This window comes from Lethenteron reissneri, chromosome 66 (genome assembly GCF_015708825.2).
Source record: "Lethenteron reissneri isolate LAM-NWPU_2019-01 chromosome 66, ASM1570882v1, whole genome shotgun sequence".
NCBI lineage: Eukaryota > Metazoa > Chordata > Hyperoartia > Petromyzontiformes > Petromyzontidae > Lethenteron > Lethenteron reissneri.
In genome coordinates this window covers 8,226,162-8,348,140 of record NC_083844.1, presented here as the reverse complement: position 1 = coordinate 8,348,140, position 121,979 = coordinate 8,226,162, and the positions used below count along the sequence as shown (strand labels likewise).

The window sequence follows — 121,979 nt, the reverse complement described above, 5'->3', positions numbered from 1 at the left end:
GCCGCTGCTGTATATTTGGAGTTTGCGTGTCTCTCTCTCATCATCATCACGGTGGCTAGGAGATGGTAACGACCTCGCCTGGTATACAAGAGGTCGTGGGTTCGATCCCGACCCTGACGCCTGCCACTGCTATATATTTGGAGTTTGCATTTTCTTCCTGTGGTCGCTTGGATTCTTCTCCACATTTAGCAACACGCGTTTAGAGTATTCTGCTGCTACTTTAAATTTCCACGTGATGGTGATATCAGCCACTTGGTCGATCTGTTATCATTTGTGATGGGCCAGGGTCGCTTCTGAAAAAGGGGCGATTACGTAGCTCAGAGGGGCCTTGCCTGGTAACAATAAAACATAATTTAGTTGAATCTATGGGTCTGTATGTATCTCTATGGGAGTGTGTGTATCTCTATGGGTCTGTATGTATCTCTGTGGGAGTGTGTGTATCTCTATGGGTCTCTATGTATCTCTATGGGTCTCTGTGTAAATCTATGGGTCTCTATGTATCTCTATGGGTCTCTATGTATCTCTATGGGTCTCTGTGTATATCTATGGGTCTCTATGTATCTCTATGGGTCTCTATGTATCTCTATGGGTCTCTGTGTATATCTATGGGTCTCTATGTATCTCTATGGGTCTCTATGTATCTCTATGGGTCTTTATGTATCTCTATGGGTATCTATGTATCTCTATGGGTCTCTGTGTATCTCTATGCGTTGAGAATATTTGGCTGCCGCTATGAATATCCACGTGATAAGTCACCATTTGGCTGAGTTGCAATCATTTGTGATAGCCAGGTCAGGGCTTGTGAAAAAGAGCCACGCCATATCTCAGAGGGGGGCCTTGATTAGTAAGAATATCTATTAAAAAAAATTATTCAGTAGTTTTAAATATTGAGGGTCCTGGTGAGACGATAATGATTGTCCTGGCTAGATCCAGGAAACCTGTTCTCTCCATCGCCACTCACCTGGCAGTGACCTTGCCTGATAAAATAAAAAAAATATATTTTTAATTGACTTTAAAGCGACGTTACATTACGTTCCGATCTTTTTTTTTACTTGGTTTTAAACGATTTCCCTTACCCCGTGAAAAGAGACAACAGCGTGACCTTCGTCAAGTCACCAACAGTACCCCCAGCCACTCACGCCACGCCAAAGGCAAAGGTGCCCCGTGTAGCCTGAACACACCGCTAGGGAAAGTGCTGTTAGCGAAGGATCACCTATGAAGGCCGGCACGGCAAGCGAGGGGCTGTGGGTGGCCAGCACCACGCCCGGCCGCCTTTGTCTTCCCGAGTGACGGCGTTTACACACCGGGTACTCATTTTCGGCCGAGTCGACCTAGGGGAGCTAGAGGACATCCCCCACCACCACCGCCCCCCACCACCACCGCCCCCACCACCGCCCCCCACCACCACCCCCCAACACCACCGCCCCCCACCACCGCCCCCCACCACCACCCCCCAACACCACTACCCCCCACCACCACTCTCCCACCATCACCCTCCCACCACCGCCCCACCCACACCACAGCACCCGCGCCCAGCCCCGTGGCAATTCCGGAGCGATGCCTTTGTTGTTTTTTCGTCTTCTTGGTCGCTGAGCGCGACGGCAAATACTGCAGGTGAGACAGAAATAATGATAATAATACTACTACTAATACTACTACATGAGCATAACAACGCCGTCACCTGACAAGATGGAAATTATAAGACATGCGGCCGCGGGGCGTAGAACGACATGTGTTGAGTGGGCGGGTCGGCAGGTGGGTAGGTAAGTAGGTCGATAGAAACCCCTAGACTCAGAGACCCATAGACTCAGAGATCCATAGACTCAGAGACCCATAGACTCAGAGACCCATAGACTCAGAGACCCATAGTCTCAGAGATCCATAGACTCAGAGACCCATAGACTCAGAGACCCATAGACTCAGAGACCCATAGTCTCAGAGATCCATAGACTCAGAGACCCATAGACTCAGAGATCCATAGACTCAGAGACCCATAGACTCAGAGACCCATAGACTCAGAGACCCATAGACTCAGAGATCCATAGACTCAGAGACCCATAGACTCAGAGACCCATAGACTCAGAGATCCATAGACTCAGAGACCCATAGACTCAGAGACCCATAGTCTCAGAGATCCATAGACTCAGAGACCCATAGACTCAGAGATCCATAGTCTCAGAGATCCATAGACTCAGAGACCCATAGACTCAGAGACCCATAGTCTCAGAGATCCATAGACTCAGAGACCCATAGACTCAGAGACCCATAGACTCAGAGACCCATAGTCTCAGAGATCCATAGACTCAGAGACCCATAGACTCAGAGACCCATAGACTCAGAGATCCATAGTCTCAGAGATCCATAGACTCAGAGACCTATAGACTCAGAGACCCATAGTCTCAGAGATCCATAGACTCAGAGACCCATAGACTCAGAGATCCATAGACTCAGAGACCCATAGTCTCAGAGATCCATAGACTCAGAGACCCATAGACTCAGAGACCCATAGACTCAGAGACCATGTCGACTCAAAGACCCATAGAAACTGAGACCCGTAGAATCACGGACCCATAAGCACGTAGACCCATAGACCCTAATACAGACCGACAGACTCATCACACAGAGACCCACAGACTCGCCACACAGAGACCCACAGACTCACCACACAGAGACCCACAGACTCATCACAGAGACCCACAGACTCACCACACAGACACCCACAGACTCACCACACAGAGACCCACAGACTCACCACACAGAGACCCACAGACTCACCACACATATCAACAAACTCATCACACAGACACACACAGACTCATCACACAGAGACCCACAGACTCACCACACAGAGACCCACAGACTCATCACACAGAAAGCCAGAGACTCACCACACAGAGACCCACAGACTCACCACACATAGATCAACAAACTCAGCACACAGAGAGACATCGACTCAATTGTAAAATATGTTGTGAGTTTGCTCTCCAACACAACACGACCGGTTAGGGCTAAAGTCGCAACTAATTGGGGAAGTTTTGTTCACAACGTGACCAACCGAAACCGATTCGCTGTGTCAGGTGGAGGTCGGTTTACGACACAGTTACATTTACGTGATCTCTAACCCCAACGCAAACGTCATCGCTATACTATATACTACACTACTATACACTGCACTACGATACACTATTATACACTACTATACTATACACTACACTACTGCACAATACACTACTGTACACTATTAGACACTACACTATACACTACACTATACACTACACTACTATACACTACACTATACACTACACTACACCACACTACTATACACTACAATACTATACACTACACTATACACTACACTACTATACACTACACTATACACTACACTATACACTACACCACACTACTATACACTACACAATACACTACACGATACACTACACTACTATACACTACACTATACACTACACTACACCACACTACTATACACCACTACTATACACTACAATATACACTACACTACTATACTACATTGAACTGCTTGTTGTTGTGTTTAGTTTGTTGTCCTTCCCCCGCACGTACAGTGCGAAATAAGTTCGACATACGTACGTATATCAGTGTCTGATCCATCAACCCTCGCTGATGCTGTTGCCTGTGAGTAGCAATATCTTCGGGACCTTTTTTGCCAGTATCAAAGTGTGACAAATAAGAGTAGGGGTTGTGCCCTTTCTGGCAATAAAACAGGAGTCGTGTTAAGATGTTCAAACACCAAAAATAAACCTTTTGAAAGGATTCATACTCTTAGGTTTTTTCGGTAAAGTCACGTAGGTAAATACCGAAAAAACCCAAGAGTATGAATTCTTGCAGTCACGAAAGCTTCAAATCTACAACTTTTGCAAGGAAGTTATCGCATTAACCACACGCAGTGCTTGTGGTGGACATGCAAACAGACAGGCTCTGATAATAATGTAACTATAATGTTATAGGCATTGTCTATAATAATATACATATATAATAGCCCAGATTTGTCACTCTGTGACTGTGATTAACGCCCCCGGATTGGTTGAAGTGCGTCACGTGACCGCGAGCTAGCAGCCAACCAGAGGTGCGCCCCTCCCAAACATGTAAGCTCCCGGATTGGTTGAAGTGCGTCACGTGACCGCGAGATGTCCACTTCCTGTTGTGTTGCGCCCCGAACCTCGGAGTTCCGAGAAGCAGCAATATGGCGGCCACAGCGCCGGAGACGCAGCCACGGAAAGCTGACGGTCGATCCACTCACACACGGCTCACTCATACACACGGCTCACTCACACTCACTCACACACACAGCTCACTCACACTCACTCACACACGGCTCACTCACACTCACACAATCGCATGCAGCTCAGAGGAGATGGGTGAGAGTGAGGCAGAGCCATGCTCCGTCCACTGCTGCCCTGAGGGACCCCCATCCTCTCCACTGCTGGCTTGAGGAAGAGCCGCGGTATCTCCACTGCTGCCCTGAGGGAGAGCCACGCTCTCCCCACTGCTGCCCTGAGTGACCCCCGTGCTCTCCACTGCTGGCTTGAAGGAGAGCCGTGCTCTGTCCATTACATTGATCCTCGAGTTTTTTTGGTGCTTAAATCCACTGCTGGATGAAGGCCCACCGCACGCTGTGCGAGTGGATCGTAAGAATTTACTTGACCAGTCTGTTGGGGGCCGCCGCACGTTGTGGTTGTTCGGGGACGCTGCAGGCTGTGGTTGTGAGGGGGCGCCATAGGTGCCCCCTTCTACGTGACTTTACCGAAAGAACCAAGAACATGAATCCATGCAGTCACGAAAGCTTTACATCGAAAAATAATAATGTAACTATAATGTTATATGGCATTATCTATAATAACAATGTAACTATACTATTAGAGGCATTGCCATTAATGACAATGTAACTATCATTTTATATGGCATTGTCTATAATAATGTAACTATAATGTTAGAGGCATTCTCATTGAAACTGATTGACCTACAGCAGAGACAGCTGCTGCCGCCTTTATGGCCTCGTCTCACCACCAGTGTCAGATGAGAGAACAACGCCAAAAGGCGAACAGGTCCAGCAGTTATATCTTTGGGAGCCTTTCTTTGCCAGTATCAAAAGTATGACCAGCAGTGTTTGCCCTTTTCTATAGGGGCAGCAGTTTGCAGCTTCGTGAATGTCAAGGGAGGACCTTCGAGCCACACAAAGTGCCGCATGACGACGACGACGGCGACAGCGATGATGATGATGAAATGGGCAATTAGGGTCAGCGATGTAATAACGAGACTCGCGCAGACCGACAAATTGGCTCTCATGAGGCCTAATTACGCACGTATAACGGAGCCTTTATTTGGCGAGCAAAGAGGTCAAAGTGTTGTTATACTTTGACAATCACCCCCCAGGGCTGGTTAAGAATTATATTGGTGGTTTGCTAATGGAGGCCCAGCACAGTGGGATGGAGCACGGGGTCGAGCATCTGATTGAGCATGTGGTCGAGCATTGGCTGGATGTGTTATGGGGTTGAGCGTTTTGATCAAGCATGCATTTGGGAACAAGGTCAAGCGTGGGCTTGATGTGTTATGGGTTTGATCATGGGATCGAACATGAGATTGGGCACGGGATCGAGCGTGTCATCGAGCATGGGATCGAGCCTTTTAATCGAGCATGCATTTGGGAACAAGGTCAAGCATGGGCTTGAGGCGTTATGGGTTTGAGCATGGGATCGAGCACGGGATTGAGCACGGGATTGAGCATGGGATCGAGTCTGAGATAATTCAGGAGGCACTGTTGGCCTATTTGATAATACAGCCTTGCAACCGCAGCAGCATCTGGATCTAGACAGTGGACTGCAGTTCCATGCTGACATACGTCGTCTGGTCTGCAATAAATGCATTTTTTTTGGTTCGTATGTGTGTATGTATGTTGAACTTATTTCGCACCGTACATAACCGTTTTAATCGGATGTGCGGGGGTTGAAGGACAACAAACTAAACACACAAAAAGCAGTTCTAAAGAAACGAGTTTGTCAATGTGGATGATTTTAATAGGACACAGCTTGAGTGGCTTCCTAATATCAGAAGAGAAGAGCGTTCCAGACGGCCGCAGAAGCAGCACAACTGAAAGCGCCGCTCGAAGATGATGCAGTGACCGCCATCTTTGTTCGACGGCTAGCTATAAGTGTAGTGTGTAGTAGTGTATCGTGTAGTAGTGTGGAGTGTAGTGTTTCTAGTAGTGTATAGTGTAGTGCATAGGAGAGTACACTGGAGTGTATAGTCGTGTATCGTAGTGTGTAATGCATTGTCGTGTGTTGTGTATCGTGTAGTGTATAGTCGTGTATGGTGTAGTAGTGTGGAGTGTGTTTTTAGTCGTGTGTAGTGTATAGTGTAGTGCATAGTAGAGTATACTGTTGTGTATAGAAGTGTATGGTGTAGTAGTGTGGAGTGTAGTGTTTTAGTCGTGTGTAGTGTATTTTTTCGTGTGTAGTGTAGTGTATCGCGTAGTGTATAGTGTATAGCATCTTTGTTCGACGGCTTAGCCAGAAGCCACCACTGCTGCTACGCAGGTGACAGCCGGAGTGTTGCATGACGATGGTTTATAGCTCCTTGACGAGGTCAGCAGCGAGGTACCGTGGTTCATTCAAAGGTCGACGGTGGAGGAAGGGAGCCAAGGAAGGAAGGAAGGGCGAACCTTCAGATGATTTTGGCATCGCGGCACTGGAGTTGATGCACGTGTTAGATGTCCGCGCTGACAGCTGACTTTGCGTATTCCACGAGCCGTCATCATCATCAATCACCCGCAAACAAGTCAAGGGGTGTGGACCCACATCACACACACACGCCACACATTACACCATACACATCACGCAGGCAAAATACAATGTTGATTTGAAGCGTTCGTGACTTCAGGAATCCATACTCTTTGGTTATTTCGGTAAAGTCACGTAGATAGAAAAAATAATAGATCACGACGTTTCAATCACAGCAGGGAAACTGCTGAAACGTGAACTGTTTCAACAGTTTCCCTGCTGTGATTGTCTCACCTGATGACGGTCGCTTGTGTTGCGATCCGAAACGTGATCTACGTGACTTCACAGAAAGAACCAAAGAGTATAAAATACAATGACAAAGAGCCCCCCCCCCGCACGGCCGTCACAGACGTAGGGGCAATTGTCGTTAGTAGCAGCAGCGCCTCCTCCACATAGGCCGATCTTGACACCACTGGTACCAGTCATCGGCAAGTCCACTCAGCTCCACATCCTCCTGTACCACATCACTCCATCTCTTCTCTAGCCCGTGCCGTGCCCGTCTAGCCCCCTCGATCCGGCCGAACAAAAGCTGTTTGGGCATGCGGTGACTGGGCATGCGGGCTACATGGCCCAGCCAACGCAGCCTTGCTTGCCGAAGGAGTTCACCGATGGGACTGTGTCCAGATCTTTCAGGGATTTGTGAGCTCATTACACAATCAAGCCTGCAGGTTAAACACATGATGGATCGTAGGCAGGCCACCCTAAACGTTTCGAACTGGCAATGATGTTCCATTTGAGGGGCCCGCGTTTTGCAAGCAAAGAGAAGGGAGGGCATGACCGTGGCCGAGAAGACACACACAGACACACAGACAGACACAGACACACAAACACAGACACACACATAGACACAGAGATACACATAGAGACATAGAGACACACACATACACAGACACACGCAGATACACACATACAGAGACACAGACACACAGGCAAACACACTCGGAGTCCCGCACAAACACTTCTTTTCAAGCCATAGGCGACAGGAGGATTCTGGGGAATGTGTGGCGTCATAGCAGAGTGAACTCACGTGTAATTAAATCGCCCACACAATATGAAGAGAGAATACAAAGGTTCCTCACGTATAGCCTAGACTAACATTGCCCATAACCGAGCACTGCACTTTTCATATAGACGAACATTGCACATAGACTAACATTATACATAGACTAACATAGCCCATCGACTAACATTGCAGATAGACTAACATCACGCATAGACTAACATTGCCCATAGACTAACATTACACATAGGCTAACACTGCACATAGACTAATATTGCCCAAAGACTAGCATTGCACATAGTCTAACATTCCCCACAGACTTACATTGCCCATATACTAACATTGCCCATAGACCAACATTGCACATAGTCTAACATTCCCCATAGATTAACATTGCACATAGTCTAACATTGCCCATAGACTAGCATTGTTCATATTATAACATTGCCCATAGGCTAACATAGCCCATAAACTAACATTGCACATAGTTTAACATTGCCTATAGACCAGCGGTCGGGAACCTATGGCTCGCGAGCCATAAATGGCTCTTCCAGTGACGGAATATGGCTCCCAGACAATTTTGAGTTGGAAAAAAAATCAGTTTGGAACTGATTTTAAAATACTGCTTAATAATACTATGTCATTTTAAAGTAAACAGAAATTAGTTTTGAAGATAACTTTCACGGGTCACGCCTGCACGAAGCTCAACCTCACCACGTATGAACCTGACTACAAGGCCATCAGCAAAACCACGTAGCACCAGAAGTGGCATTAAAAGTAAGACATATTTCATTTATTATACGTTAAAAATACTATATGGCTCTCAATGAAATATATTTAGAAATATTTGGCTTTTATGGCTCTCCCAAGTTAAAAAGGTTCCCGACCCCTGCCATAGACTAACATTGCCCATAGACTAACATTGCCCATAGTCTAACATTGCCCATAGACTAACACTGCACATAGACTAATATTGCACATCGGCTTCTGCGGCCGTCTGGAACGCTCTTCCTTTTGATATTAGGAAGCCAATACGAGTTGTGATGCACTTTTAAATCATCATCTAGGTTGACAAACTAATTCATCTAGAACTGCTGCTTGTTGTTGTGTTCAGTTTGTTGTCCTTTCCTCCACACCTCCGAACGAATTAAGATCAACGTACACAGACAAACACAAAGATCCCCCGCATAGCCTTACGCAGGCTGTTGGGGCAAGTGCTGTTAGCGAGCACCTCTGAAGGCCGGCACGGTACACGAGGGGGTCGGTGGCCAGCGCCACGCCCGGCCGCCTTTGTCTCTCCCCAGTGACGACGTTTACTACACACCGCACCAGGTCCACATTTGAGGCCGAGTCGACCTAGGCGAGGACCGGGACCGGTTCAGATAATCGTCACCGCGTTGGCCATGAGCGAGAATCGAACCCGGGGCGCCAGTTTCGTAGCGCAGCGTAGCGCTAACTGCTGCGCCACCGCTCCCCCGACGTACACACACGTTACAACAACAACCGCCATTCGCCACTAAGTGGCGGTGACGTCACCACGACGCTTGTGTCAGGCCATGTGCATCTTGAGGCCACGTGTCGAACGCACGCTGGCAGGTCACGGGGCAGACAAAGGTGCAATGGGTCGACTGACTGAGATGACTGAGATGACTGGCTGATGCACCACCCTGTGCCCCCTTGCTGTGCCAACTTGATGTGCTTTAGCCACCCGGCGCTTCGCTCGTTGTTGTGAGCGTACACACACACGCGCACGCACTCACCCGCAATCAATCATTTCGCTTGGCATGCATTGCAATGCAGTCGCCCAATTAATGACTTGTTCATTTCGGTGTCGCGGCAATGCACGACACGATAAGCGTCGTGCATACACCACCTGTATATAGACACACAAACACGAACTATGGGTGGATGGGGTGGTAGTGGTGGTAGTGGTGGATGGTGGGTGGGGTGGTGGGAGTGATGGGGGTGGGGTGGTAGTGGTGGGTGGGGTGGTGGTGGGTGGGTGGGGTGGTGGGGGTGGATGGAGTGGTAGGGGTGGTGGGAGTGATGAGGGTGGGGTGGTAGTGGGTGGGGTGGGTGGGTGGGTGGTTGGGGTTGTGGGTGGGGTGGTGGGGGTGGATGGGGTGGTAGGGGTGGTGGTAGGGGTGGTTGGGGTGGTGGTGGTAGGGGTGGGTGGGGTGCTCGGGGAGGATCGGGGTGGTGCTGAGAGTGATGGGGGTGAGGTGGTAGTGAGTGGGGTGGGGGGGGGTGTTGGGTGGTGGTTGTGGGTGTGCGTGGGGTGGTGGTGGGGCTAGGTGGGGGAGGAGGCGCACAGCAGTGTTGCAATGTCGACTGAAATGCGCTCCCAGCGAACTCTCGTCGTCGGTGGGGGAGGTGATGTTGAAGCCACCGGCAGGCAATGCCCATCCCCAAAAACCGAGCCCACACCCTTGGTCGCTGTCTTCACGAAACCCTGGCTGGTGGTGGGGGGGGGGGGTACACGTGGGCGCCACGGTGGCTAGGAGATGTTAACTACCTTGCTTGGTACGCAGGAGGTCGCAGGTTCGACGTCGAACCATATGCCTGCTGCTGTATATTTGGAGTCTGCGTCTCTCTCTCATTATCATCACGGTGGCTAGGAGATGTTAACTACCTCACCTGGTGCGCCTGAGACCGTGGGTTCGATCCCAGACCCTGACCGACGCCTGCCTACTGCTGTATATTTGGAGTCTGTGTCAACTCTTACCCCGTGGTGGTCACTGCGTGGAATTTTTGGTCCTCCGAATGTTTTCCTCCATTGACGTCGCAGCGCCGTTGATACCAGTTTTGGCCGCTGCTATGAATCTCCACGTGATGATGAGGACGAAGGAGCCACCGCCTCGCTGAGCTCTCGTCCGTGATGGGCCGGGTGGCTTCTCGAATAAGTAATATTTTAAAAAACTTTTTTAAAAACACGCTTTTATCAAATGTACTAGTAATGGAAGAACTCCAAGACTCCAGGAAGTGGCCTGAAGCTTGCCATAACGTAAGGGACCGTGGCCAATTACAACAAACGTCAGTTGAGCGTGGACAATTAGACCCAAGCCGACACATAACATAAAAAAAGAATGCTTAAAAAAATATATATTTTATTTCCTATGATAGAATATAGTATTGTCATCAGTATGACATGAGTATATCAAGTTTGCAGTCGATACTACATTGGGAAGTGGGTTAAAATTGAGTTACAAGATTTGAGGATACAACAACAGACAGAGTGAGTTAAATGAAAGAGTGTAAAATAATATTTAAAAATACCTTTTAAAAACATAGCTTTAATGAAATGTACCATACGAGTAACGGCAGAACTCCAGGAAGTGGCCCCGAAGCTTGCCATAACGTAAGGGACCGTGGTGATTTACAGCCAACGTTAGTTGAGCGTGGACAATTACACCCAAGCCGAAACATAACATATGTAACGGGTTCCGGAGACACTTGTAGAGGTAACTTATTTATTACAATCCAACACTCCAACTCTCCAACTCTCCAACACTCCTGATACTCTGTTACAGCCTAGGTACACAGCCTAGGTACACAGCCTAGATACTCTACTCTGGCTACGCTCTGGAACTCGCCCTCACAAGGTCGTAGAGTCGGGAGTTCCAGAGTCCCACCACTGGCTCTCACAACATCCCAGGGTCCTCAGATGGCTGGTCTTGTGTCTTGGGTCTTGAGCTACGACTGGCCCTGATCGTCCAGGGAGCTCCCCTTTTATGCCTAGTCCAACGAGGGGTGGGGCCATGTGCGCCACCAGACATCCCACAGAGCACACACAGCCCCCCCCCCCCCCCCCCGTTGGCGGCGCCAAGAGGCTTAAATGCCTGGCGCCAAGAGGCTTAAGCGTCTGGACCCGCCTGGGAACCCAGCACCTGGTGCCAAGAGGCTTAAGCGCCTGGCCCGCCCAGGGTCCCAGAGCCCCCAGCAGCCCCTCCCTTCTTATGTCACTACACATATAACAAATATTGTTTAAAATTTGTATTTCTTTATCCTTTTTTTTTATAGAATATGGTATTGTTATCAGTATGACATAAGTGTAGTGCTGAACTTTACGCGGACAACTTCTTATTTTTCCGTCATCACTTTATTTTCATCAAACTCAGCATAGTCCACAACCAAGACTCCAGCGCGTTCTCTGCTCGCTCGCCGCACTCCGCTGGCCGAGCTCGCTCCGTTCCCTCCCTCTCTTTCTCCGTCTCTTTCTCCCCCAACTCTCCTCTCTGCCCCGCCCGTCTCGGCTTCGATCGTCTCGCTCTCCCTCGACTTCTCCGTCTCACTCCAACTGTCTCTCTCTCGTCTCCGTCTCACTCCGACTGTCGCTCCCTCCCTTGGCTTCTCCGTCTCACTCCGACTGTCTCTCTCTCTCGTCTCCGTCTCACTCCAACTGTCGCTCCTTCTCTTGTCTCCGTCTCACTCCAACTGTCTCTCTCTTGTCTCCGTCTCACTCCGACTGTATCTCTCTCTCTCTCGTCTCCGTCTCACTCCAACTGTTGCTCTCTCAGCTTCTCCGTCTCACTCCGACTGTCTCTCCCTCGGCTTCTCCGTCTCACTCCAACTGTCTCTCTCTCGTCTCCGTCTCACTCCGACTGTCGCTCCCTCCCTTGGCTTCTCCGTCTCACTCCGACTGTCTCTCTCTCTCGTCTCCGTCTCACTCCGACTGTCGCTCCCTCCCTTGGCTTCTCCGTCTCACTCCGACTGTCTCTCTCTCTCGTCTCCGTCTCACTCCAACTGTCGCTCCCTCTCTTGTCTCCGTCTCACTCCGACTGTCTCTCTCTGTTCCCGTTCCACTGCTAGCCTATTCTATCTCTCATCTCTTCTTCTTTTCCGTCTCGACTGCTAACCTATTCTTCTGCTCCAACCGTCTCCGTCCAGCTCCCAGCACAACTCCTCGTCTCATTCTCACGCTCCCGTATTTATCCCGGTCCTCATTAATTTCCAATTAATTAACCGGCGTCTCCCCCCCCAGGCCCCGCGCCCGCGGCCCCCGCCGCCACCTGCTCCCATCCCCAGACTTACTGGCGCCATCTTGTCCCTGACAACAACAACCGGCCAATCACTGCTCTGCGTCCCATAATTACCTAACGAGCCGTCTCTCTCCGGCCGTTGTCTCCCAGCAACACCTGCTTGTCCTGATGCGACCCCACTGTCCATAACCCACACGTGTTTACAATTTCCCCCCTTGGCAGCGTTAATCTACTATGTAAGTATACCAAGTTTGCAGTCGATACCACATTGGGAAGTGGGCTAAAATTGACTTACAAGATTTGAGGATACGACAACAACAGACAGAGTATGTTATTAGAAAGCGTGTAAAAAGATTGTTTAATTTTTTTAATGATAAAACACAGTATTGTCGTCAGTAAGACGTAAGTATACAAAGTTTTCAGTCGATACCACATTGGGAAGTGAGTTAAAATTGAGTTACAAGATTTGAGGATACGACAACAACAAAAGACAGAGTGAGTTAATAGAAAGCGTTTAAAAAGATTGTTTAAAAATATACAGTATTTTTAATGATAGACTATAGTATTGTAATCAGTATGACATAAGTATACGATGTTTGCAGTCGATACCACATTGGGAAGTGGGTTAAAATTGAGTTACAAGATTTGAGGATACGACAACAACAGAGTGAGATAAATAAAAGCGTGTAATAATAGAAATGCGCTATCACGGCAGCTGAGTAGCAGGGCCTTAGACTTGGTGAAATAAGAAAACACGTCCATGATAGGGGTTATTTTTTGTGGGTCAGATCGCGTAAATGTATAAATGTTGTGTCGTTAAAACCCGCCGCCACCCGACACAGCCAACTAGTGAGGGTTGTCACGGTAACAGAACGTGGCCAATTCGTCACTAGTACAGCACTAGTGTGTAGTGTAGTGTGTAGTGTATAGTGTAGTATATAGTGTAGTGTATAGCAGTGTAGTGTATAGCAGTGCATAGTATAGTATATAGTGTAGTGCATAGTGTAGTATATAGTGTAGTGCATAGTGTAGTGCATAGTGTAGTGTATAGTAGTGTGTAGCGTAGTGCATAGTGTAGTGTATAGTGTAGTGCATAGTGTAGTGTATAGTGTGGTGCAGTTTATAGCAGTGTAGTGTATAGTCGTGGATATTGTAGTGTATAGTGTCGTGCATAGTGTAGTGCATAGTGTAGTGCATAGTGGTTTAGCCATATGTTTGTTGTAGTACAGAGTTAGACTGATAACTTTAATGGTTTTGAACACAGCATTGATATACGATGCTTTTTCTGGAAGACTTTGCTGTTTTTTCCTGAATTTTTCTGTTGCACGTAATCACTTGAAGATGTTCCTTGTTCATGTTTTTGTTTTGTTGCGGTTGCGCCCGAGTCAAGAGCCACATGGCTCATAGGGTTATACCTAATAAATGATAGTGAAATGAAACTGAATTAAATGACTCTTTATTAAACAACTCTGGGAGTCATCGGCATCAGCGTTAAACAGCAGCAGCATCAGTAGCAGCAGCACTTTGATCAGCATCAGTAGCATCATCATGATCAGCAACAGCAGCAGAACGATCGATTTTGACAGAAAATGACGATCGGAATCGGTGTTTTAATAAACGCGGTACTCATTCGGCAACATCAGCACCCACGTAGCCACCACCACCAACACCGCCACCACCGTCACTATCATCACCGGCCAGGCCAGGTAGCACTTTGAGGCCGTCACGTGAAGTGTTGAATGTTCGCCGCTGACAGGAGGTCACGGGACAGACCCAGCAGGTGCCATGGGTTGTGGCTGACTGAGATGACCGGCAGATGCAACCACCGGCTGTACCCCCCTACTGTGCCACCATCACCACCACCACCACCGTCGCCACCACCAAAATTGCATCGTCGTCACGCGGCGCTTTCAGGTTCTGCTGTTGCTGCGGCCCGTCTGGAACGCTCTCTTCCCTTCCGATGTTAGGAAGCCAGTGGGAGCCGTGATGCACTTTTAGATCAGCATCATCGTAACAAACTCACTGATTTTTTTTGGTGTGTTAACTTTGTGCATCCTGCAATCGCAATTCCTCCGATTGGCGCGGTTGGCTACGTACAGTGCGAAAGAAGTTAAACGTACATACACACTGCCCATGGACTAATACTACCCATAGACTCAACACTACCGATAGACTCAACACTGCCCGTGGACTCAATACTACCCATAGACTCAACACTATCCCACAGACTCAACACTACCCATAGACTCAACACTACCCATAGACTAACACTGCCCATAGACTCAATAATACCCACAGACTCAACACTACCCACAGACTCAACACTACCCATAGACTCAACACTACCCATAGACTAACACTGCCCATAGACTCAACACTACCCCTAGACTCAACTCTGCCCATAGACTAACACTACCCATATACTATTACTACCCATAGACTCAATATTGCTCATATACTAACATTGCCCATAGACTAGCATTGCCCATAGACTGCCATTGCCCATAGACTATCATTGTGCATAGACTAACATTCCCCATACACTGACATTGCATATAGACTACCATTGCCCATAGACTATCATTGCCCATATAATGACATTTCTCATAGACTAACACTGCTCATAGACTATCATTGCCCTTAGACTAACATTGCTCACATACTAACTGTGCTCGATGATGATGTATGTATGTTGGGCTTCTTTTGCACAGTGCATAGCCAACTGTGCTAATCGGAGGTGCGGGGTGATGATGGTGGTGGTGGTGATGTCTTAATGATGATGTTGATTGCGTTCATCCATAGGGGTCTGCAGAAGACCTGTTGTGTCTTCTGTGCAATGATCGTGTTGATGTCGGTGATGGTGTTGATGTTGATGGTGGTGTTGATAGTGATGATGTTGATGGTGATGATGTTGATGGTGATGATGTTGATGGTGATGATGTTGACGATGGTGATGTTGATGGTGATGATGTTGATGGTGATGATGTTGATGATGATGGTGATGATGTTGATGATGGTGATGATGATGATGTTGATGATGTTGATGTTAATGGTGGTCTACCTGGACGAATGGGGAGACAGGGGCCGGTATCCTCTGCGCAACGGTGACGGGGATTTTGATGGTGATGATGTTGATGGTGATGTTGATGATGTTGTTGGTGGTCTATCTGGACGAGTGGGGAGACAGTGGCCGGTATCCTCTGCGCAAGGATCGCTTCTTGCGGTAGACGAGGGCGACCGCCACGATGAAGGCGGCGGCGATGACGGCGATTGGAGTCACGAACTGCGACACGGCCACTGTGGTGCCGGCAGAGAGAAAAGTGCACTTCGTCACCATCGGATCGTCATCATCATCGTCACCATCAACATATTCACTGCTGTCGTCAACATCATCATAATCGCTATCAGTATCAACATCGTCACTATCGAGATCATCATCACTATCAACATAATCTTCACTATCAACATCATCACTATCAACATCATCGTCATCTTCACCACCACCAACAACGACCGCCATTGACCACTAACTGGCGGTGACATCGCCGCGGCACCGAGACCACGCGAAGTGTCGAAGGCTCTCCGCTGACAGGAGGCCACTTGACAGACCCAGGTGCCATGGGTTTACTAACCGAAATGACCGGCAGAGGTTTGGCACCTCTGCTGCCAGGTCATAAGCACACTACCCAGGTACGGAAACCTCTCCACTCTCTCCACAAGACACCCAGGCAGGTGCTTAGTTTCGGTGGGGCTGATGGTAAGACCCCACCTCTTAGTGGCACACTCCAGGTTCAGCAGCAGCAGAACCTCTCAGAGTGGGCTGCAATCGCAAGATCATCAGCATACATAACGTGGTTTACCAATGGGGAGTCATCCCTTGACCACACCCGTGCATCGTTCAGCCTCCCATTGTATCTGTACCAGATAGAAATTCCACTGGTACAGTCATTGAAATATTCTCGAACTGCGTGGTCAAAGATGTTAAATAGTGTAGCGGCCAGAGGACATCCCTGTCGCACCCCAAGGTGAACAGGGGATGGCTCTGACTCACGGCCCCGCAACTTTACCTGGGCCTGCCCACCATAATGAAGGCCCTTAATGATTGTGAGCAGATAGTCAGGGACTCCGAAAGCATGAAGAACTGCCCACAGCCCTGACCTGTTGATGGACTAATAGGCCTTGACCAGGTCAATAAGTCCCTTTTAAATTCCATACACCTCTGCTGTAGCAGACAGACAGAATATGGCGTCTGTGCAGGACCGCCCCGGCCTGAAATCGCATTCGGGTCTCCGCAATCCTCTCCTCAGCGTGCCTGTCAAGGCGATGTTAAATAATCCTTGCCAAGGCACACCGAGGAGGCAGATGCCACTGTAGTTGTTACAGTCTGTGTGGTCCCCCATATAGCCTGAAAAAACTGTTGGGGCAAGTGCTGTTAGAGAGTAACTATAAAGGCCGGCAATGTGGTACAAGAGGCGGTGGGTGGCCAGCACCATGCCCGGCCACCTTCTACTCCCCAGTGGCGATGTTTACTACCCTACACCGCTACACCAGGTAACTCATTTGAGGCTTAGTCAACCTAGGGGAGGTGCAGGACCGGTTCAGATAATCGTCACCACCGTCATCAACAACAACCGCCATTCGCCACTGGATGGCGGTGACGTCACCATGACGCTTGTGCCAGGCGACGCGCACGTTGAGGCCACGTGAAGTGTCGAACGCCCGCCGGCAGGAGGCCACGGGGCAGACCCCAGCAGGTGCGCCACGGGTCGACAGACTGAGACGACGACTGGCCGATGCACTACCACCTGCGCCCCCCCGCCCCCGCCCCTACTGTGCCGACATCACCGCCACCGCCGTCGTGATTACCGGAGGAGCGGTTCGGTTCCCCGATTACGAGCGGCCCGCGGGACACGGTGTGCACCGCCGACTCGACGATCTCGCCCATGGCGCCGGCGCTCCTCCTGCGACGGGCGCTGTTGACGCAGCCCTGCTGGCAGCGCGTGCCCGCCTGGCCCGCCTTGCACACCAGCACGTCACAGTGCAGGAAGACCTGGGGGGGAGGAGTGGGGGGGACACGTGGGTCAGTGACGTTGCATTGCAGGGACACCTGGGGGGGGAGCAGGGGCACGGGGGGAGGGGGACATGGGGCGACACGCGGAGGGGGGGGGTGGACCACGTGGGTCAGTGTAGACACGTAGACCAGCACGTCACAGTGCAGTGACACGTGGGGAGTGTGGGGGGGGGTGTGGAGAGCTCCAGGTGCCCACAGAAGGTCTGAAGTCAACATAGGTAAGTTCAGCAGTGGCGGCAAATCCCACTCGGGTTTGCCAGACCTCTGCTAAGCACCACACAGTCCCCCCCCCCCCGTTAAACACGAATCAGCACCCACCCCCCAACTGCACACACGCAACAGCCATAACAGACTGTGTGGTGGCAAGTGCTGTTAGGAGCCTACGAAGGCCGCCACTGGGTCCGGAACGGCACCAAAACCCCGGCCGCCCGGGCCGCCGTGGTCTCTCCCTCATTGTTTTGAGGCCGAGTCGACCTAGGGGGGAGCACCCAGGACCCGGTTCAAATCATCAAACTCGCGTCTCAGCCAGCCTCGAAGCGCAGCGCAGCGCAGCAGATGCCCGCCGACGGCTAACTTCTGCGCCACCGCTCCCCCTCTAGCCTTGCGACACGGCGCTTGTGCCAGGCTAGGTGCACCGCTTCACCCCACTACTCTCCCCCCCACACTCCCAACCACCACGGGGTCGTCCCATCTCTTGCGCCCACCTGCTTGAACTCCCCGACGAAGGCGAAAGCGGTGAAGCTGAACTGGTTCTTCTTCAGGAAGCTGCTGTAGCTCTTCCATGTCGAGTCCAGCACACAGCTGTTGGGGTGGGGGGGGGTAGGGGAGGGATAGGGTAGAGGTGAAAGTTGTCACGTGCATTTTCCCCTCCATGTTTGGAATCTAAGTCTACCTCGCCTGGTGTGCAGGAGGGTCGTGGGTTCGATCCAGACCCCTGACGATGCCTGCTGCTGCTGTAGATTTGGAGTCTGCGTCTTTCTCTCATCATCATCATCACTATGGCTAGGAGATGTTGACTACCTCGCCTGGTGTGCAAGAGGTCGTGGGTTCGATCCCGACCCCTGACGATGCCTGTTGCTGCTGTATATTTGGAGTCTGCGTCTCTCTCATCACCATCACGGTGGCCCAGGAGATGTTGACTACCTCGCCTGGTGTGCAGGAGGTCGTGGGTTCGATCCAGACCCCTGACGATGCCTGCTGCTGCTGTTGTAGATTTGGTGTTTGCATGTTTCTCTCTCTCTCCCCGTGGTCACGCTTTGGGAGAGTATTCGCCTACCACTATGGATCTCCACGTGGTCAATGACGATCGATTTAAGGCTTTCGTGACTGCAGGAATTAATATTCATTGGTGGGTCTTTCGGTAAAGTCACGTACATAGATTGAAATTAATACGAATAAATTAACAAAAACTATGACGTTGCGATCACAACACAAGCGATTGTCAGCTCTCTTTCCTCCTGACGACGGACGCTTGTGTTGTGATCGAAACGTCGTGTTTTATTGTTTATTTTTATTAATTTGAACCTATCTACGTGACTTTACCGAAAGAGCCAAAGAATGTAAAAATTAAATAGTCAAAAGATTTAAAACTTTCGTGACTACAGGGATTCATCTTCTTGGTTGTTTCGGTAAAGTCACGTAGAAGGGAAATAATAAAATAATACAAATAAAACATAATAAAATACAATTCTCACGACGTTTCGGCCACAACGCAAGCATCCGTCCTCAGGTGAAGAACAGGTCTGTCGGAAAGACAGCGTCTGAATGAACACCTTCCTCCTCTAACCCAGCTTAAATATATGCTGCCAAGCCTGGTGGTGTTCATTCAGACGCTGTCTTTCCGACAGACCTGTTCTTCACCGGAGGACGGCTGCTTGTGTTGTGGCCGAAACGTCGTGAGAATTGTATTTTATAATGTTTTATTTTTATTATTTTATTATTTCCCTTCTACGTGACTTTACCGCAAGAACCAAGAAGATGAATCCCTGTAGTCACGAAAGCTTAGTTAAAAGTTCCGTTCATGCATTTTTCTCCGGGTGCACCAGGTTTTTTCTCCTCCATATTTCGAATCGACGTCGCGCTTTGAGAGAGCATTCGGCTACCGCTATACATCTCCACGTGATGATGATGTTGATGTTGCCAGTATCAGCAATTTGGTTGAGCGGCTATCATTTGTGATAGCCAGGTCAGGCGGCTTCTGAAAAAGATCTACTACGTAGATCAGTGGCGGGGGGAGGGGGGTTGAATGGGCGTATGCCTGCTAAAGTTACAAAACTTAAATTGTTAAAATAGTTTGACGGTCATCGTGCGACTGACGGCACGAGCCCGGGGCGTGGAAACGTCGTCAGATTCCGGCGGAGGAAGGTATTCTCGACGCGGTTACGTGACGCGCGGTCCCGAGACGGGCCATTCCTTTGTTGTCCATTATACAGCTTTTGTTGGGTTAGATCGCGTAAATATGTAAATGTCCTGTCGTTAAACTCGCCATCACCCGGCACAGCCAATTAGTAAGGGGTTTGTCACGTAAACAAAAGGTGGCCAATTCGTTACTAGTACAGCGCTAGTGTATAGTGTAGTGCATAGTGTGGCGTATAGTGTCGTGTATAGTGGAGTACTACACCGGTTGTGTGTTGGAGAGCAAATCCACAACATTTACAATCTTAGTACGACGTATTGCCTGATGAAGCTAGTTGTAATTACTGGCAAAACGTCGTACTAAGATTGTTAATGTTGTGGCTTTGCTCTCCGACACACAACTGGTATGCTGTACTAGTAACGAATTGGCCACCTTCTGTTTACGTGACAAACCTTACTTTTTGTCTGTGTCGGGTGGTGGCGGGGTTAACGACACAACATTAATATATTTACGCAATCTAACCCAACACAACTTGGATGATAGTGGTCACGAAAGCCTACGACGTGTTAAACTTCCATTGCTCGTTCTGCCGAGGTGCTTGAGTCGAGCTCGGGACGGAGTTCAGGCAATGTTAGTCTATGGTCAATGTTAGTCTACAGGTAATATTAGTCTACGGGCAATGTAAGTCTATCGGAAATGTTAGTCTACAGGCAATGTTAGTCTACGGGCAATGTTAGTCTACGAGCAATGTGGGTCTACGTGCAATGTTACTCCGTGCACAATGCTAGTCCACGTGCGGTGTCAGGGGTCTCCGTTCGCGTACCCATTCTTGACGAGGTCGTATCGGATGGGGTCCTGGGGGTCCCCGCTGGGGGTTGCGAAGCAGTTCTCGGTGAAGAGCGTGACGCTCAGGTTGGACTTGACGGCGAGCTGCACAAAGACGTTCTGGTTCTCCTTGAAGTGCACGGGGTAGTCGCTCTTCTTGTACGGCAGCGCGAAGCGCTCCGAGTGGTACAGCTCGATGTTGAAGACGAAGTCGCCGAAGCCCGTTTCCGTCACGAAGATGCTGCCCGTGTCCGGCACGAAGTTCACCGCCAGGCTGCGGCGCTTGTCGTACTTACACCTGGAGAGCGAGAGACGATGTGAGGCGGTGGCGGAGATCGTGAAGATGAGATGGAGATGAGTGATGAGGATGATCACAGAGAGAGATTGTGGAGATGAGAGAGATGACAGTCAAGAAGTTCACGGACAGACAGACGAGAGAGAGACGGCAGAGGTGAGACAAAGAGGGACACGAGAGTCAAGATGTTCACAGCGAGATATCGTGCAGATGACATTGAGATGAGACAGATGAGAGATCAGAGTGAGGATGTTCACAGAAAGAGGGATGAGAGTGACCGTGGAGATGAGATGGAGATGAGACAGAGAGACGACAGTCGGGATGTTCACACAAAGACCGCATCCTTAAAACCTTAACCATCGTGTTATAGCGAGAATTCCATCATGCGCTAGACTCGCGTTGTAGCGAGTAGTCCATCACATGCTAGACTCCCATTACAGCGAGTATTCCATCACATGCTAGACTCCCGTTACAGCGAGTAGTCCATCACATGCTAGACTCCCATTACAGCGAGTATTCCATCACATGCTAGACTCCCGTTACAGCGAGTAGTCCATCACATGCTAGACTCCCGTTACAGCGAGTAGTCCATCACATGCTAGACTCCCGTTACAGCGAGTAGTCCATCACATGCTAGACTCCCGTTACAGCGAGTAGTCCATCACATGATAGACTCGCGTTGTAGCGAGTAGTCCATCACATGCGAGACTCCCGTTACAGCGAGTAGTCCATCACATGCTAGACTCCCATTACAGCGAATAGTCCATCACATGCTAGACTCCCATTACAGCGAGTAGTCCATCACACGCTAGACTCCCATTACAGCGAGTAGTCCATCACATGCTAGACTCCCATTACAGCGAGTAGTCCATCACATGCTAGACTCCCGTTACAGCGAGTAGTCCATCACATGCTAGACTCCCATTACAGCGAGTAGTCCATCACATGCTAGACTCCCGTTACAGCGAGTAGTCCATCACATGCTAGACTCGCGTTGTAGCGAGTAGTCCATCACATGCTAGACTCCCGTTACAGCGAGTAGTCCGCCATGCGCGGGTTTGTAGCGAGTAGTAAAAAAATATATAAACCACGTTAAAGCGGAAAGACGTCGTGCGAACGGACGCGCATTAAACGAGGATTTACTGCACGTTGGTGTTCGGACAGAAGGAACCGCACCGCATGCGTGATCTCGTGACGGCTCTAAGTTGAACGCGCTTACGTACGTGAGCGGGACCTGGATGTCGTTGAAGTTGCGGATGATGGGCAGGCTCCTGTTGGCCGACTTGAGGGTGAGCGTCTGGGAGAAGATCATCTGCGAGTCCGTCTCCTGCAGGGACGGCAGATATCACCGACAGCCACATCAACTCGCGCTGTTGCGGACCCGACGTGGTCGCGCGATCCCTCAATGGGAGGATGAGGAACGGCAATGCTACACGAGCCCTCGCCTTCTGCTGAACCTGTCTCTTTCACCGTGGCCAGAGGCAGCGGCCGCTGAACCTCCACATTGGGCATCTTAGCTCTTGAACGACATCTCTGCTTTCATCATCATTGCAAGAATCTAATCATTTACGGACAATGTAAGTCGAGTGCAATATTAGTCTATGGGCAGTGTTAGTCTATGTGCAATGTGAGTCTATGGGTAATGGGAGTCTATGGGCAATGTTAGTCTATGTGCAATGTGAGTCTATGGGTAATGTGAGTCTATATGCAATGTGAGTCTATGGGCAATGTGAGTCAATGTGCAGTGTTAGTCAATGGAAAATGTGAATCTACGCGCAATGTTAGTCTCCATGCAATGTTTGTCGACGTGCAATGTTAGTCTATGGGCAATACTAGTTTATGGGTAGTGTTAAGTCTACTGTCAATTTTAAGTCTATGTGCAGTGTTGAGTCTATGGCGCAGTGTTGAGTCTATGGCGCAGTGTTGAGTCTATGGCGCAGTGTTGAGTCTATGGTGCAATGATGAGTCTATGGCGCAGTGTTGAGTCTATGGTGCAGTGTTGAGTCTGCGGTGCAGTGTTGAGTCTACGGTGCAGTGTTGAGTCTATGGTGCAGTGTTGAGTTTATGGTGCAGTGTTGAGTCTATGGCGCAGTGTTGAGTCTATGGCACAATGTTAAGTCCACGGTTGAGTTTAAGAGCTGTTGCACACCGCACCTGGCACACGGCGCCGCAGTCCACGATGCCGATGTCAAAGACGATGAACTGGCCATTGTCGAGTGGCGAGCAGCCCGGGGGCGAGCCGTCATTGAGCGAGAAGTCGCTCGCGTTGTGGCCCGCCACCAGCACCTTGGGGATGTAGGCTGACATCCGCTCATCCTGGCACGACAGCCGCACCTCAGCTAAAGGGGGGGGGGGGTGGGGAAAGAGCGACGGACACGACAATGGTGAAGAGGATGTCGGCGCATGTAAAAGTGGCTGGAGCACGATAATTTAATCGAGTTATTTTATTACGGCAAGTCCTCATTTAATGTGGCGGCGGTCGTAGATGCGTTCCCGAAAGGTGTCGCTTAAAGCGATAAAACGCATTGAGTGAAAACAATTTCCCCACGAGCAATGTACCGATAATGTTTGGCGAGATACAACGTACCACTGTGCACGCCGCGCCATGGGATGGCGGGACCAGTAACTGAGGGTACACACTCGAGTTTTTTTCCCCTCCAGAATTTAGAAACGTGCACTCGGAGAATTTGGCTGCTATAAATGTCCACGCGACAATCCACTTCGTTGACCTAGCATTTGTGATAGCCAGGTCGCTTCTGAAAGAGAGCTAATGGCTCAGGTAGCTCTGCATGGACAGTGTTAGTTTGAGTGCAATATAAGTCTGTGCAAAGTGTTAGTCTATGCTCACTGTTGGGTGATGTGTAATGCCAGTCTAAATGGACATTGTTAGTTTATGTGCAATGTAATCATGAATTCTAGATTTGAAGCTTTCGTGACTGCAGGGATTCATATTCTTAGGTTTTTTCGGTAAAGTCACGTAGGTAAAAAACATTAAAAAGTAAAATAAAAAAAATAAAAAATAAAAAATCACGACGTTTCAGAGGCAACACATGTAATCATGATCGCTGCCACCACGCAACCTACCAGGGTGACATCCCAGCATTCCGTTCTTCAGGAAGCAGACTTCGTTGCCCATGCACCCGCTGGGGTCTTTCGAGATGTTGTACTGCGAGTAGCAGGTGTAGTGGTACGAGCAGTCCCATGACCACCACTCGTCGCCCACCTGCACACACACAAACGGCCGTTTGGATTGTCGGCTTGAACGATCTAAAATGTAATATCCACCGGTTGGCCTGCGGACGCATCTGCTGCACATATTTGATGCTATAGGTCTATTACCTTAAATCAGCAGGGTATTTCGACCTCTAGTAGTGCCTTGCCCTTCCTCGGTTTGACCTGGCCCTTCCGCATTATGACATGCTCCGTCCCCTTTATGTAGGGGCAGAGGTTTAGGTAATTAAATAGGAGTTGAAGATGTCTTATGTCGTGTTAGAGAAATAGGCTTTGTGATAGATGAGTAGACTAGGCCTTGTGTGGCGGTAGAGGACTTAGGCTCTGACACAAATGACGTGAACTAGGCCTCACTTGATGATGAAGGAATTGGGCTGTGACACAGATGACATAAACTAGGCCTCATGTGGTTTGTAAAGGAATTATGCTTTGAAGCAAACTAGGCCTCGCATGGCGATAGATACATTCCCCTCTGGGCACAGATGAAGCAGACTAGGCCTCACGGGATGGTAGATTAGGCTCTGGGCACAGATGAAGCAGACTAGGCCTCATGGGATGGTAGATTAGGCTCTGGGCACAGATGAAGCAGACTAGGCCTCATGGGATGGTAGATTAGGCTCTGGGCACAAATGAAGCAGACTAGGCCTCACGGGACGGTAGATTAGGATCTGGGCACAGATGAAGCAGACTAGGCCTCACAAGATGGTAGATTAGGCTCTGGGCACAGATGAAGCAGACTAGGCCTCATGGGATGGTAGATTAGGCTCTGGGCACAGATGAAGCAGACTAGGCCTCACAGGATGGTAGATTAGGCTCTGGGCACAGATGAAGCAGACTAGGCCTCACGGGATGGTAGATTAGGCTCTGGGCACAGATGAAGCAGACTAGGCCTCACGGGATGGTAGATGCCGTCCATGGTGCAGCCGCAGCTGGCCGCGTCCACGCAGGCTTCGTCGTGCAGGAAGAAGCCCGGGCTGCACTCACACGCCTCGACACATGCCTGCCGTTTTGGGCACGCGGCGCTGGGGAAGCCGCACGCGCTCAGGCACGGCGATGCGCACGCCTTGTACGCGCTGTTCGCCGGGCAGCTCAGCGCTGCCGGGTGGACCAGGGCAGGTGAAAGGGAAGAAAAAAACGAAAGAAGGATGAGAAAAATAATCTTTCAACATGCTCAAATTTCCGTCACGCTTCCTCAACGTGCGTTCGCCATCAGCTCTGCTTGGACGTGTGCAAGACGTTAATAATTCTTCCAACTTGTAAGGCGCCAGGTCATCCGAGCGATTGAGAGCTTCATTCGAGGGGGGGGGGGGGTGGCTGTCAATTCTTGGACACGTCGCCCATCTCGATGCGCAAACTCCAGCAAACTTCCCGCTTCAGTTGTCGGTTGACGTTTCGTAGCAGACTGTGACTCTATAAAGATTGGTGCTGCCCCCCCCCAATCCATGGTCACCGCCGTGATATGTGCATCAATCACTTCCTGGGAGGAAGCAATGAATTGGCGTGGAGGTTGGTAGTGTATATATCTATAGATAAGTCGCAAGTGTCCTTTTGCCACGCTCAGAATCTGTTCATGAGTCAATGTTAATTTATGAGTTGACGTTTGCATCCGCGACCCCCGCTTTGCACTCAGGTTAAGTTGGCACGGTCCAGATCTTTCTCGAATTGGTGGTGTGGTGTAGCGGGGGGATGTATGACTTCCTCCACCAGTTTTTATATTTTTTCCAATTCCAACTCGGCTTGTTAGATATCCCACGTCGTAACAGTAACAACAATCATTGTCCTTACACATTTAAACGAAAAACAGAAAAAAACCCCACTCACGGCAATTCAAGGACGCCCTCCACTCGCCGAGGCTCACGCCGCTGCCCAGGCATGTGTCGAAGTACCCCTGCAGGTGGGAGCAGCGCAGCTCATCGCTGAGCGCTGTGAGCGCCAGGTCGAACACGCAGTTGCTGTGGAAGGGCTCGGGCGGCACAGCGTTGAAGCACGCGGCGAACGGTGACGTCGCGCTCTTGAGGGGACTGCACGGCCCGGCGGCACTGTCCAAGTCGGCATTGTTTGGCTTCACCATTCGGCCGTAGTCGAACCCGCAGCTGTGGTGGTGGTGGGGAGAGCAAAAGCACTTCACCATCATCATCATCATCAAGTTGAGTTGCTGCTGGCCAGGAGCTGCCCTGGTTAAGGTCAAGGGGTAGGGACAATGCTACAGTTAGGGTTACGTGGAGGGTTCCAACGGCGGAGACGACTCACGCCGAGTTGTTGCTGGCAACCGGGAACTGCCAGGAGCTGCCGAAGGTGTAGGCGGTGGCGTGCAGCTCCCCATCGGGCCCCACGAAGTCGTCGCCCGGGTCGCCATTGAAGTCGCCGCAGAGGCCGCTGAGGTTGCGCGCGTAGTACGCCTGGAGGCGCAGGTCCACGTAGCTGTAGCCGTCGTACTTGACGGTGAGCCCCGCCGCCGGGAAGGAGAGCACCGCAAACTTTCCGGCCCTCACCACCGTGCCGTTGGGCAGGCCCACGGGGAGGCTCACACTCTCGTCGTTCACCTGCGTTTCGCCAGACGGAGAAGCGAAACGACGGACTCGTTCCGATTTCGTCTCGCGACTCACAGCCGCCACCGCACCGTATCCACTTGCTCTCGGAGAGGGAGAGAGGGTGACTCGAGAGACAGTGACAGCAGCAGCCACGCGGTGCGGAGCCAGTGCATCAACAATTTCCCAAGCTCTGCACTCCACTATAGATGGAGTGGGAAGAAACCGGAGCGCCGGGAGAAATCCCGCAAGTACGAGTGAGGGTGAAACACTCTATCTCCATGCAGACAGACCAAGTGGAGTCAACATCTTTACTGAGTTCTGCCTTCTAGCTGGCAAAACAAGGGGGTACGGCTCCTCATCGACACCCACCCATGAGTAGAAGGCAGTGAGATGGAACGTATGGAGATTAGACTACACACTTTGCTGCTGTGCCACTTTCTAGCTGGCAGAGCCAGGGGGTATAGGCTCCTCCTCGACGCACCACTCACAAAAATATAGTTTCACAGAACAATCTGCGTGTGATTCACCAACTCGCGCTGTTGCTGCCTCCGCCTCCACAGCGCTAGGCAACAGCCTGCCACGTGCAGCGGCTTAGCCATGCCCATGCCCTCCACTCTTCCCCCATGCCACCCCCCCTCCCCCTGACAACTCACTCCCCCACCGCCCCAACTCTCAACTCACCAGGACGGCGCCACCGAACTGCAGCTTGACGTTGACGTCGCGGTCGAGCCGCACCTCGACGGTGCGCGTGTACGCCACGGCCGTGGAGCCGTACCGGTGCTCGTTCTGCACAAGGACGTGCCACGCCGCCGGGTGCGAGCCCTTGTAGCTGGGGCTCGGCGCTGCCAGCATGTAGGTGCACGTGCCCATGAAGTCGAAGTACTTGCCATCGAAGGTGGTGTAGTGCGGGTCGCCCGACGCGTGGCAGTGCTCTTTAGGCGTGGCGGGGGGGGGGATGGCCACCACGTGGAGAAGGGAAAGAAGAGAGATAGTGAGATGTGTCCGACAGCCGCCAACCTGCCCACCCACCCACTCGTCCACCCAACCACCAAACCAACAGCACACCCAACCACCCAACCACCTACCCAACCTCCAAACCCAACCACCCACCCACTCACCCATCCACCCACCAAACCACCTGCCCACTCACCCAACCACCCACCCAACCACCTGCCTACTCACCCAACCTCCAAACCCAACCACCCACCCACTCACCCATCCAACCACCTGTCCACTCGCCCAACCTCCAAACCCAACCACCCACCCACCCACTCACCCAACCACCCGCCCACTCATGCACCCACCTATTCACCCACCCAATTACCAAACCCACCAACCCACCAAACCCGACCCAGGGTATGGCCCCTCCCTGACGACCACCCATGGGAAGGGACTTTCACGCAAACAACTCTCCGCGTGCGATCCAACAACCTCTGGTGCCGCTGCCGATGCCTCACAGTGCTGGCTTACGGGCTGCCGCGTGCGGCGTAGCCATCACCGCCACCCGGCACCGAGTGGTCATCGTGTGGCGCGCCTGTTGCTAAGGTTTCTGTCTTTGACTGCGGACGTATCCACGGGAGTGGTGGAAAGCCTCCTCATCCTTGCCCATGGGATGTTGCAGATGGTGGGGGTCTGGGCCTGTGGCTTTCACTTGGCTATCCGGAACAACCGTCTCCATCAGCCAGGGTTCTCTGGGGAAGTCTGGCGTATGCGGCCATTGCAGCTGCGTGAGCCACAGTCCTGAAACTCGCCCATTTCCCCTCGGCATCGAGACGAGAAAGAGGATGATGCCAACGCCCATCCTCTCTGACGCGGGATGCTGTAGACGGTGGGAGTGGGCCTGTCGCTTTTTCTCAGCTAGCCGGAACACCTCCTCCATCAGCCAGGGTCTCTGGGGACGTCTGGACCGTGTATCCAAAGCAGCCATAGCAGCTGCATGAGCTACAGTCCTAAACCTCGCCCATTTCCACTCGGCATCGAGACGAGAAAGAGGACGATGCCAACCCCCATTCTCTCTGACGCGGGATGCTGTAGACGGTGGAAGTGGGCCTGTCGCTTTTTCTCAGCCAGCCAGAACACCTCTTCCGTCACCCGGGGTCTCCTGGCCGGCTTAGACCGTGCACCCAAAGCAGCCATTGCAGTTGCATGAGCCACAGTCCTAAACCTCCCTGGTTTCCCCCTCGGCAGTAGGAGGAGGTGGGGACGATGCCAGCCCCAGCTGCAAGCGATGATGACATTTCCAATTTTCAACTGAGACCATTGGAACTGGGTTCGAATGGGGTCCTAGGTGGACAGCCACCATCGCAATGGGAGATTTTCAGGCGCATCAATACAGACCCCCTGCTACACGAAAGGCCTTCGACACTTCACGTGGCCTCAAAGTGCACCCAGCGTGGCACGAGCGCCGCGGTTGACGACGTCGCCACCACTTAATGGCGACAGGTGGCTGCTGCTGCTGTCGTTGGTGTTGTCGTTTGGAGCGGCGGTGCAACCCGCGACAGCCGCCGCGCCCCGTCACGCCGCCCCGTCACCCCCCTCCCGCCCCAGGGCCGGGCCTCACTCGCGTTGGCTTGGCAGCCGGCCTTGCCCCCCTCCAGCACGGCGCAGGTGTGGAACTCCGGGCACGTGAACGCCTGGCAGTCGATGCCCCCCGCGTCGCACAGGCACGAGCTCGTGCAGTCGTCTGAGATGAACGTGTCGCCAACCTGCAGCGAATCAGGAACGGGGTCATCTTTAGTTCGTGAAGGGGGGGGGTGGGTGTTTGTGGGGCAAAAGTTTTCAATGAAGATGATAATGAACCTTGTTTTTTTTTTACGATTTTTTAGCGTACTATTAGATCGCTTTGAAACTACTCCAAACATTCGGTATTTTCCCGCAAAAACTTTAATGTGTTGACGACTTTTATTCAACTTCTTCTATTTAAAGACGTACCCATCACGGTAAGCCGCTCGATTTAAAGATCCCGTTCTTTTTTGTTATTCGAAAGCACAAACATTAATTCACTTAATAGTCTATGAGGGGAAGCTGTCCTCTACCGTGTACCGTTTTCAAATTATTCAGATGTGAACATCATAAAATGCCGATGTTTCATTCAAAACCGATTGAATCCTAAATATCTCAAACACCATAAAAGATGGAACCCCAAAACTTTCTCGCTTTCATTTAATTTGCTGTTTAAGGCTCTATCAACCGAAAAAAATCGCACTGTTATATTTCGAACGGTTTCTGAATGACACCATGCACACAAACATGTTTACGAGGAACTTAAACATTGAGGTTTGGGGGCCTTAAAATAAAAAATATGACATTTTCAGGGTTTTCCTGTTTGTAGCCTAAAGCTACATATATACAGAATGTCGGTTTTCTACCTTGTCGGGAAGTGCCCGAAAGGTTTTTGAAACATACACATTAAGGTCTTTGTTTAGATAGAAGATTGTTATCAGGTTTAAGGCTCCACTGAGCTATGTATCTGGTTTCTTTCGGAAGTGACCCTCGCTATCACAAACGATAGCAGATCATAATAATAGGTTTTTACCCTTCCAACTGGTACAAAGACTGACACCTTTATACAAGGCATCATGTTTGCAATAACCACAACACAAGCAGTCAAAATGCAAACAAAAAGAAACAACTCTGATGATGATAATGATATGCACTGTCCTTGAAGTTGATTGGTCCACACCCGAGACAGCTTTTCTTAGAGTCTAGTCTCCATTGGTGTTGGACCAGATGACGCCAAAAGGCGTACAACTCAAAGACAGCGCACTATCAGAGTATTGAGAGCTCGGGGTAAGCATTTACACTATGTTTGCATTTGACTGCTTGTGTTGTGGTTATTGCAAACATTATGCCTTGTATAAAGGTGTCAGTTTTTGTACCAGTTGAAAGGGTAAAAACCTATTACTATATTTTGCCACTGGTAAAGGAGGTCTCATATTGTGATATCAGATCAACCAAGTGACTGATATCATTATCACCTGGAAATTTATAGTAGCCGCCAAATACTCTAAATGCGCTGTGATGTTGATTCCAAACATGGAGGGAAAAACCCGTAGGAGCTGGAGACATATCCGCACAGTGACCATGGGGAGAGAGACATGTAAACTCCAAATATACAGCAGCAGGCGTCATTGTCAGGATAGAACCCACGGCCTCCTGCATACCAGACGAGGTAGTCAACATCTCCAAGTGACCGTGATGATGATGATGAGAGAGAGAGAGAGATGCAGAATCCAAATATACAGCAGCAGCAGGCATCGTCAGGGTTGGGATCAAACCAACGGCTTCCTGCATACCAGGAGAGGTAGTTGACATCTCCTAGCCACCATGATGGTGATGTACGGTGTGAAAGAAGTTCCACATACAATACATGACCTCATGGTACAACAACAACAACCCACAGTGGGGAGTGCATCACCTTGTAGTACTTGTTCTTGTAGAGGCAGCCGCACTGGTCGGCCAGCACGCAGGCATCGTCCTCCAGGACGTAGCCGATGTCGCAGACGCAGCCCTCGACGCAGTCTCCCTGGCACTGGCCCTCGACGGCGCCGTCCACGCACGACACGGGGCACGGCGGAGCGCAATACGAGTAGTGGCTGTTGGCGGGGCACTGCGGGGCTGCTGTGGGCGGCAGCAAATGGAGACGCGGGGCGGCAGAGGTGTCACACGTGCGGCCTCACGGGGACGACTGACCAGGTGAATGGGTGGGTGAGTGGGTGACCGGGTGGGTGAGTGGGTGACTGGGTGGGTGACCGGTGGGTGAGTGGGTGACTGGGTGTGTGAGTGGGTGGGTGACTGGCTGGGTGACCGGCTGGGTGACCGGGTGGGTGACCGGGTAAATGGGTGGGCAAGTGGGTGACTGGGTGGGTGACCGGGTGGGTGACCGGGTAAATGGGTGACGAGTGGGTGACTGGGTGGGTGACTGGGTGGGTGACTAGGTGGGTGACCGGGTAAATGGGTGGGCGAGTGGGTGACTGGGTGGGTGACTGGGTGGGTGACTGGGTGGGTGACCGGATAAATGGGTGGGTGAGTGGGAGTGGGCGAGTGACACGGTGAATGGGTGGGTGAGGGAGTGGGTGAATGAGTGGGTGAATGGGCGAATGAGTGGGGTGAGTGAGTAGGTGAGTGAATGGGTGGGTGGATCGATGAATGAGTGGGTGAGTATTTGAATGAGTGACCGGGTAAATGGGTGGGTGAGTGGGCTGGGCGGGTGACTCGGTGAATGGGTGGGTGAGTGAAGGGAAGGGTGAATGAGTGAGTGAGTGGAAGGATGAATGAATGGGTGAGTGGCTGGGTGAATGGGTGGGCGAATGATAGAAAGTGATGAGACAATGGAAATGAGAGCGACAAAACCGTTGCCCGCGAAATTCGCCAAATCACGAGCACCTCTGGAACGTATCCCTGGTGGCGAATACCGACGGGAAAACACCGCACATCTGGGAGGGGATGGTCAGTGGGGGGTGGGTGGGGTTTGTGGTTTCCGCCCACAATCCCTGATCGAATGATCAGGGATGCCACCACCGCCACCGCCGGCCCACCGCCGGACTGGGCACCGCGTCGGGGGCCGCGACACTCACGGCAGACGGTGGAGCTCCTCCACTCCTGGGTGGCCACTCCGGCCTTGACGCAGGCGGCAAAGTACGCCTCCAGCGCCTTGCAGTGGACGACCGGGTCGAACTGCAGCAGCACCAGGTCGAAGACGCAGTTGGCGAAGAACGGCTCGGGGTCGACGGACGCCTGGCAGCTGGCGAAGGCGCCCAGCGGGTCCTTGAGGATGCCGCACCAGGTCGGCTGGGCCGCCACGCCGGAGCCCACTGGGTCAATGACCACGGGGTGGCCGATGTCGTCGAAGCCCCTGTCGGCGGAGGAGAGGAGCGGGGGGGGGGGGGGGGGCGTGAGGTTAAATGGATGAACACTCGGCAAGGGAAATAGATGCAGGCGATGAGGATATGTCCCCCAAATGCTCGGAACCAGGTTATGCGTTTTTTTTTTATATCAATATTTTTCACGTTTCTTTCACACTGTCCATAGACTCAACACTGCCCATAGACTCAACACTAACCAGAGACTCACAACTCTACCATAGATTCAACATTGCACCACAGACTCAACACTGCACCACAGACTCAACACTGACACCACAGACTCAACACTGCACCACAGACTCAACACTGACACCACAGACTCAACACTGCACCACAGACTCAACACTCCCCCACCTCCTCCACGGCACTCACGTGTCCACGATGCCCGGCTCCTCCACCTTCCAGCTGTTGCCAAAGTCGGTGGCGCCGGATGCCTGCGAGCCGTCCCGGCGCGTGAAGTCGTCAGCGCTGGCGCCGTTCATGTTGCCACAAAGGCCGCAGAGCGACGACGCGAAGGTGGTGGGCAGCTTGACCCTGGCGTGGTAGTTCCCCTCGTAGAGGACCTCGAGGCCGAAGTCGGACGCCACGCGCATGAAGCCCCCGTCGCGCGTCACCGAGAAACCTCCTGCGCCACCGGCGACGCCGCCGCCGCCGTAGTAGAACGGCAGGCGAAGATGGACGTCGTTCAGCTGCGGTCGGGGGGAGCGGGGGGGGGGGGGCGGAACGAGGCGGCGGTGGTGGACCGGGAGGAGGTGGACGATGGAGGGGGATGGAGGGGAGGTGGACGGTGGGGGAAGGAGCAGGACGGAGGGTGGGAGGAGGAGGAGGATGATGATGAGGTTAGGGAGGAAGATAGGGAGGAGGAAGAAGATGAGGAGGAGGAGGATGGGGAGGAGGAGGTAGTGGAGGAAGAGAATGGGGAAGAGGAGGAGGATGGGGAGGTGGATAGGGAGGAGGAGGGAGGAGGAGGATGGGGATGGGGAGCAGAAGGATGGGAAGGGAGACGATGGAGGGAAGAGGATGGGGAGGAGGAGGAGGATGGGAAGGTGGATAGGGAAGAGGATGGGGAGGAGGATGAGGGCGGGGGGGGGGGGGCGGACAGGACGTGAGTACGTGACCTGTGGCTCAACCACCTCAGCGTGAACTCACCGCCGCTGCTCGACATCAACATCGGCAGCCAGATGGATACGAAGCGAGAAAGGGGGTGGGAGGTTGGACGGCTGTGCCTCTTTGGGGTGCGGGGGGGGGGCGGTGCGGCGAGCGATACTCACGTAGACGTGGGAGCCAACAGCGAGCAGCACCCGCTGGCCGTACAGCTCGACGGTGACCTCGCGCGTGTACGCCACGACCCAGCTGCCCGCACGGTGCTCGTTCTTCACCTTCACGCTCCAGTCGGCGCCCGAGCACGGCTGCAAAAGAAAGAGGGCAGATGCAAACGAGCCCCGTTGGGGCCTTCAGCAGACCGCTGAGGTCGTCGTGCCGTTGGCCGAGAGCGGAAATCAAAAGTTTGTCGCTTGCGCACAATCGCTTCCACGCCGTCACCCACCCTTTTGGCCCCGCCCCCCTCCCTCCCGATACGTTCCATTCATTGGCTACCACATTCTGATGAGCTCCCCCCCCCGTCTCCTCCCCCCTCAACTCGCTTTTAAGGGATTACATCTTGAATCATTGCCTCACTTGATGCAGCTAATCTGGCTGTGACGGTCCCACCTGATGACGGAGACTTGTGTTGCCTCCGAAACGTCGTGATCTTTATTTTATTTTTTATTAATTTTGATGTTTTACCTACGCGACTTTACCTGAAAAAACCTAAGAATATGGGAATCGAAAGCTCGGGTGGTGGCCGCGGTTTCTTGGGCGCAGCGCGCTAATCGCTGCGCCGCCGCTCCCCACGCACAACAAACACAAAGATCCCCCATATAGCCTTAACGGACTGTTGGGGCAAGTGCTGTTAGCGAGCGCCTATGAAGGCCGGCATCGTGGCACACGAGGGGGTGGGTGGCCAGCACCACGCTCGACCGCCTTTGTCCCCCCAGTGGCGATGTTAACGACTTCACACCGATAATTGGTTTTTTACCCTTCTATCTGGCGACAAAACTGACACCTTTTTTTTACAAGGAGTCATGTTTGCATAGACCACAATACCTGCAGCCATAATGCAAACAAAAAACATAACTCTGAAAATATATGCACTGTCCTTGAAGTTGATTGGTCCACACCCGAGACAGCTTTCCTTAGAGCCTAGTCTCACATGGTGTTGGACCAGATGACACCAAAAGGCGCACAACTCAAAGACAATGCACCATCAGAGTATGAGAGCTCGGGGTAAGCATTTACACCATTGGAACCTCATTTGCCAGTAAAAAATATGATAATTAGTTTTTTACCCTTCTATCTGGCACGTAGAAGGGAAGCAATAAAAGAATAAATAAAATAATAAATAAAATAATAAATAAATTGATAAAAATCCAACATAATAAAATACAATTTTCACGACGTTTCGGCCACAACGCAAGCACCCGTCCTCAGGTGAAGAACAGGTCTGTCGGAAAGAGGACTTTGTTTCTCACCTGCGTGAGCACGTACGTGTACGTGCCCTGGAAATCGAACTTGCGTTCGTCGAACGTCGTGTAGTGGGGGTCGCCCCACGCGGTGCACTCCACTGGAGAGACACAACGCGGCACGGGGCATCAGAGATCGACCGCGGTGTGCACGTGTGTGCGTACGTACGTAGCCAGCCGTGCTGGTCGGAGGTGCGGAGGGAAGGACAACAAACTAAACACAACGACAGGCAGACGAGTTTGTCAATCGAGATGATGATGATGATGATTTAAAGTTGCGTAGCTCAAGTGGCTTTCTAATATCAGAAGGAAGAGCTTTCCAGAAGCGCCGCTCGATGCGGTGACCGTCTTTGTCCGATTGTTAAACAAAAGCCGCTGCAAGGATGACCGGAGTTTGTGCTCTTTGACGAGATCAGCAAGGTCTGGCTGTAGTTACTCACTTATCTTGGCGTGACTATGGCTGTAGTTCCTCACTTATCTTGTGGTGACTATGGCTGTAGTTACTCACTTATCTTGGGGTAACTATGGCTGTAGTTACCCACATATCTTGGCGTGAATATGGCTGTAGTTACTCACTTATCTTGTGGTGACTATGGCTGTAGTTACTCACTTATCTTGGGGTAACTATGGCTGTAGTTACTCACTTTTCTTGGGGTAACTATGGCTGTAGTTACTCACTTATCTTGTGGTGACTATGGCTGTAGTTACTCACTTATCTTGTGGTAATTATGGCTGTAGTTACTCACTTATCTTGTGGTGACTATGGATGTAGTTACTCACTTGTGGTAATTATGGCTGTAGTTACTCACTTATCTTGTGGTGACTATGGCTGTAGTTACTCACTTATCTTGTGGTAACTATGGCTGTAGTTACTCACTTATCTTGGGGTAACTATGGCTGTAGTTACTCACTTATCTTGGGGTGACTATGGCTTTAGTTACTCAGTTATCTTGTGGTGACTATGGCTGTAGTTACTCACTTATCTTGTGATGACTATGGCTGTAGTTACTCACTTATCTCGTGGTGACTATGGCTGTAGTTACTCACTTATCTTGGGGTAACTATGGCTGTAGTTACTCACTTTTCTTGGGGTAACTATGGCTGTAGTTACTCACGTATCTTGTGGTGACTATGGCTGTAGTTACCCACTTATCTTGTGGTGACTATGGCTGTAGTTACCCACTTATCTTGTGGTAACTATGGCTGTAGTTACTCACTTATCTTGGCGTGACTATGGCTGTAGTTACTCACTTATCTTGTGGTGACTATGGCTGTAGTTACTCACGTATCTTGTGGTAACTATGGCTGTAGTTACTCACTTTTCTTGGGGTAACTATGGATGTGGTTACTCACGTATCTTGTGGTGACTATGGCTGTAGTTACCCACTTTTCTTGGGGTAACTATGGCTGTAGTTACTCACTTATCTTGTGGTAATTATGGCTGTAGTTACTCACTTATCTTGGGATAATTATGGCTGTAGTTACTCACTTATCTTGTGGTGACTATGGCTGTAGTTACCCACATATCTTGTGCTGACCATGGCTGTAGTTACTCACTTATCTTGTGGTGACTATGGCTGTAGTTATCCACATATCTTGTGGTGACCATGGCTGTAGTTACTCACTTATCTTGTGGTGACTATGGCTGTAGTTACTCACTTATCTTGTGGTAACTATGGCTGTAGTTTCTCACTTTTCTTGGGGTAACTATGGCTGTAGTTACTCACTTATCTTGTGGTGACCATGGCTGTAGTTACTCACTTATGTTGTGGTGACTATGGCTGTAGTTACTCACTTATCTTGTGGTGACTATGGCTGTAGTTACTCACTTATCTTGTGGTGACTATGGCTGTAGTTACCCACATATCTTGTGGTGACCATTGCTGTGGTCACTGACGTGTGTGTATGCTGTGGGCTGACCGTGGCTGCAGTGACTCACAGATCTTGGGCTGGCAGCCGTAGTCTCCCTGGGGCCCGGCGCCGCAGTAGTTCAGGGTCAGGTCACAAGGGTTCTTCTGGCACTGGATGTTGCCCGAGGACACGCACGTGCATTGAAGAGAGCAGCCGTTCTTCCAGAACACATCGGCCACCTAAACGGACACACGCACAAACAACAGAGCTCCAGTGTGAGGCCGCTGACCGCCTGACGACGCCGGTTGTGACTCCCGGCCACAACTTGCTCCGTACTCTTAGGTTTTTTCGGTAAAGTCACGTTGGTAAAACATGAAATTAAAAGTTAATAAAAGTAATAATGGAAATAAAATAAAATAATAAATCACGACGTTTCGGAGGCAACGCAAGTCTCCGTCATCAGGTGGGACCGTCACAGCTAAAATTACTGCATCAATTACTGCATCAAGATGCAGTAATTTTAGCTGTGACGGTCCCACCTGATGACGGAGACTTTGTGTTGCCTCCGAAACGTCGTGATTTATTATTTTATTTCCATTATTACTTTTATTAACTTTTAATTTTATTTTTTACCTACGTGACTTTACCGAAAAAACCTAAGAGTATGAATCCTTGCAATCACTAAAGCTTCAAATCTAGAACTTGCTCTGTACCCAATTGTTGTGTGTTTCGTGGACCGCTCTGCGACAACACACCAGCACGCTCCCCAATGTTACCAGTGCGCTCCGCAGAGCTACCGGAGGTTCGCAGCGCAGCACCAACCACTGCTCGGCCGCTCCTCCTCCACACAGCGATCCCCCGTGTAGCCTCTAACAAGGCTGATGGGGGCAAGTGCTGTTCGTAGCGAGAACCATCGCCGATGAAGGCCGGCACGGTGGCACCACCACGCCCACCCAGCCGTCTTTGACCTCCACACACACTCTCTGCTACCTCCTCTCCTTCTCATTTTACTCTACCCTCCTGCACACACGCTCTCTGCTTCAGAAACCAAGGCGTTCTGTCTAAGGTCAACGTTTGCTCATTCTCCGCTGCTGCCCCCATTGCCTGGAATTCCTTCCTTCCCGCCATCCGTGCCATCGGCTCCCTGCCCCTGTTCGAGTCCAAGATCAAGATCTTCCCAATTTTCAACGGCCTGTACACCGACCGCCTCTTTCTCTCTCTGTACAACAGGCCTCTTGCTTTCCCCACAGCGTCTTTGTGAGCGATGAGACGGCAGCCATTCCGTTGTTACCCCCAACCCGAGGTGGCAGGAGCTCGCCGCGCTCACCTTGTAGTACTTGCCGTCGTTGTCCTTGCAGCCGCACAGCGCCGGGGCGACGCACTCATCCCCGTTCCACACGTGGGTCGGGTCAAGGCACTCGCAGGTCTCGCCGCACGGGTCGGCGCAGTCCGCTGGGGCGCTGGGGTCGTAGCACGTGGCCGGGCACGCGTTGCCGCAGTCCTTGAAGGCCGCGCTCGCTCCGCAGTCCACGTCTTTGGCGGAAGACCGGATGGGGGCGGGGATGGAGGGACAGGGGGGGAATTGTCGGTAACGCCGTTTTCTTGGCTGCCCTTCCTGTATGCCTGTGGCTTCCCGTGCCCCTGAACCATTCCATACTCTCTCCCTCTCTCTCTCACTCTCTCCCCCTCTTGTATGTGTTGTACTTCTTTTGCACTGTACGTAGCCAACCGCACTCATCGGAGCTGTGGTGGACGGACAATAAGCTCAACGCAAGAAGCAGTTCTGCAGTAATAAGCTATAAATTCAGCAGACTTTAAAAGTGCAGGGCTCCAGCGGCTTCCTAATATCGTGACTGCCGCGAGTACGACCGGAGTTCACGTGATGGCTTCGTGCGTCTCTGACGAGATGAACAGTGAGGCGGCATCCTGCATCAATTGGGGCAAGCGCCTTGCATGCAATGAACGAGTGCGCGGGGGGGATGGGGGGGCAACGTACGGCACTTGGTGGTGTTCCTCCAGTCGGGCGCGAAGGTGACACCCTGGTCGTAGCAGAGCTTCACGTAAGTCTGCACCGCCTGGCAGAGCACGGCCACGTCCAGCTTGGCGAGCACGAGGTCGTAGACGCAGTCGGTGTAGTGCGGCGCCGGGTCAACGGTGCCGAAGCACGGGGCCAGGGGGCTCGCCGGGTCCTTGAGGAGGCCGCAGTTGTCATTGAAGCCTGCCTTGATCTGCCGCTGGGGGTCGAGGACGACGCCGACGGAGGCGCCCGTGTCGCTGCTCCCGCTGGATGGGGACACGGGGCGCAGTCAGCGACGCCCGATTATCGTCTTTGCTCCAGTGACGAGCTTCCGTTTCCTCCCTTAGAACGACCCCCATCCTTTCTTTCCTAGCCCGTCCTGCTGTTAGTGTTAGTCAATAATCCCCACCCCTCAGCTACGGCCAGGCCTACCCAACGCCAATCACTACCCCTATCACTACCACTTTCACTACCCCAACGCCTATCACTACCCCCATCACTACCCCTACCACTACTCCAACCCCTATCACCACATACTCTTATTTTTTTTCCCAAGTTCAACGCAAGAAGCAATTCTACAGTATCACCACCCCTATCACTACCTCAACCCCTATCACCACCCCTATCACTACCCCAACCCCTATCACCACCCCTATCACTACCCCAACCCCTATTACCACCCCTGTCACTACCCCAACCCCTATTACCACCCCTATCACTACCCCTGTCACTACCTCAACCCCTATCACCACTCCTATCACTACCCCTATCACTACCTAAACGCCTATCACTACCCCTACCCCAACCCCTATCACCACCCCTGTCACTACCCCAACCGCTATCAAGACTCTTATCACTACCCCTATCACTACCCCAACGCCTATCACTACTCCTACCACTACGGCAACCTCTATCATCACCTCTATAACCACCCCAACCCATATCACTACCTCTATAACTACCCAAACCCCTAACACCACGCCTATCACGACCCCAACCCCTATCGCCACGCCTATTACGACCCCAGCGGGGCTGGTACAGCAGGCAGGGTCACCGCGAGCCGGCGGGTCATAGCCGGGAGTCGATTTGAAGCCATCACTGATCCGGGCTCGATAGGACGGAGCAGGATTGTCGGTGGTGACCCTTGAAAGACGAAGGAGCAGGCAGGGGGGTGCAAGTCACCCGTCGTATGTTGTTGTGCACGAACGCAATTGTCGCTGCCCACGCGTCCGCCCGCCCACCCGCGTACCTTTCCGTGATCTTCTTTTCGGGCAGCTCCCAGCTGTTGCCGAACTCGGCCGCGGTGGCCGCCAGGGTGAGGTTGGGCGTCAGGAAGTCGTCGTTGGGGTCGTTGTTCCACGTCCCACACAGGCCGCACACGGAGTTGTAGTAGACGTCATAGTTGAGGAGGTGGACCTCCACGCGGCTGATTCCTGGATGGGTGGGGTGGGGGGGGGGGTGCCGGATTATCGAGCGGGCATCGTTTGTGCGAACGATTTGGTTATCCGCGCCCCCTGTCCAGACATCGATTTCCCCAGTAAAGCCCGTAGATTTGAGAGGCAATTCGGCCGGCAGACAACATCGAAGCATTCAACATCTGCACACCCGCTCACGCACTCGCTTACCCACCCACCCACACTCAACCCACTCACTCTCCCACTCACCCACACAAACAACAACAGCCATTCGCCACTAAATGGCGGTGACGTCACCGCGGCGCTTGTGCCACGCTATGTGCACGTTGAGGCCACGTGAAGTATCGAATGCCCGCTGGCAGAAGGTCACGGGGCTACTGGCCGATACACCACCTGTGCCCCCCTACTGTGCCAGGCTAGGTGCAGGAGGTCACGGGCACAGACCCTGCAGGTGCCACGGGTCGACTGACTGAGATGACTACTGGCCGATGCACCACCCTGTGCACCCCTACTGTGCCAACTCGGCCACTTTCACGCACATGCACGGGCACGAATCATCGTTCTACTTTACGCGTAACATCTGCATTTACTAGGGTCACAATCGGTGGTCATTCGTAACAACACGTGACGTTACGTTCACCAATGTGACATTCGCGACGCGAGCCACGTGTGCGGGTGGTCCACGTTTCACAAGTGTGCAGACACGATAGGGGCATCATTGTGGCCAAGCGGAGGCCCCAGGCTGTTTTTTTTTTCGTCGAGCGACTGAAGGCCCAGGGGCAGAGCTCCCACGGGGGCGTTGACTCGCGCGGCCAATCAAACGGCGGTGCCGCGACAACCGACCGCGAGCGAGACCTCCGCTGCCACCGAATAGGAGACGGTCACGAGCACACTGCGCAAAGCACAAGGAGGAAATCCTGCGCCCTTCTGGGGAGCGGTGGTGTAGCGGTTAGCGCTACGCTACGCTACGAGCCTGGCGACCTGGGTTAGATTCCCTCTGACGGCTAACACCGGTGACGGTTACCTGAACCGGTTCTGGGCCTCCCCTAGGTCGACTCAGCCTCAAATGAGTACCTGGTGCAGTGTGTAAAAATATCGCCACCGGTGAGACAAAGGTGGCCGGGCGTGGTGTTGGCCACCCACCCCCTCGTGTGCTGTGCCGGCCTTCATAGGTGCTTGCTAACAGCACTTGCCCCAACAGTCTGTTAAGGCTATACGGGGGTTCTTTGTCTTTTTTTTATATGGACACATATATGCCGAACATACCATTGTAGGAGACGCTGAGGAAGGCGTTGGTCCAGAGAAGGAAGTCGTTCTTGGACAGCGTGATCCGGAACCTCTCCGCCGGGTCGTAGTAGGGCACGTTGACGACGAGGCCATCGAGCTGCGCAGGAGGTCAACGACGACGGACGGGAAAAACAAAATGACGTGTCGAGGTCAAGACGGGGACGTCGCAAAGGCATCGGCCGTGTCACCCCGATCCTCGATTCCGACGATTGTGCGAGAGCGCATCTGATACCCACCGGTCTCCCACACCGGCGTCGTCACACCCGACCCTCAGTTCCGACAAATTTTGCGAGAGCGGATCCGATCTCTGCCGGTCTCCTGCAATCGGTGTCTATGCCTTAATGTAAGAAACGGAACAGTTTGACTTCTCCACAAATCTGGCTGTCGCTTGATGAAGCTGGTTGTAATTACTGGCAAAACGTCGCACTCAGACTGTAAATGTTGTGGCTTGGCTCTCCAACACACCGGTGTGCTGTTCTAGTATACTACACTATACACTACACTATACACTACACTCTACACTACACTACTATACACTACACTACGAAACACTACACTATACACTACTATACACTACTACACTATACACTACTATACACTACACTGTACACTACACTGTATACTATACACTACACTATACAGTACACTATACACTACACAATACATTACACTATACACTACTATAGAGTACACTATACACTCTACTATGCATTACACTATATACTACACTATGCACTACTATACACTACACTGCTATACACTACACTACTATACACTACACTATACACTACACTACACACGAGTGCTGTTCTAGTGATGAATTGACCACGTTCTGTTTACGTGACAACCCTCACGAGTCGGCTGTGTCTGGGTGGTGCCGGGTTCTAACGACTCATTTATATTCTTAAGCGATCTAACCCCAAAAAGACAAAAACCTCTATTATGGGCGGGGGTTGCCCTTTGCCCAGCCCCGCGACGAAAGAGAGCGCACATACCAGGACTTTGCGGTCGCGGATGAAGGAGATGGTGTGGTTGTAGATCTCGGTGTGCACCTCGCGCGTCCACGACACGTCGGCGCGCCGCCTGTGCTCGTTCTTGGCGAGGACGCGCCACGGCGTCGGCAGGTTAAAGATGCAGTTGGAGGCGAGGACGAAGGTGCGCGTGCCCATGAAGTTGAAGTGGTTGCCGTCGAAGGAGCGGTAGTGAGGGTCGCCCACACCGTGGCACCACGCTGCGGGCGGGTTGGGGACGGGGGGGGGGGGGTGGAGGGTCGGAGTCGCGAGCGAGTGAGCGTTGGTGCAGCGGTTAGCGCTCCACACCACCCCCCCCCCCTTGCCCACCCAAGCGGAGACCCGAGTTCGATTCCTGCTTGCGGCCACCCGCCGCTGATATTGGTGGTTCGGAAAAGGAAATAGGAAAGAGAAAAAAACACTCCGCGGGAGGAGGAAAGCTGGAAATTGGCCAGCAGAATGTTGAGACAGGGTGAGATGCGGACGACGTTTGGCTGGAGGTCGCGTCAACCGGCACCATCAAAAGCTGAGTCTTTTGTTCAACCCCTCTACCTTCATCCCCTCCTCCACCTAATCTTCCACCACCTCAGCCTCAGCCTCCACCTGCCTCTCTTCTTCTCTCCCCTCCTCCGCAATTTAAATCTCTCTCCATCTTCATCCCCTCAATCCTCCTCCTCTCCTTCATCCCCACCCCCCTCCCCCTTCTTCCCCTCCTCCTCCCCCTCCACACCCTCCACCACCTCCTCCTTGCTCCTCCTCCATCCTCCCTAGTCCACCCCCCCCCCACCACCCCCACCACCCCCACCAACCCCCTTCCCGCTCACCGTAGACCTTCTTCTGCAGCCGGAAGCGCCAGTCCTTCTTGACGCGCGCGTTCGTGTTGGTGACGGCCACGCCGCCGACGACGCCCCTCATGGCGCCCTCGTCCACCGTGATGTAGTGCTCCACGCCTCCGTTGAAGACCGACGCCGGGGTCGTGAACTGCGCCTGGGTGTTGCCCGACAGCAGCGTGGCGCTCGTCCCGTCCACCTTGAAGACCTCGTGGTCGCCCCGCACCTCGAAGAAGCGGAAGAAGGCGCCGCTCGCCGATGGAAGGGCGACCTGCGTGGACCGAACCGACAAGGGGTTGGTTAACCGATCGGCGTCGCCTATCGCGCTCCGGTGATGCGCTCATCGACAGTGCGGACGCGGGGCGACGCCCGGCTGGAGGTCGCGACCCATCCCGTCGGCCTTCCCCACCGAGAATCGTGATGAGCCGGGGGGGGGGGGGGGGGGGGTCATCGGCGAGCAAGACAACAATGACGACAAGGACGACGACATAAAAGTTCCGGAGACGGTGACAATGAGCGGATACTCTGCGTTGTGTGTTTCTGCGCTCCCGAGGAGTGGGCCACTCCGCTGCGGACGGGCACCGGAGGGTTTGTGAAACGGCAACGCCAACGCTTCGTTGTTGCCTAAAGGGGGAAAGGTCCCAGATTGAAGCTGCTCAACCCGAGCTCTCAATGTCCTGATCGTGGCATTGTCCTTGTGCTGTTCGCCCTTCGGCCTTGTCCTCTGGTCTAACGCTGTGTGAGACTAGGCTCTAAACAAAGCTGTCTCTGGTGTGGACCAATCAGTTTCAAAGACAATGCATCATATACTACCAGAGCCATGTTTTTTTCTTTGCATGTAGGCTCCGCTACTCGCTAACGCAGGGGTGGGTAACGTCCGGCCCACGGGCCATACAAGGCCCGCGAAATCATTTGAGTCTGGCCCTGCCAAGGCAACCACAGGCGGGACTCGAAATTCAACAAATCTAGGAGCAAACCTGGAAAAGGAGTTGCGAGTAGCAGCAACATCATCATCACCAGCAGCTCACATCACCACGCCTCGCCAAAGAGAAGCAGTTCCAGCCATCGCATTAGGGGTGAGTTAATTAAATGTTTGACCAAATATAACGGGTTAATTTTTAAGTTGATAATTTAGTATGGCCCACGAATGATGTTATATAAATATCCAAATGGCCCTTGGCAGAAAAAAGGTTCCCCGCCCCTGCGCTAACGGCACTTGCGCCAACAAGTCTGTTACAATCTAGATTTGAAGTTTTCGTGACTGCAGGGATCCATACTCTTTGGTTCCTTCGGTAAAGTCACGTAGGTATAAAAAAACATTAAATCACGAATGTTTCGGGCGCAACACAAGCGTCCATCATCAGGTGGGACAACCACAGCAAGAAACAATTGCTGAAGTGGGCAAAAGGGCTGCTGTAACAAGAGGCTATATAGGTGTAGGGCTGTTACAGAGGGGCTGTTTGTGTAGGGCTGTTTGCATAGGGGCTAACGGATAACAAACACAGTGGGCGGGGACTCCGTGAGCACACGGGGTGGTGCCCGCAACGACGTCCGTACTGGACGGCGTGAGTTGGGTTTCGATCCTCTAGGGGGGTATAAAAAGGGTTGAGCCAGAGAGCTCGGGGCTCAGTCTTAGTGTAGTTAAGGGAAGAGAGAAGACCAGCCAGATAGGCCCTGGACTCCCCCTGGGACGCCGCCCTTGTAAGGGCAGTGCAGGCTGGAGCCAGTGGCGTGGTCCCGGAACCAGAGTCAGACCTCTGGATTCCGGGTACCGTAGCCCGACTAACCAGTGTCGGGCCAGACAGCCTCCCCTAGCCCGTTAGCGGAGGACTCAGCTAGGAAGGCTAGCTAGGGGTGAATTCCCAGTTGTACGGGTGAGGGGGCCGATACATCCCTCCAGTATTGTAAAGACATTGTGCAAATAAATACGTGTGCCTTACCCCGTTGTCCACGCGTCTTCAAGAACACTTCATCTGGCGTCAGAAGAACCAAGAACATGGACACGCGCCAAACAGCTCGAGCCAGGGAACAGCAAACGGAAGACGTCCGCCGAAATTGTCGAGCCCGAGATGGCTCAACAAGACGACGTGCAGCCGGGGCCGGACGCGTTCTTGCCGGAGCATCGCCATGGAGAGGAGCAGCGGACAGACCACCTGAGGCTGGCTCACGAGAGGCTGGCGGAACTGCTCTACGCCGCTGCCGCTACGCTGGAGAACATCACACGGCTGGGTGCTGGTGGTCCACCGCGGGGCGAGGGGAACCGGCGTCCGGAGCGCCTTCCCGCCATTTCTGAAGATTCGAATTTTGAATTTCCCGCCATCGACGCGGCGACCGCTAGGGGCGTGGCCAACCTCAACCTGGGGTCCGACATCGGCCGCGCTGGGGCTGCCGCATCAACGACGGAGGAGGGCGCGTCATCAAAGCTGCGACAGGCGATGCCATCTGCCGTTCGCGCCGAGACGCAGCCGGGTCGGGGAGACAGCAGCCCAGAGGACTCCACGGCAACTGCTGCGCTGCATCAAAGGCTGCCCCCGCTTAAAGAATTCGTGGGCGCAGAGGGCGACTGGAGCGGCTTCCGAAGACGCTTCCTCGCCCACCAAGAAATGGCTAAATGGACAGACGCAGAAGCTCTCAACGCCCTGCCGGCGCTCCTGGACGGCGACGCGCTTGCCGCTCTAACATCGGCACCGAAGGAAAGGCGCTCTACGTTACCAATGGCGCTGCAGCTGCTGGGAGGGGTCTACGGACCATCGGCGGAATGTAGACAGGAGTTCTACGACCGCAAGCGGGGAGAAAAGGAGTCGCCCCTGGCGTACCGAACGAGCCTCCTGGCGTTGGCCAAGTCGGCCTTCCCCCGTATGGATGACGACGGCATCGACGCTATGGTGACGGAGAAAATACTCCTCCTGGCTGACGATCTTGACATCGCTGTCGTCGCACAGGAGGACGCGGAAATGACATCGCTCCAGGCGGCGCGGCTCCTCCACGCAAACCTCCTGTCGCTCCGGCGAAAAGCCAGCAGGGCATCGGCGGGGCGTGCGGTGGCTGCAGCCACCCTTCCGACGGAGGAACTCTACGCCGTCGACCACCGACGGCAACAGGCGACGAGTGCACGGCCGGGCCAGGACGGGTCGGGCCGTTCCGACCATTCGTCACCTCCGACGTCGCTCCCGCGGTGTTTTAACTGCGGCGTCCGGGGCCACGTCGCCTCGGGGTGCCGCTCTCCTCGTCAGCGCGGGACGACACCTCACCGGGACGACGGGCCTCATCCCAAGCTCCACCATCAAAAACCGGCGAGTCGCGGCACCCCACACGTTTGGCCCACACACACACCCGTCACGCACTCAAACACCGCGACGAGAGGGGGGCCGGTATCACGCACCATCGCACCATCACGCACCACTCCGGGTACCCATATCGAACCCGGCCAGTGGTCCGTGCTGGCCGATCGTGTGGTTGCCGCATCGTCGGGATCGTCGGCCGTTGTGGGGTACATCGACGGGGTTGAAGTGCGCATCCTGGTCGATACGGGAGGATCGGCGACTATTATTTCGGAATTAATTTATAATATTCTCCCCGTCCGGAGTCGTCCCTTGATGCCAGTTAACATACCATTCTATGCGGCTAACGGGGGCTCACTTGGCATCATCGGACAAATTCGTGCCCAAATTTGCATCGGGGAAATAAAATTGTCTGGGCCGATTTTTGTTTCTTCCTCGCTGGCGGTTCCGTGCCTGCTGGGGACGGACTTCCTGGCCAAAATGCCGATTGTAATTTTGATCGACCAGGGGTGCATAGAGCTTCCATCGGGCAGACGCATGGCGTTTCTGCCATCGCCGGTTGCGACTCGGACGGCGTTTGCGACGGTGCCGGCGCTCGTGGAAAGAACGGTACGCGTTCCTCCGGGGACGCAAATGCTGGTACCCTTGAAACTTCGGCGGCCCCTCGTTAAGGGTGCTGGGGCACAAGGGGTACTGTTGGGACCGTCTAGGGCGGGGTTAGTGGACCTGACTTACTACCGGCCCAGACCATAGTGAGAGGGGATGGTGAACCCTTCATCGCGGTCCTTAATGTGGGCTCGCGGACGGTGGTGATCCCACAGGGGACCGTGCTTGCTCACGCAACACCGGTGCCGTGTGAGGAACCCGCCGTAAATTGCGTCAACACTGTCCCTGCGTCGCGACCGCATTCGGACAGCGATGAAGGGTGGCTCGAGGCGCTTTGTGCGGGATCGACGGACCTGTCCGATTCAGAGCGTCAACAACTTAAAACATTACTGCGAGAATTTTCCGACGTTTTTAGTCGAAATAAATATGATTTGGGTTGCACTCACTTGCTGCGTCACCATATTGACACGGGTGACAGCGCGCCAATTCGCCAAAATCCGTTTCGGTTGAGTCCCGCCGAAAAGGACCATGTCAAATCGGCTGTTGATGACATGTTGGCCGCGGACATTATTTCTCCTTCCACCAGCCCTTGGGGAGCGCCGATCGTCCTGGTTAAAAAGCAGGACGGTTCGTTGCGGTTTTGCGTTGACTTCCGGCGTCTTAATAAAATTTCGGTTGCCGACGCATACCCGCTCCCTCGGATGGATGAATCGCTTGACGCCTTGGCGGGAGCGCGATTCTTTTCCACACTCGATTTACTTTCGGGATTCTGGCAGCTTCCTCTGGATGATGAGTCAAAGCCTAAAACTGCTTTTCGTACACCGCACGGCTTGTTTCAATTCAACCGGTTGCCGATGGGCTTACACTCAGCGCCGGCAACTTTCCAGCGCTTAATGGAATTGGTTTTGGCTGGACTGCAATGGGAGTCGTGCCTCATTTATTTGGATGACGTTATCGTCTTTGGAAAAACCTTTGATGAACATCTCCAGAGGTTGCGGGCGGTTTTCCTAAAGATGCGGGCTGCTAATTTGAAATTCAAGCCCCAAAAATGCCATTTGTTGCGTGATTCGGTGCATTATTTGGGGCACATCGTGGGACGCTCAGGTATTGCTACCGATCCCGCCAAAACGCAGTGTGTCAGCTCCTGGCCGACTCCCACCTCGGTGGGAGAGGTCAGGAGTTTCATTGGGTTCGCGTCGTATTATCGACGGTTTGTTGCTGATTTTGCGACAATTGCTAAACCCCTGCACGCTTTAACATCTAAAGGGGTTCGGTTCCACTGGGGTCAAGAGGAGGAGGCTGCGTTCCGCTCCCTTCGGGACGCCCTGGTGAAAGCCCCTCCCTTGATCTACCCTGATTTTTCGAAGCCCTTTTTGCTCGACACCGATGCGAGCAACACGGGTATTGGGGGTGTGCTTTCCCAGGTGGTTGATGGCGTTGAACGGGTGGTCGCATACGGTAGTCGGGTGTTGTCTCCTGCGGAGCAGAGATATTGTGTCACCCGTAGAGAACTGTTGGCAATTGTTTTTTTCATCCAACAGTATCGCCCATATCTGTACGGTCGGCATTTCACCGTCCGCACAGATCATGCGGCACTACAGTATGCCCTGCGGGTTCAACAACCATCGGGACAGTTGTCTCGATGGTTGGAGGTCCTCCAGGATTTTGATTTTGAGACCACTTACCGTAAGGGCGTTCGCCATACCAACGCGGACGCTCTGTCACGCATGCCAACCACCTCGGAATGTGCATGCCTCCTGGGGTCGGGACGTTGCAGACCTTCAGGGGACGCATCGGTTCCGATCCTGGCAGCCACCGACGACGACGAACCACTGCCTGATAATTCGATCGAACAACAGGGAAGGGATTCCCTGTTGGGGTTGCCCGTCACTGAGTGGGGGCGCCTCCAAATGGAGGATACCTCCCTCCTCGGGTGGCGTCGTCGCGTCGGGGGTGCCGGCCGGGTGAAAGGTGATTCGGGTGCATGGGAAATGGTACAGGGTCTGCTCATGCATTGGGACGCGAAATCGCAGCGACATCGGCTGGTCGTCCCTTCGGAGTTGCGAGGCAAAGTGGTGTGGGCCGCGCATGAGCGCCTGTTACATCTGGGGACTCTAAAGACCCTTGCACTGATACAACTAGATTTTTTTTGGCCTGGTATGACGAAGGATGTTGGGGATCTTTTGAATTCATGCCCGCGGTGTGCGCAACGGAAACCGCCGGCACGGGAGTCTAACCCGCCTTTACAATCAATCAAGGTGTCCAGAATAAATGAGCTTGTCGCGCTGGACATCTTGGGCCCATTTCCCGCCACCCCCAGGGGCAATAGGTATTTGCTGACAGGAGTCGAGTATTTTACGCGCTGGCCCATGGCCTGGCCCCTTGCCAACCAGTCGGCAGCAGCCATCGTGGACGCCTTTGTTCAGGGATACGTCCTGGACAAAGGTGCTCCGGAACGGCTGCTGACCGACCAGGGTAGAAATTGCTTAAACAAGTCTGTGACCTCTTAGGCACAAAGAAAATTCGGACCTCCCCGTATCACCCACAGACAGACGGAATGGTCGAGCGCCTGCATCGCACCATTTCGTCTATGATGGCACAGCAGGTCTCAGATTCTCAGACTGATTGGGACCTGCATATTCAGGGGGTCTTGGCGGCATACCGGATGGCACCCCATGCAGCTACGGGATTTTCCCCCTTTTTCCTTATGTACGGTCGCGAACCCGACCCGCCTGTTCGCGCCCAGCTGCAGATCCCCGACCCGCAAGGAAAAACTAAATTGGCTGACCACGTCAAATTTAATCTGGCTAAATTAACAGAGGCGCGGGATGCTGCGAGGTTGAACTCGGACCTCCGTCAAAAGGCGAACGAGCGCCTCAGGCTGGGTCGGGCGCATGTAATACAGTGGAAACCGGGGGACAGGGCATGGTTGCACTGTCCCCAAGTACCCCTGGCCACCTCCCCTAAGCTGGCGCGGCCGTGGCGGGGCCCTGTGGAAGTGGTCGAGGTCTTGCGACCACAGTGCGTGCGCATTCGTTGGGGGAAGCGGCGATGGTTCGTGCACCCCTCTCGGTTGAAACCTTTCGTCGCGGTACACAAACCCACTTCACACATGCGTGGCCAGACGTGTGGGGGGTCGACCGACTCACTAGCTCCGTCTCCACCGCGCTCACCTAATGCCTTGCCGGCCGTGCCACCTCCAGGTGCATCGGGACTGACGAGCCCGCACCCACCTGCTGCTGCAAGGGACGCCGCGGTTCCCGCGACGTCAGACGCGGACTCTATACAAAACGAACAACCGCCACCGGCGGGTTCGCCACCCGGGATTGCCCCGTGTGACGGGCCTGCAGCAAGGACACGCGCAAAAATGCGCAGACTCTTATAGCGCATTGGACGAACATTTTTTTTCTTCTTCTCTCTTACGTACGGTTGCGTGGTGCTGCGTCGGTGGGGAGCTCCTAGCACATTTTTTTTTTGTGTTGTGTTGCATGTGTGTTGCGAGTTCCCTGCTTAACCTGTATATATGCGTCACTCTTACGGTATTCGTATTTATTCAGGGGGGGTGCGTCGGATTGTTCCCTTCGGGGTTGTGGGTTTTGTTGTTGTCATTGTTGTTGTTGTTGTCGTTGTTGCTGTTGGTTCCTTCATGTTAGCGTTAAAAACGTTTTTTAAGGCACACGCGGGTATCCAGGGGTTAAACAGCCTTTATTAAAGTTGTTGCAGCCGGGACGGCTGCGAGCTGTACAGGGGGGGGTGATGTAGGGCTGTTACAGAGGGGCTGTTTGTGTAGGGCTGTTTGCATAGGGGCTAACGGATAACAAACACAGTGGGCGGGGACTCCGTGAGCACACGGGGTGGTGCCCGCAACGACGTCCGTACTGGACGGCGTGAGGGGGGTTTCGATCCTCTAGGGGGGTATAAAAAGGGTTGAGCCAGAGAGCTCGGGGCTCAGTCTTAGTGTAGTTAAGGGAAGAGAGAAGACCGGCCAGATAAGCCCTGGACTCCCCCTGGGACGCCGCCCTTGTAAGGGCAGTGCAGGCTGGAGCCAGTGGCGTGGTCCCGGAACCAGAGTCAGACCTCTGGGATTCCGGGTACCGTAGCCCGACTAACCAGTGTCGGGCCAGACAGCCTCCCCTAGCCCGTTAGCGGAGGACTCAGCTAGGAAGGCTAGCTAGGGGTGAATTCCCAGTTGTACGGGTGAGGGGGCCGATACATCCCTCCAGTATTGTAAAGACATTGTGCAAATAAATACGTGTGCCTTACCCCGTTGTCCACGCGTCTTCAAGAACACTTCATAGGTAAGAGACGGGGGGAGGAGCCAGGGAGGAGATATAGAGAGGGGGGGGGGAGAGTGGAGCGTTGCAAGAGGGATTAGGAAAAGGGCGAGCACGGCACAATGCCGTGGGGGGGTGGGGGGGAGAGTGAGCGGGCTGGGGTGAGGGGGGTGGTGGAATCATCTTTATTCTTAGGTTTTTTCGGTAAAGTCACGTAGGTAAAAAATTAAAATTAATAAAAGTAAAGTAGAAATAAAATAAAAATCACGACGTTTCGGAGGCAACACAAGCTTCCGTCTTCAGGTGGAACCGTCACAGCACGATAGCTGTATCAAGTACATGAATAATTTACTTGATATAAATGAATCATTTACTTGATACAGCAAGCATGCTGTGAGGGTTCCACATGAAGACGGAAGCTTGTGTTGCCTCCGAAACGTCGTGATTTTTATTTTATTTTCAATGAACTTTTATTAATTTAAATGTGTTACCTACGTGACTTTACCGAAAAAAACCTAAGAATATGAATCCTTGCAGTCACGAAAGCTTCAAATCTGGAATCATCTTTGTCTTTAGGGGGGTACCCCCCACAGCATCTGCTTGCTCATCGCCCCATCTGCAATGGACAAGACCGCGCTGACAAGCTGACCTCTCCTGAGAAGGTGACGGTCCATCCGATGGCCACGTTGTTGAAAGTGAGCGGGGTGCTGTGGGCGTAAGCAGTTGGCTCCACGGTGGCTGTAAGGGAGAGAAGAAATACACGGGAACGTCACCCCTCAATGATCGTCGCGAGCTGATAGTCGAGTGACAGTGGTCAGTGGTCGATCACGACCACAGCCACCCAGTAGCCGAGTGAGCAAACGCATTTGCCAGGCCTGATATGCAGGGCGCCGTGGGCTTGATCCTGTTGTATATTTGGAAGGTTGCGTGTCTCTCTCTCCTCTCTGCAAAGCCGGATTAAGGTTCTTGCAGGGCTCTAGGCCACTTCTCTTTTGTTACGCTTTGAGTGATAATTCACTGCGTGACAAACATTGTTTTTACTTTTCGTTCCTGGGTAGTAAGTGTTATTTTCTAATTGCTTAAGCCTCAAAAGTATAGGCAATGGCTATTATTACCAAAAAACATTGCTTTTGTCACCAGGACACAAAATAAAAGTTAATAATCCACTTCATTAATAACACTGTGTAACAAATGTATATGTTTTTTGTTTCTGGGTATTAAGTATTATTTCCTAATTGCGTATGCGTCAAAAGTGTAGAAAAAGGCTATTATCCCCCACAAACTTTGCTTTTGTGACCAGAACATTGATATTTTGAAATGTACCTATTTTCAATGGGAAAACGTGGCGTGCATTTGTGTCATTCCTTCGCGTAAAGTCCCGGTCACAAAAGCAAAGTTTGTGGGGGAATAATAATAGCCATTATCTTTACTTTTGAGGCATAAGCAATTAGAAAACAACACTTACTACCCAACATAGTGAATTATATAACTTTCCAACAGTTCGTACTGCTTGACGCTGACCCCACGTCACCACTCACGACCGCCTCCGGCACTCCGCGCAACGCATCGCGAGCGACCGCCCAATCGGATCATTCGACGGACGATCTAAAAACAAATCCACGTGACGATTCTTTTAAGCAGTCGATTGGCTATCGAATTTCGACGTCGATTTGAAATCGTGAAATCGCCACCACGATGGGGGGGCGAGAGAGATATAGCATGCGAACTCCAAATACACAGGCGTCGTCTGGGTCGTGATCGAACCCACGACCTCCCTATGCCACCCAAGCCCATTGAGATGTATCCCTATGGGGGAGGGGGGGGGGAAGTCCCCGTTATTCGTCGCTTCGCTATAAGAGGCCATTCATAAATGACGTCACGCACCTAGGGGGGGTGGGGTCAGACATTTGTGACGATGTGTGACGAGGGAGGGGGGGGTTTGAGAAATCTGACGTCACATCAAAATGCGCAACTTTAAATAAATATAGACAACACGTTCTGCTTAATTAAATATACTTTTTGATAAATGTTTTCTCCTACAACATCAGAGTGCAGCGCCACATTAAATACGCACTACAATGACAATAGTTTCAAGCGATTTGAAGCATGTTTTATTTTGGGGGGGGGGGCAGAGCTTTGTGACGTCATATTTGAGGGGGGGTCTGACTTTTTGTGACACCGTGTGACGAGGGGGGGGGGGGTAAAAAATCGTCCAAAATCGCGTGACGTCATTTATGGACGGCCCCTAAGTCGCTACTTGTTTATAGTTTAGTTGTGGCACTTACCCCCCAAAAGTCTGATGAGGCTAAGGGGTTGTTGTGTGTGTGTGTGCATGTGTGTGTGTGCGGTCGTCTCAAACAGTCGACCCGTGGCACCTGGGTCTGCCCCGTGACCTCCTTCCAGCGGGCGTTCGACACTTCACGTGGCCTCAAGGTGCACATGGCCTGGCACAAGCGTCGTGGTGACGTCACAGCCACTTAGTGGCGAATGGCGGTTGTTGTTGTGTGTGCGTGCGTGTGTGCGTGTGTCAGGCCTTACGTGAGACTCTGACGGTCACGCAACGCAGCTCCGTCTCCTGCCTGTTCCGTCCAGAGAGAGAGAGAGAATCAAAAATCGGTACTTAATAGTGCACGAGATGTCCAGTTAGGGGGGGGGGGCACAGGGTTAAAAAGTTCCAAACAACGCACACACACACAAAGCAAAAACACGATAGGAGTGCAGAGTGCGAGAAAGATAAACAAAGCACATTAAAACAAAAACTAACTTTAATTGCTACCAGGTAAGCCCCCACTGAGCTATGTTAGTATCGACCCTGGGCCATCGCAAATAATGGCCGCTCAACCACGTGACTGACGTCATCAACATCGTCACCGTCACGTGGACATTTACAGCAGCAGCCAAATACTTTAAACACGTAGAGATACACAGAGACCCATAGAGATACATACAGACCCATAGTAATACATAGAGACCCATAGAGATGCACAAATACCCATAGAGATACATAGAGACCCATAGAGATACATAGACCCATATAGATACATAGATACCCATAGAGATACATAGAGACCCATAGAGATACACAGAGACCCATAGACATACACAGAGATCCATAGAGATACATACAGACCCATAGAGATACATAGAGACCCATGGAGATACACAGAGACACATAGAGACACACAGAGGTCCATAGAGATACATACAGACCCATAGAGATACATAGAGACCCATGGAGACACACAGAAACACATAGAGACACACAGAGACCCATAGAGACACACAGAGACACATAGAGATACACAGAGACACAGAGACACACAGAGACCCATAGAGATACACAGAGACCCATGGAGATACACAGAGACCCATAGAGATGCATAGAGACCCATAGAGATACACAGAGACCCATGGGGATACACAGAGACCCATAGAGATACATACATACTCACAGATTAAACCATTATTTTTGTGACCAGGTAAGGACCCCACTGAGCTGCTACATAGTAGCTCTTTTTCAGAAGCGACCTCAACATCACAAGTGATAGCCGCTCAACAAAACGCGGCAGCCAAATACGTCGATTCTAAATGCGGAGGGCACCCGGAGTGATACAAAAACCACGCGACCACCATGAGGAGAGAGAGAGAGCGAGAGAGAGAGAGGGAGACACGCAAACTCCAATATATACAACGGGAGGCAGGGTCTTGGTCGAAGACCACGACCTCCTGCATACCAGGCGAGGTAGTTAACATCTCCTCGCCGCCGTGGCGTATTCACCGCGTGCATAGAGGCTACTTGGAATGTTGTGTGCGATGTATTGTTGCTAGGTGAGTGAGTATACTGCTAGCTGAGTGAGTGTACTGCTGGGTGAGTGAGTGTACTGCTGGGTGAGTGAGTGAGCTGCTAGGTGAGTGACTGCACTGCTAGTTGAGTGAGTGTACTGCTAGGTGAGTGAGTGTACTGCTAGGTGAGTGAGTGCACTGCTGGGTGAGTGAGTGAGCTGCTAGGTGAGTGACTGTACTGCTAGGTGAGTGAGCGTACTGCTAGGTGAGTGAGTGTACTGCTAGGTGAGTGAGTGTATTGCTGGCTGAGTGAGTGTACTGCTGGCTGAGTGAGTGTACTGCTGGCTGAGTGAGTGTACTGCTAGGTGAGTGAGTGTGTGTGCTGCTCCTTACGTGGTGCTCTCGGAGGCGTAGAAGCAGACCTGGTGGGTGCGCACGTCCTTGTTGGTGGGCATCCACGTGAGGCGCGTGTGGAACAGCTGCGGGTTCGTGGCGTCCACCGTGATGGGGTCCTTGTTGAAGCCGAACGGAGCGAATGTGCCCAGGCGAGGGATCGTCACGCTGAAGGGGATTGCACGACCGGGTGGGGGGGGGGGGGGTGATGGATCGCTCTAACAAACCCCCCCTCTTCCTCCTCCTCCTCCTCGTAACACGTCTAGCGGAAATGCCGTCGGGAGGGGCCGTATCCCCGACTGGCTCCGCCAGGCTGAAGATGGCAGGAGATGAAAGTGTGCGGACTAATCTCCATCTGTTCCATCTCATTCACTTCTAGCCCGTGAGTGGACTAATCTCCATCTGTTCCATTTCACTCCCTTCTAGCCGTGAGTGGACTAATCTCCATCTGTTCCATCTCATTCCCTTCTAGTCGTGAGTGGACTAATCTCCATCTGTTCCATCTCACCCCCCTCTACCCTGTGGGTGAACTAATCTCCATCTGTTCCATATCACTCCCTTCTACCCGTGTGTGGACTAATCTCCATCTGTTCCATCTCATTCCCTTCTACCCCGTGAGTGGACTAATCTCCATCTGTTCCATCTCACTCCCTTCTACCCCGTGAGTGGACTAATCTCCATCTGTTCCATCTCACTCCCGTCTACCCCGTGAGTGGACTAATCTCCATCTGTTCCATCTCACTCCCTTCTACCCCGTGAGTGGACTAATCTCCATCTGTTCCATCTCACTCCCTTCTACCCGTGTGTGGACTAATCTCCATCTGTTCCATCTCATTCCCTTCTACCCCGTGAGTGGACTAATCTCCATCTGTTCCATCTCACTCCCTTCTACCCCGTGAGTGGACCAATCTCCATCTGTTCCATCTCACTCCCTTCTACCTGTGGGAAGACCAATCTCCATCTGTTCCATCTCGCTCCCTTCCAGCCGTGCGTGGACCAATCTCCATCTGTTCCATCTCACTCCCTTCTACCCGTGGGTGGGTGTCTAGGAGTAGCCGTAGCCCCCTGGCTCTGCCTGCTAGAAAGGCGGTGCAGCACCTTCGCCCTAACCCAGCTGTCCCGTCTTTGCGGTGGATATAACGTTGCAGCCTCGCACGCACTCACACCACGTGCCTTTGGAAGCACGTGGTGTGATGCGGGGGCCGGTGGAGGGACGGTGTGGTGGGGGGAGTGCTGGAGGGGGGGGGGAATTGTAGGTGGGGGGGGGGGCCTCTCACGTCGCTGCCGAATCGGTCGCCACGGAGATGTCGATGGGCAGCTCGAAGAGGATTCCCTGCGTCACCACGTAGGACTGCCCGTTGGTGGGCGTGACGCCCACAAAGGTCGGCATCAGGCACGAGACGGCAGCTTCGACTGGAGGGAGGGGGCGGGGGCGGTGGGGGGGCATCGTCGTCAGCATCGACGCCATTTACAACATTGGTACCTCATTTGGCAGTAAAAAAAAATGATAATAGTTTTTTTTTTTCATTTACTTGATACAGCAAGCGTGCTGTGACGGTTCCACCTGAAGACGGAAGTTTGTGTTGCCTCCGAAACGTCGTGATTTTTATTTTATTTTACTTTACCGGAAAAAACCTAAGAATATAATTGTTTTTTTACCCTTTTATCTGGCAACAAAACTGACATCTTTTTTACGAGGAGTCATGTTTGCATAGACCACAATGCCTGCAGTCATAATGCAAACAAAAAACATAACTCTGATAATGTGTGTTGCCAGATAAAAGGGTAAAAACCCAATTAGCGTATTTTTTACTGGCAAATGAGGTACCAATGGTGTAAATGCTTTACCCCGAGCTCTCATACTCTGATGGTGCATTGTCTTTGAGTTGTGCGCCTTTTGGCGTCATCTGGTCCAACACCATGTGAGACTAGGCTCTAAGAAAAGCTGTCTCGGGTGTGGACCAATCAACTTCAAGGACAGTGCATAGATTATCAGAGTTGTGTTTTATGTTTGCATTATGACCGCAGGTATTGTGGTCTATGCAAACATGACTCCTCGTAAAAAAGGTGTCAGTTTTGTTGCCAGATAAAAGGGTAAAATAAGTATAACCCGTAAAAACAAAATTTTTCACTCTAAATCCTTTATACGCGTGCCGGCTAGAGTCCTCTCGTCCTCTGGCTTGAGATGGCTGCCACCTATAGGTCAGATAAATATAATATTTTTGTCCTATAAAGTGTAACATTTTTTAAAAAAATTTTCACGAACATTAATTGTCACGCACAACGAGTCTGTGTGCAAAATGTCAGCTCGATTGGATCACGGAAAGTGGGTTAAAAAACGACCGAAAGATTTGCACGGTCGTAAGCAAGCACGCAAGCAAGCAAGCACGCAAGCAAGCAAGCGAACTTAATATAAAGGATTTTAAAACCAATTATCATCGACGTCATTGTCGTCGACATCGTCGTGGTCATCACCCGTGACTCACACTCGAGGAGGACCTGCAGAGGGATGCTGGACAGAGCGTCGCCCGGAGCGAAGCTCGCCGAGCCGATGGTCAGCGACGAGTTGACGGAGTCCTCGATCATCAGGGCCAGGGCCCAGAGTCCGTCAGCGTCCGGGGGCACCGTGAAGGTGATGAGGCAGGCGGCCTGTGCGGAGGGTTGGGTAGAGGGTGAATAGAGGGTGAGTGAATGAGTGGTGAGTGAGTGAGTGGGTACGTGGGTGGGTGAGTGGGTGAGTGGGTGAGTGGGTGGGTGGGTGAGTGAGTGAGTGCGTAGGTGGGTGAGTGAGTGGGTGAGTGAGTGGGTAGTGAGTGGGTAGGTGGGTGGGTGAGTGGGTGAGTGAGTGGGTAGTGAGTGAGTGGGTAGGTAGGTGGGTAAGTGAGTGGGTAGGTGGGTGGGTGAGTGGGTGAGTGGGTACGTGGGTGGGTGAGTGAGTGCGTAGGTGGGTAAGTGAGTGGGTAGGTGGGTGGGTGAGTGGGTGAGTGAGTGAATGAGTGGGTAATGAGTGAGTGGGTAGGTGGGTGGGTGAGTGAGTGGGTGAGTGAGTGCGTAGGTGGGTGAGTGGGTGAGTGAGTGCGTAGGTGGGTGAGTGGGTAGGTGGGTGGGTGAGTGGGTAGGTGGGTGGGTGAGTGGGTGAGTGAGTGAATGAGTGGGTAATGAGTGAGTGGGTAGGTGGGTGGGTGAGTGAGTGGGTGAGTGAGTGCGTAGGTGGGTGAGTGGGTGAGTGAGTGCGTAGGTGGGTGAGTGGGTAGGTGGGTGGGTGAGTGGGTAGGTGGGTGGGTGAGTGGGTGAGTGAGTGAGTGGGTAGCGAGTGAGTGGGTAGGTGGGTGGGTGAGTGGGTGAGTGAGTGAGTGAGTGGGTAGTGAGTGAGTGGGTAGGTGGGTGGGTGAGTGGGTGAGTGAGCGGGTGGGTGAGTGAGAGGGGACTGCAGTGAATTGGAACAACGACATTAAAGGGTCAGGAATTAGCGATCCCCTCACCCACTAACCCACCTACCCACCATCCCCCCACCCACCCACCTTTCCCCCCACCCACCCACCAACCCACCCACCCACCATTCCCCCACCCACCTTTCCCCCCTACCCACCCACCCACATTTCCCCCCACTCATCACCCACCCACCCATCTTTCCCCCCACTCACCACCCACCGACCAACCATTCCACTCACCCCCCTTACCACCCCCCCAAGACACCCACCCCCCACCTCAGCGAGAGAAGATGGGCCGCCCTATCCACCCACCTACCCACCATCCCCCCACCCACCCACCTTTCCCCCCACCCACCATCCCACCCACCCACCCACCCACCATCCCATCCACCTATCCACCATCCCACCCACCTTTCCCCCCCACCCATCTACCACCTTCCCCCCCACCCACCACCCACCACCCACCCCCCTTACCCCCCCCCCAAGTCATCCACCCCCACCTCGTCGAGGACTCCGTAGGGGGCGACCCCGCAGATGCCTCCGCACTCGTCGCGCGTTCCCTTCTCGGCGTAGCGGCACCGCACCGTGTCCCCGTCGGCATCGTACACCGGGATCTGCCACACCGTGGTGCAGCCGGCCTTCAGCCTGGGGGGGGCGGGGGGGGGGCGGGGGGGGCGGGGGGGGCGGGGGGGGGCGGGGGTGGGGGGGGCAGGTGGAGGGGACGGGGGGGGGGCCACCGAGAAACAAATGAGACGCGCACAATCGCAGACACGGGGAGCGGGGAGGGCCCCCCCGGAGGGGCCCCCCCCCGATCGCAAAAACTTTCCGCCACCGCATAAGAAGATTCAGGCTGGTGGTGATTGTGGCGGTACTCGTGGCAATATACTCGAGCCCTGCGGTGGTGAGACATTAACGATGCCTGCTGCTGCTGCTGCTGTGTATTTGGAGTTTGCGTCTCTCTCTCTGTCATCATCACTGTGGCTAGGAGATGTTAACTCTCTCGCCTGGTTTACGGGAGGTCGTGGGTTCGATCCCGACCCTGACGATGCCTGCTGCTGTATATTTGGAGTCTGCGTCTCTCATCATCATCATGGTGGCTATGAGATGTTAACTACCTCGCCTGGTATACAGGAGGTCGTGGGTTCGATCCCGACCCTGACGATGCCTGCTGCTGTGTATTTGGAGTTTGCGTCTCTCATCATCATCATGGTGGCTATGAGATGTTAACTACCTCGCCTGGTATACAGGAGGTCGTAGGTTCGATCCCGACCCTGACGATGCCTGCTGCTGTGTATTTGGAGTTTGCGTCTCTCTCTCTGTCATTATCATCACTGTGGCTAGGAGATGTTGACTACCTCGCCTGGTTTACGGGAGGTCGTGAGTTCGATCCCGACCCTGACGATGCCTGCTGCTGTATATTTGGAGTTTGTCTCTCTCTGTCATTATCATCACTGTGGCTAGGAGATGTTGACTACCTCGCCTGGTTTACGGGAGGTCGTGGGTTCGACCCCGACCCTGTCGATGCCTGCTGCTGTATATTTGGAGTTTGTCTCTCTCTGTCATTATCATCACTGTGGCTAGGAGATGTTGACTACCTCGCCTGGTTTACGGGAGGTCGTGGGTTCGATCCCGACCCTGACGATGCCTGCTGCTGCTGTAGATTTGGAGTCTGCATCTCTCTCCCTCTCTCCCCGTAGTCACGTGGATTTTTCTCCGGGACCTCCTCCGTTGATTCCATCCACATTTAAAATCTACGTCACCACACATTTAGAACGTTTGGCTACCGCTATCAATTTCCACACGCTGACAAGCCATTTGAGCTATCATTTGTGGCCAGGTCGCTTCTGACGAAAGAGCTACTGCATACTCATTGACATGCTAATTTCTCTGCTCCAGCAGCTGCCCCAGCAGACCCACCTCTCTCTCTTCCCCCCTCCCCCCTCTCTATTTAAGGCCTCGACACAGAGGCATTGGGTCTCCGTTGTGTCTATGTGTGCGCCTCTCTCTGTGTGTCTCTGTGTGTCTCTCTCTGTGTGTCTCTGTGTGAGTCTCTCTCTGCTTGTGTGTCTGTCTGTGTGTCTATGTTGTGTGTCGCTCTCTGTGTGTCTCTGTGTTGTGTGTCTCTCTCTCTCTCTCTATGTTGTGTGTCGCTCTCTGTGTGTCTCTGTGTGAGTCTCTCTCTGCTTGTGTGTTTGTCTGTGTGTCTCCGTGTCTGTGCTTTGTCTCTCTCTCAAATTTAGTTCTACCTGATGACGGTTGCTTGTGTTGCAATCGAAACGTCGTTTTCTATTATTTAAATTATTTTCTTTCTACGCGACTTTACCGAAAGAACCAAGAAGATTATCAGAGTTATGCTTTTTTGCATTATGACTGCAGGCATTGTGGTCAATGCAAACACGACTCCTCGTAAAAAAAGGTGCCAGTTTTGTTGCCAGATAAAAGGGTAAAAAAACAATTATCATCCCGAGTCTAGTCAGAGAAAAGTAAAATCGGGAAGGGGGGGGGGCTAGAGGTGCATGGGGATTGACGCGGAGAGACGTGAAAGGGGAGTGGAGCGAGATGGTTGTGTGGGGGGTGGGGGGAGGGGGGTCACCTAATGAGCGGCTTGGAGGCGGTGACGGGCGAGACGTTGGGAGCCCCCGTGTCGCTGCGTACGCCCGGGTTGAGCACAGTGATGAGTGACCAGTCCCACTCGGACGCCTCAATCTGGTTGTTCACCCTCCACACCAGGACGTTCACCCAGCAGCAGTCGCGGAAACTGTATGGGTGTTTCCAAAGAACACAGGATGAGATGTTACTATCCTTTGTGCAAGCACTTCCAAGAGTTCATGAACTGTGAGCCTGGTGAAATTTGGGGAGCGCATCATCAGTAGTGAACATTTACAGAGAGATAGAGGGATGAGGGGGGATGGGGCGACGTGACATGGGAAGGGAGATGGAACAGATGGAGATTTATCTTCTTGGTTCTTTCGGTAAAGTCACGTAGAAGGGAAATAATAAAATAATAAAAATAAAACGTAATAAAATCATTCTCACGACGTATCGGCTACAACGCAAGCAGCCGTCACCTGAGGACGGCTGCTTGCGTTGTGGCCGAAACGTCGTGAGAATTATTTTATTATGTTTTATTTTTATTATTTTATTATTTCCTTTCTACGTGACTTTACCGAAAGAACCAATAAGTTGAATCCCTGCAGTCACGAAAGCTTTAAATCGAGATGGAGATTTGTCCACACACTTCTCTGTGATGTATCCACCTTCTTCTGGGGGGTACGGCTCCCAAATGCCCACGGGAAGAGTTAGGGGCCTAAATAAGGAGCGGTGGAGCCTGAAAGCGAAATGCGCGGATCCAGGAAAGGGTGCTGCCTAAGAAGTAAGGAGCTGAGGTCCTAAAGAGAACTGGGCGGGTCCTGGAGAGTAAGCAGCTAGAGTCCTACAGAGGTTGCGACCACGCAGCCAACTACCAATTCCGCATTGAGTCCAATCCACCGTACGTAGCCAACTGTTGCTAATCGGAGGTGTGGTGGGAAGGACGATAAACTAAACACAAATAGCAGTTCTAAAAAAAGAAAATCGGAAGGGAAGAACATTCCAGAAGGGCCGCAGAAGCAGCAGCATCTGAAAGCGCCGCGCGATGCAGTGGCCCTCATTTGTCGCAGGCCGGTCGCTTCTGCAAAAGATCTGGATAGTTCAGTGGGCCTTAGCTAGTGACACAAAACAAAGTTTCGTTCAATTTCGATTTCAAGCTTTCGTGACTGCAGGGATTCATCTTCTTGGTTCTTTCAATAAAGTCACGTAGAATGGAAATAATAAAATAATAAAAATAAAACATAATAAAATAATTATCGATTTAAAGCTTTCGTGACTGCAGGGATTCATCTTCTTGGTTCTTTCAATAAAGTCACGTAGAATGGAAATAATAAAATAATAAAAATAAAACATAATAAAATAATTCTCACGACGTTTCGGCCACAACGCAAGTAGCCGTCCTCAGGTGAAGAGCGCCTTGACAAACGAATTTGCATATCAAGAGGAATTTTAGCATATTTAATTCCTCTTGATATGCAAATTATTTTGTCAAGGCGCTCTTGCTCCTCCCTCCCAGCTTAAATAGTCGCTCCAAGCCTGGGGTGTGTCATTCAGAACTCTGTCTTCTCGACAGACCTGTTCTTCACCTGAGGACGGCTGCTTGCGTTGTGGCCGAAACGTCGTGAGAATTATTTAATTAAGTTGTATTTTTATTATTTTATTACTTCCATTCTACGTGATGACTTTACCGAAAGAACCAAGAAGAAAAAAGTTTCGTTCAATAGTTTTAATCATCGCGGATGGTCAGCAAAGGACCGTTTGCGCCAATTGCGTGACCTCTTGCGACGGCGTTCCAGACGGCCGCAGGAGCGCATCTGAAAGCGCGCGCGCAGATGCGGCGACCGCCATCTTTGCTCGACGGCCGAGCCAGAAGGCCTCCGCTGCCGCGAGGACGACCCGAGTTCTTCGCGTGATGACCGGAGTTTGTAAGGAGGGCCGACCCCGCGCAGTCAACCAATTGGCCCAACGCATTGGCGTTGGTGGGGGGGAGGTTGGGGGTGGAGGAGGAAGGGGTCGTAGCGTCGCCGGCCGGGGCAGTCCAGAGGTCGCAAACGGGTTTTGATTCCTTACCCGTACCCGGCCACACCAGGGTCGCAAACGAGTACCCGTACCCGTACCCGGCCGTACCCGTACCCTACCCGTACCCGGCCGGGTACGGGTAGGGTACGGGTATGACCCGGCCGGGTACGGGTAGGGTACGGGTATCGGGTACCTGATTGCGACCTCTGGGATGAAGCCATGTTGCAGGCGCGGGTGGGTTGATTCTAGGAACTTGAATCGTGAGAAGAGACAAGACGTTGGGAAATGAGTGACAAACGGTGACTCACCAGTGACTCACAGCCTACCCGTACCCGTACCCGGCCGGGTACGGGTAGCCGGGTACGGGTAGGGTACGGGTATCGGGTAGGGTACGGATATCGGGTACCTGATTGCGACCTCTGGGATGAAGCCACATTGCAGGCGCGGGTGGGTTGATTCTAGGAACTTGAATCGTGAGAAGAGACAAGACGTTGGGAAATGAGTGACAAACGGTGACTCACCAGTGACTCACGGCCTACCCGTACCCGTACCCGGCCGGGTACGGGTAGCCGGGTACGGGTAGCCGGGTATCGGGTAGGGTACGGGTATCGGGTACCCGGTTGCGACCTTTGGGGCAGCCGGCCGGACCGGGGACACGGGCTGTCTGCCGGACGATTTGTCGGTAGGCCACTCACGCGATGACACTGGGCGCCGTGGGCGGGACGTTGAAGTCGAACGCCGACGAGCCGATCATCCAGTTGGAGTTCTGGTTCTGCTCGATGCAGGAGTAGGACAGCGAGTAGGTGGACGAGCAGCTCTCGGTGCAGCGCCACCTCTGGTACGAGGTGAACGACTTGCCAGAGGCGATGTCGGCGTCCACGCACGTCCCGCCTTCGCCAGAGTTTCGTCGCCACGCGAGCATGTAGTAGAAGTGATACTGGTGCGGGAGAGAAGAGGTTTCGTGGGGAGATGGGGAGGAGGTGGAGGAGGACATTATATATAATCAACGTTTTTGGGTTTAGATCGCGTTATTTATAAATGTGTCGTAACCCTCCACCACCCGACACGGCCAATCAGTAAAAAAGTGTCACGTTGACAAAAGACAAATAGTTCACTGCTTTAGCCCACCGGTGTGTTGAAGCCACAATATTTACAATTTGAGTACGACGTTTCGTTGGTAATTGCATCCAGCATCATCGGGCATGGTGAGGCTCTGCTGTGTCTCCCGTCCTTATAAAGAGCAGCAGCAGGGTGACGTCATCATTAACTCATCAACTCATCAGGACATTATAGTTTGATTTAAAGCTTTCGTGACTGCAGGGATTCATCTTCTTGATTCTTTCGGCAAAGTCATCACGTAGAAGGGAAATAATAAAATAATAAACATAAAACATATTCAAATAATTCTCGATTTAAAGCTTTCGTGACTGCAGGGATTCATGTTCTTGGTTCTTTCGGTAAAGTCATCACGTAGAAGGGAAATAATAAAATAATAAACATAAAACATAATCAAATAATTCTCGATTTAAAGCTTTCGTGACTGCAGGGATTCATCTTCTTGGTTCTTTCGGTAAAGTCATCACGTAGAAGGGAAATGATAAAATAATATAAATATAAAACAATACAAATTCTCACGACGTTTCGGCCACGACGCAAGCAGCCGTCCTCAGGTGAAGAACAGGTCTGTCGGAAAGACAGCGTCTGAATGAAACACCACCAGGCTTGGTTCTGTTCTTCACCTGAGGATGGCTGCTTGCGTTGTGGCCGAAACGTCATGAGAATTGTATGTTATTATGCGTTATTTTATTATTTTATTATTTCCCTTCTACGTGACGACTTTACCGAAAGAACCAAGAAGATGGTCCAAGCTACTGGGGAGGTCCCCCTTTTTGCACCTTGCCATCGAGGGGCGGGGCTGCGTGGGATCCTGAAACCCCCGCAGCCCCCCCCCCTTGCCCCCCCCTGTTGGGTAAGGAAGTGAGTGAGCGGGTGGGTGGGTCGGTGGATGGGTGAGTGGGTGAGTGGGTCGGTGGGTGGGTGGGTGAGTGAGTGGGTGAGTGAGCGGGTGGGTGGTTGAGTGAGTGGGTCAGTGGATGGGTGAGTGAGTGGGTGAGTGAGTGAGTGGGTGAGTGAGTGAGTGGGTTAGTGAGTGGGTCAGTGGATGGGTGAGTGGGTGAGTGAATGGGTGAGTGGGTGAGTGGGTCGGTGGGTGGGTGGGTGAGTGAGTGGGTGAGTGAGCGGGTGGGTGGTTGAGTGAGTGGGTCAGTGGATGGGTGAGTGAGTGGGTGAGTGAGTGAGTGGGTGAGTGAGTGAGTGGGTTAGTGAGTGGGTCAGTGGATGGGTGAGTGAGTGAGTGGGTTAGTGAGTGGGTCAGTGGATGGGTGAGTGGGTGAGTGAATGGGTGAGTGGGTTAGTGGGTAGGTGGGTGGGTGAGTGAGCGGGTGGGTGGGTGGGTGAGTGGGTGAGTTGGTCCGTGGATGGGTGAGTGGGTGAGTGAGCGGGCGGGTGGGTGAGTGGGTGAGTCGGTTAGTGGATGGGTGAGTGGGTGGGTGGGTGAGTGAGCGGGTGGGTGAGTGAGTGGGTTAGTGGATGGGTGAGTGAGTGAGTGGGTAGGTGGGTGGGTGGGTGAGTGAGTGGGTGAGTGAATGGATGAGTGTGTGGCTGGGTGAGTGGGTCAGTGGATGGGTGAGTGGATAAGTGGGTGAGTACATGGGTTGGTGAGTGGGTGCCTGGATAGGTTCGTGAGTGGCTGAGTGAGTCAAGTTTATTTTTGCTTACTGCACACAAAGACAAAGGTCTCCCGTATAGCCTTAACAGACTGTAGGGGCAAGTGTTGTTAGAGAGCACCTATGAAGGCCAGAACGGCACACGAGGGGGTGGGTGGCCAGCACCACGACCGGCCGCCTTTGTCTCCCCAGTGGCGATATTTACTACACACCGCACCGGGTACTCATTTGAGGCTGAGTCGACCTAAGAGAGGCCCAGGACCGGCTCAGATAATCATCGCCGGTGTTGGCCGTGTGAGGGAATCGAACTCGGGTCACCGCAGCGTAGCGCTAACCACTACACTACCGCTCCCCACTACACAGACACACAGACACACACAGACACACACAGACACACAGACACAGACACACAGACACAGACACACAGACACACACAGACACACACACAAACACACACACACAAACACACACAAACACACACCCACAGACACACACACACAGACACAAACACACACACAGACACACACACATACAGACACACACACACGATCGCGGTTTGATTTGCGATTACATTTTTGTGGTCGAGTGACAGTTCAATGTTCACCGCGTGACAGATTTAAAACACGCGATGAAGCATTAACGCGTGAAACCATCAAAATATGAATCGCTCTATATATTCTAATGCAAGGATAAGAACTCAAAAGATATGAATTGCTTCCAACATGTATTTATTACAATGTTTTCATTGAAATAGAACAATCAAATATAGAACAACTGTTAAGTTAAATAAATGAAGTTCTAATAATAATTTTTTTAAACAATTTTTTTAAAACAATTTCAATAAGAAAGCAATATGACTTTTAAAATCTCAAAAAATCGCAGCCTTTATGATTTGCTAATCGCATCGTTTTAAATTGCGATATCGATTTGAAATCAATTAATTGTTCAGCCCTATCCATAGTATTATATTCTTGATTCTTTCGGCAAATTAACGTAAATAAAAAAACCAAAATTTTTTAATAAAATAATAAAATAAAATGAAAATAATACGAATCAAATAAAAATAATAAATTGAAAATAATAAAAAATTAAATTAATACATTTAAAATAATAAAAATAAAGCAAAAATAATAAATTGAAAATAACAAAAATTTAAATAATACATTGAAAATATTAAAAATAAAATAAAAATAATACATTGGAAATAATCAAAAACAAAAACCCCACCTATCCATAGGCGCTGCTACTCGCTAACAGCACTCGCCCCAACGTTCTGTTACCGGCTACACGAGGCCGAGACGGTGAGATGGATATTCGCCTTTGTAGACGACACAAACGCTAAACCCCCTCAACAACTCTCACACCCCCCCCACACCCCGGGTGATTTCTACGTGTCTCAAAAAATGTCTACTCAGCGGTCGGGTTTACGACGCCAGGAGGATGGTCATTATCGCTTCGAGTTCACCACGACCCACCCCAACCCCCCAACACCATCCCATCCCCTCGGGGGTGGTTTCTCAAATTATGGCACGAAAAGCCGCATTCTTATCGCACATATCTCAGAGTCCCGGGGTGGGGGGGCGGAATGGAATTGGTCAGTGGTTGTTAACATTCACTCACTCACTCACCCAACCACTCACTCACCCACTCACCCACCCACTCACCCACCCACTCACCTACCCACTCACTCACTCACTCACCCACTCACCCCCCCACTCAACAACTCACCCGCATATTCGCCCACTCACCCAGCCACTCACCCACTCACCCACCAACTCACCAACTCACTCACCCACTCACCTACCCCCCCCCCCCCCACTCACCATCTCACCCACGCATTCGCCCACTCACCCACCCATTTACCCACACATTCACCCACTCACCCACCAACTCACTCACCCACTCACCCACCCACTCACCCCCCACTCACCATCTCACCCACACATTCGCCCACTCACCCACTCACCCACACATTCACCCACTCAGCCGCACATTCACCCATTCACACAATCACTCACCCACACATTCACCCACCATTCACCCACACATTCACCCAATCACCCACTCACCCACTGACCCACACACTCACCCACACACTCACCCACACATTCACCCACTCACCCACACATTCACCAACTCACTCACCCACTCACCCACACATTCACCCACTCACTCACACATTCACCCACTCACTCACACATTCACCAACTCACTCACCCACTCACCCTAACAATCACCCACTCACCCTCTCTATCCTAGCGCCCCAGTAGCAGTGTAACGAGCAGCATGGGGGGGGCAGACGGGGTGGGGGGCCTCTATGGGCAATATTAGTCTATGGGCAAAGCTAGTCTATGGGTAATGTTAGTCTATGGGCAATGTTAGTCTTTCTGCAATGTTAGTCTACGTGCAATCTTAGTCTATGTGCAATGCTAGTCTATGTACAATGTTAGTCTATAGGCAATGTTAGTCTATGGGCAATGTCAATATATAGCCAATGTTAGTCTATGGGCAATGTTAGTCTACGATAATTGCATCGGATGCTCCCAGTTGCATCCAATTGTTCAAGTTGCCTCGGATGTAATAACATTACTACTCAGCAATATAACAAAGACAAAGATCCTCCGTATAGTCTTAGCAGACATTTGGGGCAAGTGCTGTTAGCGAGTAGTAGCACCTATGAAGGCCGGCACGGCACACGAGAGAGTGGGTAGCCGCCTTTGTCTCCCCAGTGGCGATGTTTTTTTTCACCAGAGTACGCATTTGAGGCTGAGTCAACCTGGAGGAGGCGCCCTAGACTGGTCTCAGATCACTGCTATCACCTAAGCTGGTGGTGGCCGTGAGCGGGAATCGAACTCGGGTCGTTGGGTTCGTAGCGCAGCGCTAATCGCTGCGCCACCGCTCCCCACAAATATAACATAACCTACATCATGTGACCTCCTTTGCCAGCACCAAAATTTGGGAATAGGGTTTTCCCCTTTTTTCTGGTAACAAAACAGTTGTGTTAAGAAGTTAAAACACCAAACTGAAACCTTTTACAAGGAATCATGTCTGCATTGACCACGATACTTGTGGTCAGAATGCAAACCAAAAAAACGTACTTTGATAATATATGCATTGTCTTTGTGCTGTACGCCTTTTGGCGTCTTCTGGTCTAACACCGTTTGAGACGAGGCTCAAAAGAAAGCTGTCTCTGGTGTGGACCAATCAGTTTCAAAGACAATGCATTTATTACACTGGTCAACACACTTTTTCTGGCATAAGGTATTCCAATGGTTTTAAAGTAATTTTGGGGTGCTGATTCCAAATCTGGCATCAGTTTTTGTCTATCACATCAGGTTTTTGAGATATCAAATATTGCATTTTCAATAAAAACTGCAGAAGAAAAATATAAAATAAATGTGGATATCTACATAAAATGATATTATAAACACACTATCCTAAAAATACAGCACCATATTTTAACACTAAAGCAGTCACTGACTCGCAACAACTTGCAATCATAAGTGACAGAGTTAATTTCGGGTAAAATCAATGAAAATGGGGTATGTCGATAGCATAAAAATGAGATGTGATAGAGCAAATCTGAGATCAGTTATGGAATCAGTACCCTGAAATTAGTCTAGAACAGCTGCAAAAGTCCAGGCCAGAAAAAAATGTTTTTTTTTGTTGACCAGTGTATGTTTTGTTGACCAGTATGTTTTTTGATTGTGGTTAATGCAGACATGATTCCTTGTAAAAGGTTTCAGTTTGGTGTTTTAACATCATAACAGACCCTCTGTTAACACTGACATTTCAGACTGCAAATGTCAAACGTGCCCGTTTCAGATATGCATCCACCCTGAGCAATTCCGGCTCTCAGTGTCCGTGACAGAGCATTCTAAACCCCCTGAGAGAGAGAGAGAGAGACACGCAGACACAGGGTTTGAGCTTTGAACGGGATTGGGCATGGCCATTATGAACCCTCTGTGAGAGAGAGAGAGACACATAGACTCAGAATTTGAACCCAGGATCTCTACATTTCTGGCTCAATGTCTCTGACACGGCCATTATGAACGCCCCTTGAGAGACACCCAGACCCAGGATCTGAACCCAGGATCTCTACAACTCTGGTTCAGTGTTTCTGACACAGCCATTTATAACCCCCCTAGAGACACCAGACCCAGGATTTGAACCCAGGATCTCTGCAATTCTGGCTCAATGTTTCTGACACGGCCAATTATGAACGCCCCTTGAGAGACACCCAGACCCAGGATTTGAACCCAGGATCTCTACAACTCTGGCTCAGTGTTTCTGACACGGCCATTATGAACCCCCCTGAGAGACACCCAGACCCAGGATTTGAACCCAGGATCTCTGCAATTCTGGCTCTGTGTTTCTGACACGGCCAATTATGAACGCCCCTGAGAGACACCCAGACCCAGGATTTGATCCCAGGATCTCTGCAATTCTCGCTCAGTGTCTCCGACACGGCCATTATGAACCCCCCTAAAGACACCCAGACCCAGAATTTGAACCCAGGATCTCTGCAACTCTGGCTCAGCGTTTCTGACACGGCCATTATAAACCCCCTGAGAGACACCCAGACCCAGGATTTGATCCCATGATCTCTTCAATTCTCGCTCAGCGTCTCTGACACGGCCAATTACGAGTCAACTCGTGATGAAAAAACAAGGAAAAAAATCATCAAAACCCACCCAGAGATTGTTTCAAACCGTGAAGCCTGCAGGATTTTGGGGCGAGCGAGCGTGCGTGAGTGCCGGGCATCACCTGGTCACCCTCCGACTGCTTCCACGAGATGGTTCCACCGCGCAGGTGAGTGGCATCGGATCCCGGTGGGACGAGTACGAGGAGGAGGACGACGACGAGGTGGAGGAGGAGGAGAAGAGGCCCCAGGTGGAGGCTCGACGAAAGCCTCATGGTGACCACCGTGGAGCCGTCGGTCACACAGGCGCGTGCGCGCGTGGGATGGGTGACAGGGTCAGAGGGAGACGCGGCGTGAAGACGCGTAAGAGTTACCTGAGTTGGCAGGTTGAGAAGATCGCCCTTATATACAGATTGTGGGCACGCGGGGGGGGGGGGGGGGGGCCGAGTCAGCATTCCGTGAATGAATCAGGGGTGTGCGTGCGTGCTTGGTTGTGTGGGTGGGTGGGTGGGTTGGTGCATGGGTGGATGTGTTGTTGTGTGGGTGGGTGGGTGTGTTGGTGGTTGGGAATGTAGGTGTGTAGGTGTCTGTGTGTGTGATTCATCTTATCTTTGTGTGGGTGATTGACATTGCCCATAGACTAACATTGCACATAGACTAACACTGCCCATAGACGAACATTGCACATAGACGAACACTGCACGTAGACTGGCAGATGCACAACTGGTGCATCTGCCAGTCATCTCACTCAGTCGCCTGATGATGCTGGCTCTAATTGTAATTGCCGGCGAAACGTCACGGTTACTAGAATGGTAAATGTTGTGGTGGGTTTACTCTGCAACACACAAGCCGTTAGTGCTGAACTAGTATACTACACTATACACTCCACTATACACGACACTACACACTACACTACACACTACATTATACACTACACTATACACTACACTATTATTGTAATGTTGTGGTGGGTTTACTCTGCAACACACAAGCCGTTAGTGCTAAATTAGTATACTACACTATACACTCCACTATACACGACACTACACACTACACTACACACTACATTATACACTACACTATACACTACACTATAATTGTAATTTTGTGGTGGGTTTACTCTGCAACCCACCAGCGGTTAATGCTGAACTCGTAACGAATTGGTTTTATTTACGTGACACAAACATTAATAATTGGCTGTGTCGGGTGGTGGCGGGTTTAGCAACACAACATTTATATATTTACGCGATCTAACCCAAAAAAAACCTCTATTATGGACCGTGGTACCAGCGTCTGTCCCGTGACCTGCACCTAGCCGGGCACAGCAGTCAACCCATGTCACCTGCTGGGTCTGTCCCGTGACCTGCACCTAGGCGGGCACAGCAGTCAACCCATGTCACCTGCTGGGTCTGCCCCGTGACCTCCTGCACCTAGCCTGGTACAGCAGTCAACCCATGGCACCTGGGTCTGCCCCATGACCTCCTGCACCTAGCCTGGCACAGCAGTCAACCCGTGGCACCTGCTGGGTCTGTCCCGTGACCTGCACCTAGCCGGGCACAGCAGTCAAACCATGGCACCTGCTGGGTCTGTCACGTGACCGCATGCACCTAGCCTGGCACAGCAGTCAACCCATGGCACCTGCTGGGTCTGTCCCGTGACCTGCACCTAGCCGGGCACAGCAGTCAACCCATGGCACCTGCTGGGTCTGTCCCGTGACCTCCTGCACCCAGCCTGGCACAGCAGTCAACCCATGGCACCTGCTGCGTCTGTCCCGTGACCTCCTGCACCCAGCCTGGCACAGCAGTCAACCCATGGCACCTGCTGGGTCTGTCACGTGACCTCATGCACCTAGCCGGGCACAGCAGTCAACCCATGTCACCTGCTGGGTCTGTCACGTAACTTCATGCACATAGCTTGGGACAGCAGTCAACCCATAGCACCTGCTGGGTCTGTCCCGTGACCTCATGCACCTAGCCTGGCACAGCAGTCAACCCAAGGCACCTGCTGGGTCTGCCCCGTGACCTCCTCCTCCTCCTGCACCTAGCCTGGCACAGCAGTCAACCCATGACACCTGCTGGGTTTGCCCCGTGACCTCCTCCTCCTCCTGCACCTAGCCTGGCACAGCAGTACAACCCATAGCACCTGCTGGGTCCGTCTCGTGACCTCCTGCACCTAGCCTGGCACAGCAGTCAACCCATGGTACTTGGTGGGTCTGCCCCGTGACCTCCTCCTCCTGCACCTAGCCTGGCACAGCAGTAAACCCATGGCACCTGCTGGGTCTGCCCCGTGACGTCGTGCACCTAGCCTGGCACAGCAGTCAACCCATGGCACCTTTTGGGTCTGCCCCGTGACCTCCTGCACCTAGCCTGGCACAGCAGTCAACCCATAGCACCTGCTGGGTCCGTCTCGTGACCTCCTGCACCTAGCCTGGCACAGCAGTCAACCCATGGTACTTGGTGGGTCTGCCCCGTGACCTCCTCCTCCTGCACCTAGCCTGGCACAGCAGTAAACCCATGGCACCTGCTGGGTCTGCCCCGTGACGTCGTGCACCTAGCCTGGCACAGCAGTCAACCCATGGCACCTTTTGGGTCTGCCCCGTGACCTCCTGCACCTAGCCTGGCACAGCAGTCAACCCATGGCACCTGCTGGGTCTGCCCCGTGACCTCCTCCTCCTCCTGCACCTAGCCTGGCACAGCAGTACAACCCATAGCACCTGCTGGGTCTGTCACGTGACCTCATGCACCTAGCCTGGCACAGCAGTCAACCCATAGCACCTGCTGGGTCTGTCCCGTGACCTCCTGCACCCAGCCTGGCACAGCAGTCAACCCATGGCACCTGCTGGGTCTGTCACGTGACCTCATGCACCTAGCCTGGCACAGCAGTCAACCCAAGGCACCTGCTGGGTCTGTCCCGTGACCTGCACCTAGCCGGGCACAGCAGTCAACCCATGGCACCTGTTGGGTCCGTCTCGTGACCTCCTGCACCTAGCCTGGAACAGCAGTCAACCCATGGCACCTGCTGGGTCTGCCCCGTGACCTCCTCCTCCTCCTGCACCTAGCCTGGCACAGCAGTCAACCCATGGCACCTGCAGGGTCTGCCCCGTGACCTCCTGCACCTAGCCTGGCACAGCAGTCAAGCCATGGCACCTGCTGGGTCTGCCCCGTGACCTCCTGCACCTAGCCTGGCACAGCAGTCAACTTTGCCTTCATGGAAGTCGTGAACTCTAGACGCACAATTCTGTGAGTCGCTTATCACCGCTTTGCCCGTTACTTATTGCCAATTACGGACTCAGACTATTGTTCTATCATCTCAGAGTCCCTGGCACTTAATAATAACACTGGTCAACACACTTTTTCTGGCATAAAGTATTCCAACGGTTTCAAAGTAATTTTGGGGTGCTGATTCCAAATCTGGCATCTGTTTGCTTTTCTGGTAACAAAACAGTTGTGTCAAGATGTTAAAACACCAAACTGAAACCTTTTACAAGGAATCATGTCTGCATTGACCACAATACTTGTGGTCAGAATGCAAACCAAAAAAAAACGTACTTTGATAATATATGCATTGTCTTTGTGCTGTACGCCTTTTGGCGTCTTCTGGTCTAACACCGTTTGAGACGAGGCTCAAAAGAAAGCTGTCTCTGGTGTGGACCAATCAGTTTCAAAGACAATACATTTATTACACTGGTCAACACACTTTTTCTGGCATAAGGTATTCCAATGGTTTTAAAGTAATTTTGGGGTGCTGATTCCAAATCTGGCATCAGTTTTTGTCTATCACATCAGGTTTTTGAGATATCAAATATTGCATTTTCAATAAAAACTGCAGAAGAAAAATATTAAATAAATGTGGATATCTACATACAATTATATTATAAACACACTATCCTAAAAATACAGCACCATGTTTTAACACTAAAGCAGTCACTGACTCGCAACGACTTGCAATCATAAGTGACGGAGTTAATTTCGGGTGAAATCAATGAAAACGGGGTATGCCGATAGCATAAAAATGAGATGTGATAGAGCAAATCTGAGATCAGATTTGGAATCAGCACCCTGAAATTAGTCTAAAACAGCTGCAAAAGTCCAGGCCAGAAATGTTGTTGTTGTTGTTAACCAGTGTTATGGTTCTAGATTTGAAGCTTTCGTGACTGCAATGATTAATATTCTTAGGTCTCCCTGTTACAGATAGAGTCACAAACCGCACCTCTCCATAACAAAGGCTCAGCCTTTGTTATGCAGTCTATTCTTAGTCTCAAGCCTCACCTTACCATATTAATAAAAAAAGTATGCGGCCCTTGCCCCACCACCCTCTCCAACCATTATATAAACGGAGTGGTAGCTCCTGCAATCTCTCATTTACTTGATACAGCTGTCGTGGCTGTGACGGTACCACCTGAAGACGGAAGCTGCTTGTGTTGCCTCCGAAACGTCGTGATTTTTATTTTATTTAACTTTTTAATGTTTTTTAACGACAGTGTAATAGTGGCAGTGGGGGTCGAAAAATGCCTTTGTCTCCCCAGTGGCGATGTTCACACACACACTACACCAGTTACTCGTTTGAGGCTGAGTCGACCTAGGGGAGGCCCAGGACCGGTTAAAAATAATCGTCACCGGTGGTGGCCGTGAGCGGGAATCGAACTCAGGTCGCCGGGATCGTAGCGCGGCGTGGCGCTAACCGCTACACGACAACACGTGACGCTGCCACGTGCGCGGGTCACGTGACAGATGTGACGTCACAGCTCACTTTGCCGTGCAAAAAAAATACGCATTATTGAGCTCCCACGTGGCAAATTTAAAGTTTGTTGCATCTTCTTGGTTCTTTCGGTAAAGTCACGTAGAAGGGAAATAATAAAACATAATAAAATACAATTCTCACGACGTTTCGGCCACAACGCAAGCAGCCGTCCTCAGGTGAAGAACAGGTCTGTCGGAAAGACAGCGTCTGAATTTCTGTCGGGAAGACAGCGTCTGAATTTCTGTCGGGAAGACAGCGTCTGAATTTCTGTCGGGAAGACAGCGTCTGAATTTCTGTCGGGAAGACAGCGTCTGAATTTGTCGGAAAGACAGCGTCTGAATTTCTGTCGGGAAGACAGCGTCTGAATTTCTGTCGGGAAGACAGCGTCTGAATTTGTCGGAAAGAAAGCGTCTGAATTTCTGTCGGGAAGACAGCGTCTGAATTTCAGACGCTGTCTTTCCGACAGACCTGTTCATCACCTGAGGACGGCTGCTTGCGTTGTGGCCGAAACGTCGTGAGAATTGTATTTTATTATGTTTCATTTTTATTATTTCATCATTTCCCTTCTACGTGACTTTACCGAAAGAACCAAGAAGATGAATCCCTGCAGTCACGAAAGCTTTTAAATCGAAGTTTGTTGCATGTCGGGAAGTACGCTAAACATGTTGAACAGACACACATAATCACAACTTTGCCTTTCATATCACCCGAGCCCAGGGGCGGTTTCTTCATTAGGGCGATTGGGCGACGCACCACCAAGCTCATTCAACCACAGAGTCACGCTAGCCGTCACTGTGCCTCTGGATATAGTCCAATCAGCGTCATGTCACGTTCTGTGGAGTACCGCCTCTTTTTGGGCGATTTCACTCCGGCTGAGAATCGCCCCGAGTGTTCCCATAGACTTACATTCAAAGATGTTTTTTTTCGAACGGCGGGCGCTGCAATGCATTCTCTATGGCTTCCGGGAGGGCTCGCACTAACGTGCTGACGTCATCATACGTAAGCACGTTTCAGTCAACAATATTATTTGTCGTCACCTAGTGGAATCTTTAATACAATAAACTGAGTGGATTGTAATAATAGTGAGTATAGAAACAAACAAGGAGATGTATTGTAAGAGTCACTTTATTTTTCATTAATATTAAAGAAGTGAAGTTGCCTTTACATGCTTAAGCTGTTAATTTATCCATTGCATGGGTGGACCTTATCCTTATCAATCATCCAGACATTTGCCCCCCTGAGAGATTTTGCAGGAGCCGCCACTGCCCGAGTCTCTCCGAGTCCCCTGCTCAGTGTTGACTCGTGGGTTCGCACATCCTCTCGATGGAGAGCCCTTCTCTTTCAGCGCTACTGCCTATGCTGCTGCCCCCTGGCGTGCGCTACCAAAACTGCAGCGTAAAGAGACCCACAGATGCACACAGAGACCCACAGACTCATAGAGAGAGACTCACACACTCACACAGAGACCCACAGACTCACACAGAGACCCACAGACTCGCCACACAGAGACCCACAGACTCACACAGAGACCCACAGACTCGCCACACAGAGACCCACAGACTCACACAGAGACCCACAGACTCGCTACACGGAGACCCACAGACTCACACAGAGACCCACAGACTAACACAGAGACCCACAGACTCACACAGAGACCCACAGACGCACACAGAGACCCACAGACGCACACAGAGACCCACAGACTCACACAGAGACCCACAGACTCACACAGAGACCCACAGACTCACACAGAGACCCACATACTCACACAGAGACCCACAGACTCACACAGAGACCCACAGACGCACACAGAGACCCACATACTCACACAGAGACCCACAGACTCACACAGAGACCCACAGACTCACACAGAGACCCACAGACGCACACAGAGACCCACAGACGCACACAGAGACCCACAGACTCACACAGAGACCCACAGACTCACACAGAGACCCACAGACTCACACAGAGACCCACAGACTCACACAGAGACCCACAGACGCACACAGAGACCCACAGACGCACACAGAGACCCACATACTCACACAGAGACCCACAGACTCACACAGAGACCCACAGACGCACACAGAGACCCACAGACTCACACAGAGACCCACAGACTCACACAGAGACCCACAGACTCGCACAGAGACCCACAGACTCGCACAGAGACCCACAGACTCACACAGAGACCCACAGACGCACACAGAGACCCACAGACTCGCACAGAGACCCACAGACTCACACAGAGACCCACAGACGCACACAGAGACCCACAGACTCACCACACAGAGACCCACAGACTCACACAGAGACCCACAGACTCACACAGAGACCCACAGACTCACACAGAGACCCACAGACGCACACAGAGACCCACAGACGCACACAGAGACCCACAGACGCACACAGAGACCCACAGACTCACACAGAGACCCACAGACTCACACAGAGACCCACAGACGCACACAGAGACCCATAGACTCGCTACACGGAGACCCACAGACTCACACAGAGACCCACACACTCACACAGAGACCCACAGACTCACACAGAGACCCACAGACGCACACAGAGACCCACAGACGCACACAGAGACCCACAGACTCACACAGAGACCCACAGACGCACACAGAGACCCACAGACTCACACAGAGACCCACAGACTCACACAGAGACCCACAGACGCACACAGAGACCCACAGACTCACACAGAGACCCACAGACTCACACAGAGACCCACAGACTCGCACAGAGACCCACAGACTCACACAGAGACCCACAGACGCACACAGAGACCCACAGACTCACACAGAGACCCACAGACGCACACAGAGACCCACAGACTCGCACAGAGACCCACAGACTCACACAGAGACCCACAGACGCACACAGAGACCCACAGACTCACACAGAGACCCACAGACGCACACAGAGACCCACAGACGCACACAGAGACCCACAGACTCACACAGAGACCCACAGACGCACACAGAGACCCACAGACTCGCACAGAGACCCACAGACTCACACAGAGACCCACAGACGCACACAGAGACCCACAGACTCACACAGAGACCCACAGACGCACACAGAGACCCACAGACTGGCATAGAGATCCAGCGTGAACCTGAAACGTTGCCCCGTTGTGGTGAAGGGGGCTAGAAAACCCGGAGGACCGCAGGACAAAATAAAGTAATATTAAAAAAAAAACTTTTTTTTCAGAATATCCTCGTAATGTGCTGCAATCGACCTCCTAAAGGCAGCAGTAAAGATGCCGAAACTACCCTAAAAACATATTTGGGTCTTTCGGTAAAGCCACGTAGATAGAAAGAATAATAAAAACATCACGACGTTTCGATCGCAACACGAACAATCGTCATCAGGTGAAATGAGTAATATTTAAAAAAAAACTTAAAAAAACGCTTTCATGAAATGTAACCGTACTAGTAGTGGAAGAACTCCACGACTCCAGGAAGAGGCCCCGAAGCTTGCCATAACGTAAGGGGCCGGGGCCAATTACAGCCAACGTCAGTTGAGCGTGGACAATTAGACCCAAGCCGAAACATAACATATATAAAAAAAATAATGTTTAAAAATACATAAAAAAATATTTTAATGATAGAATATAGTATTGCCATCAGTGTGACAAAGTATACCAAGTTTGCAGTCGATACCACATTGGGAAGTGGGTTACAATTGAGTTACAAGATTTTAGGATATAACAACAACAGACTGAGTGAGTTAATAAAAAGCGTGTAAAAATAATAAAAACCACGCGACCACGGGGAGAGCGAGAGAAAGACGCAGACTCCAAATCTACGGGGCATCTACATGTGTAGAACGTGAAGAACCAGAGGCATCTACATCTGCAGAACGTGAAGAACCAGTGGCATCTACATCTGCAGAAGGTGAAGAACCAGTGGCATCTACATCTGCAGAAGGTGAAGCACCAGTGGCATCTACATCTGCAGAACGTGAAGAACCAGTGTCATCTACATCTGCAGAATGTGAAGAACCAGTGGCATCTACATCTGCAGAACATGAAGAACCAGTGGCATCTACATCTGCAGAACTGAAGAACCAGTGGCATCTACATCTGCAGAAGGTGAAGCACCAGTGGCATCTACATCTGCAGAAGGTGAAGAACCAGTGGCATCTACATCTGCAGAATCTGAAGAACCAGTGTCATCTACATCTGCAGAATGTGAAGAACCAGTGGCATCTGCATCTGCAGAACATGAAGAACCAGTGGCATCGACATCTGCAGAAGGTGAAGAACCAGTGGCATCTACATCTGCAGAACTGAAGAACTAGTGGCATCTACATCTGTAGAAGTGAAGAACCAGTGGCATCTACATCTGCAGAACGTGAAGAACCAGTGGCATCTACATCTGCAGAACGTGAAGAACCAGTGGCATCTACATCTGCAGAACGTGAAGAACCAGTGGCATCTACATCTGCAGAACGTGAAGAACCAGTGGCATCTACATCTGCAGAACGTGAAGAACCAGTGGCATCTACATCTGCAGAAGGTGAAGAACCAATGGCATCTACATCTGCAGAATAATAATAATAATAGTACAATTTGTAACGCGCGCAAATTTGCAGACGTAGTGGCCGCAACTCAGAGGCGCGGAGCCAAGCTCAGAGTCGCTCAAAAGCATGATTGTAGAGGTGAGTTTTTAAGTGTCTCTTGAAGGAGGCGATTGAGGTGCTGCTGCGAATGTGCAGAGGGATATCGTTCCAGACTGTTGGGGCTGCCACCGAGAAGCGGCGCGTAGACATGACCATCCTGGATCTTGGTATTGAGAGGAGGTCGTGAGTCGCGCTGCGCAGGCATCTGCCGTGTGCTGAGCTGCAAGTTGTCAGTAATGAAGAAAGGTACGGCGGGCAGGCGGATATGAAGGCATTGTGGCAGAGGCAGGCGGTCTTGTATGTGACCCTACTGGCAATGGGGAGCCAGTTGAGAGCGCGGAGACGAGCTAGTGAGTCGAGGCGGGGATGAGTGTGGGCAATGACGACGCGTGCTAGGTTATTTTGTAGTCTTTGAAGCTTCCTTAGGTTGCCAGCGGAGGTCCGGACAAGGACGGAGTTACAATAGTCAAGGCGAGACCCAACTATGCAACATGCCAAAGTGTTGGCAATTTCAGTAGAGATGAGAGGACGTACGTGTCTAAGAGCCTTCAGGTGAAAGTTACATGAGCTGATGATATGGTTGGTTTGACGGTCGAAGGATAAAGTTGAATCTAGGATGACACCGAGGTAGCTGAAGTGGTTGGTGAACTTGATGCTATGACCGAAGATGTGTATGTGTGTGGGGAGTGCTGCTGAATTGAGACGTTGCTTGGTACCTAACATGATGGCCACTGACTTTTTCGGATTAAGGGCTAGGTTGTGTGCAGTGAACCATTGTTGCACGGCGGTGGTACATTCCGAGAGCCTCTCGAATCCAGATGCATTGCTAGAATCGATGGCGGTGAATAGAATTGTGTCATCCGCGTATGAGTGATGCTTAACACCGAAGCTTGCAATGAGTCGGCCGATCGGGGAAGTGTAGGCTGTGAAGAGCAGGGGACCTAGAACAGAGCCCTGGGGAACCCCGCATAATGCTCTTGTTTCAGGCGATGTGGACATGCCCACCCTGACTGAGGATTGCCGGTCAGAAAGGTACGAAGCTATCCACTTGAGTGCTGAGCCGCATATACCGAAGTCGGATTTCAGCAGGGAAGTAAGGAGCGAATGGTTGATGGTGTCGAAGGCTGACGAAATGTCCAGACTTACACGTGCAACAGTTGAGCCGGAATCAACGATCGTTAAAATGTCATCGAGCACCCTAGTGAGTGCTGTTTCTGTGGAATAGTTTTGACGGTAAGCTGACTGGAAGTTGCAGTAGTTTGCGGAGGAGGTGACGTGTGGTTGTAGCTGGGCGAGGGCTAGTCGTTCAAGGAGTTTAGAGAGGTTCGAGAGGTTAGTGATGGGACGATAACTAGATGGGTCATCCGGATCTAGATTTGGTTTCTTTAACAAGGGAGAAACCAGGCCAGATTTGAGGTTGGACGGAAAACACCCCGAAGAGAAGGAGGCATTTGCGATGTTCCTGATCATGATGGCGAGTTCCGGAGCACATTGCTTGAACAAGGAACCTGGGAGCACGTCGAGTGGAGATGACTTCAAAGGAAGTGATTCAATTAAAGCGAAAACGTCTTTTGTAGACACAGGCTTTAGCATAGTTAGAAGAGTGTCTGGGTTAGTGCTTACAATTTTAGGTACCATGAGCGGGGTACAATGGTGCAATGTGTCAGTAGACGTGCACGAGTTTGCGACGGCGATTAGCTTGTTGTTGAAGTAAGTATTAAAAGAGGTGGCAAGTTTCAGTGAGGCAAGGGGATCGCTAAGGTGAGGGACCATGGTGCTACCAGGATGGAGAAGATCTTTGAGAGTTTTCCATAGAATGCGCGGGTTTCCGGTTGCTTTTTTGATGCGTTCCTCAATGTGGGAGGAACGTGAGACAAGGATCAGTTTGTTAGTTTTCCTGCAGGCGACTCTGTAAGCAAGTCGATCAGCAGGTAGACCACTGCGGGATGCGATACGTTCAAGACGCCTCCTGGCTCGCTTAGCAATGATGGCATCTCTTGAGAGCCAGTGAGTGTCGTGAGAAGACTGCCTAGCGGTTCGTGATTTTAATGGAGCTAGTTTGTCCAGCGCCGCCCTCATGTCAGCTTCTAGTTGGAGAGCGCAGACGGTTGGATCCGATGATGGGGTTAACATTGAAAGCGAGTTTGCAAGGAGGTGACGAAAAGCAGAAAATTCGATACCCTTAAAATTACGCAAGTTGCGGGTGAATTTGATGGTGATTGGCTTCGGAAATTGGAGGGAAGAAAGTATAAGGCGGTGGTCGGAGTAACCAGTTTGGAAAACTCCCAGTGCAGTGATGCGTCGGTGCTGGTCAGGTTCCAGAACCAGGTCGAGCATGCTCTCAACGTTTGTTGACGAAGCTCTGGTGGGGCCTGAGTTTGTGATGACCAGGTTATGGCAGGCCAAAGTTGACTCAAGGTGACTATCGATGGAGGCTGGGGTATTGCCGGGGCAATTGAAGTCGCCTGTAAGCACGAGCCTGTGAGATGGGTTAGGAATCAGATATAGGAATTCCGAAAGCTCATTTACGAAGGTGTTGATGCTGCCATCTGGAGGGCGATAGATGGAAATCATGTAAAAGCACTCGTTGTTAGTAGTAAGGGATACGGACTGGACCTCGAATGTGGCCTGAGCCATTGGTAGATGGAGCTCTTTAATTTTCAAGTGAGCATTGTAAACGACCGCTAAGCCACCACCCCGCTGGTTAGTTGCGCGAGGTTTATGTAGAACCTTGTATCCTGGGGGCGCAACTTCCAGAGAGATAGAGAGATAGAATGTGAAGAACCAGTGGCATCTACATCTGCAGAACGTGCAGAACCAGTGGCATCTACATCTGCAGAATATGAATAACCAGTGGCATCTACATCTGCAGAACGTGAAGAACCAGTGGCATCTACATCTGCAGAACGTGAAGAACCAGTGGCATCTACATCTGCAGAACGTGAAGAACCAGTGGCATCTATATCTGCAGAACGTGAAGAACCAGTGGCATCTACATCTGCAGAAGGTGAAGAACCAGTGGCATCTACATCTGCAGAAGGTGAAGAACCAGTGGCATCTATATCTGCAGAACGTGAAGAGCCAGTGGCATCTACATCAGCATGACATGAAGAACCAGTGGCATCTACATCTGCAGGAGATTATACAACGTTTAAAGCCATTCCCCGTGTTTAGGAATAAAGTTGGGACTTACAAACATACCTCTGAAATCTAACTCGTTCTTAAGTAGATGAGTTCCTGTACCCCAAATACAACTAACATTTCACGTAGACTAACAATGCACACAGACTAACACTGCACGTAGACTAACATTGCACATAGACTAACATTTCACACAGACTTACATTTCACTTGAATTACATCGTGCACCGAGCGGCAGGAGTTGCGTAATGAGACCAAACTCCCATGAACGCCCTTGGCCAAAGGCCGTGAGGTGTTTGGTTTCCCGCAAGTGGTTTACTTTGTCATTGTGAAACGTCTTGTTCATGTTTTTAGGTGGGACTGTGTTTGGTGGGTGGGTTGGGTGGGGTGGCGGAGAGAATGCGCTTTTGGCGGTGTCTCTGAGAACCGTCTTGCTGGTGTCATTGTTCGTTTCAGGAGCTCGATGCAAACTTGGTGGGTATGTGGAGTGACGTAGACTCACACAGTACATAGGCTAACATTGCACATAGACTAACATTGCCCATAGACTAACACTGCCCATAGACTAGCATTGCACATAGACTAACACTGCCCATAGACTAACACTGCCCATAGACTAACATTGCACATAGATTAACATTGCACATAGACTAACATTGCACATAGACTAACATTGCCCATAGACTAACACTGCCCATAGACTAGCATTGCACATAGACTAACACTGCACATAGACTAACACTGCCCATAGACTAACATTGCACATAGACTAACACTGCCCATAGACTAACATTGCACATAGACTTACACTGCCCATAGACTAACATTGCACATTAACTAACACTGCCCATAGACTCAACACTACCCATAGACTAGCATTGCACATAGACTAACACTGCCCATAGACTAACATTGCACATAGACTAACATTGCACATAGACTAACATTGCACATAGACTAACACTGCACATAGACTAACATTGCCCATAGACTAACATTGCACATAGACTAACATTGCCCATAGACTAACATTGCCCATAGACTAACATTGCCCATAGACTAACATTGCACATAGACTAACATTGCCCATAGACTTGCTTTGCACATTAACTAACACTGCCCATAGACTAACACTGCCCATAGACTAACATTGCCCATAGACTAACACTGCCCATAGACTAACATTGCCCATAGACTAACACTGCCCATAGACTAACATTGCACATAGATTAACATTGAACGTAGACTAGTGCATTGATCAACGTGTAAGTCTGTGTCTCTACGTATGTCTATTGGTCTTTGTGTAAGTCTGTGTGTCTCTGTGTGAGTCTTCGGATCTCTATTTGAGACTATGGGTCTCTATGTAGGTCTATGGGTCTCTATGAGAGTCTGTGGGTCTCTACGTGAGTCCATATATGTGAGTCTATGGGTCTCTATGTGAGACTATGGGTCTCTATGGGAGACTATGGGTCTCTATGTGAGTTCATGGCTCTCAACGTGTGTCTTCGGGTCTCTATGTGATAATATGGGTCTCTGTGTAAGTCTATGGGTTTCTGTGTAAGTATATGGGTCTCTGTGTAAGTCTATGGGTCTCTGTGTAAGTATATGTGTCTCTGTGTAAGTCTATGGATCTCTGTGTAAGTCTATGGATCTCTGTGTAAGTCTATGGATCTCTGTGTGAGTCTATGGGTCTCTGTGTGAGTCTATGGGTCTCTATGTGAGTGTATGGGTCTCTGGGTGAGTCTATGGTTCCTCGTATGAGTCTTTTGGTCTCTGTGAGCTAGTCTACGGGTCTTTGTGTGAGCCCATGGTTCTCTGTGTGAGCCCATGCCTCTCTGTGTGAGTCTATGGGTCTCTCTGTGAGTCTATGGGTATCTGTGTGAGTCTATGAGTTTCTATGTAAGTCTATAGGACTTGGTGTAAGTTTATGGGTCTCGATGGGTCATTTCTCATGTCAACTTGTGATCGCATGTGACGGAATGGCCCCGCTGGGCAGTGCAAAGACAAAGGTCCCCCGTGTAGCCTTTCAACCGACTGTGTTTCCGCGTGGAGATTGTTGAGCCCACAGATCAGAGGCGCTAGCATAAATCAACCCTCCCCCCCTCCATCGATACAAACTCCTCCGACGATTGTCCTTCGGCCGGCCCCCCTCCCCGCCTGCCCAGCGTGCGTCACTAAGAATTCCGCGCTGTCCTCTCTGACCTGGCGGGCAGAAATATCTCGGATTCTTTTTCAGGTTTGAATTTTTTTGTTGCAGAAAAATTTGCGTGGCTCTTTTTTTTTCTTTCGCGTCGTAACTTTTTTACACCCAAAACCAACCGCATTCGTCGCACGCCTTTTCTTCGCCCGCCGCGCAAAAACCTCGTCGTCAGCGCTTTGACGAAGAGAGAGATATATCGGTTTGGCAGGTAGGGGGCTGTGTCATAGGTGGGAAATTGACATTCGACGTGACACATCTGCAGTGTTCGTGCTGACAGGCCAGCCACTCCTACCCCCAGGGCAATGTCCGAAAAAATTAGCGCGCGTCTGTGTCTGCGAGCGGGCACGGGGGCGCGCGTGAACCAGAGGTCGTAATCGGGTACCCGATACCCGTACCCTACCCGATACCCGGCTACCCGTACCCGGCCGGGTACGGGTACGGGTACCCATTTGCGACCCTGGTGCGGCCGGGTACGGGTACGGGTAAGGAATCAAAACCCGTTTGCGACCTCTGGCGTGAACCTGGAATTCGATTCCCGTGCACGGCAAACCAACACCACCGGTGACGGTCATCCTCCAAGTGACTACCTGGTGCGGTGTTTAGTAAGCATCGCCACTGGGGAGACAAGGGCGGCCGGGCGTGCGTGGTGATGGCCAACCCATCCCACCTCGTGCGCCGTTCCGGCCTTCGTAGGTGCTGCTCGCTAAGAGCACTTGCCCCAACGGTCTGTTAAGGCTACACGGGGGATCTTTGTTGTTGTTTGTGCGTGTCTAGGTGTCTAGAAGAGATGGGAGTGGAGTGCTACAAGAGGACTTGGACTTGCCGATGACCGGTATCGGCGGTGTCAAGGTCGGCCTCTGTGGAGGAGGAGGCTCGTGAAGGACGCTGCTACTGGGCAGTTGAAGGCAGTCACCCTCCAGCAACAACGGAGGGCGGAGGAGCGATGCTCACAACAACGAGCAGGGTGGATAAAGCACATCAAGTTGGCACAGTAGGGGGGTACAGGTGGTGCATCGGCCAGTCATCTCAGTCGGTCAACCCATGGCACCTGGGTCTGTCCCGTGACCTCCTGCCAGCGAGCGATCGACACTTCACGTGGCCTTAAAGTGCACCTAGCCTGGCACAGGCCCCGTGGTGACGTCACCGCCACTTAATGGCAAATGGCGGTTGTTGGTGTGTGTCAAGGTCGACTCAGCCTCAAATGAGTACCTGGTGCGGTGTGGAGTAATCATCGCCACTGGGGAGACAAAGGCGGCCGGGCGTGCATGGTGCTGGCCACCCACCCTCTCGTGTGCCGTGCCGGCCTTCATAGGTGCTCCTCGCTAACTGCACTTGCCCCAAAAGACGGTCTTTTTGTTTGCATTTTTAAATCCTTTATATTAAGTTCGCTTGCTTGCTTGCGTGCTTGCGTGCTTGCTTGCTTGCTTAGGACCGTGCAAATCTTTCGGTCGTTTTTTAACCCACTTCCCGTGATCCAATCGAGCTGACATTTTCCACACAGACTCGTTGTGTGTGACAATTAATTTTCGTGAAATTTTTTTTTACACTGTTTAGGGAAAACAAATTAAATATTTAATTACCAATTGCTTAATGGTGGCAGACAATCATCTGACCCATAGGTGGCAGCCATCTCAAGCCAGAGGACGAGAGGACTCTAGCCGCCACGCATATAAAGGATTTATAGTGAAAAACTTTGTTTTTACGGGTTTACTTGTGACTGCTTGTGTTGTGGTTATTGCAAACATGATAACTTGTATAAAGGTGTCAGTTTTGTACCAGTTGGAAGGGTAAAAACCTATTACTATATTTTGCCACTGGTAAAGGAGATGTCTCATAGTGTCAATGTTTATTTTTTATGTTTTATTTCTATTATTTTATTATTTACCTTCTACGTGACTTTACCGAAAGAACCAAAGAGTGACTGGTCACAGGACAACCAAAGCGTATGGACCCTTGCAGTCACTAACACTTCAAATCTAGAATTAATGTTTCTCTAATATTAATATTAACTTTAGTTTAATATTTAATTCATAACTAAGCAATATATTGTACATTTTTTTGTTGTTGACATTTTTTCATTGCTGTATTTGTTGTATATATCATTTTGATGCGACCTGTTGCAAACACGTGTATTAATTTTTATAATTTTTTTGTATAGTTGATGAACGCCGATTCAAGAACTTCTAAGTTCACAGGGAAATTCTAAATAAAATGTAAAAAAACAACTGTTCAAATGTGAGTCTATGGGTCTCTGTGTAAGTCTATGGGTCTATATGTAAGTCTATGTGTCTCTTTGTGAGTTAATGGGTCTCTATGTAATCTATGGACCTCTGTGTGAGTCTGTGGGTCTCTGTGTGAGTCTATGGGTCTCTGTGTGAGTCTATGGGTCTCTGTGTGAGTCTATGGGTCTATATGTCAGTATATGGGTCTCTGTGTGAATCTATGGGTCTCTGTGTGAGTCTCTGGGTCTCTGTGTGAGTCTATGGGTCTCTGTGTGAGTCTATGTGTCTCTGTGTGAGTCTGTTTCTGTGTGAGTCTATGGGTTTCTGTATGAGTTTATGGGTTTCTGTGTGACTCTACGTGTCTCTTTGTGAGTCTATGTGTCTCTGTGTGAGTCTATGTGTTTCTGTGTGAGTTTATGGGTCTATGTGTGAGTCTATGGGTCTCTGTGTGAGTCTATGGGTCTCTGTGTGAGTCTATGGGTCTCTGTGTGAGTCTATGGGTCTCTATGTGAATCTATGGGTCTCTGTGTGAGTCTACGGGTCTCTGTGTAAGTCTATGGGTCCCTGTGTGAGTCTATGGGTCTCTGTGTGAGTTTATGGGTCTCTGTGTGAGTCTATGGGTCTCTGTGTGAGTCTATGTGTTTCTGTGTGAGTCTATGGGTCTCTGTGTGAGTCTATGGGTCTCTGTGTGAGTCTATGGGTCTCTGTGTGAGTCCATGGGTATCTATGTGAGTCTATGTGTCTCTGTGTGAGTCTATATAATCTCCAAATCAACTTGTCATCTCAAATGATGGAATTGCCCCGCCGGGCAGCTGTTATTTGCGTAAACCAGTGCACGTTGACAAAGACAAAGACCCCCCGTATAGTCTTTCAACAGACTGTTGGGGCAAGTGCTGTTAGCGAGTAGCAGCGCCTATGAAGGCCGGCACTTAATGCACACTAAGGGGTGGGTGGCAAGCACCATGCACGCCCGGCCGCCTTTGTCTCTCTCGGTTACTCATTTGAGGCTCCTAAAATGAGTATCTGGTGCGGAGTGTAAGGGGCCGTCCATAAATGACGTCACGCACCTAGGGGGTGGGGGGGTTCAGACATTTGTGACGATGTGTGACGAGGGGGGGGGGGGTCAAATATCGTCCAAAATCGTGTGACGTCATTTATGGACGGCCCCACACCTAAGACGCACAACCGCCATTCGCCATTAAGTGACGGTGACGTCACCATAGACTCTGCAGGTGCCATGGGTTGACTGCTGTGCCAGGCTAGGTGCAGGAGGAGGTCACGGGACAGACCCAGCAGGTGCCATGGGTTCACTGCTGTGCCAGGCTAGGTGCATGAGGAGGTCACGGGACAGACCCAGCAGGTGCCATGGGTTGACTGCTGTACCAGGCTAGGTGCAGGAGGAGGTCACGGGACAGACCCAGCAGGTGCCGTGGGTTGACTGCTGTGCCAGGCTAGGTGCAGGCGGAGGTCACGGGACAGACCCAGGTTCCGTGGGTTGACTGCTGTGTCAGGCTAGGTGCAGGAGGAGGTCACGGGACAGACCCAGCAGGTGCCATGGGTTGACTGCTGTGCCAGGCTAGGTGCAGGAGGAGGTCACGAGACAGACCCAGCAGGTGCCATGGGTTGACTGCTGTGCCAGGCTAGGTGCAGGAGGAGGTCACGGGACAGACCCAGCAGGTGCCATGGGTTGACTGCTGTACCAGGCTAGGTGCATGAGGAGGTCACGGGACAGACTCAGCAGGTGCCGTGGGTTGACTGCTGTGCCAGGCTAGGTGCATGAGGAGGTCACGGGACAGACCCAGCAGGTGCCACGGGTTGACTGCTGTACCAGGCTAGGTGCAGGAGGAGGTCACGGGTCAGACCCTGCAAGTGCCATGGGTTGACTGCTGTGCCAGGCTAGGTGCAGGAGGTCACGGGACAGACCCAGCAGGTGCCATGGGTTGACTGCTGTGCCAGGCTAGGTGCAGGAGGTCACGGGACAGACCCAGCAGGTGCCGTTGGATGACTGCTGTACCAGGCTAGGTGCATGAGGAGGTCACGGGACAGACCCAGCAGGTGCCATGGGTTGACTGCTGTACCAGGCTAGGTGCAGGAGGAGGTCACGGGACAGACCCAGCAGGTGCCGTGGGTTGACTGCTGTGCCAGGCTAGGTGCAGGCGGAGGTCACGGGACAGACCCAGGTTCCGTGGGTTGACTGCTGTGTCAGGCTAGGTGCAGGAGGAGGTCACGGGACAGACCCAGCAGGTGCCATGGGTTGACTGCTGTGCCAGGCTAGGTGCAGGAGGAGGTCACGAGACAGACCCAGCAGGTGCCATGGGTTGACTGCTGTGCCAGGCTAGGTGCAGGAGGAGGTCACGGGACAGACCCAGCAGGTGCCACGGGTTGACTGCTGTGCCAGGTGAAGCGCACTCACGTAAAGGTCACGGTTACTATTATTTAATATTAATATCATTTTTCTACCTTCGTGACTTTACCGAAAGAACCAAAGAGTTTGTATAGTGTAGTGTATAGTGTAGTGTATAATGTAGTGTATAGTGTAGTGTATAGTAGTGTATAGTGTAGTGTATAGTGTAGTGTATAGTGTAGTGTATAGTGTAGTGTATAGTGTAGTGTATTGTAGTGTATTGTGTAGTGTATAGTGTAGTGTATTGTAGTGTATTGTGTAGTGTATAGTGTAGTGTATTGTAGTGTATAGTGGTGTATAGTGTAGTGTATAGTGCTGTAGTGTATAGTAGTGTAGTGTATAGTAGTGTAGTGTATAGTGTAGTGTATAGTAGTGTAGTGTATAGTGTAGTGTATAGTAGTGTAGTGTATAGTAGTGTAGGGTATAGTAGTGTATAGTAGTCTAGTGTATAATAGTGTAGTGTATAGTGTAGTGTGTAGTGTAGTGTATAGTAGTGTAGTGTATAGTGTAGTGTATAGTAGTGTAGTGTATAGTAGTGTAGTGTATAGTGTAGTGTATAGTAGTGTAGTGTATAGTGTAGTGTATAGTAGTGTAGTGTATGGTAGTGTAGTGTATAGTGTAGTGTGTAGTGTAGTGTATAGTAGTGTAGTGTATAGTGTAGTTATAGTAGTGTAGTGTATAGTGTAGTGTATAGTAGTCTAGTGTATAATAGTGTAGTGTATAGTGTAGTGTGTAGTGTAGTGTATAGTAGTGTAGTGTATAGTGTAGTGTATAGTAGTGTAGTGTATAGTAGTGTAGTGTATAGTGTAGTGTATAGTAGTGTAGTGTATAGTGTAGTGTATAGTAGTGTAGTGTATGGTAGTGTAGTGTATAGTGTAGTGTGTAGTGTAGTGTACTAGTACAGCACACCAGTGTGCTTTAGAGCAAAGTAAATCTTGTGGGCTTGACTCTGTTGACATGCCAACCCTCACTGGTTGGCTGTGTCGGGGTGGTGGCGAGTTCCAACGACGCCAACATTGACACGCAATAGATAGATCGTTTATTGTCATTGTCACCAGTACAACGAAATTTAAAATGCTCACCAGTCAGGGCCTCATTCATAAATTTAAATTAAATAAAACAAGAAAATAAAAATAAAATTAAATGAAAGATAATCAATTTATACTATATATATAAAACAGCCCAAGTATACCCACATACCCACATAAGGTTACATTTTGTCATTGCACATCTCTATTTCACAGTCAATTGTAAACGCTATTACTTAATAATTAATTAGCATTATTGAGTGTGGTGATCGCTGTAGGATAAAAGCTCTGTTTGAATCTGTCCTTGTTTTGACTGATCTGAATCGTCTGCCTGATGGCAACAGCTCAAACAGTGAGTGTCCAGGGTGAGAAGAGTCCTTTATAATGTTCTGTGCTTTTTTGATGCAACGTGAACTGTGTAGTTCTTCCAGTGTGGGGAGATGGCAGCCGGCGATCTTTTGGGCTGTGTTGATGACCCTCTGGAGCGCTTTCCTCTGAGCCACTGTGCAGCTGGTGTACCATACACAGATGCAGTATGTAAGAATGCTCTCGATGGAGGCTCGGTAGAAGGACACCAGCAGTTTCTGTGTGATGTTATTATTCCTGAGAATTCTCAGGAAGTAAAGTTTCTGCTGGGCCTTTTTCAGAAGCTCAGTGCTGTTGGCGCTCCAGGTCAGGCCCTCCCCAATGTGGACTCCCAGGAAGCAGAAGTCTGCCACCCTCTCCACACAGTCCCCGCTGATGATTAGTGGTGGAGTGTCCGTTTTCTTTCTCCTGTAGTCTATTATGAGCTCCTTGGTCTTTGCGGTGTTAAGGAGCAGGTTGTTGCCCCTGCAGTATGCTGTCAGCCGCTCCACCTCGTCCCTGTAGGCAGACTCATCCCCCCCAGAGATGAGCCCCACAACTGTGGTGTCATCAGCAAACTTCACAATGGTGTTCACTATGCAGTTCAAAGTCTGGCACGTGGCCATCATCAAATCCATGCTCCACCACACATTGATGCCCCTGCCCTACACCCCAAATACAAATATAAAGGCTCACACGGCACACGAGGGCGGCCCCATAACCACCAGCACCACCACCACCACCACCACCACGCTCGGCCGCCTTTGTCTCTCCCCCAGAGGTCAAATATTTCGTCGCCATCTTCATCATCGTCCTGGCATTGTTGTTGTCGTTTTGATGACCGCTCGTGGCAATGTCACAGAACGCTTTGTCCTGGTCCACAATGCCCCGGGGGGCGGGGGGGGGGCGGGGGATGGAGGGGCGGGGGGAGGGGGGGACATTGCCCCCACCCCTCCCCCCTCCGCCCCTCCCCTCATCATTCCTCCCCCGGGTTTCGGGGAGGGTGGACGGGGCGAGTGAGCGGTGTGGGTTGTTGGACTTTCGAGAATGTGTGTGTATGTGTGTATGCATGTGTGTGTCTATGTGTCTTCGCCGGTTGGAAACGTTTAGGCTGGCCTGCCTACGATCCATCCTGGGTTTAACCTGCAGGCTGGATTGTGTGAGGAGCTCACAAATCCTTGAAAGATCTGGTCAAAGTCCCATCGGTGAGCTCCTCCGGCAGGCAAGGCTGCGTTGGCTGAGTCATGTAGCCCGCATGCCCAGCCACCGCATGCACAAACAGCTTTTGTTCGGCCGGATCGAGGGGGCTAAACGGGCGCGGCACGGGCTAGAGAAGAGATGGAGTGATGTGGTATAGGAGGACGTGGAGCTGAGTGGACTTGCCGATGACTGGTACCAGCGGTGTCCAGATCGGCCTCTGTGGAGGAGGCTCGTGAAGGACGCTACTGGGCTCTGCCAAGCTAGGTGCACATTGAGGCTACTGGGCAGTTGGAGGCAGTCGCCCTCCAACAACAACGGAGGGCGGAGGAGCGACGCTCACAACGAGCGGAGAGCCGGGTGGCTAAAGCACAGCAAGTTGGCACAGTAGGGGACACAGGTGGTGCATCAGCCAGTCATCTCGGTCATCTCGGTCAGTCGACCCGTGGCACCTGTTGGGTCTGCCCCGTGATCTCCTGCCAGCGGGCTTTTGACACTTCACGTGGCCTCAAGGTGCACTTGGCCTGGCACAAGCGTCGTGGTGACGTCACCACCACTTAGTAGCGAATGGCGGTTGTTGTTGTTGTTTATGTGTTTGTGTGTCTGTGTGTATTGACCTGGTCAAGGCCTATGATACCATCAGTAGACCTGGGCTCTGGGTTGTTCTTCGTGCTTTCGGAGTCCCTGACCCTCTGCTCACGATCATTAAGGACCTTCATGATGGTGAGCGGGCCCGGGTCAAACTACGTGGCCAGGAGTCAGAACCAATCCCTGTACACCTTGGGGTGCGACAGGGATGTCCTCTGGCTCCCACATTATTTAACATCTATTTCGACTACGTAGTTCGTGAAGCCTTCAGTAGCTGTACTGGAGGAATTTTCATCTGGTACAGATACAATGGGAGGCGGATCGATGCCCGGGTGCGGTCAAGGGATGGCTCCCTATTGGTCAACCACGTTATGTATGCCGACGACCTGGTAATTGCTGCTCACTCAAAGGAGGAGTTGGAGGCGCTGCTGCTGAAACTGGAGTGTGCCACTAAGAGGTGGGGACTTACCATCAGCCCACCAAAACTAAGCACCTGCCTGGGTATTTTGTACCATCGGACACTCCACTCCCCCAACTCCCAATCGGTGATGGGGCAGTTGTGGAGAGAGTGGAAAGTTTCCCATACCTGGGCAGTGTACTCATGACCGGTTTCGGTTTGACAGCAGAGGTTCACTGCGAATCGGTCGAGCGGCAATATCTTTTCATCGGTTGTGTAACGCTGTGTGGAAGCTACCTGGTCTGTCACTCCACACGAAGCTTCAGGTCTTCTCGGCCACGGTCATTCCCTCCCTTCTCTACGCTTGCGAAACGTCGACCTCCCCCCACCCTCCGCTAATGGAACATCTTCGCTGGTTAGAAACACTCAGGCTGGCCCTGCCTACGATCCATCCTCGGTTCGACCAGGACGGAATGTATTAGAAGCTCACAAAATTATTGAAATATCTATATTCTTAGGTTTTTTCGGTAAAGTCACGTAGGTAAAACATCAAAATTAATAAAAAATAAAATAAAGATCACGACGTTTCGGAGGCAACACAACGTCGTGATCTTTATTTTATTTTATTTTTTATTAATTTTGATGTTTTACCTACGTGACTTTACCGAAAAAACCTAAGAATATGAATCCTTGCAGTCACGAAAGCTTCAAATCTAGAATTATTGAAATATCTGCACACAGTCCGATTGGTGAGCTCCTCCGGCAGGCAAGGCTGCGTTGGCTGGGTCAGATGGGGGAGGGGGGGGGGCTAAACGGGCACGGCACGAGCTAGAGAAGAGAAGAAATTACGTGGAATGAGAGGATATGGAGCTGAGTGGACTTGCCGATGACCGGTACCAGCGGTGTTAAGATCGGCCTCTGTGGAGGAGGCTCGTGAAGGACGCTACTGGGCAGTTGGAGGCAGTCGCCCTCCAGCAACAACAACGGAGGGCGGAGGAACGACGCTCACAACAATGAGCGGAGCGCCGGGTGGCTAAAGCACAGCAAGTTGGCACAGTAGGGGGCACAGGTGGTGCATCAGCCAGTCATCTCGGTCAGTCGACCCGTGGCACCTGCTGGGTCTGCCCAGTGACCTCCTGCCAGCGGGCGTTCGACACTTCACGTGGTCTCAACGTGCACCTAGCTTGGCACAAACGCCGTGGTGATGTCACCGTCACTTAGTGGCGAATGGCGGGTATTGATATTGGTGATGTTGGTGATGGTGGGTGATGCTGATGATGGTGGTGGTGATGGTAATGATGGTCGGTGATGGTGGGTGATGGTGGTGGGGATGGTGGTGGTAGTGATCTTGATGGTGGTGACAGTGATGATGGTCGTGGTGATGCTGGTGATGATAATGATGATGATGAACGTGGTGATGATGATGATGGTGGTGATGGTAGCGGTGATGGTGGTGGTGATGCTGATGATGATGGGTGGTGGATGATGTTGATGGTGGTGATGCTGGTGATGATAATGATGATGATGAACGTGGTGATGATGATGATGGTGGTGATGGTAGCAGCGATGGTGGCAGTGATGGTGGTGGTGATGCTGATGATGGTGGGTGATGGTGGTGATAGTGATGATGGCCGTGGTGATGCCGGTGCTGATGATGATGAACGTGGTGATGATGGTGGCGTTACAACAAAAAACACGAACGGCGCATTCCTGCAATTCCCGCTCACCCAAAACTTGCTGCGTACCCCCCCCCCAGCCGTCGCCCAACTCGAAGTATTTCCCCGCCGGCAGTTTGGCCCCTGCAGAGTGTGGGTGGGATAGGTGACGCAGACGCAATGCGAAAACAACAACAGCAGCAGCAGCAGCAGCAACAGCAGCAACAGCAACAGCAGCATGAGCAGCAGCAGCAATAGCAGCAGCAGCAGCATGAGCAGCAGCAGCAATAGCAGCAGCATGAGCAGCAGCAACAGCAGCAGCAACAGCAGCAGCAACAGCAGCATGAGCAGCAGCAGCATGAGCAGCAGCAACAATAGCAGCAGCAGCAGCAATAGCAGCAGCAGCAACAATAGCAGCAGCAGCAACAATAGCAGCAGCAGCAATAGCAGCAGCAGCAGCAGCAATAGCAGCAGCAGCAATAGCAGCAGCAGCAATAGCAGCAGCAGCAATAGCAGCAATAGCAGCAGCAGCAATAGCAGCAGCAGCATGAACAACAGCAGCAGCAACAGCAGCAGCAGCATGAACAGCAGCAGCAACAGCAGCAGCAGCAACAACAACAATAACAGCAACATCAACAACATCAGCAGCAACATCAGCAACAACATCAACAACATCAGCAGCAACCTCATTTGCCATGATGGTGCATTGTCTTTGAGTTGTGCGCCTTTTGGCGTCATCTGGTCCAACCCATGTGAGACTAGGCTCTAAGGAAAGCTGTCTCGGGTGTGGACCAATCAACTTCAAGGACAGTGCATATCATTATCAGAGTTGTGTTTTTGTTTACATTACGACTGCAGGTATTGTGGTCTATGCAAACATGACTCCTTGTAAAAAGGTGTCAGTTTTGTTGCCAGATAGAAGGGTAAAAAAACAATTATAACATCAGCAGCAGCAACATCAAGAACATCAACAAAAGCAGCAACGTCAGAGCTATTGCCAGTTATGGCTATGGTAAGAGTCATGGTGAGAGCTATTGCCATGGTAAGAGCTATTGCCGTAGTAAGAGTCATGGCAAGAGCCATGGTAAGAGCTATTGCCATGGTAAGAGTCATGGTGAGAGCTATGGTGGGAGCTATGGCCATGGTAAGAGTCATGGTGGGAGCTATGGCCATGGTAAGAGTCATGGTGGGAGCTATGGCCATGGTAAGAGTCATGGTAAGAGCTATGGCCGTGGTAAGAGTCATGGTAAGAGTTACTGCCATGGTAAGAGTCATGGTAAGAGCTATGGCCGTGGTAAGAGTCATGGTAAGAGTTACTGCCATGGTAAGAGTCATGGTAAGAGCTATGGCCGTGGTAAGAGTCATGGTAAGAGTTACTGCCATGGTAAGAGTCATGGTAAGAGCTATGGCCGTGGTATAAGTCATGGTAAGCGTTACTGCCATGGTAAGAGTCATGGTAAGAGCTATGGCCGTGGTAAGAGTCATGGTAAGAGTTACTGCCATGGTAAGAGTCATGGGAAGAGCTATGACCGTGGTAAGAGTCATGGTAAGAGTTACTGCCATGGTAAGAGTCATGGTAAGAGCTATGGCCGTGGTAAGAGTCATGGTAAGAGCTATGGCCGTGGTAAGAGTCATGGTAAGAGTTACTGCCATGGTAAGAGTCATGGTAAGAGTTACTGCCATGGTAAGAGTCATGGTAAGAGCTATGGCCATGGTAAGAGTCATGGTAAGAGTTACTGCCATGGTAAAAGCTATGGCCGTGGTAAGAGTCATGGTAAGAGTTACTGCCATGGTAAGAGTCATGGTAAGAGCTATGGCCGTGGTAAGAGTCATGGTAAGAGTTACTGCCATGGTAAGAGTCATGGTAAGAGCTATGGCCGTGGTAAGAGTCATGGTAAGAGTTACTGCCATGGTAAGAGTCATGGTGGGAGCTATGGCCATGGTAAGAGTCATGGTGGGAGCTATGGCCATGGTAAGAGTCATGGTGAGAGCTATGGCCATGGTAAGAGTCATGGCAAGAGCTATGGCCGTGGTAAGAGTCATGGTAAGAGTTACTGCCATGGTAAGAGTCATGGTGGGAGCTATGGCCATGGTAAGAGTCATGGTGGGAGCTATGGCCATGGTAAGAGTCATGGTGGGAGCTATGGCCATGGTAAGAGTCATGGCAAGAGCTATGGCCGTGGTAAGAGTCATGGTAAGAGTTACTGCCATGGTAAGAGTCATGGTAAGAGTTACTGCCATGGTAAGAGTCATGGTAAGAGTTACTGCCATGGTAAGAGTCATGGTAAGAGTTACTGCCATGGTAAGCGTCATGGTAAGAGTTACTGCCATGGTAAGAGTCATGGTAAGAGTTACTGCCATGGTAAGAGTCATGGTAAGAGTTACTGCCATGGTAAGAGTCATGGTAAGAGTTACTGCCATGGTAAGAGTCATGGTAAGAGTTACTGCCATGGTAAGAGTCATGGTAAGAGTTACTGCCATGGTAAGAGTCATGGTAAGAGCTATGGCCGTGATAAGAGTCATGGTAAGAGCTATGGCCATGGTAAGAGTCATGGTAAGAGCTATGGCCGTGGTAAGAGTCATGGTAAGAGTTACTGCCATGGTAAGAGTCATGGTAAGAGTTACTGCCATGATAAGAGTCATGGTAAGAGTTACTGCCATGGTAAGAGTCATGGTAAGAGTTACTGCCATGGTAAGAGTCATGGTAAGAGTTACTGCCATGGTAAGAGTCATGGTAAGAGTTACTGCCATGGTAAGAGTCATGGTAAGAGTTACTGCCATGGTAAGAGTCATGGTAAGAGTTACTGCCATGGTAAGAGTCATGGTAAGAGTTACTGCCATGGTAAGAGTCATGGTAAGAGTTACTGCCGTGGTAAGAGTCATGGTAAGAGTTACTGCCATGGTAAGAGTCATGGTAAGAGTTACTGCCATGGTAAGAGTCATGGTAAGAGTTACTGCCATGGTAAGAGTCATGGTAAGAGTTACTGCCGTGGTAAGAGTCATGGTAAGAGTTACTGCCGTGGTAAGAGTCATGGTAAGAGTTACTGCCATGGTAAGAGTCATGGTAAAAGTTACTGCCATGGTAAGAGTCATGGTAAGAGTTACTGCCATGGTAAGAGTCATGGTAAGAGTTACTGCCGTGGTAAGAGTCATGGTAAGAGTTACTGCCATGGTAAGAGTCATGGTAAGAGTTACTGCCATGGTAAGAGTCATGGTAAGAGCTATGGCCGTGGTAAGAGTCATGGTAAGAGTTACTGCCGTGGTAAGAGTCATGGTAAGAGTTACTGCCATGGTAAGAGTCATGGTAAGAGTTACTGCCATGGTAAGAGTCATGGTAAGAGTTACTGCCATGGTAAGAGTCATGGTAAGAGTTACTGCCATGGTAAGAGTCATGGTAAGAGTTACTGCCATGGTAAGAGTCATGGTAAGAGTTACTGCCATGGTAAGAGCTCATGGTAAGAGTTACTGCCATGGTAAGAGCTATGGCCGTGGTAAGAGTCATGGTAAGAGTTACTGCCATGGTAAGAGTCATGGCAAGAGCTATGGCCGTGGTAAGAGTCATGGTAAGAGTTACTGCCATGGTAGAGTCATGGTAAGAGTTACTGCCATGGTAAGAGTCATGGTAAGAGTTACTGCCATGGTAAGAGTCATGGTAAGAGTTACTGCCATGGTAAGAGTCATGGTAAGAGTTACTGCCATGGTAAGAGTCATGGTAAGAGTTACTGCCATGGTAAGAGTCATGGTAAGAGCTATGGCCGTGGTAAGAGTCATGGTAAGAGTTACTGCCATGGTAAGAGTCATGGTAAGAGTTACTGCCATGGTAAGAGTCATGGTAAGAGTTACTGCCATGGTAAGAGTTACTGCCATGGTAAGAGTGGTAAGGTTTACTGCCATGGTAAGAGTCATGGTAAGAGTTACTGCCATGGTAAGAGTCATGGTAAGAGTTACTGCCATGGTAATTCATGGTAAGAGTTACTGCCATGGTAAGAGTCATGGTAAGAGCTATGGCCGTGGTAAGAGTCATGGTAAGAGTTACTGCCATGGTAAGAGTCATGGTAAGAGCTATGGCCGTGGTAAGAGTCATGGTAAGAGTTACTGCCATGGTAAGAGTCATGGTAAGAGCTATGGCCGTGGTAAGAGTCATGGTGGGAGCTATGGCCATGGTAAGAGTCATGGTAAGAGCTATGGCCGTGGTAAGAGTCATGGTAAGAGTTACTGCCATGGTAAGAGTCATGGTAAGAGTTACTGCCATGGTAAGAGTCATGGTGGGAGCTATGGCCATGGTAAGAGTCATGGTAAGAGCTATGGCCGTGGTAAGAGTCATGGTAAGAGTTACTGCCATGGTAAGAGTCATGGTAAGAGCTATGGCCGTGGTAAGAGTCATGGTAAGAGTTACTGCCATGGTAAGAGTCATGGTAAGAGCTATGGCCGTGGTAAGAGTCATGGTAAGAGCTATGGCCGTGGTAAGAGTCATGGTAAGAGTTACTGCCATGGTAAGAGTCATGGTAAGAGTTACTGCCATGGTAAGAGTCATGGTAAGAGCTATGGCCGTGGTAAGAGTCATGGTAAGAGTTACTGCCATGGTAAGAGTCATGGTAAGAGTTACTGCCATGGTAAGAGTCATGGTAAGAGCTATGGCCGTGGTAAGAGTCATGGTAAGAGTTACTGCCATGGTAAGAGTCATGGTAAGAGTTACTGCCATGGTAAGAGTCATGGTAAGAGTTACTGCCATGGTAAGAGTCATGGTAAGAGTTACTGCCATGGTAAGAGTCATGGTAAGAGTTTCTGCCATGGTAAGAGCTATGGCCGTGGTAAGAGTCATGGTAAGAGTTACTGCCATGGTAAGAGCTATGGCCGTGGTAAGAGTCATGGTAAGAGTTACTGCCATGGTAAGAGCTATGGCCGTGGTAAGAGTCATGGCCGTGGTAAGAGTCATGGCCGTGGTAAGAGTCATGGCCGTGGTAAGAGTCATGGCCGTGGTAAGAGTCATGGCCGTGGTAAGAGTCATGGCCGTGGTAAGAGTCATGGCCGTGGTAAGAGTCATGGCCGTGGTAAGAGTCATGGCCGTGGTAAGAGTCATGGCCGTGGTAAGAGTCATGGCCGTGGTAAGAGTCATGGCCGTGGTAAGAGTCATGGCCGTGGTAAGAGTCATGGCCGTGGTAAGAGTCATGGCCGTGTAAGAGTCATGGCCGTGGTAAGAGTCATGGCCGTGGTAAGAGTCATGGCCGTGGTAAGAGTCATGGCCGTGGTAAGAGTCATGGCCGTGGTAAGAGTCATGGCCGTGGTAAGAGTCATGGCCGTGGTAAGAGTCATGGCCGTGGTAAGAGTCATGGCCGTGTAAGAGTCATGGCCGTGGTAAGGAGTCATGGCCGTGGTAAGAGTCATGGCCGTGGTAAGAGTCATGGCCGTGGTAAGAGTCATGGCCGTGGTAAGAGTCATGGTAAGAGCTATGGCCGTGGTAAGAGTCATGGTAAGAGTCATGGTAAGAGCCATGGTAAGAGCCATGGTAAGAGTCATGGTAAGAGTCATGGTAAGAGTCATGGTAAGAGTCAGCTGTCGGGGTAGAAGACCGATGGCTGGAGGCGAGTTCACCCCTGAAAACCCCCCGGGGTAGAACCGGCGGCGTTCACAGCGAAATCCGCTCGGTAGAGAACTCTCGGCTCGAAGCGCCGAGGTGGTGGGATGGTGGCGGGGGGGGTGAGGTGGGGTGAAAGGATAGGGGGGGGTGGAGTAAAATTTACCGAGACAGAGAAATTCACCCGGGGGGGAAGGGGTTGGGGTCAGGGTACGGGTTGACCTCGCAGAGGTCACCGCCAGCATCAGCAGCAGTGATCGCGTGCTAAGTGGCTACTGGCCGCGGGTGGGTGGGTGAGTGGGTGGGTGGGGAGGGGTGAGTGGGTGGGTGAGCGAGTGGGTGAGTGGGTGGGTGAATGGGTGAGTTGGTGGGTGGGCGAGCGAGTGGGCGAGTGGGTGAATGGGTGAGTGAGTGGGCGGGTGAGTGGGCGGGTGGTGTGAGTGGGCGAGTGAGTGGACGGGTGGGTGAATGGGTGAGTTGGTGGGCGAGTGGGTGGGTGAGTAGGTGTGTGAGTGGGCAAATGATTGGGTGAGTGGGTGGGTGGGCGAGTGATTGGGTGAGTTGGTGGACGAGTCGGTGAGTGGGCGAGTGGGCGGGTGAGTGGGTGAGTGGGCGAGTGAGTGGGTGGAGTCTGTGGAGGGTGAGTGGGTGAGCGCGTGGGGGGGTTCGTGGGTAAGTGGGTGAGGAGATTGTGTGTGTGCGTGTATGTTGAACTTCTTTCACACAGTATGTAGCCAACCATTGCTATTCGGAGGTGAACCTTGGCCCTCTCGCGAGGGGGGGATCTTCTGGCCTGCGTGGGGTGCAGGGCGGGTGGGTGGATGAGTGAGTGGTGAGTGGGTGGGTGAGTGGGTGGGTGAGTGGGTGGGTGAGTGGGTGGGTGGGTGAGCGAGCGATTTGGTGGTTGAGTGAGTGGGTAGGTAGGTGAGCGAGCGAGCGAGTGGTTGAGCAAGTGACCGATTGGGTGGTTGAGCGAGTGGGTGAGTGGTTAAGTGGATGAGTGAGTGAACAATTGGGTGGTTGAGTGGGTAGGTAGGTGAGCGAGCGAGCGGTTGAGCGAGTGGGAGTAGTCGAGTGGATTCAATTGCTCAATCACTCAGTAATGTATATGTACACACACACACACTACACGTGTTTACACACGCACGCGCGCGAAAAAGAACACGACAGCCAAACATTGTTAACTTGTAAAGGTGAAATTTATAGTCGGTCCATTAAAAAAGCAGCCGGCTACACCCAGATAAGAGACAAAACCCAACACCGCCACCACCGCCACCACACCCACCCAACCCAACCCACATGCCAACACCTTGGCACGAACAGCAATACCAAGGCGGTCAGCAAACAAACCAAACCCCGAGAGTTTAAAAACATCCACAGGCAATTGTTGCACAAATCGGCTGCTGTGCCACCACCTTCTTCGCCGGAGGTGCCAAGGAGCCGTCCATAAATGACGTCACGCAATTTTTGACTCTCGAAAAGTCAGACCCCCCCTCCCCCCCACCACCACCTCAAATATGACATCACAAAAACTCTGCCCTCACCCTCGGCAAACAAAAAAATCTTTTAAACTATTGTTGTCATTGCAGTGCGTGTTTAATGTGGCGCTGCAACTCGGATGTTGTAGGAGAAAACATTTATCGAAAAGTCTATTCAGTTAAGTGGAACGTGTCGTGCGTATTTATTTAAAGTTGCAGCATTTTTACGTGACGTCACATTTCTCAAACTTCCCCCCCCCCCTCGTCACACATCGTCACAAATGTCTGACCCCCCCCCCCACCCCTCCTCAGGTGCGTGACGTCATTTATGGACGGCCCATATGGGGGGCTACTCCTTGTCGCCCACCCACGGGGTAGGAGTGAGTGAGATGGAACAGATGGAGATTAGTCCACCCACGGGGTAGCAGGGAGTGAGATTTGTCCACACACGGGGTAGAAAGGAGCGAGATGGAACAGATGGAGATTAGTCCACACACGGGGTAGAAGTGAGCGAGATGGAACAGATGGAGATTAGTCCACACACAGAGTAGAAGGGAGTGAGATGGAACAGATGAGATTAGTCCACCAAAAGGGTAGAAGGGAGCGAGATGGAACAGATGGAGATTAGTCCACCCACGGGGTAGAAGGGAGCGAGATGGAACAGATGGAGATTAGTCCACCCACGGGGTAGCAGGGAGCGAGATGGAACAGATGGAGATTAGTCCACACACAGGGTAGAAGGGAGCGAGATGGAACAGATGGAGATTAGTCCACCCAAAGGGTAGAAGGGAGTGAGATGGAACATATTGAGATTTGTCCACCCACAGGGTAGAAGGGAGCGAGATGGAACAGATGTAGATTAGTCCACCCACGGGGTAGAAGGGAGTGAGATGGAACAGATGGAGATTAGTCTACTTTGCTGCCATGCCACCGATCTGGCAAGGCCAGGAGGGCATGACTCCTCATGGACACCCACTCACAGGGCACAGGCGCCATGGAATGGCGGTTGTTGTTGTTGTTGTTGTGTCAGTATTACCTGTTGTGTGTGTGTGTGTGCGCGTCTGGCCCTTACGACAACAAATCTGCCTGGGCTGGCGGCGGCGGCGGCGTTTCGTGCCACCCCCTCCGTCAGGCCCTCACCACGGCCTTGCCCACGTTTTCGCCGCGCAGGAGGCCCATGAAAGCGTCGGGCATGGCGGAGAAACCCTCGGTGACGGTCTCACGATACTGCAGCTTGCCCTGCGACAGGTGAGGGTACAAGTGGGTGTAGAGATGAGTGGGGGGCACAGGTGGTGTACACAGGTGAGTAAGCGAGTGTATAGGTTAGCGGGTGTACAGGTAAGCGAGTGTGTGTACAGGTGAGTAAGCGAGTGTACAGGTGAGTAAGCGAGTGTATAGGTTAGCGGGTGTACAGGCGAGCAAGTGTGTGTACAGGTGAGCGAGTGAACAGGTGAGTATGTGTACAGGTGAGCGAGTGTGTGTACAGGCAAGCATGTGAACAGGTGAGCGAGTGTACAGGTGAGTGTGTGTACAGGTGAGCGTGTATGTGTACAGGTGAGTAAGCGAGTGTACAGGTGAGCGAGTGTGTGTACAGGCAAGTAAGCGAGTGTACAGGTGAGTATGTGTACAGGTGAGCGAGTGTGTGTACAGGTGAGCGAGTGAGTGTACAGGTGAGTAAGCGAGTGTACAGGTGAGCGAGTGTGTGTACAGGTGAGTGAGCGTGTGAACAGATGAGCAAGTGTGTGTACAGGTGAGTAAGCGAGTGTACAGGTGAGCGAGAGTGTGTACAGGTGAGTGAGCGTGTGAACAGATGAGCAAGTGTGTGTACAGGTGAGTAAGCGAGTGTGTGTACAGGTGAGTAGGTGAGTGTACAGGTGAGCGAGTGTGTGTACAGGTGAGTAAGCGAGTGTACAGGTGAGTAAGCGGGTGTACAGGTGAGCGAGTGTGTGTACAGGTGAGTGGGGAGCGGTAGTGTAGCGGTTAAAGCTACACTGCGCTATGAACCCGGCGACCCGGGGTTCGATTCCCGCTCACGGCCAACACCCAGTGACGATTATCTGAACCGGTCTCGGGCCTCCCCTAGGTCGACTCAGCCTCAAATGAGTACCCGGTGTGGTGTGTAAACCTCGCCACTGGGGAGACAAAGGCGGCCGGGCGTGGTGCTGGCCACCCACCCCCTCGTGTACCGTTCCGGCCTTCATAGGTGCTCCCTAACAGCACTTGCCCCTACAGTCTGTTAAGGCTATAATGGGGATCTTTGTTTGATCTTTGTATCTTTGTACAGGCGAGTGTGTGTGTGTGTGTGTACAGGTGAGCGGGTGTACAGGCGAGTTTGTCAATCTATTATATGTCTGTGTATATATGTGTGTCTCTGCGCGAGTCTACGGGTCTCTCTGCCCGGAGAGGAAAATAAACGGGATACATTTTTTTTTAACAGTATCAAAGCGTGGAAAATATAATTTGTGGCAACATCTACAACCAGACTGCTTAGAGACCTGGGAATTAAGGGCCAGAGCCAGCGTTCGGCAATCAAAGCTGTATCGGAGGCGGCAGAAGGCAGCAGTCAGTGGCTCTGGATGAAGAGGAAAGACCCCAGCTGGGCCCCAAAGTGAGAGGGCCAGGAGGTATGCAGTCAACAATGCTTGACTCAGGGAGGAGGACGCCCCTGCCATGCATAGTCCCATGGGATGTTGGCTACCAACAAGGCAACTCCTATGACTAATTGGGAATGGGACGCAAGCGTAGGATTGATCACCCTGTCGCTGGCCGCCTTTGGGGAGGGTGTATAGTATGAAAGGCCGAAACACCCTGGGAACCAAAGGGTCACTACTGACGATGCGCTCCCCAAATTTCACCAGGCCGCTCACTGTTCATGAACTCTTGGAAGTGCTTGCACAAAGGATAGTAACATCTCATCCTGTGTTCTTTGGAACCCTTACCTGGCAATAAAACAGGAGTTGTGCTAAGATTTTGAAACGCCAAATTATAAACCTTTTTTGCAAGAAACCAAGTAACTGCGTTAATCACACGCAGTGCGCTTGTGGTGAACACGCAAAACCCCGCACGGCTTCGATGATATACGATGAATTTGTCTCGTCAGTTTAAGTCGACCGGTATAATAATAACACATTATGAGTTTACACTACGAGACCTCCTTTACCATTGGCAAAATATAGTGATAGGTTTTTACCTTTTCAACTGGTACAAAAACTGCCACCTGGTAAAGATGTCTCAGTGTGTAAATGGTTACCCCGAGCTCTCAATACTCTGATGGTGCGCTGTCTTTGAGTTGTACGCCTTTTGGCGTCATCTGACACCTTTTTTTTACAACACTATGTGAGACTAGGCTCTAAGAAAAGCTGTCTCGGGTGTGGACCAATCAACTTCAAGGACAGTGCATACATTATCAGAGTTGTGTTTGTTGTTTGCATTATGACCGCAGCTATTGTGGTCTATGCAAACATGACTCCTTGTAAAAAAGGTGTCAGTTTTGTTGCCAGATAAAAGGGTAAAAAACCAATTATCACATTTTGCTACTGGCAAATGAGGTTCCAATGGTGTAAATTCTTTACCCCGAGCTCTCAATACTCTGATGGTGCATTGTCTTTGAGTTGTGCGCCTTTTGCCGTCATCTGGTCCAACACCATGTGAGACTAGGCTCTAAGAAAAGCTGTCTCGGGTGTGGACCAATCAACTTCAAGGACGGTGCATACATTATCAGAGTTATGTTTTTTGTTTGCATCACGACTGCAGGTATTGTGGTCTATGCAAACATGACTCCTTGTAAAAAAGGTGTCAGTTTTGTTGCCCGATAAAAGGATAAAAAACCAATTATCATATGTTTTATTGGCAAATGAGGTTCCAATAGTGTAAATGCTTAACCCCGAGCTCTCATACTCTGATGGTGCATTGTCTTTGAGTTGTGCGCCTTTTGGCGTCATCTGGTCCAACACCATGTGAGACTAGGCTCTAAGGAAAGCTGTCTCGGGTGTGGACCAATCAACTTCAAGGACAGTGCATACATTATCAGAGTTGTGTTTTTTGTTTGCATTTGTTTTGTTTGCATTACGACTGCAGGTATTGTGGTCTATGCAAACATGACTCCTTGCAAAAAAGGTGTCAGTTCTGTTGCCAGATAAAAGGGTAAAAAACCAATTATCATATTTTTACTGGCAAATGAGGTTCCAATGGTGTAAATTCTTTACCCCGAGCTCTCATACTCTGATGGTGCATTGTCTTTGAGTTGTGCGCCTTTTAAGGTCATCTGGTCCAACACCATGTGAGACTAGGCTCTAAGAAAAGCTGTCTCGGGTGTGGACCAATCAACTTCAAGGACGGTGCATACATTATCAGAGTTGTGTTTTTTGTTTGCAAAGAAAAGTTGTCTCGGGTGTGGACCAATCAACTTCAAGGACGGTGCATACATTATCAGAGTTGTGTTTTTTGTTTGCATTACGACTGCAGGTATTGTGGTCAATGCAAACATGACTCCTTGTAAAAAAGGTGTCAGTTTTGTTGCCAGATAAAAGGGTAAAAAAACAATTATCACAACTCCTGCTGCTTATAACACGTGGCAGGCTTTCGCGACCAATATTATTCATAATAAAGGTTTTTGGGTTTAGATCGCGTTATTTATAAATGTGTCGTAACCCTCCACCACCCGACACGGCCAAACAGTAAAAAAAAAAAATGCGTCACGTTTTTCAAACGACAAAATCATTCACTTCTTTAGCCCACGGGTTTGCTGATCTTAAAAGGTGCATTGAAAAATTATAATACTCCGATTGATGCTACTGCTGTTGTGGAGTGACTCATGCAGCCAGCTACGGCTGTAGGGTTTTGGTGGTACATGTTGTTGATGTCGTTTATTGTGAAAATTCCGTCACAGTTCCTATGATCACCGTTTCATTGCTTTATTTTGGTGATTTCGAAAAGTTCACTAAAAGTTGACTATTTCAAAAATATGAATATTGGCCATGCTTGTTTGTTGTAGTACGGAGTAAGACTGATGGCCTTAATCTAAGTTGTCTTGCGGTTGTTGTTGTTGTTGTTTGACTTGCATCCCACTGGGATTTTTGCACACAGCGTTGGTGTACGGTGTTTTTTCTGCAACAGTTTGCTGTCTTTTCTTGGATTTTCTGTTTGCACTTAGTCACATATTCACTTTAAGATGTTTTCTTGTTCACGTTTTTGTTTGTTGCGATTGCACCCGATTCAAGAGCCGAATGGCTCACAGGGCTATAGAAAATAAATGAACTTGAACAGCATTTTAAAATTTGAGTACGACGTTTCGCTGGCAACTACAATCAGCTTCAATCGGGCAAGAATGGTGAAGCTCTCCTGTTACTCCCGGCCTTAATTAGAGCAGCATCAGCAGCAGGGTGACATCATCATTTAATTCTGTTTCATTGCTAGAAAAGGGTCAAATCTATTCTGATGCTTCCATGCCCCGATAGAGTTTGTAATATTTATTACGTGTGCACCACCACCACCCACCACCACTACCACTACCACCACTACCACTACCACCACTACCACTACCACCACTACCACTACCACCACTACCACTACCACCACTACCACTACCACCACCCACCACCACCACCCACTACCACCCACCACCCACCACCACCCACCACCCACCCACTACCACCATCCACTAAGGTTTCTGCGTACGAGGCTCGATCCGGGGTTTGTAGACCCAGAAGCTTCAGGGCAGAATACGGAAGCCATTTTAACTCGTCTGCTGCACTATGGCGCCATCTGTGGGTCCGTGTTGAGTCTGTGGGTAGTGTTGAGTCTATGGTGCAGTGTTGAGTCTATGGTGCAGTGTTGAGTCTATGGTGCAGTGTTGAGTCTATGGGCAGTGTTGAGTCCATGGGTAGTGTTGAGTCCATGGGTAGTGTTGAGTCCATGGGTAGTGTTGAGTCTATGGTGCAGTGTTGAGTCTATGGTGCAGTGTTGAGTCTATGGGCAGTGTTGAGTCTATGGGCAGTGTTGAGTCTATGATGCAGTGTTGAGTCTATGGTGCAGTGTTGAGTCTATGGTGCAGTGTTGAGTCTATGGGTAGTGTTGAGTCTATGGTGCAGTGTTGAGTCTATGGTGCAGTGTTGAGTCTATGGGGCAGTGTTGAGTCTATGGGGCAGTGTTGAGTCTGTGGGTAGTGTTGAGTCTATGGTGCAGTGTTGAGTCTATGGTGCAGTGTTGAGTCTGTGGGTAGTGTTGAGTCTATGGTGCAGTGTTGAGTCTATGGTGCAGTGTTGAGTCTATGGGTAGTGTTGAGTCTATGGTGCAGTGTTGAGTCTATGGTGCAGTGTTGAGTCTATGGGGCAGTGTTGAGTCTATGGGCAGTGTTGAGTCTATGGGCAGTGTTGAGTCTATGATGCAGTGTTGAGTCTATGGGCAGTGTTGAGTCTATGGTGCAGTGTTGAGTCTATGGTGCAGTGTTGAGTCTGTGGGTAGTGTTGAGTCTGTGGGTAGTGTTGAGTCTATGGTGCAGTGTTGAGTCTATGGTGCAGTGTTGAGTCTATGGTGCAGTGTTGAGTCTATGGTGCAGTGTTGAGTCTATGGTGCAGTGTTGAATCCGTGGGGCAGCGTCGAGTCCGTGGGGCAGTGTCAAGTCTATTGCACTTGCCCCAGCAATCTGTTACACCGGGCACCTTTGTCTTTGTCAACTACCTCACCTGGTTGTGGGTTCAATCCCAGACCCTGACGATGCCTGCTGCTGTACATTTGGAGTCTGCGTCTCTCTCATCATCATCATTACGGTGGCTGGGAGATGTTAACTACCTCTCCCGGTATACAGGAGGTCATTGGTTCAATCCTGACCCTTGATGCCTGCAGTATACATTTGGAGTCTGCGTCTCTCTCATCATCATCATCACGGTGGCTGGGAGATGTTAACTACCTCTCCCGGTATACAGGAGGTCATGGGTTCGATCCAGACCCTTGATGTCTGCAGTATACATTTGGAGTCTGCGTCTCTCTCATCATCATCATTACGGTGGCTGGGAGATGTTAACTACCTCGCCTGGTATACAGGAGGTCGTGGGTTTAATCCAGACCCTTGATGTCTATATTTGGAGTCTGCGTCTCTCTCATCATCATCATGGTGGCTGGGAGATGTTAACTCCCTCACCTGGTATACAGGAGGTCATGGGTTCGATCCAGACCCTTGATGCCTGCAGTATACATTTGGAGTCTGCGTCTCTCTCATCATCATCATTACGGTGGCTGGGAGATGTTAACTACCTCTCCCGGTATACAGGAGGTCAATGGATTCAATCCAGAATCTTGATGTCTACATTTGGAGTCTGCGTCTCTCTCGCTCCATCTCCCCGTGGATTATTTTTCTTTCGTGTGGATCACTGGCGGGGAGGCATTGGGGTGGGTTCTCTCACCTCCTTCACCCAGGCGGCGAGCGCTGCGATGCCCTCGTCACGCCGGTCCTGCCACCTCGTCACCATGAAGCCCTCCAGCTTCAGTTCCTTGAAGATGAGCGTCAGCTGCGGGAAGGTCACTGGGCGAAAGGCGACACACAGACGTCGGTCTTCCCCGCCATCACAGTCCCCGGTGGCGGCGATTCCGATTGGTCCACACTAAGAACCGCCCCACACACCGATTACAGTTTTTGTTGACCAGTGTTATAATGTAAACTGTAGTGCTATGCACCATTGGAACTTCATTTGCCAGTAAAAAAATATAATAGTTTTTTTTACCCTTCTATCTGGCTACAAAACTGACACCTTTTTTTACAACACCATGTGAGACTAGGCTCTAAGGAAAGCTGTCTCGGGTGTGGACCAATCAACGTCAAGGACAGTGCATATCATTATCAGAGTTGTGTTTTTTGTTTGCATTATGACTGCAGGTATTGTGGTCAATGCAAACATGACTCCTCGTAAAAAAGGTGTCAGTTATTTTGCCAGATAGAAGGGTAAAAAAACAATTATCATACAGTGGTACCGATTTCTGATTGGTCCACACGAGAACCGCCCCAACCCAGTGGCGCTGATTTCCGATTGGCCGGGGAGTCATCCACTCACGCTTCTGCGACGTGGCGTCATTGTACATGGAGATCCCTCCGCAGATGGAGACACGGCCCCGGTGCTTCATGTGGGACAGAGCGGCGCAGAGGAAATCCCCTCCAACCTTCACAACAGCCACAGGTCACCACAACAATCTTCAAAATAACCAAGATGACGACACAAACGATAACGACTCCGCGAAAACAGCATCAACATCAATCAGGGAGATGTGCGGACACAATGGCGATATGTGGGGGGGGGGGGGGGGGGGGGGGGGGGAGGAGACGGGGGGGGGGGGGGGGAGACGCGGGGGGAGACACGGGGGGGGGGGGAGACACGGAGACACGGGCAGAGATGCACAGAGACACGGGGGGAGATGCGGAGACACGGAGAGTCACTGGGGGAGATGGAGACACGGGAAGACACGGAGACACGCAGAGACACACACACACACACGCACGCTCTCACTCACACAGAGGTCACCTCACAGGTCACCGCGCCACCCTCAGGCACTCACGTTGTCGAAGAAGCAGTGGTAGCCGCCGGGGGCGGCCTCCCCCAGGGCCGCGTCCACGGAGGCCACCGTGCGGTAGTTGAGCGCCGAGTCGAAGCCGAGCTCCTTGAGGAGCGCCACCTTCGCGTCGGAGCCCGCAAAGCCCACCACTCGGCAGCCCTGGCACGGGGGGGGGGGGGGGGGGGGAGACACGTGGGGGGGGGGAAGGGGGGGGGGAGACAGGTGAGAGGGGGGGAGACACGTGAGAGGGGGGGGGGAGTGGGGGGACACGTGAGGGGGGGGGGGGGAGTGGGAGACACGTGAGGGGGGGGGGGAGACACGTGAGGGGGGGGGAGACACGTGAGGGGGGGGGAGACACGTGAGGGGGGGGGAGACACGTGAGGGGGTGGGGGAGAGACGGGGGGGAGGGGTGGGAAGACACGTGAGGGGGGGGGGGAGACACGTGAGGGGGGGGGGAGACACGTGAGGGGGGGGGAGACACGTGAGGGGGGGGGAGACACGTGAGGGGGGGGGGAGACACGTGAGGGGGTGGGGGGAGAGACGGGGGGGGAGACACGTGGGGGGAGGGGTGGGAAGACACGTGAGGGGGGGGGGGGGGCAGGTGAGGGGGGGGGGGGAGACAGACACAGGGAGACGCGTGTTGGGGGTGGAAGAGACGCGTGGCGGGACGCGCGCTCACCTTGATCTTGGCAATCTGCCCCACCAGCATCCCCACCGCCCCGGCCGCCCCGTTCACGAGGACCGTCTCACCAGCCACGGGATTGCAGATCTCGAGCAGGCCAAAGTAGGCGGTCAGCCTGCGAACGTCCCCACGTGGTTCCACCAGCAACAACAACAACAACACAAAAGGCAAAGATCCCCCGTATAGCCTTGGGCTGTTTGGGAGCAAGTGCCACCGTGTAGCCCGTAACAGACTTCTTGATTCTTTCGGTAAAGTCACGTAGAAGGGGAATACTAAAATAATAAACTAATAAAAGTCACGTAGGTAAATAAGTATAACCAGTTAAAAAACAAAGTTTTCACTATAAATCCTTTATATGCGTGGCAGCGAACTTAATATTAAGGATTTATAAATATATTCGCCTGTGGAGGACGCGGGGATCGATCCCGCGACCTTTGGCATGGGAAGCGAGGGCGCTACCAACTGCGCTACTCCGCCACGGCCTGTGGAGGGGTTACGCTCTGGGCTCTTACACTCTGACGTTCAGCCAAAGCCATGAATGCGTTCTATTTGAATATATGTAAAATAATTTTTTTTTGCCTAAAAAGTGTAAAATTAATTGTCTGGCACAACGAGTCTGTGTGGAAAATGTCAGCTCGATTGGATCACGGGAAGTGGGTTAAAAAACGACCGAAGATTTGCACGGTCGTAAGCAAGCAAGCACGCAAGCACGCAAGCAAGCAAGCACGCAAGCAAGCGAACTTAATATAAAGGATTTAAAAATGAGCGAGCGAACCAACTCGTGAGTGAGCGAGCGATCAAGCGAACTAGCGAGTCAGTGAGCGACTGAATGAGCAAGTGTGCGAGTGATGTGAGCGAACGAGCCAGTGAGTGAGCGACTGAACGAGTGAGTGAGCGAGCGACTGAACGAAGTGAGTGAGCGAGCGATCAGCGAGTCAGTGAGTGACTGAAATGAGCAAGGTGTGCGAGTGAGTGAGCGAGCATCGCCAACGAGCGAGCGACTGAACAGCGAGCGACTGACGAGCGAAGCGAAAAAACCTTTGAACGAGCGAGCGACTGGAACGAGCGAAGCGACTGACGAGCGAGCGACTGAACAGCGAGCGACTGAACGAGCGAGCGAGCGTTTGGAGCTGGTTACCCGGAGCATGCCCAGCAACCCCCAGGGCGAGGGAGTGAGACAGCTCCACGGCCACGATGCCGGCAGGGACCTGGAGGCCGTCCCCCGTGGAGATGGAGTGGCTAATGAGCGAGCGAGCGAACGTGAGCGCGTAGGCACTGAGCAAACCAACTAGTGAGTGAGTGAGCGAGTGAGGGAGCGAGCCAACGTGCGTGAGCAATGATGAGCGAGTCTGCAAACGACTGAACGAGTGAGCGTCAAGCTATCAAGCGACGAGTGAGTCAGTGAGTGACTGAATGAGCACGTGTGTGCAAGCGAGCGAGCCAGTGAGTGAGTGAGTGAGCGACTGAACGAGTGAGCGAGTGAGCTAGCGATCAAGCGAGTCAGTGAGCGACTGAATTAGCAAGGTGTGCGAGTGAGTGAGCGAGCGACTGAACGAGTAAGTGAGCTAGCGATAAAGCGAATGAGTGAGTCAGTGAGCGACTGAATGAGCGACTGAACGAGGGAGCGAGCGACTGAACGAGTGAGCGAGCTAGCGATACAAGCGAATGAGTAGAGTCAGTGAGCGACTGAATGAGCGACTGAACGAGGAGCGAGCGACTGAACGAGTGAGCGAGCTAGCGATCAAGCGAATGAGTGAGTCAGTGAGCGACTGAATGAGTGACTGAACGAGGGAGCGAGCGACTGAACGAGTGAGCGAGCTAGCGATCAAGCGAATGAGTGAAGTCAGTGAGCGACTGAATGAGCGACTGAACGGAGGGAGCGAGTGACTGAACGAGTGAGCGAGCTAGCGATAAGCGAATGAGTGAGTCAGTGAGCGACTGAATGAGCGACTGAACGAGTGAGCGAGCGACTGAACGAGTGATCGAGCTAGCGATCAAGCGATCAAGCGAATGAGTGAGTCAGTGAGCGACTGAATGAGCGACCTGAACGAGTGAGCGAGCTAGCGATCAAGCGATCAAACGAATGAGTGAGTCCAGTGAGACGACTGAATGAGCGACTGAACGAGGGAGCGAGCGACTGAACGAGTGAGCGAGCTAGCGATCAAGCGTCAAGCGAATGAGTGAGTCAGTGAGCGACTGAATGAGCGACTGAACGAGGGAGCGAGCGACTGAACGAGTGAGCGAGCTAGCGATCAAGCAATCAAGCGAATGAGTGAGTCAGTGAGCGACTGAATGAGCGACTGAAACGAGTGAGCGAGCGACTGAACGAGTGAGCGAGACTAGCGATCAAGCGATCAAGCGAATGAGTGAGTCATGAGCGACTGATGAGCGACTGAACGAGGGAGCGAGCGACTGAACGAGTGAACGAACTAGCGATCAAGCGATCAAGCGAATGAGTGAGTCAGTGAGCGACTGATGAGCGACTGAAACGAGTGAGCGAGCGACTGAACGAGTGAGCGAGCTAGCGATCAAGCGATCAGCGAATGAGTGAGTCAGTGAGCGACTGAATGAGCGACTGAACGAGTGAGCGAGCGACTGAACGAGTGATCGAGCTAGCGAATCAAGCGATCAAGCGAATGAGTGAGTCAGTGAGCGACTGAATGAGCGACTGAACGAGTGAGCGAGCGACTGAACGTGTGAGCGAGCTAGCGATCAAGCGATCAAGCGAATGAGTGAGTCAGTGAGCGACTGAATGAGCGACTGAACGAGCGAGCGACTGAACGAGCGACTGAACGAGCGAGCAAGCAGGCGTTTGGAGCTGGTTACCCGGTGCATGCCCAGCACCCCCAGGGCGAGGGAGTGAGACAGCTCCACGGGCCACGATGCCGGCAGGGACTGGAGGCCGTCCCCCGTGGAGATGGAGTGGCTAATGATGCGAGCGAGCGAACGTGAGCGCGAGGCACTGAGCAAACCAACTAGTGAGTGAGTGAGCGAGTGAGGGAGCGAGCCAACAGTGCGTGAGCCAATGAGTGAGCGAGTCCTGCAAACGACTGAACGAGTGAGCGATCAAGCGATCAAGCGAACGAGTGAGTCAGTGAGTGACTGAATGAGCACGTGTGCAAGCGAGCGAGCCAGTGAGTGAGTGAGTGAGCGACTGAACGAGTGAGCGAGTGAGCTAGCGATCAAGCGAGTCAGTGAGCGACTGAATGAGCAAGTGTGCGAGATGAGTGAGCGAGCGACTGACGAGTAAGTGAGCTAGCGATAAAGCGAATGAGTGAGTCAGTGAGCGACTGAATGAGCGACTGAACGAGGGGAGCGAGCGACTGAACGAGTGAGCGAGCTAGCGATCAGCGAATGAGTGAGTTCAGTGAGGCGACTGAATGAGCGACTGAACGAGGGAGCGAGCGACTGAACGAGTGAGCGAGCTAGCGATCAAGCGAATGAGTGAGTCAGTGAGCGACTGAATGAGAGACGGAACGAGGGAGCGAGCGACTGAACGAGTGAGCGAGCTAGCGATCAAGCGAATGAGTGAGTCAGTGAGCGACTGATGAGTGACTGAAACGAGGGAGCGAGCGACTGAACGAGTGAGCGAGCTAGCGATCAAGCGAATGAGTGAGTCAGTGAGCGACTGAATGAGCGACTGAACGAGGGAGCGAGCGACTGAACGAGTGAGCGAGCTAGCGATAAAGCGAATGAGTGAGTCAGTGAGCGATTGAATGAGCGACTGAACGAGTGAGCGAGCGACCTGAACGAGTGAGCGAGCTAGCGATCAAGCGATCAAGCGAATGAGTGAGTCAGTGAGCGACTGAATGACGACTGAACGAGGGAGCGAGCGACTAGAACGAGTGACGAGCTAGCGATCAAGCGATCAAGCGAATGAGTGAGTCAGTGAGCGACTGAATGAGCGACTGAACGAGGGAGCGAGCGACTGAACGAGTGAACGAGCTAGCGATCAAGCGATCAGCGAATGAGTGAGGTCAGTGAGACGACTGAATGAGCGACTGAACGAGTGAGCGAGCGACTGAACGAGTGAGCGAGCTAGCGATCAAGCGATCAGCGAATGAGTGAGTCAGTGAGCAGACTGAATGAGCGACTGAACGAGTGAGCGAGGCGACTGAACGAGTGAGCGAGCTGAGCGTAAAGCGAATGAGTGAGTCGTGAGCGACTGAATGAGCGACTGAACAGGGGAGCGAGCGACTGAACGAGTGAGCGCGCTAGCGATCAAAGCGAATGAGTGAGTCAGTGAGACGACTGAATGAGCGACTGAACGAGGGAGCGAGCGACTGAACGAGTGAGCGAGCTAGCGATCAAGACGAATGAGTGAGTCAGTGAGCGACTGAATGAGCGACTGAACGAGGGAGCGAAGCGACTGAACGAGTGAGCGAGCTAGCATCAAGCGAATGAGTGAGTCAGTGAGCGACTGAATGAGCGACTGAACAGTGAGCGAGCGACTGAACGAGTGATCGAGCTAGCGATCAAGCGATCAAGCGAATGAGTGATCAGTGGCGACTGAATGAGCGACTGAACGAGTGAGCGAGCGACTGGAACGAGTGAGCGAGCTAGCGATCAAGCGAATGGTGAGTCAGTGAGCGACTGAAAGATCGACTGAACGAGGGAGCGAGCGACTGAACGAGTGAGCGAGCTAGCGATAAAGCGAATGAGTGAGTCAGTGAGCGACTGAATAGCGACTGAACGAGTGAGCAGAGCGACTGAACGAGTGAGCGAGCTAGCGATCAAGCGATCAAGCTAATGAGTGAGTCAGTGAGCGACTGAATGAGCGACTGACGAGGGAGCGAAGCGACTGAACGAGTGAACCGAATAGCGATCACGCGATCAAGCGAATGAGTGGAGTCAGTGACGACTGAATGACGACTTGGGAACGAGTGAGCGAGCGACTGGAGACGAGTGAGCGAGCTAGCGATCAAGCGATCAAGCGAATGAGTGAGTCAGTGAGCGACTGAATGAGCGACTGAACGAGCGAGCGACTGAACGAGGCGAACTGAACGAGGCAGCGGGCGGTGTCGTTGTGGAGCTGGTTAACCACTGAGCATGCGCCCGCCACCCCCAGGGCGAGGGAGTGAGACGCTCCAACGGGCCACGAGGCCTGCAGGGCCTGGATGCCGTTCCCCGTGGAGATGGAGTGGCTCCGCCAGCCGGAGTGGGCTCACCACGAAGGTGCCGACGGGGAACTCCGCGACCTTGCTCGCCACCCACCCTGAACGCAGCCGGGAGGGGGGGGGCAGAGGTCACCCGAGCAGCTCTCTCTGTGTGGTGGTAGTGTAGTGTATAGTGTAGTGTATAGTGTAGTGTATAGTGCAGTGTATAGTGTAGTGTATAGTGTAGTGTAGTGTATAGTGCAGTGTATAGTGTAGTGTATAGTGCATAGTGTAGTGTATAGTGTAGTGTAGAGTGTAGTGTATAGTGTAGTGTATAGTGCAGTAGTGTATAGTGCAGTAGTGTATAGTGCAGTAGTGTATAGTGCAGTAGTGTATAGTGCAGTAGTGTATAGTGCAGTAGTGTATAGTGCAGTAGTGTATAGTGCAGTAGTGTATAGTGCAGTAGTGTATAGTGCAGTAGTGTATAGTGCAGTAGTGTATAGTGCAGTAGTGTATAGTGCAGTAGTGTATAGTGCAGTAGTGTATAGTGCAGTAGTGTATAGTGCAGTAGTGTATAGTGTAGTAGTGTATAGTGTAGTAGTGTATAGTGTAGTAGTGTATAGTGTAGTAGTGTATAGTGTAGTAGTGTATAGTGTAGTAGTGTATAGTGTAGTAGTGTATAGTGGGTAGTAGTGTATAGTGAGTAGTGTATAGTGTAGTAGTGTAGAGTGTGGTAGTGTAGTGTTATAGTGTAGAGTTGTAGTAGTGTAGAGTGTAGTAGTGTATAGTGTAGAGTATAGTGTAGTAGTGTAGAGTGTAGTAGTGTAGTGTAGAGTGTAGTGTATAGTGCAGTGTATAGTGTAGTAGTGTATAGTGCAGTGTATAGTGCAGTGTATAGTGCTGTAGTGTATAGTGCTGTAGTGTATAGTGTATAGTGCTGTAGTGTATAGTGGTGTATAGTGGTGTATAGTAGTGTAGTAGTGACTAGTGTATAGTGTAGTAGTGTATTAGTGTAGTGTATAGTGTAGTAGTGTATAGTGTACAGTGCATAATGTAAACGTTGTGATCTATAAAGGGGCACGGGGTGACCCAAAAAGGTCCGAATTGGTCTGCAAGGCAGAGCACTCGTAGGGGTCGACAGGTAAGTGACGTCGATTGTTGTTGTTGTTAATGTTGTTGTTGTTGTGGATGTTGTGGATGTTGTGGAATGTTGTTGTTGTTGTGGATGTTGTTGTTGTTGTAGATGTTGTTGTTGTTGTAGATGTTATTGTTGTTGTGGATGTTATTGTTGTTGTAGATGTTGTTGTGTTGTAGATGTGATTGTTGTTGTGGATGTTATTGTTGTTGTGGATGTTATTGTTGATGTTGTTGTTGTGGATGTTTTGTTGTGGATGTATTGTTGTTGTGGATGTTAATGTTGTTGTTGATTTTGGATGTTGTTGATGATGTTGTTGATGATGTTACATGTTGATGTTGTTGTGGATGTTATTGTTGTTGTGGCTGTTGTTGATGATGATGTAATGTTGATGTTGTTGTGGATGTTGTTGTGGGCGCTGCTACGGTACTTGGCGACTTGAGAGCCAATCATCACGTCCCCCTCCTTTTTCGTCTCGCTGTAGGGCCTGCACAAAGACAAAGTTCCCCCGTGTAGGCTTGACAACGGACCGTCGGGGGGAGGGAAAAGTGCCGCTAGCGAATCGTCGCACCGATGCAGGGCGGTAAAAATGTTGAGTCGTAATAAAGGTTTTTTAATCCTTTATATTAAGTTCGCTCGCTTGCTTGCTGCTTAGGGCCGTGCAAATCTTTGCGGTCGTTTTTTAACCCACTTCCCGTGATCCAATCGAGCTGACATTTGCACACAGACTCGTTGTGTGCGTGACAATTAATGTTCGTGAAAAAATTTTCCAAAATTTTACACTGTTTAGGAATTTTTTTTTCACTATTTTATTTAAAATACCAATGTGATAAAAATGAAACTCTTACTCAAGAAAAACAGAAATGAATAATAAAATAAAAACCGATGCCACGCATATAAAGGATGTATAGAGAAAAACTTTGTTTTTAGGGTAACTTTTTTTAATCCTTTATAAGTTTTGCTTGCTTAGGGCCGTGCAAATCTTTCGGTCGTTTTTTAACCCACTTCCGTGATCCAATCGAGCTGACATTTTGCACACAGACTCGTGTGCGTGACAATTGATGTTCGTGAAATTTTTTCCAAATTTTACACTGTTTAGGACAAAAATATTATATTTAATTACCAATTGCTAATGGTGCAATACAATCATCTGACCCATAGGTGGCAGCCATCTCAAGCCAGAGGACGAGAGGACTCTAGCCGCCATGCATATAAAGGATTTAGAGTGAAAAAACTTTGTTTTTACAGGTTATACTTGTTCTATCATAAAAAAACATATTTTTTAAACATATTTTTTATAGATGTTATGTTTCGGCTTGGGTCTAATTGTCCACGCTCAACTGACGTTGGCTGCAATGGCCACGGCCCCCTTACGTTATGGCAAGCTTCGGGGCCTCTTCCTGGAGTCGTGGAGTTCTGGCATTACTACTGTACATTTCATGTTAAAAGCGTGTTTCTAAGAAAGTTTTTTTATAATACAACTTTTTGGGTAGATCGCGTTATTTACAAAGTGCGCAAACCTCCACCACCCGACACGGCCAAATCGGTAAAAACTAAAATGTTTGAGAGACGTTGACAAAAGAAAAATAGTTCACTACTTTAGCCCACAACATTTACGATTTGGAATTTCCGTGACATTTCGCTCGACAATTACATCCAGCATCTTCGGGCGATTTGCCAGAAACCATCCCTCTTGCTTGCGGTCTTAATAGTGCACGATGAGACGTCATCATTGTTGAACCCCATCAGGATTCGAGATCAGAGGCGGAGGCAGGGGCGTATGCACTTATGTAATAGCTTCAAAATCAAGGATTGAATTATGTAAGAGTTCAGTAATCCGCCACTTTGCCATGTGACTCACCTGCAAGGAATTGCAATGTGTGTTTGTCTATTACTTAATCATGCGCTTCCAGGCTGCGCCCAGTCTATCGCAGCGAATGCAATCATTTGAATTCTTCACTTTCAATTGATTCTCTAACTAATCTTGGCCAGTAATAATTAACTTCTTGGTTCTTTCGGTAAAGTCAACACGTAGAAGGGAAGTAATAAAATAATAAAAATAAAACATAATAAAATAATTCTCACGACGTTTCGGCCACAACGCAAGCAGCCGTCCTCAGGTGAAGACTAAAGGAATATGCAAATTACTTTGTCAAGGCGCCCAGCTTATATATACGCTCCAAGCCTGGTGGTGTTTCATTCAGACGCTGTCGCCTCGACAGACCTGGTTTTCACCTGAGGACGGCTGCTTGCGTTGTGGCCGAAACGTCGTGAGAATTGTTTTATTAAGTTTTATTTTCATTATTTTATTACTTCCCTTCTACGTGACTTTACCGAAAGAACCAAGAAGACAACCTACAGTTAGCACGGTTGGCTATGTACGCTGTGAAAGACGTTCACACACACACACACGCATACATGCACCACACCAGGTATCATTCGAGGCCTGTTCACATATTTCGCTGTTACCGATGCAAGCAGCGATCGAACGCGATTTAATCACAGCTAACTCTGTGGGTCTCTGTGCGATGTCTATGGGTCTCCGTGTGGTGAGTCTGTGGGTCTCCGTGTGGTGAGTCTGTGGGTCTCTGTGTGGTGAGTCTGTGGGTCTCTGTGTGGCGAGTCTGTGGGTCGCTGTGCGATGAGTCTATGGGTCTGTGTGGCGAGTCTGTAGGTCTCTGTGGCGAGTCTGTGGGTCTCTGTGTGGCGAGTCTGTGGGTCGCTGTGCGATGAGTCTATGGGTCTGTGTGGCGAGTCTGTGGGTCTCTGTGGTGAGTCTGTGGGTCTCTGTGTGGTGAGTCTGTGGGTCTCTGCGTGGTGAGTCTGTGGGTCTGTGTGGCGAGTCTGTGTGGCGAGTCTGTGGTCTCTGTGTGGCGAGTCTGTGGGTCTCAGTGTGGCGAGTCTGTGGGTCTCAGTGTGGCGAGTCTGTGGGTCTCAGTGTGGCGAGTCTGTGGATCTCTGTGCGATGAGTCTATGGGTCTGTGTGAAGAGTCTGTGGGTCTCTGGTGGCGAGTCTGTGGGTCTCCGTGCGACGAGTCTGTGGGTCTCCGTGCCTCCGTGCGACGAGTCTGTGGGTCTCCGTGTGGGGAGTCTGTGGGTCTCAAAGTGCACATAGCCTGGCACAAGCACCGTGGCGATGTCACCACCACTTAGTGGCGAATGGCGGTTGTTGTTGTTGGTACAACTCAACAGCAATTCACAGGACTTTCTCAATCCACTGCTGGATGGTCCAAGC

At 51.2% G+C, this 121,979-nt stretch overlaps 1 protein-coding gene and 1 pseudogene across 1 annotated transcript; both read right to left on the bottom strand.

The window, feature by feature from the left end:
* Nucleotides 1-14,231: 14,231 nt before the first annotated feature.
* Nucleotides 14,232-72,067, bottom strand: LOC133359827 (IgGFc-binding protein-like). The gene is made up of 33 exons (XM_061578367.1): nt 71,805-72,067; nt 65,007-65,248; nt 62,297-62,461; nt 60,204-60,348; nt 58,759-58,921; nt 57,550-57,685; nt 56,273-56,440; nt 54,635-54,675; nt 52,746-52,834; nt 43,930-44,206; nt 43,091-43,326; nt 42,075-42,192; nt 40,643-40,826; nt 39,373-39,659; nt 38,704-38,909; nt 37,465-37,615; nt 35,535-35,626; nt 34,236-34,373; nt 33,337-33,653; nt 32,677-32,954; nt 31,518-31,720; nt 29,661-29,805; nt 27,782-28,032; nt 26,820-27,112; nt 26,391-26,662; nt 25,465-25,664; nt 24,423-24,561; nt 23,493-23,677; nt 22,562-22,665; nt 21,042-21,341; nt 18,567-18,663; nt 17,658-17,841; nt 14,232-16,088 (listed from the first exon to the last, which is right to left on the bottom strand). The coding sequence occupies exons 1-33, from the start codon at nt 71,952-71,954 to the stop codon at nt 15,955-15,957; spliced, it is 6,090 nt and encodes a 2,029-aa protein (XP_061434351.1). The 5' UTR covers nt 71,955-72,067; the 3' UTR covers nt 14,232-15,954.
* A 31,521-nt stretch (nt 72,068-103,588) lies between these two features.
* LOC133359951 (prostaglandin reductase 1-like) overlaps nt 103,589-121,979 on the bottom strand; it is a 30,044-nt pseudogene continuing 11,653 nt past the window's right edge.

Bases quoted from the DNA above. Each gene is read 5' to 3' on its own strand.
- LOC133359827 (XM_061578367.1), bottom strand. From the start codon at position 71,954: ATGAGGCTTTCGTCGAGCCTCCACCTGGGGCCTCTTCTCCTCCTCCTC. The intron at 62,462-65,006 runs GTGAGTGGCCTA...ACACCCATACAG, and splicing joins ACGGCGCCCAGTGTCATCGC to TTTCCGCGACTGCTGCTGGG. The intron at 16,089-17,657 runs GTAATCACGACG...CCGGCACCACAG, and splicing joins GGAACCGAACCGCTCCTCCG to TGGCCGTGTCGCAGTTCGTG.